Here is a 141669-nt window from a genome sequence, read left to right as displayed (position 1 = left end):
GCTCCATGCAAACAAATCACAGAGTGTGGAAAGAGAGAAAAAGGAGGGTCACGAACAGGGCAGATCATGAGACTTTTGGTTATGAAAACATGTTTATCCCCACAAAGAGCCTCTTTGTTTCCCAGCTCCTTCCCCAAACCTGGTGCTCTGCACCAGAGTTTTCGAACTACAACTCCCACCAGCCCCGGCCATTGCAGTTGGGAGTTGTAGTTCCAGGGCACCTAGCTGAGGCAACCTGGACTCTCTTCCTTTCAAAAAATGCAACCTTGTAGACAAGGATTAAATGTAAGGTATTGGTTGCGTTTAGAATAGATTTATGAAAGATTTAGAAAACATTGATTAGAATATTTGTGTCAGAATGTATGGGGAAAATCCGGAACGACAGATACAGTCTTGCTTAAAATGTATATAGGAAGTGCAGTGTAAACGATGGAAGCCAATCAATGAAATTTTATTATTATTTTCATATTGAGATAGTTGTAGAATAAACTTGGAAGAAATTCCTCCAACTTTTCTTCCTCTTTTTTCTTTTCTTCTTCTTTTCTCTTTTGTTCCTTTTTTCATATATATGTGCTTATTTGAAATATATATGTATGTATGTATTTGCAATCGTTTGCTTATATTTTGTAACAATTACAGTGGTACCTCTGGATGCGAACAGGATCTGTTCCGGAGCCCCGTTCGCATCCTGAAGCGAACGTAAGACGCGACTGTGCGTCTGTGCGGGTCACGTTCCACCACTTCCGCGCATGCGCGTGACATCATTTTGAGCATCTGCGCATGCGCAAGTGGCAAAACCCGGAAGTAACATGCTCTGTTACTTCTGGGTCACCACAGAGCACAACCCAAAGATATTTAAGCTGAAGTGTATTCATCCCGAGGTATGACGCTATGTTAAATATATATTTTTTTTAATGCAACAATTTCCTCTCGTCCTCCAAACGGCACCCCCCCTGGCCGAACCTGCCTCCCCAGCTGCTGCCAGCTGTCTCCTTCTGAATCCTTGCCTGGTCCGCGACCAGAAGGAGGAGGAGTATCAGGAAGAATGGAATAAATTTAAAGATTATTTAGTTAAATTTGCTAAATTAAACTAACTGAAAACAGCTTGCAGATACTTAACGGGCTTAGGATTTTATTTATGTTAAGTGATGAATTAATATGTTTAATTTCATAAGGTGAAGATCTAAGGATGTTAATGTTTAAGTTAAATTTCATAAAAATTGGGATTTGGAACACCGTTAAAAGGACACGCAATGAAATTCAACCAAGGGGAAGCGAGGAAGTCACTTAACAAAGTTAATAACTGTAATTTTCAATAAGGCTATGATTTATGTTTGTTTTGTTTGTTTGTTTGTTTATAATATTGCGAAAACTAATAAATTTTTTGGAAGAAATAAAAAATAAACGGATAGCCAGGAGACAAGGCCTGCCCAAAGTCCCAGTGGGTCAGGGAGCCTGGGACACGGCTTAGCTGAAGCCCCAATCCTTACCTCTCGGAAGTTTGCAACCAGGTTCTGCACCTTCAGCTGCAGGAGGTTCCCGACGAACGGAAGAGGTGTTGGCCCAGGAGGCATGTTTTTCACCTTAGGTCTCGTCCCCCAAACCAAGAGGAAGACCAGGCAGATGACCAAGAAGATTGTCACGCTCCCCAGCAGATCCATTGCTGCAGCAGGTAGCAGCTGGAGGCTCCTATCTCCAGACGAGGAAAAGTCTACAGTCCAGAGATTATATTCTCCAAACATCAGAATCAGAGCCAGCGTTGTGAGCCAACAGGGTGGGGAGACCAGTTTCCAAACCCTGCCAGATTGTCCAAAGGTTGTTCTATAAGCCCTTGAAACATGTTGTGCTTTTTCAAGACTTGTCTCTACTTTCTACTGAAAGTTGTTCTCTGGGGTTAACTAGGGAAGAAAGAGTCTCCACCCCCATTGTTCTGCCCAGACACTGAGGTCCAGCTCTGAGGGCCTTCTGGTGGTTCCCTCCCTGCGAGAAGTGAAGCTACAGGGAACCAGGCAGAGGGCCTTCTCGGTGGTGGCACCTGCCCTGTGGAACACCCTCTCATCAGATGTCAAGGAAATAAACAACTATCTGATTTTTAGAAGACATCTGAAGGCAGCCCTGTTTAAGGAAGTTTTTAATATTTGATGCTTTATTCTGTTTTTAATCTGTTGGGAGCTGCCCAGAGGGACTGGGGAAACAGTCGGATGGACAGGGTAATAATTTTATTATTTATACTCTGCCCATCTGGGCAGCTTCCAACAAAATATTAAAATTCATCAAACATTAAAAGCTTCCCTAAACAGGGATGTCTTCTAAAAAACTAATAATAATAATAATAATAATAATTTCAGTGGTACTTCGGTTTAAGAACAGTCCTGTTTACGAACGATTTGGTCTCGGCGGCCGCTCGCAGTCACCAGTCTAGCTGTCGCATTCTGGATTAGTTGTAGTTTCCGGGTCACCTTCAAAGGTAGCCCCATGTAGAGCGCATTGCAGTAGTCCAAGCGGGAGATAACCAGAGCATGCACCACTCTGGCAAGACAATCCGCGGGTAGGTAGGGTCTCATCCTGCGTACCAGATGGAGCTGGCAGACAGCTGCCCTGGACACAGAACTGACCTGCGCCTCCATGGACAGCGGTGAGTCCAGAATGACTCCCAGGCTGCGCACCTGGTCCTTCAGGGGCACAGTTGCCCCATTCAGGACCAGGGAGTCCCCCACACCTGCCCGCCCCCTGTCCCCCAAAAACAGTACTAATAAATCATCATCATCATCCTTGCCAGTATGCTCTCAAAGTGCAATGGCTCCCAGTTGCAAGAAAGGAAATTCCATCTAAACATACGGGGAAAACTTTCTGAAAGTAAGAGCTGTTTGGCAGTGGAACGGTCTCCCATGGGAGGTTGTAGACTCTCCTTCCTTCATAGAATTATAGAATCATAGAGTTGGAAGAGACCCCAAGGGCCATCGAGTCCAACCCCCTGCCAAGCAGGAAACACCATCAGAGCACTCCTGACATATGGTTGTCAAGCCTCTGCTTAAAGACCTCCAAAGAAGGAGACTCCACTACACTCCTTGGCAGCAAATTCCACTGTCAAACAGCTCTTACTGTCAGGAAGTTCTTCCTCATGTTTAGGTGGAATCTTCTTTCTTGTAGTTTGGGTCCATTGCTCCGTGTCCGCTTCTCTGGAGCAGCAGAAAACAACCTTTCTCCCTCCTCTATGTGACATCCTTTTATATATTTGAACACGGCTATCATATCACCCCTTAACCTCCTCTTCTCCAGGCTAAACATGCCCAGCTCCCTTAGCCGTTCCTCATAAGGCATCGTTTCCAGGCCTTTGACCATTTTTGGTTGCCCTCCTCTGGACACGTTCCAGTTTGTCAGTGTCCTTCTTGAACTGTGGTGCCCAGAACTGGACACAGTACTCCAGGTGAGGTCTGACCAGAGCAGAATACAGTGGCACTATTACTTCCCTTGATCTAGATGCTATACTCCTATTGATGCAGCCCAGAATTGCATTGGCTTTTTTAGCTGCCGCGTCACACTGTTGGCTCATGTCAAGTTTGTGGTCAACCAAGACTCCTAGATCCTTTTCACATGTACTGCTCTCAAGCCAGGTGTCACCCATCTTGTATTTGTGCCTCTCATTGTTTTTTGCCCAAGTGCAATACTTTACATTTCTCCCTGTTAAAATTCATCTTGTTTGTTTTGTCCTTGGAGGTTGTTAAGCAGAGGTTGGATGGCCAACTGTCATGGATGCTTTAGTTTGAGATTCCTGCATTGCAGGGGGTTGGACTAGATGACTCTAGATGTCCCTTCCAACTCTATGATCCTACCTTTTCTTGTTTCTGCATTGTTGAAAAATGACTCTGATCAGGAGCGAAAAATGAGGCTGCATTTTAAATTGCATTTTAACCTGTATTTTAAATTGGTCCCCCTCCCCCCATTATGTTTTCACTGTAATTTTACTGGTGTTAGCCGCCCTGGCCCGGCTCTAGTTGGGGAGGGTGGGGTATTAATAATAATAATAATAATAATTATTATTATTATTATTATTATTAGCTCAGTCCATAGAGCATGAGACTCTTCATCTCAGGGTTGTGGTTATAAGATGAAAACTATGAAATAGTTGCGCTTGGGTTGAAATGACAAAGTCCAGGTAAAGAACATTAATGTCATCCAGTTATCAGATATAGTTCCAGATGTGCCACACTTGTGGCAGTGGCAAGGGGTGAACTTTTTTAAAAGTGCAAATAGATGTGGAAATGTGGAGAAAAGAACAGAGGTCACTAAGTTATTACGCTTCTATTAATTTCAGTTCCTCTTACTTCTTCCAGTTTTGAGAGGAACCCAAACCGACAATTTCCCAATGACTAATGTAATATCTGCTTGCTTCTTTTCACAATATTTTGTTTTTTAAAAACTATTATTATGTGGGCTTCAATTAGTACTCTACTATCTAGTTTGATATTCCTTGCAAAAATAATCTAAGGGTATGCTGAAGGGAGTTTAAATGTTTTCTTTTTATTGTGATTTAAAAGATGTGACCAACGTAACAGTTTTGCAACCTCATGGTTGCAAGAATATATCTGAAGCTTGGAGAATTCCCCCCCCCCCTAAAAATTGGGCCGGATCCAGCCCCTGGGCCTTAGTTTGCTGAACCATGGATTAGGTGGATAGCCTGGCCATTCTTTTGTGATGATAAATACTTAATTCCTGAGTCCAGGTCACAGGCTCACCCTATTCATACCCAAATGTGCCCTTAAGGCAGGATTTGCTAGCACAGAGACAATGGAGAGGCTTTTTCCATTTCCATCGAAACCGCAGGGGAATATTTGAGGTCACTGAAAGAGTCAAAATGGCTTTAGGACTGTTTTACTGTACTATTTCAGACATGTGGTTTATATGCTTATGTATGTCTTTGCCTTGTACATTTACGAACATTTATTTTTTATATATAAGACCTTAGAATTCCTATTGTTGTTGTTGTTTAGTCGTGTCCGCCTCTTCGTGACCCCCTGGACCAGAGCATGCCAGGCACTCCTGTCTTCCACTGCCTCCCGCAGTTTGGTCAAACTCATGTTTGTAGCTTCGAAAACACTGTCCAACCATCTCGTCCTCTGTCGTCCCTTTCTCCTTGCACCCTCCATCTTTCCCAACATCAAGGTCTTTTCCAGGGAGTCTTCTCTTCTCATGAGGTGGCCAAAGTATTGGAGCCTCAGTTTCAGGATCTGTCGTTCCAGTGAGCACTCAGGGCTGATTTCCTTAAGAATGGATATGTTGGATCTTCTTGCAGTCCATGGGACTCTCAAGAGTTTCCTCCACCACCAGAATTCAAAAGCATCCATTCTTCGGCAAACAGCCTTCTTTATGGTCCAGCTCTCACTTCCATACATCCCTACTGGGAAAACCATAGCCTTAACTCTACGGACCTTTGTTGGCAAGGTGATGTCTCTGCTTCTTAAGATGCTGTCTAGGTTTTTCATTGCTTTTCTCCCAAGAAGCAGGCGTCTTTTAATTTCGTGGCTGCTGTCACCATCTGCAGTGATCATGGAGCCCAAGAAAGTAAAATCTCTCGCTGCCTCCATTTCTTCCCCTTCTATTTGCCAGGAGGTGATGGGACCAGTGGCCATGATCTTAGTTCAGGGTTTTTTGGAACTTTGAACTTCCAAAGGTCTGGCCAGACTGAGGCAAAGAACTGTTTGCAAGTTGCTTTGAGTTGCCTTGAGCAATAAATTAAACAATCAATCAAGTTATTAATTAATTAGTCAATTACGATAACAATAGTTGTGCAGTGAGATCTGAGAGGTCTCCACCCCATCCTTTGGCCCAGGATCCGTTGCAAAGCTGTAAAGAATACTAAAAGAAACTTTTGGATTTGTGACCTGAGCGTCACACCTGATTTGTAGTTGCAAAGTGGTTCTAAGTTCCAGGTCCTGCATTTTGATGTGGGGGCAGGGGCGCTGACTTATAAAAAATATTGGGGGGGCGGGGGCCCATACCGACTTATAAAAAATATTGGGGGGGCCCAAGACCTCCAAACCGCTGCTGCTGGGGGAACGAAAGGGGCGAGCCCCGGGCTGCCCTGACCTTAAGTGAACCTGTGAGGGCCCGCCCTTTGCGGCAGCCGATTGGGTGCCGCCGTGGGTGGTGAATATTAATGAGCTAGGGGGAATCCCCGCTTCTCGCGGGGCTGACGCCAGCCCCGCGAGATTCTTGATGGGTCGAGAGCCCGCAACCCCACCCCCTCTCTAGATCGGGAGTGGCTTTGTTTTAACTCATTACTGAATGTATTTTAAAAGGTAACTATCGTCAAACAAGGAAAATAAAAAATACCAACATAATTTTGTGATTTTACAAAGCATAATATAACTAATAATTTTCTTAAATTATTGGGGGGGGCAGAGCCCCCCCAAACGAATTTTTGAGGGGGCTCGGGCCCCCTCAGGCCCCATGGAGTCGGCGCCTATGTGTGGGGGTGTCCAATATCTAACCTCCAAGGTCACTTTCTGATCGAATATTGTGCCCCTTTAAGCTAAAGGTGTTTTGGGGTGTTATAGGAAAATCCTTGGGCTCCCTGGGATTGCCAAACAAAGACGCCAGCCAAGAATATAGGAGCCAAACAGCAGCCAGTAGACTTAATCTTCATCCACAACATGGAAGAATCAGGAAGAGGCCCAGAACAATGGATGGCTCCCCTTTTTATAAGTTTCCTAAACTACCCATGGGGACGCAGGTGGCACTGTGGGTTAAACCACAGAGCCTAGGACTTGCCAATCAGAAGGTCGGCGGTTCAAATCCCCGCGACGGGGTGAGCTCCCGTTGCTCGGTCCCTGCTCCTGCCAACCTAGCAGTTCGAAAGAATGTCAAGGTGCAAGTAGATAATAGGTACCACTCTGGTGGGAAGGTAAACTGCATTTCCGTGCGCTGCTCTGGTTGACCCAGAAGCTGTACGCCGGCTCCCTCGGCCAGTAAAGCGAGATGGGCGCTGCAACCCCAGAGTCGGCCACGACTGGACCTAATGGTCAGGGGTCCCTTTACCTTTACCTTTAAACTACCCACATCACACATACATCATAACCATGTCACAAATCGGGAGGAGTTTTCTGACAGATACCTGAGTATCAGGTTTGCCCCTGTTCCCTCCCTTGACCTCCACCTCACACCCATTAAGTAATACGAGGTTCCTGTTTCCCAGACAACTTGTTACTGTTCCTGTTTCCCAGCCAACTTAATCACTCTTGTCTTGACCTGGGTTTGCTATTGTCTCCAGAATGCTAGAAAAATGCAACCTGTGATGCTAACAGAAGTCGTGTGACTCATGCAACACGTTGGTGATTAAAATACACAGAACAATAATTATGCATACTTTATCAACCTTCTGAGAAAAATATAAAACATTAAACAAAGCAACAGAGACTTGGGGACTAGCCAACCTAAAATGAATTTATAATTTCCGGTTTCAATAGATTTTTCAAATGCTTAACTCAGTCTTTTAGATAAGTTACAGATAGGTGTTGGTCTGCCATAGTCAAAACTGGAAGGAAATTTTTTTTGTTTTGTCTTTTAGATAAGTTCATGAAGATACCAACAAAAGGTGAGTTTGGTGTTATTCACAATACCGGGAGATGCTAGTGGAGTTGTGTTGTTGTTGTTATAGTCACTTAGTTGTGTCTGACTCTTCGTGACCCCCTGGACTACAGCACGCCAGGCACTTCTGTCTTCCACTGCTCCCGCAGTCTGGTCAAACTCAGGCTGGTAGCTTCGAGAACACTGTCCAACCACTACAATAGCTTTGTAAACAAGCCTTTTGGTTTCCCTGCGAAAGTCCTGGTCCTCAAACACTCTGCACTTCAATCGGGAAAAGCCACACTCTCAGAACTCGGGCCATGCTGGATTTCAACATCAATGTCGGCCCTTGTGGAAAGAGAAATGATCAACATTTTCCAACGTTACACCATTGAGTTGGATATGTGGCCAGAGATTATCACCTAGGCAGAGGGGCTGCTGAGTACCCGTATTTTTCGCTCTATAAGATGCACCAGGCCACAAGACGCACCTAGTTTTTGGAGGAGGAAAACAAGAAAAAAAATATTCTGAATCCCAGAAGCCAGAACAGCAAGAGGGATCGCTGCGCAGTGAAAGCAGCAATCCCTCTTGCTGTTCTGGCTTCTGGGATAGCTGTGCAGCCTGCATTCGCTCCATAAGATGCACACACATTTCCCCTTACTTTTTAGGAGGGAGTTACAGATAGGTAGCCGTGTTGGTCTGCCATAGTCAAAACAAAACAAAATTCCTTCCAGTAGCACCTTAAAGACCAACTAAGTTAGTTCTTGGTATCTGAAGAAGTGTGCATGCACACTTTTTGTTTTTAGGAGGGAAGAAGTGAGTCTTATAGAGCAAAAAATACGGTATGTGGGCTCATGCTTTCGGGACTATGGCTGTCCCAAGCTCCCCCCTTGATAGCCTTTTCCTTTCTGAACAGAACAACATTGGAGTGGCGTAAATCCAACGCTGGATTGATTTTATATGAATTTCTGAAGGTTTTCTGCCACAGGGGAAGGCAAATACTATGTAATCTTGAACAAGATTCAATGTAGCAAAACTGTGGTGGGTTTTATGGGGATATTTTTTTAAAAAAATTATTTTTTATTAAAGATTTTGTTGATTTACAAAAGTGTCTCTCTATCATGTCCCCCACCCCTTGTAACATTTTTACAAATCATTTTCATTTGTTATGGGGATGTTTATAAAATTGAATGGTGTCAGTTTGGGGCATGGTCTGGGGGTTTAACTTGAAACACCCCCTCATAAATTCCGATAACAGGAGATGGGGGTCCTTCTCTTGAATTGCTGCTGCTTTCTTACACCTGAGTGCTTTGTGGTTGGGGGACTTTGTGTAGTTTTGCCGGCCCCACAACTGAGTGTTTGTGTGTGTGTGTTTTTTTAAAAAAATAAAATTTAAAAAAATAAGGCCCACAGCTGGTGTTCTTTATGTTCTGCAGCTAAAAGAAATAGGAACAATCATCAGTGGGGATCGACAGGAAGGAATGCATTGCTTCACTTTTGAAGTTGCAGAAATCCCCCCCACAAAAAAATCTGGACTATTGCAATTTCCTTTTTGAGCAGAGGAAAGAGAAAATTGGGAAATTCCTTCTGAGGATGTTCTGCTGGCTTGGTGACGCCTTGACTGGCACGCATGTCTTGTGAAAAGACATGGGGTGGGTATCTGTTTAGGAAAGTCCCCTCGAGAGCTTTCCCAGGGAGTTATGAAACCCTCTCCCCACCCAGAGAACCTCGGCATTTAAGCAGCATTTATAAAGGACCTTCTTTGGGGACCAAATAAGAGATCTGAGATCTTCCCTCAGCCAAGCTGCCCTCAAGATGATGAGCTGCCTTTGGAGAATCTTATTCGTCCTTGGCTTTTCTGCAGCTGCTGTTGCTCTGGCCCCTGAGCGAGTGGCGCTGAGCTACGAGGAAGCCGTTTCCTTAACCGCTGAACTCTACAGCCAAACTGCAGAGGTGGCTTTTGCCTTCCGGCTCCTGGAAGCCAAGCCACAGCCAGACTGGGTAAGTGAGTGGCCGGATTTGCTGTGCTGTGCAGAGTGCTGTCCTCTGAACAGCGCTTGACTTGGGACCTTATGTGACTTGGGGCCAACCGGTGCCTCCCTGCCTCGGTTTTCTTCTGTAAAATGGGCCCGTTAACTATACTCTGGTATATTCTAAAAAGGTAAAGGGACCCCTGACCGTTAGGTCCAGTCGTGGCCGACTCTGGGGTTGTGGCGCTCATCTCACTTTATTGGCCGAGGGAGCCGGCGTACAGCTTCCAGGTCATGTGGCCAGCAGGGCTAAGCCGCTTCTGGCGAACCAGAGCAGCGCACGGAAATGTCGTTTACCTTCCCGCCGGAGTGGTACCTATTTATCTACTTGCACTGGTGTGCTTTCGAACTGCTAGGTTGGCAGGAGCAGGGACTGAGCAACGGGAGCTCACCCCGTGGCGGGGATTCGAACCGCCAACCTTCTGATCGGCACGTCCTAGGCTCTGTGGTTTAACCCACAGCGCCACCTGCGTCCCTCTGGTATATTCTATACTGGATGATTGCAATTCTTGCCAGTGCTCATGTATATGTTTGTGTGTCTGTGTATGATTTTAATAGCATCAAACAGGGCCAAAATTAGGCTTTATTTCACCCGGGTCAAAGACCCCCCAAAAACAACTAGTGGCCCCAACCCCCGGTAGGTAAGTCTCTGGCATCAAATCACACAAATTCTGCATAGCATACAACCTAAAGTTGTTCTAGTTCATTTCGTAAAATTTATATACTGCTGATTGTGGAAAACCTCAGTGCTGTTTATAGAAAGAATAAAACAGCAAGATCAATTCCTCAAAACATTTAAAACATTTATTTATTTATTTTCTTTTGGGGGGGGGGGAAACAGCCATAAACTACAAAACACACCAGCAGTTTAAATTTCTGGGTTGGGCTGTCGTGAGTCAAAATGGGCACGTCCTTTGCATTGAGCTGCCTCGATGCAAACAATTAATAATAATAAAATGCAAGGCACTTGTCTAAGTTTGATCGGAAGCCAATTCCCACAGTGGTTCTGAAGCAGAGCTGTTCCACTTGGCACCGGTTCAGCTCCAAAATTAAAAAGAGCTTCAAAGAGCTGTTGGGCAGAGCGGCCGGCTGTGATGCTCAGAAATTAATCCCCACCGGGGACTGGAAAGATGGAGCTGTTCCCAGAATTCACGGTTATTTCCCTGGGAATGTCCGCCTTCTGCTTAGGACGCCCGGAGCGAAGAGCCTCAGGATCTGGAATTCACTGTGAAAGAGACGACGTGCTCAGTTGCTGAACTGCTGACTGCGGCCGACTGCGACTTCAAGGAAGATGGGGTAAGCGGCCCCACGTATTTCCCCTATAGCTGTTGTTGTTTAGTTGTTTAGTCGTGTCCGCCTCTTCGTGACCCCCTGGACCAGAGCACGCCAGGCCCTCCTGTCTTCCACTGCCTCTCACAGTTTGGTCAAACTCATGCTGGTAACTTCGAGAACACTGTCCCACCATCTTGTCCTCTGTCGTCCCCTTCTCCTTGTGCCCTCCATCTTTCCCAACATCAGCGTGTCTTCTCTTCTCACGAGGTGGCCAAAGGATTGGAGCCTCAGCTTCAGGATCTGTCCTTCCAGTGAGCACTCAGGGCTGATTTCCTTCAGAATGGAGAGGTTTGATCTTCTTGCAGCCCATGGGACTCTCCAGAGTCTCCTCCAGCACCAGAATTCAAAAGCATAAATTATTCGGCAATCAGCCTTCTTTGTGGTCCAGCTCTCACTTCCATACATCACTAACCCTATAGTTGAGCCTTCCCCAATTGGACCACAACTCCCATCGACCCCAGCATCGTGCAACCACGTTGGCTGAGGCTGATGGAGGTTGTGGTGCCAAACAGCTGGAGGGCACCAGGTTGGCAAACAGGCATATCAGGGCCAGGGCCGGATTTAGGTTTGATGGGGCCCTAAGCTACTGAAGGTAATGGGGCCCTTTCTATGTCCAGCTATCCTTCGTCAACAACAAATTGTCGCTGTTTATTGCATGGACAGGTAAACTAAGGCTCGAACCCAGATCCAGCCCAGTTGCCTTCTCAATCCAGCCCACGGACGGTTTTTACATGAGTAGAATGTGCCCTTTTATTTAAAAGGCATATCTGGGTTATTTGTGGGGCATAGGAATTCGTTCATCCCCCCCCAAAAAAATATAGTCCAGCCCTCCACAAGGTCTGAGGGACAGTGGCCCGGCCCCCTGCTGAAAGTTTGCTGACCCCTGGTTTATTGTGTTGAATATATGCTATATCAGGGGTCAGCAACCTGCAGCCCATGGGCTGCAACTGGCCAATGAGGACAGTTTAACCAGCCCCTGAACCGCCCCCGAACCGAGCCACCCACTCGGCGAGTCCCCACACGCTGTGCTAAAGTAGCGCAGCTCAGGGACTCGCTTCCACAGCGCCGGAAATCGCGCCTGTACATGCCCAGATGCAGGAAATCACACACACGCGATCCGGACCACAGAGAGATCTCTACGGGTCTTGACCAGCTCAGGCAGGTAAAACCTTGCCAACCCCTGTGCTATATAGTAATTTATGGACCTAATAGGTATCTAAAGCCATTTGCACATGTTGCCGTGCAACCAGTCCATGCAGAATGTGCTGTTGTTGTTTAGTCGTTTAGTCGTGTCCGACTCTTCGTGAGGTGTGGGCAAACTACTCCCTGCTCAGCTCTTCCCCAAGAAAGAAAAAATAAACCCTAAAATATATCTCATCCAGTCAAAACTTAGTAGTCTAGGCTTAGCAGTTCATTCCAATAACCATTTCTAATGTTCACAATGTCAAGAATGAAACGTAAAACTGGAAAAATGGGGAAACTGAGGTAAACGGAAATTGACAGGTCCGCCCACAGCTACTGAGCGCCAGAGGGGATTTGCAGATGGGTGGCGGCCAAAGCTGGCCAGCTGACCTGAACAGAGCAACTTCTTGTGTCGTAATAGTCAGAAAACACAAACACACAATGGCAAGAAGATAAATCAAAGCAAGCTGTTGCTATCGATCTGCAGATGGAGCCCATGCTAAGGGCACAGAACGAGGGGCTGGCAGAAAGTTGGAAACCCTTAGGCGTTGGTTTGCTGGTCGATGGCAGTATCCTCAAGGAAGGGAGCCAGATTCACAGAATGGTAGAGTTGGAAGGGACCCCGCGGTCATCTAGTCCAACCCCGTGCAATGCAGCTGCTGTTGACTTCTTTTCCGAATTGCCCTTAGCTCTCAGCCGCCCTTTGGCTTACAAGGGACAGGCAGATGGGGACTGTGTTTTCTCCTTTCTCCACTCAAGGCAAGCTAAACAGCCATTTTGTCATCCTATTATTATTATTATTATTATTATTATTATTATTATTATTATTATTATTAATTGAATTTATTGAATATCCGCAGGTGGTGAAAGAGTGTTCCGGTACATTCTCCAACCAGCAGCAGACTCCTGTCCAGCTCAGTTGTGACCCTGTGGGTCAGAAGAAGGCAAGTTTACCTCAGGAGTAAATGTGGGGTTGATTTTCTTTCCTAAATGCCCAGAGGTGCAAAACCGGAAATTTAGCACATAGATGAAAAACCTTAAATCTGTATAATAATAATAATAATAAAATTTATTTATATCCCACCCTCCTCAGCCGAAGCTGGGCTCAGAGCGGCTAACAACAGTAAAAGTAACACCGTTTACATAAAATCACAATCAATTAATTGAAATACATTCTAAAAATCAATTCAGAATCACATTAATGACAACCATTGGGCTAGAGTTCTATGAGGATTATGCATGGATGTTGATAGGAAGCACAATACTGGGAAAGCTGCCTTTGCCAACCTGTCTCCCATATATATTTTTGACTACAACTCCCATCGGCGCCAGTCACTGCATGATGGGAGTTGTAGTCCAACACCTGGTAGGTATCAGGTTAGCGAAACCTGTCTTGCAGTGTAGCAGAGATGGTCAAGGCTTGTTTCACAGCAGGGACGAGCGAGCCATCTCCCAGGTCACTCTTTGCCGATCCTCCACATGCCACATAAATAAGATTTTCTCAGCGGAGAAACCCGCCCAGTACACTTGAAGCAGAGGAAGAGAGGTTGGTGGCGTTGGCATGCATGACTAAGGTCAAAACGGCCACTTTGATTTTGGAATATTCTCCAGGCTCTGGTACCTATTTATCTACTTGCACTTCACGTGCTTTCGAACTGCTAGGTTGGCAGGAGCAGGGAACGAGCAACGGGAGCTCACCCCGTCGCGGGGATTTGAACTGCTGACCTTCTGATTGGCAAGACCTCGGCTCTGTGGTTTAACCAACAGCACTACCCACATCCCTCTTCGAGAACCAATAATAATAATAATAATAATAATAATAATAATAATAATAATAATAATATATTTGTACTCCGCCCATCTGGCTGAGTTTACCCAGCCACTCTGGGCGGCTCCAAATCAAGTGTTAAAAACAGTACAGCATTAAATAATAAAAACTTCCCTAAACAAGGCTGCCTTCAGATGTCTTTTAAAGAGAAGATAGCTGCTTATTTCCTTCACATCTGCTGGGAGGGCGTTCCACAGGGCGGGCACCACCACCGAGAAGGCCCTCTGCCTGGTTCCCTGTAACCTCACTTCTCACAATGAGGGAACCGCCAGAAGACCCTCGGAGCTGGACCTCAGTGTCCAGGCAGAATGATGGGGGTGGAGATGCTCCTTCAGGTATACTGGGCCAATGCCATTTAGGACTTTAAATGTCAGCACCAACACTTTGAATTGTGCTTGGAAACGCACTGGGAGCCCATGCAGATCTCTCAGGACCAATAATAATAATTTATAATATATACCAAGGTACCACTGTACTAACTCTGCTCTCCTCCCTCTAGCGGATTCGTGCCAGGAGGGGTGTGATTCGTAATTTAGTAAAGAAAGTCAAGAAGAAGTTCAGGAAGCATCCGCCGGGAAGTTTCTCTGTGATTGCCCACGCGGGAGGTTGGCGACACCGTGGACGGATTGCGTGAGAAGATGGGCATGTTGCCGCCCAAGGGAGAAGACGCCATTGTTGCTGCGGGTATTTTAACAGAGCCTGACAAAGACTTTCCCGCTTTAGGAACGACGCAAGGCAGGATCCGGCCGCTTGCCTGCCAAGCGGTTTCTTCTGCTGAATGCTGAACAGCCCTTTCAGATCTTGCCTTCGATTTCCCACCTGCTTGTAATATGTTCAGAATAAATTATTGCGATGTTTGAATCCTGCTGTTGCTCCTCACTACTCATTTTCATGAGAGCAGGCCTGTCTTTGGCAATATATATATATATATAATAGAATCATAGAGTTGGAAGTCATCTAGTCCAATGTTTCCCAATCTTGATTCTCTAGCTGTTTTTGGACTACAATTCCCATCATCCCTGGTCACTGGTCTTGCTAGGTAGGGATGATGGGAGTTGTAGTTCAAAAAACAGCTAGAGACCCAAGGTTGCGAAACACTGATCTAGTCCATAGCTGTCAAGGTTTCGCTTTTTTTAAAGGGAAATTCCCTTATTTCGAATAGGATTCCTCGCAAGAAAAGGGAAAAGTTGACAGCTATTATCTAGTCCAGCCTCCTTCGAATCAGTCGGCAGGGGGGCCCGACCGCAACAGCCGCAACATCTGGGGGGTTAGGGGGCGCAAATCCACGGGTTAGGGGGCGCAAATTACTTGCCTACGACAATCTACGCCACTGTTTCGAATGGAGGAATCTCAGCTAAAACATCCATGGTAGATGGCCATCCAACCTCTGCTTAAAAATAGGGTTGCAATATTTTCGGAAATTCACAGACACAGCCCATTTTCAGCCCTTGTAAGCTGAAATGTCGCGGAAAACTCACAACCTCCTGAGGAAGTCCGTTCCACTATTGAACTGTTGTTACTATCAAAAAGTTCTTCCTGGCGTTGAGTCGGAATCTCCTTCCTTGTAATTTCAAGCCATGGGTTCGAGTCCCACCCTCCGGAACAGGAGAAAACAAGCTTGTTCCCTCCTCCATGTGACATCCCTTAAGATATTTGAAGATGGCCTATTAAACAATTTTGGAACGAAATATATGAAGAAATCAAAAAGATGTTTAAAATATCTTTTAGTAAAAAAACCCTGAGGCATAATCACAAACGATATTCCTGACCATCAAAGGAAAGTACAGTGGTGCCTCACAAGACGAAAATAATCCGTTCCGCGAGTCTCTTCGTCTAGCGGTTTTCTCGTCTTGCGAAGCAAACCCATTAGCGGCTTAGCGGATTAGCGCTATTAGCGGTTTAACGGTTTAGCGGCTAAAAGGCTATTAGCGGCTTAGCGGCTTAGAAAAAGGGGGGGAGCGAAAAAAATCGCAAGACTCGCAAGACGTTTTCGTCTTGCGAAGCAAGCCCATAGGGAAATTCGTCTTGCGAAGCGCATCGAAAAACGGAAAACCCTTTCGTCTAGCGGGTTTTTTGTATTGCGAGGCATTCGTCTTGTGGGGCACCACTGTATTTCTCTATGAGACAACAGCTGCCAGGATGCTCACAGCAAAAAATTGGAAAGGGAGAAAAATTCCGTCAATGAAAGAATGGCAAATTAAATTTTGTGAATATATAAATCTGGCAAGACTCACAGCATTCATAAGGGGACAATCGGACCCAAAATTATTGAAAGAATGGGGATGTTCTAAAGAGTATATGAAAAAATGTTGTTCTGGAGTAAGCATATCTGCATGTAACGAATGAAGCTTTGCAGGGTTAAAGAAAGAGGAAAATGGTGCAAAAAGTATAAAGATAAAGGTAATCTACATTAGACACGACGACTTAGAAAGAGTAAAAATTTCAAGGTCTTAGAACAAAGGAAGGATGTCAATATGTGTCTGGCAGAATCCGAGACCAGGGAAGAGAGATGGCGGAAGAAGATTGGAAGAAATTTAAAGACTATCTTAGGAAACATTGCAAAATTAATGAATGCTAGCATGATGATGGTTTAGAAACTAAGTGGTTTTCAGCTGAAAGGGTTATGTAAAAAGAAAAGAAAGGTTAGAAATTAACTGAAAATTAAGGGAGAGGATTTGCTGAACTAATAATTAGAAATTGAGATACAGAAAGGGGAGGTATGCGGAGGTCGGGGAAGTAAGTTTAAGAAAATAAGGGATTGAAATTATACTTGTTCTTTTTTGTTTGTGTATTGTTTGTTTGTTTGTTTTTGTTATTATATAACCTGCGAAAATTTAATAAATATCTTATAAAAAAGAAGAAAAAAAAGAAAGGATGTCAATATGTGAATATGTATGTAATGACTAGATTAGAATGATGATATGGTTTTATTTGTAGATGTGTGTTTTTGTGTGTTCTTTTTTCTTTTGTGGGTGGTTTTTTTTTTGCCTGTTTGTACTGTTTTATTTTGGATTCGATGTTTGTAATTTTTGTTGTAATTTTGCATTGAAAAAAAAAAGATATTTGAAGATGGCTGTCATATCTCCTCTCAGTTTCCTCTTATCCAGGCTAAACCTACTCCTTCAACCGTTCCTCATAAGGCTTAGTTTCCAGACCCTTCATCATCTTGGTCGCCCTCCTCTGCACACACCTTCCAGCTTGTCAATATCCTTCTTAAATTGTGGTGCCCAGAACTGGACACAGTATTCCAGGCAGGCCCAAATTTAGTTGGAGTGGCAACCCAACATTTTATTATTATTATTATTTTTAAAATAAATTTTTATTAGATTTTCCACCATGATAACACAAACCACAAAGCAAGATGATACACAAAAACAGGAAAAAAATAAGAAAGAAAAAAAGGGGGGACAACAAACAGATAAACAATAACAACTAACTTAATTCTTCACAAATCCAACCTTTTAAACATCTTGGTTGACTTCCTCAAATCCCTCCCTTCTGAGTTTCCTTGTTATTAAAAGCAGCAGCTTTCCAATATCATTATTAAACTAAAACAATTTCCCATTATAGTCCATCTTATTCACTTTTCTTAACATTCTAAATTCCATTTATTTAATTATTAATTAAACAATTGTTAGTCTTAATTAAATAATAATAATTATTTATTAATTTCTATTTTTTTATATTACAATATTTATTCAAATAGTCCTTGAATTTCCTCCAGTCCTCTTGAAACTCCTCTTCTTTCTGGTCGCGGATTCTTCCGGTCAGGTCAGCTAGCTCCGAAAAGTCCATCATCTTCATCTGCCAATCTTCCACTGTTGGTAGTTCTTGTGTTTTCCAATTTTTAGCAAGTAATATTCGGGTGGCTGTTGTGGCATACAAAAATAATTTAACCTCCTTCTTGGGCTCAACCCAACATTTTATTGCCATGTGGGATTTTTTTCCACCATAGGTCTTTGGGTCCCGTCAACCGTGTGCATTTTAACCGCAGACTTGCTCATTTTATTTTATTTTTCACATTACACTCAATTTTATTTATACAAAACTCCTTGAGTGAAAACAACTGCTAGTCAGTTGCCAAGCCAAGTCAGTACCTTTTGCCATCTGGAGGCAAGCTGGTTACTTGGCATTCTTACTGTCGTTGGACCGCATTTTCTTCAGCCCTTTCTTGTTGTGTTTCTTTGCAAAACGCATGTTCCGCAGGAACTTGGGATCAACCCCCTTCAGAGATTCATATCTATTTGATCTGGGCTTCTTAATGCCATTTCTGTGCCACTTGCGAGACTGGTTGTGTGTGGTGTGGTTATTGGACTTGGCCATGGCTTAAACCTGAAGCTCCGCCACAGTTCAGACCAAAACCGGAAGAGCGACTTGCTCATTTTATAACCAGTGCACCGGAGGTATCCAGGCCAATTTTACCCTGCCTCCCTAGTCATGTGGAATTTGTCAAAGTATTTATAGTACTTACAAATCTCTTCACAGCAAGAACACCAACCGTCTGGTTGTGGGATATTGCTTCACAAGCTCTAAAAACATAGTCACCTAATCTGAAAAATATATGCGATACACAGACAACGCTTGTTGGTTTTGAAGAGACTCTGTGAAATAGTAAGAAATGCTGCAAAAAGAGAGTAAGAGGAAAAGGAGTGGGGAAAGGCAATATTATGTTTAGAAATGCGTTAATAAATAGAAATTTTTCGAAAGATTGACAGAGAAATTGAGGGAAGTCAAAAATTGAAGCATGAGTGTAAAATAATTTGTTGACTGTATAAAACTTGTTTGGAAAATGAATAAAAATTATTTTTTTAAAAAAAAACATAGTCACCTATGACAGATATAACAAAACTGAATATTTTAAATTGTGCAGATGATAAAGTCCATTCTGGCTAGAATCTGTGGCACGGCTGAGTTTGCATTTTGCCATTGAGCAGGTCAATGAAATGTTGGTTTGTTGCCAGACCCAGTCTTGGATCATTACTGACACATAGGGCAATGGTATTATTTCTTATTTCAACTAAGCAAACCACATAACCCTTGGATTAACTATTAACTAATCCTGGCAACGGGTTTGGTGTTGGTTTGCCACAAGGTAGTTGGGGTCATGAAGAGTTGGACACGACTAAACAACTAAACAATAACAACAGTTGCAAAAGGTCTGTATAGTTAAAGCTATGGTTTTCCCAGTTGTGATGTATGGAAGTGAGAGCTGGACCATAAAGAAGGCTGATCGCCGAAGAAGGGATGCTTTTGAATTCTGGTGCTGGAGGAGACGCTTGAGAGTCCCATGGACTGCAAGAAGATCAAACCTCTCCATTCTGAAGGAAATCAGCCCTGAGTGCTCACTGGAAGGACAGATCCTGAAGCTGAGGCTCCCAGACTTTGGCCACCTCATGAGAAGAGAAGACTCCCTGGAAAAGACCCTGATTTTGGGAAAGATGGAGGGCACAAGTAGAAGGGGACAACAGAGGACGAGATGGTTGGACAGTGTTCTCGAAGCTACCAGCATGAGTTTGACCAAACTGCGGGAGGCAGTGGAAGACAGGAGGGCCTGGCGTGCTCTGGTCCAGGGGGTCACGAAGAGGCGAACACGACTAAACGACTAAACAGCAACAGTTGCAAAAGGTGTTTTATTATTACTATTCCTTTTTATTGAAAGTTTCCATGAGTGACTATTGCAGATAACCTCTGATGGACCCTGCAAACTTAGTTGTAATAGTCACTCAAAGCAATTTATGGGCAATTTGTGGCAAAACATCATCGGATCTGCCACAGGAGACCATATTAAAATGTAAAATTTGAGGCTTTCTGATGCACGGTTGCAGGTGTTGACGCAGTGTTACAAGACACCAGCGAAACCCAAAGTTGTAAAAAGTATTTATTGCACTAAGATTAAAAGCAGGCACTATTTCAGGCCACAACCCATGAGATTCAAGTTGGGAAAACCCTGGTCTATGAGAACCAGAATGACTGTTAAACCCTTTACGGTAGTGTTGGGGAAATGCAACATTTAAAACACACACACACCTCTCAGTCACATCCTAGAATACTAATGATATTTGGATAGCACGTCTACAGTAATATTCCACCAGCCAAATGAGTTTAGAAAATCAATGCTTTTTAAAATTTTATTTGATATTTTATTAAAATAATTTCGCTTATAAAAAAAAGCGGTAAAGAGGGGGGGAAAGTGAACGAATATAAAAATAATTAATAATTTCAGTTACGTTTCCACACATTAGTATACAAATGTATAGAGTTGTATTATCCCGATACAATTTCCTCTATCAATAAGCTCATATATTCTCCATAAAGTCACTCCAAATGTCATTCTATTTATCCAGAGAAAGTCTGCGTCTATAAACGGTCCGTTTGTACACTGCTAATAGGTAAAGGTAAAGGGACCCCTGATCATTAGGTCCAGTCATGGCCGACTGTGGGGTTGCAGCGCTCATCTCACTTTATTGGCCAAAGGAGCCGGCGTACAGCTTCTGGGTCATGTGGCCAGCATGACTAAGCCGCTTCTGGCGAACCAGAGCAGCGCACGGAAACGCCGTTTACCTTCCCGCCAGAGCGGTACCTATTTATCTACTTGCACTTTGACGTGCTTTCGAACTGCCAGGTTGGCAGGAGCAGGGACCGAGCAACGGGAGCTCACCCCGTCGCGGGGATTCAAAACTAGTAAAAAAAAGGTAAAGGTAAAGGACCCCTGGACGTCCAGTCAAAGGCAGTCATCTCACTTTTCAGGCCGAGGGAGCTGGCGTTTATCCAAAGACAGCTTTCCAGGTCATGTGGCCAGCAGGACTAAACTGCTTCTGGGGCAACGGGACACCGTGATGGAAACCAGAGCGGACAGAAACGCCGTTTACCTTCCCGCCGGAGCAGTACCTATTTATCTACTAGCACTTTGACGTGCTTTCAAACTGCTAGGTTGGCAGGAGCGGGGACCGAGCAACAGGAGCTCAGCCTGTCATGGGGATTCGAGCCGCTGACCTTCAGATCAGCAAGTCCTAGGCTCTGTGGCTTAACCCACAGCGCCACCCGCGTCCCGCATTCCAAGTATCATTCTATTTATCCAAAGAAAGTCTGCGTCTATAAGCGGTCCGTTTGTATGTTGCTAACAGGCAGCACAGTGGTACCTCGGATTAAAGACGCTTCAGGTTACAGACTCCGCTAACCCAGAAATATTACCTCAGGTTAAGAACTTTGCTTCAGGATGAGAACATAAATCATGCTCCGGTGGCGCGGTGGCAGCAGGAGGCCCCATTAGCTAAAGTGGTGCTTCAGGTTAAGAACAGTTTCAGGTTAAGAACGGACCTCTGGAATGAATTAAGTACTTAACCCGAGGTACCACTGCATTTAAAACACATAGAAATCTCAGCAGCATCCTAGAATTCTAACAATATTTGGATAGCACGAGTCTACAGTAATATTCTACCAGCTGAATGAGTTCGGAAAATCAAATGTCCATGGGACCAAAGAGATATCGGAAAGGTCCCAACTCCAAAAGGGACACTTGGCGGATGAGGGCAAGGGGTGCCTCTACTCTTCTTCCGGGGCTGTCAGAGCTGCAGTAGAAAAGGAAGATGGGAAATACTGCTCCACAAATATTCTGGGCTGGGCGGCCTCCATCGCTTGGGGTCTGGCGTTCCTGGTGTTGGGGTTGTTTGCCTGCAAAGGAAGAACGAGAGGAAGAGTCAGCAGAGATCTTCTTCCGCTTCCGTTCGGCGATAAAAAACACAAACCAAACAGACAGCACAGGGATGCAATCGAAGCATCCGATATGTTCAAACCCTCCAGCATTTCTCCAAGGAAAATAGGGACGTCCTAAGGGAAAGAGGGACATTGCGGTATCAACTCAGAAACTGGGACTGGGCTTCTGTAAATCCCAGACTGTTCCTGGAAAATAGGGGCACTTGGAGGGTCTGTATGTTGTGAACCACCTTGAGATCTTTGGGTGAAGGGCAGAAGAAAGAAAGAAGGAAAGAAAGAAAGAAAGAAAGGAAGGAAGGAAGGAAGGAAGGAAGGAAGGAAGGAAGGAAGGAAGGAAGGAAGGAAGGAAGGAAGGAAGGAAGGAAGGAAGGAAGGAAGGATTCCAGATGTATGGCAACCCTAAATTAGCCTTGCACTCAACAACAACAACAAAAAATTAGCCTCACACTCCCAGTAAAACCATTTATGGTCCCAGTTCAGCCGGCGAACAGCTCACCTGCAATGGATGGCAATTCACAGACGTCAGCGGTGAATCTTGCATGAAGTTATGAACTGAGACCTCGGCAGAACAATCTCTAGTGGTCTGGAGAGGAGGAAAATGGGTCAGGATTCTTAGGATTCATCCTGAGCTTCTAGACCAGGCGTGGCCAACTCCCAAGAGACTGCGATCTACTCACAGAGTTAAAAACTGGCAGTGATCTACCCCCTTTTTGGGGGTTCAGGTCAAGGTTCTTGAGATTTTGTTAGGGATGAGGAAAGCCCAGTTTTGGGGGTTCAGGTCAAAGTTTTGAGCTTTTTAGGAAGGAGAAGGCCCATTTTTAGGGGTTCAGGTCAAAGTTCTTGAGATTTTTTTAGGGGAGCTTTTTTGGGGGGAGACAGCGATCTACTGGTGATCTTCCGCCACAAACGTCCAGTGATCCACCGGTAGATCACAATCTACCTGTTGGACGTGCCTGTTCTGTGGGATGTGAAACACAAGAGCAGTCAAGTACAACATTCCTAGAGTGAACATGTTTACACACGGGGAGGGATGTTTGTCCAGCCAGCAGGTAAACTTCCTGTTTCCTTCTGGGCTGGGACAGACTTCCTCTGCATGTGACTAGAGGTGGGTGTGGCCTCACCTGTGCAGGTAACGACAAAAGCACAGGGCAGGGCAGCCATCTCTCTCTCTTTGCCTACATGCATCGAAGAAGCAACATCTGCTTAGCCAAAGATGCTCTCTTGGCCTCCAGCCAAGAGAGGACAAAGGGACTGTCTTCTTAAGAGATAGATTCCAAGTGTATGTTACTTCATTAAGCTAAGTCTGCCTTCTGGGATCTGATTGTGAACAGAATGTGAGTAAACTCTTTTTATACTTTTATAGAAGACTGTGTCGTGTCTTATCCTTTATGAGGGAATAAGGGGGAAATACCAGAACAGTTATTATAGAGGCTTTAGTGAGCCTGAGCGAAAACAGACGTTGCAAATTTAAAATAAACGGGAATGTTACTCTGCTGATATTGTGGAACTTGTTAACACAAGTTGGATAAGGATATAATCAGACAATATATCCTCTCCTGCACCCCTGAACATTCCCACATGTTCTAGACCAGTGTTTCCCAACCTTGTGCCTCCAGCTGTTTTTGGACTACAATTCCCATCATCCCTTGCCACTGGTCTTGCTAGTCAGGGATGATGGGAGCTGTAGTTCAAAAACAGCTGGAGGCACAAGGTTGGGAAACACTGTATCTAGACCAAGGAGGGGGACCCAGAGGCGGAGCTAGCTGTTGGACTCCAACTCCCATCAGCCCTGGCAAATGTGGCCAATAGGGACAAGGGGAGTTATAGTTTAGCAACAACAGCAGCATCTGGAGGCAGGACCACGTGCACCAGGTATTCGAACCAGAGCCCAACCCTGTCACTCACCCCATTCGGTTTGTATTTGCAGTCTCCAATCCTGTACTTGCCCGTTTTCTGACAGAGGGTCTCCTTGATAGTGAAGTCCATGCTGAAGTGAACCCCCCAGTCAAATCTCTATGGAGCAGAAAAATAAATAAATAAATAAATAAATAAATAAATAAATTGGAAGCAAGAAGAAATTCCGGCGAAAGAATGAACGGCAGACGAAATTAATGGACTAGGCAGAATTGGGCAAAATGACAGGAAGGATTCGAAACTTGTGGGACCAGAGATTTACAGAAGATTGGAAGAAGTATACGAATTATTTGAAGAGCGACTGTAATCGCCAAATTACGCTAGTAGGACTACAAGAAGTTTTGTAAGGAGAAATATACGAAGTGTTACAAAGTAGAAGAAAGATAGAGATATTGGTTATGAGTTTGAAATGTAATAGGGAAAATGCATACTGAGAGATTAGATTGGAAAATTTTCAGACAGGATGGATGGAAGTAAAAAAAATTTGAATAAGATGTAAAAGTATGTTTAATTATTGTTAATAATAATAATAATAATAATAATAATAATAATAATAATAATATAATTTATACCCTGCCCTCGGGGCAACTAACACCAAATATATAATACATTAAAAACACAAAATCAAATGATTAGTTTAAAATACAATTCGAACCACATTTAAAATCAAAATAAAATGAAGTGGGAACTCACAAATCATAACAGTAGGGGCAAGGAATTAAAAGTTCACCAGGCTCGGCCACCCATGCTGGTCCCATATGGGCTGATACAAAGAGCCAGGATCCCATACAGGGTCCCATAGAAAGAAGGGGGTCAGACTGAACCCCGACCAAAGGCCAGGCGGAACAGCTCCGTCTTGCAGGCCCTGCGGAAAGATGTCAAATCCCGCAGGGCCCTGGTGTCTTGCGACAGAGCGTTCCACCAGATTGGGGGCCCCCAATAATATATTTGAGGGGGCTGCCCCCCCAAGTTGATGGTCATTGCCATTCAAGGAGTGTGTGCATGCCACGTCATGTGATCGATTATGCAGGGTGAGGCTTACCTGACCCCCTCCCCCAATATTTTATTCAAGTTGGCATCTCTGGGTGAGAGGAACCAGCTAGGGGACCCCCAAGGGAAGAAGGTGTGACGTTAACATATGAGAGTGCTGGAGGTGAAATAGTTAAACAGGTTACCCAATCAGGACCCAGGGGGTGGAGTCAGAGGGACTATAAAACCAGCTCTGGAAGGAGTTTGTTGGGAGTTGGGTGGTTGGTTGGAGTGGGAGTGAATTGGGATAGAGCCTGTGGGTAGGTTGAGTTATATACAATATACGATATCTTTATTGTCATTGTCCCATGCAGAACAATGAAACTGAAAAACTACATAAAAAATTCAAAAACCCCATTTTAAAATACACTATACTATAGAGACCCCTTATGCTGTGTTTAGAACCAGAATTGCATTTGTGTAGAAACTGTTTCTCAGGCGGCTAGTCCTAGTCTTTATAACCCTGTACCTTCTTCCAAAAGGCAGAAGCTAAAAGAAATAATTTCCGGGGTGTGCACTATCCTGCGCTATCTCTGCAGCTTTCTTATGGTACCTGGAAGCATAGATTTGATTCAAGGTGGGAAGAGTGCACCCAATTATTCTCTACGCAGTCTTTACAACCCTGACAGCATTGTTTTTCCTCTGACCGTGCAGCTCCCAAACCACACACACAGACCATAAGTTAATACACTCTCCACAGTGCAATGGTAAAATGCCATCAGCAGGTCCTTTTAGAGATTGTTTTTCCAGAGGATTCTCAGAAAATATAACCTCTGCTGTGCTCTCTTCACCAGGTCTTGGCTGTTTTCTCCCCAGGTTAGGTCATCTCTCAACTCCATTCCCAGAAATCCAAACACTGAGACCTGTTCCACGCACTTCCCCTCAATAATGAGTGGTTGAATATTCAATTTACATTTCCTAAAGTCCACAATGATCTCTTTTGTTTTCTTTAAGTTAAGGAGTAAGTTGTTTTGCCTGCGCCACTCCCCCAACTGCTCAACTTCCTTCCTATAGGCCACCTTCCCCTCTCCAGCCGTGATTAAACCAACCACCGTTGTATCATCTACAAACTTAATGATCTTATTACTGGGGTATTTGGGGGCACTGTCAGATATATAGAGCGTATATAAAAGCAGGCTCAACACGCACTCCTGTGGCGTCCCCGTATTTGTGACGAGATCCGCAGAGACGTGGGAACCCAACCTGACCCTTTGGGAACGGTTTGATAGAATATCTACCTGCACAAACATGGTGGAAGTCCCAGGTCTAATAATTTGGGCACCAATCTATGCGGAAGAATAGTATTAAATGCAGAACTAAAGTCTACAAATAACAGTCTCGCGTAGTTCCCTTGCTTCTCCAAGTGAGTCAGAACAGCATGTAAAGTCATTGCCACAGCATCCTCTGTGGATCTCTTTGCCTTGTACGCAAACTGGTAAGGGTCAAGTCCCACTGGCAGACAAGATAAGATGCGGTTCCTCACCAGTTTTCCGAAACATTTCATTATAATGGGTGTCAACGCCACAGGGCGAGAATAATTCAGACTGTTAGTGTAGTGAAATAAGCTGAGTCAGGAACAGTAAGGAGCTAGGAAGATGAGTGAATATCTGAGAGGTGGTTTAGTGAGTGAGAGCAGGTAGCGGAAGTTATAGGTCTGGATAGGCACCCCATGATTGTAATTGACTGATACCATTTATGAAACCACACGCTTGTTAAACTGCACTGAATAAACAGAAGTTTATGTTCCAGTTTAAACCCTGACTGGACACAGTATTGTCTCAGGTAGGGCCTGGGTGGTGGTGGCGAGATATAAAGTGGTAGCATAGGGATCAATAGAAGGTGAAATGTCTGGGACCCTGTGTGATCACCACAAAAGGCTCAGAGCCCGGGCAGTGGTGGTGCAACGCCGACGAGGGGTCAGAGGGAGGAGGAGGAGATGGGTGGGGAGAGGAAATGTAGGAAGCTGAAGAGTATTTAGTGAGCACGAAGAGTTTGTGGCAGTTGTTGTTTAGTCATGTCCAACTCTTCGTGACCCCCTGGACCAGAGCACACCAGGCACTTCTGTCCTCCATTGCCTCCCGCAGTTTGGTCAAACTCATGCTGGTAGCTTCGAGAACACTGTCCCACCATCTCGTCCTCTGTCGTCCCCTTCTCCTTGTGCCCTCCATCTTTCCCAACATCAAGGTCTTTTCCAGGGAGTCTTCTCTTCTCATGAGGTGGCCCAAGTCTTGGAGCCTCAGCTTCAGGATCTGTCCTTCCAGTGAGCACTCGGGCTGATTTCCTTCAGTATGGAGAGGTTTGATCTACTTGCAGTCCATGGGACTCTCAAGAGTCTCCTCCAGCCCCATAATTCAAAAGCATCAATGCTTCGGCGATCAGCCTTCTTTATGGTCCAGCTCTCACTTCCATACATCACTACCATACATCTCCGTGGCAGAGAGCAGTGCAAAAGCTGAGGCAGAAGAGGAGTCTGGCTGGTGAAGAAGCAAGTGTGTCTCTCTGTCCTGCTGCGACTAATTCCCCTCCTCCTTGGCCTCCCAGAACCAGGAGAGGCATGAAGAGGAAGATGCAAAGACAAGCATGCCGGCATAGTCTCAGATTGCTGGCAAAGGACCCGGGAAAGAGAAGACTTAGGCGGCAGTGGGAAGGCAGAGACTTTCTGTCTCCACAACTGCCTCATAGGGGCAAGACCTGCTCATGAAAATTTGCTGTGCTCATGAGTGTGATAGGAATTTTGAGGTCTTTGATATATGTTAAATATTCATAAGTGTACCAACCAAGCACGTACATAGATCAGGACAGGAAGACCGACCTGTAACCATTTTTGATTCCCAAACTGTCCAAATGTTTTCTCTGCGAGGTCAAAGGAAAATGGAAAAGCCTCCCCATTGTCTTTTCCTTCACAAATCCTGTCTTAAGGGTATGTTTGTGTTTGAATAGGGTGTGAGCCTGTGACCTGGTCCAGGAACTAAGTATTTATCATAACTAAGTATTTATCTAAGTATTTGACCAAATACTAAGTATTTGACCAAACTGCTCTAGTCAGTGGAAGACAGGCGTGCGTGGCGTGCTCTGGTCCAGGGGGTCACGAAGAGTCGGACAGGACTAAACAACAACAACAAGTATTTATCATTACAAAAGACTGGCCAGGCTCCCCAGGGTATCCAATCAAGTAAGCAGGCAAGCCAATCAAGTGACCATCAAACAGGTAACCTGTCAGATGATATAAACAAGTCACTCAGATTTCTGTTTTAGACCGCCTTTTCTGTGATGTATCTGGGGGGTGGTCTTAGGTTACACCCCTTCTGTGATGTATGTATGATGTTTCTGGGGGTGGTCTTGAGCTCCAGTGCAGGGAATTTAAAATGTCTATATAAGGCCTTGCGCACCATTGTTCTGGGTTCCTCCTCCCTCCTCCGTGTGGTGAGTGAGGACCCTGTTGCAACAGATCAATACAAGATCAGGCTTACTAGCTGCTTTGCTTCTCAATATTCTCTGGTTGGCCTCTGTTATTTTCTCCTGCCAATAGGGAACCTACGTAAGGACTCTATATGGGCTCTTGGATACCCACCCCATAAGGGAAAAAGGGCAGGTTTTGTTTACAACATTAGGCCCGGCAGTCCTCAGCAGATCCTGTTTCTTCTAACAAAGAGTTAACTCCACTTTCTGTGTGTGATTTATTGCTGGCTCGTTCCTGACCGAGAGGCAGGTCTCTGCCTTCAAGGAGCTTGCAATCTACAGTCTTTCCCTCTACCTTTTTGGAGGGATGCAGGAAAAGTTCAGAAGCATTTTCTTGTTGATGCATAAGATGAAAAAGAAAAGGACTTCTTCCCTCATTTGGGCCCCAGGCAGTCTTCCTCCATAATCTCCCCGTAAGTGTTTGGCAATAGGGAATGAGCGAGCGACAGGGAAATGGTTGCATTTTTGATAAAAGCAGCACAAACAAAGCATTAACAGGAATTCAGTTGCTGCTCTTCGTGTGGCGTTACAGAGAGTTTAAGGGGGAGCTGTTTAAAAGAGAAGGCAGGAAAAAGATATGCGGCGATGTGAACACTTAACAGATTTATCAGGGCCTCACAGGATTAGAAAATCTGTTTGAATTTAAAGGTATGTTCAGATTAGTGGTTTAAAATGCAATGAGGCCTTTAGCAAAGTATTGGAAGACACAAGAACTACCCACGCTGGAAGAATGGCAGACAAAGGTGATTGATTACATGGGACTGGCGGAGATGACTGGCAGAATCCGTGACCAAGAAAAAGAGACGGTGGAAGAAGATTGGAAGAAATTTAAAGTATACCTTAAAAATTGTTGTAAAATTGATGAGTGCTAAAATGTCAGGGGAAAGGAAAATATAGAATTACAGCTGTAATTGATTAAGTATGAGAAGAAGCTTAAAAAGAAAATAAGTAATTAATTAATTGGTATGAAGAGTTGTTGAAGAAATTTTAAAACAGGGATGCAGAAAAGGGGAGGTAAGGGGAAGTCCGAGAAGCAAGGTTTATGAAAAAGAGGTTTTGAAATTATACATGTTTATATGTTTTTGTTTGTTTATGTGTGTGTGTTGTTTTGTTTTTAATTTGTGTTGGAAAACTAATAAAAAATTATTTAAAAATAAATAAATTAAAATGCAATGAGGCCATTGCCCCTTCCCTCTGCATTTGAAACCATTAACGTGCATTAGCTTTTTGGTTCCCGTCCTTAACCCCCCCTCCAACCCTTCCCCCGAACTCCTATTCCTTTTTAAACAATTTTTTCTTGTGACATAATCAGGAGTTCCTACATCCCAGGGGGTTGGACTAGATGGCCGTCGGGGTCCCTTCTGTTTCTCCAATTCTAGGATTCTATAATGACCATTACTAAAAACCCAAAGTTGTAGTAGCAGGACATTAAAGGTAAAGGGACCCCTGACCATTAGGTCCAGTCGTGGCCGACTCTGGGGTTGTGGCGCTCATCTCGCTTTACTGGCCGAGGGAGCCGGCGTACTGCTTCTGGGTCATGTGGCCAGCATGACTAAGCCGCTTCTGGCGAACCAGAGCAGCGCACAGCAATGTCGTTTACCTTCCCGCCGGAGCGGTACTTATTTATCTACTTGCACTTTGATGTGCTTTCAAACTGCTAGGTTGGTGGGAGCAGGGACCGAGCAACGGGAGATCACCCCGTCGCGGGGATTTGAACCGCCGACCTTCTGATCAGCAAGTCCTAGGCTCTGTGGTTTAACCCACAGCGCCACCCGCATCCCTAGCAGGACATTACACCATGCCAGATACAAAGCAAACAAACAGTAAGTAATAAGAGGAAGAAATTGTGACACACCAAAAAACATCAAGGCATCCATATTCCCTCCAGTTGACATAAAAGCTTTTTCGACCCTCCATTCCTCTGGAAACACACTGTTTATGTGTTACTGTTTCCGCAACAGCCGAAGTCTACAAGTTCTTATAGCGCAAAGACAAATGTATACCCCTCCACCAGTTTTTCCCTTGCTGGGATCCTAACATCCATGTCAAAAGTTCTTTAGAAAGACAAGCTTGCATGTTGTCCCTTGCACTTTCTGTTGCAGAGACAGGAAATTGCTTTGCAAAATATGCTTTGTTGGGAGAGATTTGCACTGAAGTGACGATGAAATTTCAGGATTATTATTATTATTGCAAAAAACGGATAACCGAAATTAAGACTGGAAGAATGAGAAACAGAAGAAATGTGCAAATAAGGAAAGATTGGCACTAAAGAGCTGATTTTTCATCTGGGGCACTGAAGGTATTGTTGGAAAGATGAGCGAGGGAAGAACTATGGAGAAAGAACTGGAAATTTATGGCCTGTGAAGTATTGAGGGAAAATCTAATCAAGATGTTTTATAGATGGTACTTAACACCTACCAAAATAGCTGAAATGTATAAGACAAAAACAAATCTGTGCTGGAGGTGTGGTAAAACAGAGGGGACACTTACACATGTTTGGTGGACCTGTGAAAAAATCAAAAGCTTCTGGAATGTAGTATATGATGAGCTTAAAAAAAAATGTTTAACTAAAATACAGCAGCTTTTCTACTAGGGATAACGGACACAGGTATAGCAAGAGAAGATCAGAAAATATTCCTCTATGCCACAGGAGTGGCAAGGATCCTAATTGCTAAAAGCTGGAAAAAAAGAAATTGTGCCAACAAAAAAGGAATGCAAGACAAACTGTTAAGAGTATATTGAACTGGCTAGATTAACAGAGGCAATTAGAGATCACACTAGACAAGAGTTTCAAAAAGCATGGGGAAAACGCGGAGAATACTTCACAAAACAGTGCCCTAAAATACATACCTGGACTTGTTTCGATTAATGTCTGCAGGAGACTTTGTGGATATTTAAGTTGTAATTAGAAAAATCTTAATAATTATTCATAAAGGAAACAGCTTATAAGAAGTAAATAAGGCAGCCAGATACAGGATAAAGGAAGTTTTTATTTGGTTGTTTGTATCGTTGTATGTTATGATTATTGTATTTCTGTATTGGAGGGGTGAGGGGTTTCTGTTACGTTGTAAATAAAATTTCCAATACAAATTACCGTATTTTTTGCTCTGTAAGACGCACCAGACCACAAGACGCACCTAGCTTTTGGAGGAGGAAAACAAGAAAAAAAAAAATCTGAATCTCAGAAGCCAGAACAGCAAGAGGGATCGCTGCGCAGTGAAAGCAGCAATCCCTCTTGCTGTTCTGGCTTCTGGGATAGCTGCGCAGCCTGCATTCGCTCCGTAAGACGCACACACATTTCCCCTTCTAGGTGGGAAAAAGTGAGTCATAGAGCAAAAAATACGGCATTTTTTTAAAAAGAAAATATGAAAGATGAGCAATGGAAATAAACTGAAAGTGACAGATCTGGCCATCCCTGAACAGAAGAACGTTTCAGGGAAACGAACCCTGCCATACTTACTGTTTTGCGCGTGCTTCTGATCTTCCACAGCCTGAAAACGGCTTGCCCACCCGATTCCTGGTTGTATTCTTCGACGGCCATCCTGGCTACGTTTCGGGGGAGCAGCGCCGGGGGGGATTCTGAGCCCGGGAGTGTTGCTGCGGAAACTCCCAGGGCCCCCAATATCGCCCCTACCAGGAGGAGCTCCATAGCTGATCCTCTTTCCTGCCTGAGCAAAAGAATTCTGCTGCCCTGCTCTCTACAGAGATAGAAGCCCCAGATCAAAAGCCAAACTGCGGGAGGACGTGAACTTGCTCAATCAACTTGGCAGAAAACTCCAGCCACCCACATCCTCCTAAAACCTAAACAGTGAATCCGCTTGGGAACGTGCGTCGCTAAGCTAGGATAACATGCAAGGCTTTCGGTTTCTATAGGAGCAGATACAAGACAAAGCAGGGAGACAGCTTTCTTCTGCTCTTTGAGCCAATTTCTTGGAAATGAATCTTTACGCAGCTGGATAAACATGGTACCCCCAAATTAATAAGGATATAGGGCACCGCTTGCAGGGGATCTGCTCCCTTCCTCGCTCAGCTGCAGGCTTCCAGAAGATCCCAAACAAAGCAGTGGAGCTTGGGGTGGAGCTCAGAGCTGGTGTCCAGGGCCCCACATCTTGGTAAAGGTAAAGGTAAAGGGACCCCTGACCATTAGGTCCAGTCGTGGCCAACTCTGGGGCTGCGGTGCTCATCTCGCTTTACTGGCCGAGGGAGCCGGTGTACAGCTTCCGGGTCATGTGGCCAGCATGACTAAGCCGCTTCTGGCAAACCAGAGCAGCGCACAGAAATGCTGTTTACCTTCCCGCTGGAGTGGTACCTATTTATCTACTTGCACTTTGACGTGCTTTCAAACTACTAGGTTGGCAGGAACAGGGACCGAGCAATGGGAGGTCACCCTGTGGCGGGGATTTGAACCGCCAACCTTCTGATCGGCAAGTCCTAGGCTCTGTGGTTTAACCCACAGCGCCACCCATATCCCCCACAGCTTGGAGGGCCGACAAATAACCACATAGTGGCATCTAACGCAGCAAGCAGGAAATAGGCTGACATGGGCATGCTACAGAGTACCTCCTTATTTGAAAAAAAATGTTTTATAGGCAGTTGACTGGGGACGTGGGTGGCGCTGTTGGTTGTAGGAAAGTAAACGGCGTTTCCGTGCGCTGCTCTGGTTCTCCAGAAGCGACTTAGTCCTGCTAGCCACATGACCCGGAAGCTGTCTGTGGACAAACACCGGTTTCTTCAGCCTATAGAGCGTGATGAGTGCGCAACCCTAGAGTCGTCCATGACTGGACCTAACGGTCAGGGGTACCTTTACCTTTACGCAGTTGACTGGGCTCGTATATGGTTACAGAGGCTTGTTTTATTATTTTTACTAGGGAAACACATTCTGTTTTCCTACAGCAAAATGGAGCTTATTTCCAAGTAGAGTGGTTACCTTGGTTCTCAAACTTAATCCGTTCCAGAAGTCCGTTGGACTCCCCAAACCATTCGAAAACCTAGGCGTGGCTTCCGATTGGCTGCAGGAGCTTCCCGAACTCAAGCAGGAGTTGCGTTGTATGTTCGGCGTCTGGAAAATGTTCGCAGACCGAAACACTTACTTCCGGGTTTGCAGCGTTCGGGAGCCGATTTGTTCGACAACTAAGCCGTTCAGGAACCAAGGTACCACTGTAAATGCATACAGCATCAGAGCAGCAGAAGGAATTTCTGTTTTATTGCTGCGGTTGTCATGGTGCCAGTGTTTCAGGGAGCATAAAAACATGAAACTGCACAAGCTCAGATAATTTCTCTTTTTTTGTTGTTGAAGTCAGAAACTTAGAAGCGGTTGTGAAGCACCAAACGGCTATGGTGGGTGGGGTTGTGTGTGTGAGAGAAGAGAAAATTGCAATATGTGCTTCACGACTGTGGTAATGTTAGAGATGTGGGGGAAAGTTGTTTTGGTTCATTTAAAGGCTAATCGGCCTAATCTGCATTTTTCAAGACAATATTTGAAGCAGAACACAGCCGTTCCCTTGAAATCTGCATTTCTCTGAATTTTGCAATCCAGTTCTCCCGCCAAAAAATGCATCTGTTTGGGTGGTCTGCATATAAATGCATACACTTTTTAAACTTGGAAATGTCTGTTGGACTGTTTGATGTTGTTGTTCTTTAGTTGTTTAGTCGTGTCTGACTCTTCGTGACCCCCTGGACCAGAGCACGCCAGGCACTCTTGTCTTCCACTGTCTCCCGCAGTTTGGTCAGACTCATGTTTGTAGCTTCCAGAACACTGTCCAACCATCTCGTCCTCTGTTGTCCCCTTCTCCTTGTGCCCTCCATCTTTCCCAACATCAGGGTCTTTTCCAGGGAGTCTTCTCTTCTCATGAGGTGGCCAAAGTCTTGGAGCCTCAGCTTCAGGATCTGTCCTTCCAGTGAGCACTCAAGGCTGATTTCCTTCAGAATGGATTGGTTTGATCTTCTTGCAGTCCATGGGACTCTCAAGAGTCTCCTCTAGCACCAGAATTCAAAAGCATCCATTCTTCAGCGATCAGCCTTCTTTGTGGTCCAGTTCTCACTTCCATACATCACTACTGGGAAAACCACAGCTTTAACTTTGTTGGCAAGGTGATGTCTCTGCTTTTTTAAGATATTTAGTACTATCCACAATTTGTTGGCATCCGTCTTTGTGTTTCTTTCAATAGCTTTTGATGATCATGGGAATTTCCGAACCCCTGACCGATTCAGGACCCCCCACCAGACCATGGTTATCCACAATGGGTATATTTGTAAACACACAAAAATAGAATGTGAGCCCCCTGGGGTTCCTGGAAATTCTCAGAGAGTTGCGAATGTGCTGTAATATTTATGTTGTGATAAGAATAGCTCGGCAGAGCATGAGACTCTTAATCTCACGGTTGTGGGTTTGACCCCCACATCGGATGGAAGATTCCTGCACTGCGGGGGGTGGGACTCGATGATTCTCCCTCTCCCTTCCAACTCTGGGGTCTGGGGTTCTGTGAAAAAGTTCCAGGAGAAAAGACATTTATGAATGGATACAGAGCACTCCTAGATGCATTGAGGTCTCTCTGATAAAGCTGAAGGTTGTGATAAGAATTTTCAGGTCTTAGATATATATTAAATGTTCATAAATGTACCAACCAATTACACGTACATAGATCAGCACAGGAAGACCGACCTGAAGCCATTTTTTATTCCCAAACTGACCAAATGTTTTCTCTGCAAGGTCAAAGGAAAATAGAAAGGCCTCCCCATTGTCTTTTCCTTCACAAATCTTGTCTTAAGGGTATGTCTGTGTTTGAATAGGGTGAGCCTGTGACCTGGCTCAGGAACTAAGTATTTATCATTACAAAAGACTGGCCAGGCTCCACAGGGTATCCAATCAAGTAACCATTAACAGGTAACCTGCCAGACAGGAGATAAACAACGCACTCAGATTTCTGCTGTAGACCGCGCTTTCTGTTGATGTATGTATGATGTGTCCGGGGGTGGTCTTGGACTCCAGGGCGGGCAATTTAAAATGTGTATATAAGGGCGGGCACACCTTTGTTCTGGGTCCTCCTCCTTTCCTGCGTGTGAAGGGGGCACCCTGTTGCAACAGATCAATAAAGATCAGGCTTACTAGCTGCTTTGCTTCTCAATATTCTCTGGTTGGCCTCTGTTATTCTCTCCTACCAATAGGGAACCTGCGTAAGGACTCGATATGGGCTCTTGGATACCCCATAAGGGAAAAGGAGCAGATTGGGCAGATTTTGTTTACAACAAGGTCCAGTTCTTCCAGTCTTCTGCAGTACAAATTCCAAAATTGGGAGGTCGGCATCAAAGGAGTATCTGCGCTCCTCTCTTTGGGAAAGCCTGGGCAGAATTTCAAGGCCTTTTCCTACAAAAGCAAACAAACCTCAGAGCTGAAGCACACAAGATCAAAGTCTGCAGAGTTCACGCAAGGAGAGAAAACACGTGGTATTTCCTCTCTGCCGTTAAATAAAACGTGAAAGAAAATAATCAAGCAACACCGGTTGGTTTGCCGCCTGCCCCCTTGGCACCCCTCAGTTTTTACTCACCATTTTTTTTGGGGGGGGGAGAGAAATATACACCAACTTAAAGAGCCATGTTGCAGTTCAGGGAAGTTTTTAATGTGTGACATTTTAATGTATTTTTAATCTTTGTTGGAAGCTGCCCAGAGTGGCTCGCGAAACCCAGCCAGATGGGTGGGGTACAAAAAATAAATTGTTGTTGTTGTTACAGACTGAGCAATCCCAGACAACAAGTCATGCCGGATGAATCTCACCCCCCTTTTTTATGGAGTTACAAGCTTGGTGGATCAGGGGCATGCTGTGTAGCGTATCTTGATTTCAGGAAGGCCTTTGACAAAGTCCCCCACGATATTCTTGTAGCGAAGGTGGCATGAACATAGCCAGGATTTTTGTTAGGGTGGGGGGCAGCCAAAGTTGTTGAGCTTTTCTTGGGAAATTGGGGTATAAATAATATCCCAAAGACAGGATATTAGCCCCCCCCCCGCCCACACACATAAAGGGAAATGTAAAGGGACCCCTGACCACTAGGTCCAGCCGTGGCCGACTCTGGGGTGGCAGCGCTCATCTCACTTTACTGGCCGAGGGAGCCGGCGTACAGCTTTTGGGTCACGTGGCCAGCATGGCTAAGCCGTTTCTGGTGAACCAGAGCAGCGCACGGAAACGCCATTTCCCTTCCCACTGGAGTGGTACCTATTTATCTACTTGCACTTTGACGTGCGTTTGAACTGCTAGGTTGGCAGGAGCTGGGACCAAACAACGGGAGCTCACCCCGTCGCGGGGATTCGAACCGCCGACCTTCTGATTGGCAAGTCCTAGGCTCTGTGGTTTAACCCACAGCGCCACCCGCGCATGGAATGTGGGCTGAATGATGAGGTGCCTGTTAGGTTGATTTGTAGCCAGTTGGCTGACCGAGCCCAAAATATATTCATTTATGGTTCCTCATCATCCTGGGGGGGAAGTGACAAGTCAGGTGCCGTAGGGTTCTATCGTGGGCCCAATGTCATTATAAATGACTTGGACAAAGGAATTGAGGGGAATGAAATAATAATAATAATAATATTTCAAGAGAACATAGGGCCAGACTAGAGGCTGACATTGGCTGTGTGATTTCTCCCTGTGTAGCCTTTTTTATTTTTATTTTTTAAAAAAACTAGCAGAGAGTAGCTGCCCTGGACTGGGACTGTGCATGGGAATAAAGGAGAGCCTGAGTGCAGGATCAGGCCAAAGGCCCACCTTCAGTCGTCGTCCCCCAACTGCCTCATAGTGGCAGGATCTCCCGGGAAGAGTCGCTGTGCCCCTGAGCTGTCCTGTTTCTTTGAAAGAGAGTTAATTTCTCAGACGCCGTGTGTGTTCTTGCTGACCTGCTCCCCGCTCTACCTCCAGATATTCTGCGTGGAAAGCAGAGGCTCCCTTCCCTCTGGTGCCTCTGCGGTCCTTTTCTTTCTAGACTGTGTCGAGGCAAGACCTGCCCTCCTTTCCTTTGCAAAGGACATTCTCTGGCACTCATCCATCGCAAACATGTGCCATTAGCTCGACACAGAACTGCTGGCAAAGGCATTTTGACAAAGTAGTTCCCCTGTGTTTATTTCCAGGAAGTCAAACTGGTTCTGGCTAGAACTCAAGGCGTTTAACGTCGATGGTTCCTTGCTGTGGAAATCTTCTTCCAGCAGAGATTGGGGTTGCATTGCTGCTTTTGAGGAATTCTCTTGGGAAACTCTTTTAAAAATGTCAACATGCCTATTCCATCGCTTGAACCCTTGGCTCAACTGGTGGTTTCCCCACCCGGGCTTGGACCAGATTTTATTGCCCCACTCAAGTTTCCCTGCTTCGGCAGCAAGCACTTCAATGCATTCAATGGACCTCAGGGTTCTGGGTTCGAGTTCCATGCTGGCAAGAAGATTTCTGGGGGAGTTCAACCTTCCAACTCTATAATTCCATGATTCTATGTACTGTGGTGGGACGCGGGTGGCGCTGTGGGTAAAAACCTCAGCGCCTAGGGCTTGCCGATCGAAAGGTCAGCGGTTCGAATCCCCGCAGCGGGGTGCGCTCCCACTGCTCGGTCCCAGCGCCTGCCAACCTAGCAGTTCGAAAGCACCCCAGGTGCAAATAGATAAATAGGGACCGCTTACCAGCGGGAAGGTAAACGGCGTTCCGTGTGCTGCGCTGGCTCGCCAGATGCAGCTTGGCACGCTGGCCACGTGACTCGGAAGTGTCTTCGGACAGCGCTGGCCCCCGGCCTCTTAAGTGAGATGGGCACACAACCCGAGTCTGTCAAGACTGGCCCGTATGGGCAGGGGTACCTTTACCTTTATGTACTGTGGTACATAGAATGACAAACCTAGACAGCATCTTAAAAAGCAGAGACATCACCTTGCCAACAAAGGTCCGTATAGTTAAAGCTATGGTTTTCCCAGTAGTGATGTATGGAAGTGAGAGCTGGACCATAAAGAAGGCTGATTGCCGAAGAATGGATGCTTTTGAATTATGGTGCTGGAGGAGACTCTTGAGAATTCCGTGGACTCCAAGAAGATCAAACCTCTCCATTATGAAGGAAATCAGCCCGGAGTGCTCACTGGAAGGACAGATCCTGAAGCTGAGGCTCCAAGACTTTGGCCGCCTCATGAGAAGAGAAGACTCCCTGGAAAAGACCCTGATGTTGGGAAAGATGGAGGGCACAAGGAGAAGGGGACGACAGAGGACGAGATGGTGGGACAGTGTTCTTGAAGAACCAGCATGAGTTTGGCCAAACTGTGGGAGGTAGTGGAAGACAGGAGTGCCTGGCGTGCTCTGGTCCATGGGGTCACGAAGAGATGGACACGACTAAACGACTAAACTACAACACAACATGTACTGTGGTTGATGTAAAGACATCAGGTGCCTACACGTGTAACCATCACAGGGGACACATCCATCGAGTTACAAGGTCATGGGCTTCCTTATTAAGCAGCAATGTCAGAGGCTGCGTTAGACAAGAAATACTTTCCCGCCCCATTGCAATTCCTCCCAAAGCCCCTCTGTTCTTAAAAGCCCCATTCAGTCCAATCCCTGCAGAACACGGTTGCCTGGAGAGTGTGAGAGCCTGGAAGTGGGTGGCTTGGTTTTGGTACCAGAGGACAGTATGAACGTACCTTCACAACGACCCGCAGATCGACTTTTTGGCACACACCTTTGGCTGTGAGATGGGTGCTTCCTGATCCTTGGCTTCTTGACTTCCGGCTCTCTGACCCTCGGCTTTCTGACTCCTGGCTTCTGGACTCCCGTTCCTGCTCCCACCCCGCCATCTTGCCCCCAGTCCTGACGTCCCCTGCTGGGACTTTGATCGCCCATGAACTGGACCGTGACAGATACCTTCCCAGGTTGACAGACCTCATCTTATATATGGTCCACTACAGAGAAGCAGGGACGTGGGTGGCACTGTGGGTTAAACCACAGAGCCTCTTGGGCTTGCCAATCAGAAGGCTGGCAGTTCGAATCCCCGCGACGGGGTTATCTCCCGTTGCTCGGTCCCAGCTCCTGCCAACCTAGCAGTTCGAAAGCACGTCAAAGTGCAAGTAGATAAATAGGTACCGCTCCGGCGGGAAGGTAAATGGTGTTTCCGTGCGCTGCTTTGGTTTGCCAGAAGCGGCTTAGTCATGCTGGCCACATGACCCGGAAGCTGTACGCTGGCTCCCTTGGCCAGTAAAGCAAGATGAGCGCCGCAACCCCAGAGTCGGCCACGACTGGACATAATGGTTAGGGGTCCCTTTACCTTTTTACAGAGAAGTAGCACCTTGAGATCTTCTCTTGGGGAGCACCAAGACTGCTACTCAGTATGGGAACTGAAGACCTCACACCTGGGAGTGAATGCTCAAAACAGGAATGAGAATCACTGGACAAGGTGGTGGTTGTGGGAACATGGACAAGGGCAGTGATGAAGCCTAGTTTGGACCAGGTGGGGAAACAGCTGTGCCACGCAGAGGAACTTCCACACTTAGATGAGAATGTACACTAGGGCCCTGAATCTTCATTTTCCTGGAGTTATGGAAAAACGAGTGTGCAATCTACAGCCATGTAATTTCTATGACGACTTCTGAACCCGTGTGAATGACCCCGCAAAAGGATTTCAGTAAACTGGCTTAGGGAGAAAACGCAGGCAAAATACGCCGAAGGCAAGACACATTTATAAAACAGGAAAGAACGACCGAGCAGCCGAGAAATAAAGTTTCTTTCAAGTTAAATATATTTGGGCTAGGGAGAGTGGAGGTATTGTCACCTAACCTTCACTCTGCCTCGGATTTCACCAACCACCACAAGAACGGACAACACTTTTTTTTAAAAGTACATGATTTCACATTGACACAAGTAGATGGCCTTGTTACGTTTATACGAAAAGGCTCGCCGGTATACTCAGAAGCCCTTCTCGGTCCAGGACTCTCGTCGTTTCGATTTTCTTGCCCCAAATCGGTTTTCTCCTGGCAGTTATGGAAATTCACAATACTGTTCATGGATGAAGGGCATGCACAAAATCACAGGCTACGGAAAACCCAAGCGCATCCAGCCTACGTAATTCAACACTCGCTCCCTCTGCAATTTTCAACTCGCAAGTCTTGCAACTGAGTTAAGTTCCTCTGTGCCACTTGTGTGAAAACGTCTCATTTCAAGATCGGGTGTCGGAATCTCTCTTCCCCCAACAGGAATGTAGGTGGCAGGAATCGTTTTAAAATGGAAGCAGCTCTAACAGGTATTTAAAAGCTACCTACGGATAGGGGCACAGCCCATTTAACTTAAGGGGGGGGGGAGAAGGAGGTGGGGTTCGGAGGATCCAATTGGCCTTTCGATCTTTGTGCAAAACTGGAGCGGTGTAATGTTCAGACAGAAGAATGATGGAGGGGGAACAGCAGAGCTGACTCATTGCCACTGCGTTAAACTACAGTGGTTTTGAAAACACACACACACACATTCGACAGTACCTCGATTTGGCTTTGATGCTACCAGTTCCTCGAAAGGTGGAGAGAGAGAGAGGGAAGACACGCAGCTTTATCCTGCTTGAAATTTGGCAACCTGATAGTGCTTAGCATAGATGGAGGACAGAGTAGAAGCTAGATTTTGAGTAAGGAAGGTGGTGGTCTGAAAACCAAGTAGCTTCTGCGCTGATAAACAGCTGAGAATTTTAAAGGAGGGTGGGATGAGGAAGGACCACCATGAGGAAATGCTGCCCCCGTAAGAAGTGGTTGTCTATACTTATCCTAACTCACAGGTTTCTCCCTGGCCGTTTTGCCCCTCGCTCATAAATCTATAAACCCCCCATTTACTCTTAGAAGCTGCTATTTCTCACTCTCCAGAGCACGGCAACGGGTGTCCTACAGCAGCTATCAAAACAGACAGCCTGCAGGGCAAAAAACTGCCACCATCTGAGAGCTCAAAACCCCCAAGAACAAAAGGACGTGGTCACAGGTCCTCCCCATCAGAAATCAGATACGCTTTTTTGCTCAAGGCTTGTGTGTCTCCAAAGATAGCCCTAAATGGAAGAGCATTTTCTGTCTAAACAACAGTCTCAGATCTGGGGATGAGAATTTTGATTTGATGTGAACGGTCACTGCAGGCGGCGCAGGAACAACTTTGTGGGAATGTCGGTGCTCAGCGGAAACATCTAGTTTCCAGGAAATTGTATGGATGTGTTGACGGTGCCAAGCCAACTACTGCTGTTCTGACGACACACAGCCTGATTTGCTGCTTCGGAGTTCTTCAGAGACAGGATTGGGCCCCCTTATGCTACATGCTCCCTCTTAACACTTTGTGTCTGAATGGTTCCCACGGCAACAGGCTCTGGCATGCAAAAATACAACCCTCCAGGAACTTCAGGGATGGAAGCCTCATCCCAAAAGCTCCGCAGAGCCTGTAATGGCACGACATTCTCCTGAGCTGTGGATCAGTGGCAAGAGGCTGCGAAGCCTTCCTTGCACCGTGGCCCTATCTTTTTGTTTCTGAAGACATGAGAGCCTTTTCTTGCTTTCTGCACGCAGCTAGAATGCAAGAGGGGAACTATCCTTGCCTTTGGACCAAACGGAGACGAAACCATCAAACAGAGCTTTGCATGTGCATCTGCGCCACCTAGTGGCCAGGTGTAGGAAGGGGCAGACTCTGCAGAAAATTACTTCATTTTTCCTTGGGGAGAGGGGATAATTGTACCTCTGTGTTGACCATGAAATAAAAGACGGAGGGTGTTTTCCTGGCCAACGTACTGTCCTCGCCCTGGAATAGAAGGGAGCTCCCTTTCCAGCTTTCAAGGGGCACGACGACAGAAGCGTCTGATTACTCCTAGGAAAAGCCCACCTGACCTAAGCAGACTTACACCCACGACACGATCACAAGGGGACCAAGGCAGCATAAGCGGAGGCACGGAAGGAGCTTGGCAGAGTCCAGGAGGAAGAGGCAGGCGAGGCTTCATCCACACGGCCTGAAATCTCCAAACTCTCGTGACACCGCGGGACCTCGCTCAACGGCCATGTGGCCCTGATCCATGGGGCTGTTTGTGCGCTTCCCAAATGACAAGGCCCCAAGCACCTGGAAACGATGTCGAAGTAGAGTCTCTCTCTGCAGATCACCCCCTCGAGGCGAGGCGCCTGGCTGCGGAAGTCCTGGCTTTCGGGCGACGCAGGCTCGTGCCACCTCCCGCCCTCCGCTCAGATAGTCAGGAGCGGTATGCATCCCACCCCAACCCCTCCCTCGTGGCACACCATGGGGGCCATGAACGTCCAGCGGTTGGTTTCCGGGTCGTACATTTCTACGGAGCTCAGGTTGGACTGTCCGTCGTAGCCTCCCACGGCGTAGAGGCGGCCACAGTTCGCAACGAGGGAGACGCGGCTGCGCCGGGTGTTCATGGAGACGATCAGGTACCACTGGTCCGCCATGGAGTTGTAGACTTCGGCGATGCTGAGGAAGCCGGAGCCGTCGTAGCCGCCGCAGACGAACATCTTGCTGCCCAGGGAGGCGGCGCCGTGACGGCAGCGCTTGTTGAGCATGCTGGAGACATTGTGCCAGGAATCCATGTGGTGGTTGTAGTATTCCACCTGGAAGAAAGGGCGAGGGAGTCAGGCTAGAGCACAGTCTGATCCCCTCCTTTGGTAATCCTCATAGAACTCTAGCCCAACGGTTGCCACTGATTTTACTCTGAATTGATGTAGAATGAATTGCTTTTAGAATGTACCATATAGGCTTCCAGGTGGAAAAATCAAAATTAGAAACAGAACTGTTAGAACCCAAAACTAAGAATTTGTCAAGGATGTATAACTTGCTGTTGAAATGGAATACTCAGGATGAAACGGTGAAATCTGTCATGATTAAATGGGCACAAGATGTTGGACACAAGATTATGTTCGCTGACTGGGAACAGTTGTGGAACTGAAATTTAAGGCATGTAATGCCTTAAGAGAGAATATTATGAAAATGATTTACAGGTGGTACATGACCCCAGTCAAGCTTGCAAAAATTTATCATTTGCCCGATAACAAATGTTGGAAATGTAAAGAAAATGAAGGCATATTCTTTCACCTTTGGTGGACGTGCCCAAGGATTAAAGCTTTCTGGGAGACGATATATAATGAATTGAAAAAGGTATTTAAATATACCTTCTTGAAGAAACCAGAGGCCTTTCTCCTGGGTATAGTTGACCAATCGGTGTTAAAGAAGGATAGAACTTTCTTTATGTACGCCACAACAGCAGCAAGAATACTTATTGCAAAATATTGGAAGACACAAGATCTACCCACTCTGGAAGAATGGCAGATGGTGATGGATTACATGGAATTGGCGGAAATGACTGGCAGAATCCGAGATCAGGGAGAAGAGTCAGTGGAAGAAGACTGGAAGAAATTTAAAGACTATTTACAGAGACACTGTAAAATTAATGAATCTTAGAATAATGTTGGATTGAAATTAAGTGGTTTCTAGCTGTAATGGGTTAAAAGAATATGAAAAAATGGGTTTATATAAGTAAAAAATCAAGATTGTAATAATTTAAGATTAAAGATTTGGGTAGAATAAAGAGGGAAAGAGATTGCTGAGCTAATATATAGAATTGGAATACAAAAAAGGGAGGTATGAGGAGGTCCGAGAAAAAGGGAGGTATGAGGAGGTCCGAGTAAATGAAAAATAATATGATGAGAAGATTGATTGTTTTTTAAAAATTCTTATTTTGTACTTTTTCTCTCTCTTTCTTTTCTTTTTCTATTTTGTAATGCAAAAACCTTAATAAAAAATAAAAAAAATAGAATGTACCGTATATACCCGAGTATAAGCTGATCTGAATATAAGCCGAGGCACCTAATTTTAGCACAAAAAACTGGGAAAACTTATTGATTCTAGTATAAGCCGGGTCACCACACCACAAAGTTGGTGGTGGCGGCAGCGGAGGAGAACAAGCAGCCCGAAAGAACTCTCATTCGAGTATAAGCTTTATACTCGAGTATAAACTTTTTTCCGCAGGGGGCCGGTCCACTGTACCTCAGACCTTGTGGGGGGCCGGACTATATTTTTTTTGGGGGGGGAATCCCCCCACCGACACCCCCTTCCTTCTCCACGGCACCGGACAAATCCTGGTGGCTGCTTACCTGTGCCTTGCGAGCGGCAGGGGCTGGCGGCGGTGGAGGGATAATGAGCGGCGCGTAAGGGCTGGCTGCGGAGAGGGGTTGCTTAAAATGGCGCTCAACAAAGCCCAGCCCTCTTCCTCCTCTAGGCAGGGCAGGGAGAAGCCAGGAGGAGGGAGGGAGGAGGCGCCGCTGCGGTGTGTGTGAGGGAGGGGGGAAATGGCGCAGCCCAAACGATCAGAATCCCCACGCCGATCCACGCGGCGATTCCCGGACCGTCCACAGGCCGGATCCAGAAGACAATTGGGCCGGATACAGCTCTCCGGGCCTTAGTTTACAGACTCATGCCCTGGAGCCGCTGTGCAAAGCCTACAGCCAACACATTGTGTTTCAGTATCAAAGTTGTGGGATCAAGTTACTGCCCAGCCCAGCCTACCTGACAGGGCTGTCAGAAGGGGGGAAAGCAAGGATGTCACAGCCCGCCACAAGCCCTCAAAAGAAGACAGGAAAGAAACAGTTTACAGTGGACGTTCTGGCTGCGAATGTGATCCGTGCGGCCCGCACGTTCGCAACCCGCAGCGCTGTGTCTGCGCACGTGCGGGTTGCAATTCGGCACTTCTGTGCATGCGCAGAAACCTGGGAGTAACCTGTTCTGGTACTTCCGGGTTTCGGTGCATCCGTAAACCAAAAAAACTCAACCTAAAGCATCTGTAATGGGGGAAAAGGTAAGAGGTGCGGCGAGCAAAAAAAACTCACGCTGTTGAAGATCTGCAGTCCGTCGTGCCCGCCAGATACAAATATCCTGCCTTCGAATACTGTGACACCAGCTGCACTGCGGTTCGAACTCATCGGGGTGACCACCATCCACCTTTGCAGGAGACCAGAAAATGAAAGGAACTGAGTGGCAGTCAAGTTTAAGGCTTCAAAGCACACTTTGCGTCTGGGACGCTAGAGGCAGGGAGGAGATGTCCAGACATACTCCACAGTATACCTGAAGAAGCGTCTCCACCCCCATCGTTCAGCCCGGACACGGAGGTCCAGCTCCAAGGGCCTTCTGGCGGTTCCCTCCCTGCGAGAAGTGAGGTTACAGCAGGCATGGGCAAACTCGGCCTTCCAGATGTTTTGAGACTACAATTCCCATCATCCCTGACCCCTGGTCCTGTTAGCTAGGGATGATGGGAGTTGTGGTCCCAAAACATCTGGAGGGCCGAGTTCCCCTATGCCTGGGTTACAGGGAACCAGGCTGAGGGCCTTCTCGGTGGTGGCGCCCGCCCTGTCGAACGCCCTCCCATCAGATGTAAAGGAAATAAACAACTATCTGGCTTTTAGAAACAAGTAGGTAGCCGTGTTGGTCTGCCGTAGTTTAAACAAAATAAAAAAATTATTTCCAGCAGCACCTTAGAGACCAACTAAGTTTGTTACTGGTATGAGCTTTCGTGTGCATTCACACAAAGAAGGTATCTGAAGAAGTGTGCATGCACACGAAAGCTCATACCAATAACAAACTTAGTTGGTCTCTAAGGTGCTGCTGGAAGGAATTTTTTTTATTTTGTTTTGATTTTTAGAAGACATCTGAAGGCAGCCCTGTTTAGGGAAGTTTTTAATGTCTGATGTTTTATCGTGTTTTTAATATTCTGTCAGGAGTCGCCTAGAGTGGCTGGGGAAACCCAGCCAGATGGACAGGGTATAAATAATAAATTATTATTATTATATCATGTACTCACTTGTCTGTCTCAGGTGAATAGGCCTCCACGGAGTTGAGGGAGGAGGTGCCGTCGTATCCACCACAGACGTAGATCTGCCCATCCAGCACGACTGTCCCCATGGCACTGAAACAAGCGCCAGGTGTTAAGACTGCTTTTGGCAACAAGCTTTTCTTACAGGCTGGTTCCACTTCTACCTGGACCAATTGCGATGGCCCAGTTTCTCCTGTTTTCTCATTCTGAACCCATTGGCCTGTCTGGTGAGCTTGTGGAAATGACAAAACACTGAAGGCCTTCCTTTTCACCTCTTCCGGACCCACTGGAGGGACGGGACCGGCCTTCCTGGACTCTGTACCAGCTAGACCAGGGGAGGGGGAAGCTGTGACACTCGAGACGCTGCTCTGTTTCCAACTTCCATCACCTCTGACCACTAGACATGCTGGCTGCACTAGACATGCTGGCTGAGGCTGATGGGAGCTGGAGTCTTGAGGGCTCCAATTTAAACTAAGGAATCCAGCTTGACATTCCCCCAGAGCATTTTCCTAACACAGATACAGGAAGATGTGGGCACATATATGTTTGTAAAAGGTTTGCTTCTCTTCTAAGTGCTGCAAGAGTACCAGAGATTTCGTTTTGTTTCATTTCTTTTAATTTGTATACCACCTTTCGCTACTGCTACACACAAGGAGGTTTATAAGCTGAACAAAAAATACAAAATAGGCAGCGAAGATCACATGCATAGTAACAACCTGATCCGATACAAAAAAAGTCATAATAAAAACGTAACTTTCAAATAAACAACTTATATCAAATAAAGCAATGTTCAATACAGTGGAACCTTGGTTCCTGAACTTAATCCGTTCTGGGAGTCTGTTTGACTCCCGAAATGGTTTGCGAACCAAGGCATGGCTTCTGATTGGCTGCAGGAGGTTCCTGCAGCCAATCGGAAGCCAAGAAGCTTCCTGCAGCCAACTGGAAGCCATGACGGACGTTCGGCTTCCAAAGAATGTTTGAAAACCGGAACAATCACTTCTGGTTTTTGATCGTTTGGGAGCCAGAACGTTCGGCTCCCAAGGCATTCGGGAGCCAAGGTTCACCGTAATCCATTAGAATATAATAGTAAGCAGTAAAATTGTGCAACTGCAATTTAACAATTGCAATGAAGAATTACTGAACAGTAATCAATAAAAACAACGGCTAGTCACAATGGATGAAATACCACTAAACATACAGGAAAAGGATCACGTTGAGAAACAAGGACACACAACTCAAAATTATCTTCTCTCTTTCCAGCTGCTTCAGTTGGGACAAAGCAGAGAAACTCTCCAATCTATATCATGGCCCTGCCTCTAGCATCTAAAACAGGCGCGGAGAGCCTGAGGATCTTGCCGGATCCCAACTCCCATCATCCCTGGCAAATGTGGCCAAAGGTCAGGGATGATGGGAGTTGCAGTCCAGCAGGACCCGGAGAGCTGCAGGATCCCAACCCCGGATCTAAAACTAACCCCTTTGTTGAAAAACGGTGGTTTCCGATGTCATCTTGTGGAGACCTAACCGTTTCCTCCCTCCCACCTGTGAACACCTGCCATCCGGGCACAATTCAAAGTATTGGTGCTGACCTTTAAAGCCCTAACCGGCCTCGGTCCAATATACCTGAAGGAGCGTCTCCACCCCCATCTTTCTGCCTGGACACTGAGGTCCAGCGCCGAGGGCCTTCTGGTGGTTCCCTCACTGCGAGAAGCCAAGTTACAGGGAACCAGGCAGAGGGCCTTCTCGGTGGTGGCACCTCTGCCCTGTGGAATGCCCTCCCACCAGATGTCAAGGAAATAAACAACTACCAGACTTTTAGAAGACATCTGAAGGCAGCCCTGTTTAGGGAAGCTTTTAATAATTAATTAATTAATTAATTAATTAATTAATTAAATTATACCCTGCCCATCTGGGTGGGCTTCCCCAGCCACACTTTTAATGTTTAATAGACTATTGCATTTTAATATTTTGTTGGAAGCCGACCAGAGTGGCTGGGGAAACCCAGCCAGATAGGGGGGTATAAATAATAAATAATAAATTATTGTTATTGCTAGTATTTTTATCCTCACTCACCTTCGTTTGCTGTTCATGCTTCCCACTTTGGACCAGGAATCTGTCTCTGGGTTGTAAACCTCCACGGTGCTCAGCCTCAGCTGCCCGTCGTATCCACCAATGGCGTACAAGAGCCCGTTCAGCACGGCGACGCCCACCCGGCTGCGGGCCGTCGTCATTGGCTGGCACTTCTCCCAGTGGTTGGCAATGGGGTCGAAGACTTCCACCACGTTCAGGGAGTCGCCTGCATAGAAATTTGCTGCTCATGTTTTAAAAAGTGGTCATCACTGGACTTGTAAAGGGTAAAAGAGTATTGGGAAATAATCTACAATGAACTGGAAAAAAGTGTTTAAAACTACTCCCCCCCCCAAACCCCCCCTTCATATGTTGGTATCATATGAGCACTGATCCACAGCATTTTTTCTACAGCGTTTGTATTTGTTTGTATTTGTGGGACGCGGGTGGCGCTGTGGGTTAAACCACAGAGCCTAGGACTTGCCGATCGGAAGGTTGTCGGTTTGAAACCCCGTGACGGGGTGAACTCCCGTTGCTCGGTCCCTGCTCCTGCCAACCTAGCAGTTCAAAAGCACAAAGTGCAAGTAGATAAACAGGTACCGCTCTGGCGGGAAGGTAAACGGCGTTTCCGTGTGCTGCTCTGGTTCGCCAGAAGCGGCTTAGTCCTGCTGGCCACATGACCTGGAAGCTGTACGCCGGCTCCCTCGGCCAGTAAAGCCACGACTGGACCTAATGGTCAGGGGTCCCTTTACCCTTTACACATGGGGTCGTCTTATACACGGAAAAATATGGTACTCATGCACCACAGCTTCGCATTTATTGCACCTAATTGTAGTGATTCAGACTATCCATGTGATAAACAGCTGTCAGAGGGAAAGGGCAGGCCTTTTCCATATTTTATGGTGAACGGCTGCCGGGCCCGTCTTCCTCTGTGCAGCTGCGACTGCGTGCCCCAGCTAGAATCCCAAACAATCCTTGCAGGATATCGCGGGATGATGTATTTGCCAGGGTTTACAAGGCCGATTTCTGTTTACAAGGCCGATTTCTGCACCAAGCAAGCAGCAAGGGGTAAAGGCCCCAAACAACAACTCTTGCATTGCAGAGAATCCACAGATTGGAATCCATTGGTCTTGATCCAATTCTGCCTTGTTCCACACACACTTTATATTGTGTGATTTGCTTTGGGCATGCAATTGTTCTTTAAGGGAGGATGAGCTGCACAGCTTTATCTGACTTTTCACCTAGGGCAGACATGGCCGAACTTGGCCCTCCAGCTGTTTGGGGACTACAATTCCCACCACCCCTGACCACTGGACCTGTTAGCTAGGGATGATGGGAATTGTAGTCCCAAAACAGCTGGAGGGCCAAGTTTGGCCATGCCCGACCTAGGGAGATCAGGGAAGCCAATGCAAACATATCCTCTTTTTGGATCAGAACAGGATTGTGACACTCAGATCACCAGGTGACCAACCCAGATATACCATTGGTTCAGGATTTGCTCTTAATTCCCCTTGCCAGTACAGGACTTTAATTCAGTGCGTCAAAGCACTGCAACATATGCACCAAACTACAATTCACATTGCCCTTTGACAGGGAGTCATGATAGGCCAGCATAAAACAAGGTCCGAAGAGGCTGCTTTGGAGAGCCATCTTCAAATAGCTAAACAGCTGTTACAGGGAAGACGGAGCAAGCTGGTTTTCTCCGGCTCCGGAGGGCAGGACTCGAACCCATGGCTTCAAGTTACAGGAAAGGAGATTCCGACTAAATATCGGGAAGAACTTTCTGATAGTCTCATGGACGCTTCGGCTGAGATTCCTGGATTCCTAGATGACTCTCGGGGTCCCTGCTAATTCTACAATTCCACGGTGCTTTCTAGGCATACATCCCTGGCAAGCAACAGAGTTGAAAGATACCTGCTGAGTTGAGGCCTCCCACGGCATAGATCAGGCCTGCGATGGAGGTGCAGCAACGGGGGCGGGTTTTGAAAGACGGGAGGTGGGGTCGTCGCTCTGGCATGAGGTGGTAATCCTTTGCTTCATCTACGAGGTCCCTGAAATCCAAATGGGAAATGATATACAGTGGTACCTCCAGTTACGAACGGGATCTGTTCCGGAGGCCTGGCCATAACCCGAAAATTTCGTAACCGGAGGACCACTTCTGCACGCACATGCGGCGCAGCAAAGTGCTTCTGCACATGCGCAAAGCGCACAGAGTGTATCTGTATTTGTTAATTTTATCCATTCCTGAATCCAACTAATGCAAGAGGCTTCATAATATAATTTCAAATCAGGCAGTGAGAAGCCTCCTCTATCTTTAGTATCTGTTCATTACAGTGGTACCTCGCAAGACGAATGCCCCGCAAGACGAAAAACGCGCAAGACGAAAGAGTTTTCCATTTTTTGAGTCATTCCGCAAGACGAAGTTCCCTATGGGCTTGCTTCGCAAGACGAAACGTCTTGAGGGTTCTTGCGAGTTTGTTTCCTTTTTCTTAAAGCCACTAAGCCATTAATAGCCGCTAAGCCGCTAATAGCCGTGCTTCGCAAGACGAAAAAACCACAAGACGAAGAGACTTGCGGAACTGATTAATTTCGTCTTGCGAGGCACCACTGTATTTATATTTTATTCTAAGCTTCTTACGCTGCCAGATAAATTCTGAAATATCATTTTGCTAATCTTCAAAACATTCCATATTGCATATTATCGGGATTGATTGGAATAAAAACAGCATGTTTGGCAATACGTTCATCTTAATAACTGATATTCTTCCTAAAAGAGACAAGTTCATTCTATTCCAAATTCCCAATTTCCCTTTTATTACATTCCAAGAAATCCAACCCAATTTCCACAACATTTGGGATCAGTTCAAGACCAGAAATTTAGCATCAATTACACATGACGTTTCACATACATTTATGCGACAGCCTGCACCTCAGAGCAGCTTAAGTAAAATGTGCATGGCAATGACCTACCTGAGCAGAATGCTTTGCTGACTGGAAGCGCAAAATCAGGATTGGCAAACCCCAATCTTGGAGGATGAAAATAGCCCCCTTACCCGGCATGTGGGATCCTCCCAGACCACACCTCCTCCCTAGCAACAACTCCTCCAATTATCCTGCCTGGCTAAAAGATATCCTTGAAAATGGACAGTGCCTTTGACTTGCCTAGATTGGGGACAGTGAACAAGTGCATATTAACCTCAAGTATCTGCGTGGAACAACTGATTGGTTCAAAATTGGGAAAGGGGTACGACAAGGCTGTATATTGTCTCCCTGCTTATTTAACCTATATGCAGAATTCATCATGTGAAAGGCTGGGCTGGATGAATCCCTAGCCGGAATTAAGATTGCCGGAAGAAATATCAACAACCTCAGATATGCAGATGACACAACCTTGATGGCAGAAAGTGAGGAGGAATTAATGAACCTTTTAATGGGGGTGAAAGAGGAGAGCGCAAAATATGGTCTGAAGGTCAACGTCAAAAAAACGAAGCTCATGGCCGCTGGGCCCATCACCTCCTGGCAAATAGAAGGGGAAGAAATGGAGGCAGTGAGAGATTTTACTTTCTTGGGCTCCATGATCACTGCAGATGGTGACAGCAGCCACAAAATTAAAAGACGCCTGCTTCTTGGGAGAAAAGCAATGGCAAACCTAGACAGCATCTTAAAAAGCAGAGACATCACCTTGCCGACAAAGGTCCGTATAGTTAAAGCTGTGGTTTTCCCAGTAGTGATGTATGGAAGTGAGAGCTGGACCATAAAGAAGGCTGATTGCCAAAGAATGGATGCTTTTGAATTCTGGTGCTGGAGGAGACTCTTGAGAGTCCCATGGACTGCAAGAAGATTAAACCTCTCCATTCTTAAGAAAATCAGCCCTGAGTGCTCACTGGAAGGACAGATCCTGAAGGTGAGGCTCCAATACTTTGGCCACCTCAGGAGAAGAGAAGACTCCCTGGAAAAGACCCTGATGTTGGGAAAGATGGAGGCCACAAGGAGAAGGGGATGACAGAGGACGAGATGGTGGGACACTGTTCTCGAAGCTACCAGCATGAGTTTGACAAAACTGCGGGAGGCAGTGGAAGACAGGAATGCCTGGCATGCTCTGGTCCAGGGGGTCACGAAGAGTCGGACACAACTAAACAACAACATCATCTGCGTGGCTGAAATGTAGCCCATTGCACAAATTAACAGGGCGTGTAATTAACAGGGCCTAATACTCTTCCTCAGGACGCAGGTGGCGCTGTGGGTTAAAGCCTCAGCGCCTAGGACTTGCCGATCGAAAGGTCGGCGGTTCGAATCCCTGCGGCGGGGTGCGCTCCCGCTGCTCGGTCCCAGCGCCTGCCAACCTAGCAGTTCGAAAGCACCTCCGGGTGCAAGTAGATAAATAGGGACCGCTTACCAGCGGGAAGGTAAACGGCGTTTCCGTGTGCGGCTCTGGCTCGCCAGAGCAGCGATGTCACGCTGGCCACGTGACCCGGAAGTGTCTCCGGACAGCGCTGGCCCCTGGCCTCTTAAGTGAGATGGGCGCACAACCCCAGAGTCTGTCAAGACTGGCCCGTACGGGCAGGGGTACCTTTACCTTTACCTAATACTCTTCCTCACCTGCAGGGTACCGGTTTAAACAAATCATTCTCTTACTGGATGTCAGGCAAAGTCTTGTTCATATTTGCATGCTTGATTGGCTGCAAAATTAAGTGGCGACTTGTCAAAATAGACGCTACGTATCAAACACAGGCCAGGGCCTTTGTGTCCCCTTTCAAAGCCTTTCAATGGCGGCAGTTCATATGTTCTGCTGCAGGCTTCCGGTTGCCTTAATGGCACAGCTCCCACGACAGCGGAGACTATTGGCAAAGCAATAAAGAAAGATGATAGAGGGCAATTATCTTTATAAACTCCCCCCAAGGCCCAGAGGGGAGTGAGCTTCCCTCGCAGATCATCTCGGTACCTGGCTTTCGCTCCGACATGGATGTGAGAGCAGGGCCGGATTTAGATTTGATGAGGCCCTAAGCTACTGAAGGTAATGGGGCCCTTTATATGTCCAGCTGTCCTTTGTCAAAAACAAATTGTCACTGTTTTTTGTGTTGAAGATATGCTATATGGTAATTTATGGACCTAACAGGTATCTCAAGCCATTTGCACATAACAGTCCATGCAGAATGTAGCTACCCTATATATAAAAATGAGCAAGCCAGTGATTTTTTAGGGAGCAGGCTAGCAGGCGGGGCCCATGACTTACATCATAGGAGCCTATACAACACAAAACACTGTTGCTGTATGTAGGTCTTATTTTATTTGTTTTTTATCTTATATTTTGGAAATGTACATCCAGTTTTTTCCTTTAATTTTTTTGGGGGCCCCAAGAGAGTGGGGCCCTAAGCTATAGCCCGTTTAGCTTATATGTAAATCCGGCACTGTATGAGAGGCAGGGAGACGCTGGGTGCAAAAGCACTTCGCCTCTCGGTAACCCTCCAATGCCACCATTAAGAGCAGCGGTTCTTCTGTTCATTAAGAGATTAACTAGGATTAATGCAAGGGAAAAATTGTAAAATATTACAATCTTAGAATATCTAACTGTGAAGATACATAAAATGAAAGGGTTTAAGGTCAGTGAGAAGGAGGAGGATTGTTTGAGAAGATGGTGAATTATTTGGGCCTGTTTGAACAATTTGGGGCAACTAAAATGTTAAAAGTTAAATAAACTTTGTGAAGGGAGGAGTGTTAAGGTATATAGAATTGTACATATGGTTGATTTGAATATGTTATTATTGATTATGTATACCCAATGTATCAGCCGCCTGGGGGTTTTCACTGTGTTTTGGTTGTTGGTGAAAAAATAATTTAAAAATTAGGATTAATGCACAGATGTGTGCTGGTAACGATGGGAGAAGATTGAGGACTGCCGAACCGAAACAGCTACAAGGTCGTACAGATTTTATTTGGAAAGATGACTTTATTCGAGCAACGAGATTGTATGTGTTGGGGGGCGGGTAGCCACTCACTTCATTATAAATCCTTTGCTACATAAATGGCTCAGCAACGCCCCCCCCCCCGAGAATGCCAAAAAATGAAGTGAAGAAGAAAGGAGATGGGAGTATAGATATGGATTATAATGATAAACGGGACTGTGCGCAGAAAATATTAACGTTTGGAATAATTCTAAAAAAGACTTGGAGCCTCTGCGGAGTTAATTTCTTACTTGCCCCCTGATTAAGGAGAGGAGGGACTGGACTTTGAAGACTTGCCAGATCATTCTTCTACAAATAATTATAATTAATTGTTTTGACTGGATGTGGAGGGGAGAATTTGGAGGCCCTCCAGGGCTTTGGGTGACTCCCTGCTTGAAATCGAAAGCGGAATTTTACAGCTGCAATCAGTAGAGTTGAGAAGAGAGATCTCTCCAGAGTAACTTTTGAGTCAACAAAGCCATAAGGCACAAGGAGATCAGAAACAACTAATTTGGACATAATGTTTGATAAAGAATTAAAGGGACAATTGATGAAAATTAAAACCTCACACAGGAAGAAGAAAGGAGAACATCACTTATGAATTTACAAATAATTATATGTGTTAATGCGAACTGAAGTTAATTATTATAGCTGTGGTACAAGGGATTTTAAGGGACGCAGGTGGCGCTGTGGGTTAAAGCCTCAGCGCCTAGGACTTGCCGATCGAAAGGTCGGCGGTTCGAATCCCTGCGGCGGGGTGCGCTCCCGCTGCTCGGTCCCAGCGCCTGCCAACCTAGCAGTTCGAAAGCACCTCCGGGTGCAAGTAGATAAATAGGGACCGCTTACCAGCGGGAAGGTAAACGGCGTTTCCGTGTGCGGCTCTGGCTCGCCAGAGCTGCGATGTCACGCTGGCCACGTGACCCGGAAGTGTCTCCGGACAGCGCTGGCCCCTGGCCTCTTAAGTGAGATGGGCGCACAACCCCAGAGTCTGTCAAGACTGGCCCGTACGGGCAGGGGTACCTTTACCTTTACCTTTACAAGGGATTTTAACAAGAGTGGACTGTATTTGGTTTGAGCAATAATCTGGAGGCAGAATGAAAGGGAACCAGAATACAGCACGTGGGAAGCCACACAAAATTTATAATTAGCTATGTAATTGATATTTATTTGAACTGGTATTGCTATGTGGTATTAATGTAATATGGTGCATATTGGATTTTTGTAATTGAAAATTAATAAAAATTATTTAACAAGAGAAACCTAAGTTCTGCTGCAAGGCAGGAACTTAGCACCTAGGCTATGAATGCATGTGGGAATGAGACCTACAACTCAGAACTCCTGAAGTCGGCCAGCCGCTGCCATGTTCCTCCCCTTCAGGCGACTCCATTTTCATTTGTACATAACACTTTGTCAGAGCTGCTCCACAGTCTGCAGAATGAGGGTGGTGAGGTAATTCTGGACTGGACCACTTCAGACTGAGGACTCAGCTACATTAGTCAAAAAAAGAGTGTTTCGAATGCATTATAAACATGCAACACACGATGGCGGTGGAGAGCAAAGAAAATTTCTATGCGATTTTCCATAGCATGTTTTTTCCCTCTTTTTGTTATAATGATTTAATTTCTGACTTATTTATAGAGGTTTTCCCCCTGTGTGCAGATCTACCCTAAAAGTGGGCAAACAACGAGCCACACGTTAACCTTCAAATTCCTGTATGCAGTGGAGCTCTACCTCTCCTTCAAATCAGAACCAGTGAGGGCAGTGAAGGTCCTGTGTGAGTGCCTGGAGGTGGTTAGAGGATGGATGGCGGCTAACAGATTGAGGTTGAATCCTGACAAGACAGAAGTACTGTTTTTGGGGGACAGGAGGCAGAGGGGGGTGGAGGACTCCCTGGTCCTGAATGGGGTAACTGTGCCCCTGAAGGACCAGGTGTGCAGCCTGGGAGTCATTTTGGACCCACAGCTCTCCATGGAGGCGCAGGTCAATTCTGTGTCCAGGGCGGCTGTCTACCAGCTCTACCTGGCACACAGGATGAGACACTACCTGACTGCCGACTGTCTTGCCAGAGTGGTGCATGCGCTAGTTATCTCCCACTTGGACTACTGCAACACGCTCTGCGTGGGGCTACCTTTGAAGGTGACCCAGAAGGAGCGTCTCCACCCCCATCATTCAGGCTGGACACTGAGGTCCAGCTCCGAGGGCCTTCTGGCGGTTCTCTCATCGCGAGAAGTGAGATTACAGGGAACACAGATCAAGATACAGTGGTACCTCGGGTTACATGCGCTTCAGGTTACATACGCTTCAGGTTACAGACTCCACTAACCCAGAAATAGTGCTTCAGGTTAAGAACTTTGCTTCAGGATGAGAACAGAAATTGTGCTCTGGCAGTGCAGCAGCAGCAGGAGGCCCCATTAGCTAAAGTGGTGCTTCAGGTTAAGAACCATTTCAGGTTAAGAACGGACCTCCGGAACGAATTAAGTACTTCACCTGAGGTACCACTGTACTGGATGACACAAAACTCACATAGCTCATTGCCTGCCCTGAGCTTAAGGGACAGAGGAGACACAAGAGCGAGGAGGACATTGTGCTTCTACAATCTGACCTGGCCGGGTCACCTGGAGGAAAACTCCCTCTCTCTTTTCCTGCATGGTAGAAAAGGGACTCTGTGTTTGAGGCTCTGCGCCTGTCGCTGTCTCATGGGCTTCCTCATTGTGATTCCCCTCCGGGAACTGCTGCAGGCAGCTCAGCCCTCGCATACATACCTGCACTTGTGGCAGCAGCGGACGAGGTCATCCTGCTGGACGCGATCCGCAAGGAACTGGGGTCGGCAAAGAGGCAGGCGGATTTTGGAGAGGAGCTCCGGCAAGAAGGGCTCTCGATGCTCGCGGTCGTACCTCACCCAGGCCAGAGCGGCTTCGAAGACCTGTTGGAAGCGGAGAGGGAGATATTTAAAAAAAAGGTTACCCAGGATGTTTCCAGGTGATGATGCCCTGTTTTAGGAAACTCTGGAAGAGATGAAAGCATCAGTCCTCTTGAAGCGCCGACACTCATTCAGGCTTGAAACCCAGCTTACACTTAGGCAGTGTTAGAAATTATCCAGGAGCCAGGCATGTGAGTCCATTGCGACCACATAGAATCATAGAGTTGGAAGAGACCACAAGGGCCATTGAGTCCAACCCCCTGCCAAGCAGGAAACACCATCAGAGCACTCCTGACATATGGTTGTCAAGCCTCTGCTTAAATACCTCCAAAGAAGGAGACTCCACCACACTCCTTGGCAGCAAATTCCACTGTTGAACAGCTCTTACTGTCAGGAAGTTCTTCCTAATGTTTAGGTGGAATCTTCTTTCTTGTAGTTTGGATCCATTGCTCCGTGTCCGCTTCTCTGGAGCAGCAGAAAACAACCTTTCTCCCTCCTCTTTGTGACATCCTTTTATATATTTGAACATGTATAGATCTCATGAGAGAACATGAGAGATCTCTGGGTGCCAGATTGCCGACTGACATCTCCACCTGGCTAGCCTCTCTAGTTTCTTAAGCAGGTAAACTGAAGATCTTATTTATTGCATTTATAGTAAAGGTAAAGGGTCCCCTGACCGTTAGGTCCAGTCATGGCCGACTCTGGGGTTGTGGAGCTCATCTCACTTTACTGGCTGAATTGGTCCTACTTGGGCCAGCGAGGAGGCCAGGGGAGAATTAGCTGTGGGATCCCAGAGCGGGTAATCTTCATAAAAGGGGAGGGGGAGGGAAGAGAAGGGAAACAGAAGATCAGGCTGAATTCAAATTAAAGGCCAGGCGGAATAGCTCTGTCGCGACAGCTATCAGGTTGAATTAGAGGCAGGTTTCAGTACAGGACAAGTGTAAAGAAAACCAGCAGCGTAGCTGCAAAGCAGTAACAAGGCAGTGAGCAAGCGAAACCACCCAGGCGCAGGCCAAAAGCCTCTCAACAGCAAAAAATATTTGAGAGACAGCAGGAAGCAAGTGAAAGGGTGAGTTCCACACACTCTTCCCTTGAGAGCTGCAATAGAAAAGGTTTATCTTATTTCCAGGGGACGCGGGTGGCGCTGTGGTCTAAACCAGTGTTTCCCAACCTTGGGCCTCCAGCTGTTTTTGGACTACAACTCCCATCATCCCTAGCTAGCAAGACCAGTGGTCAGGGATGATGGGAATTGTAGTTCAAAAACAGCTGGAGGCCCAAGGTTGGGAAACACTGGTCTAAACCACAGCGATGAGCAACCAACCCACCTTGAGACCTCGGAGGCACCTACCTGCTCCTCTAACTTAACGTTGAGCTCATCCCTCGAGACCAGCTCCAGGACGTCTTCCAAGGGCAAGGCCAGGAACTCTTCGCACACAGAAACCTCCACAAAGTGCTGGTGGATGAAGCTGTTGGCAGCATCGTAGAGTACGGCACACATCATAGTTTCGGCAAACTGGCGCACGCCCAGGCAGTTTTTTGGGTGAAGCCTTTAAGGACAGTGCAGATGAATATGGGAGAGTTGAACAGCTAAGAAAGTGTCTGACCTACGCAAAAGCCAGTCCCCAACACCCTGTCACCCTCTAGAACGGGATTTTCCAAACCCGGGGTCTCCAGCTGTTTTTGGACTACAGCTCCCATCATCCCTAGCTAGCAGGACCAGCGGTCAGGGATGATGGGAATTGTAGTCCCAAACCAGCAAAGTTTGGGAAACCCTGTTTTACACAGTCACACAGCCATGCTGACCCTGGGGTGTGTTCAGGTGCCTGGTGTGCTCTGGTCCATGGGGTCACGAAGAGTCGGACACGACTAAACAACAACAACAAAATAGACGGGAAAGTATGGTAAATCTAATAAAATAAAATAAAATCTCCATTTGGTAGCCTGAATTTACCTGAGGTTTTCGTCTCTTTCAGGGGGAACCTTTTTGGCACAGTGTGTGCATATCTTATACTGGTAAAGCCACCGGTTTTTTCCTGATATATACCGTATTTTTTGCCCTATAAGATGCACCTTTTCCCCTCCAAAAATTAAGGGGAAATGTGTGTGCATCTTATGGAGCGAATGCAGGCTCCATGGCTTCAGCGATAGCAACGCGAAGCCTCCGAAGCGCAGTGGGAGCGCTCCCGCCGCGCTCCAGAGGCTTCGGGTTGCTTTCGCTGAAGCCTGGAGAGAAAGAGGGGTCGGTTCCTTTCGCTGAAGCCAGGAGAACAAGACTCGCCTGGCTTCAGGGATAGCCACCTGAAGCCAGGAGAGCAAGAAGGATCAGTGCGCACCGATCCCTCTTGCTCTCCTGGCTTTGCTTTGCTGGGGAGGCGCTGTGCAGCTTTCCCTCTCTGTGCAGCGCCCCTTCAGCGAAGCGGCAGGAGAAATGGAAGGGGCTCCATTTCTCTCACCGCTTCGCTGAAGAGGCCCTGTGCAGAGAGGGAGAGAATTTTTTTTCTTGTTCTCCCCCTCTAAAACTAGGTGCGTCCTACGGTCGGGTGTGTCCTATAGAGCGAAAAATACTGTAATTGGTTATTTGATTTGACACCTGTAATCTGTCTATGACCATGGCTAGCTACAGCCCCCAGGCAACAGAAAAAAGGTTCCTCTTCACCCTTTCTAAAAGATTACCCAAAGCAGGCTTTGACAGTCCTCTCTTCTATTGAAGCACTTATTTACAATTGCATCAGGGTGAGAGAAATCAAGCAATAAGGGTAGCAGTGGAACAGCCCAGCTGGCTAAAGACCCACCCGGTCCTCTGACCCTTTAACTAGAGGCACGTCAACGATGCAGCTTAACTCGAACGGTATTAGTGGAAGGGAGGGGGGAAGACAATGACTTCTTGGCAGGCCACGGATATTTCAAATTCTCCTTTTCTGATGAACTGGCAACAAGTGTGCATGTCTTTTGACCCAGCCCAAGTTACAGGGCAGCATTCCACAGAATCTTCAGCCAGGCATTCTCTCCAGTCCAAAAGCTATAAAGCTAGACTGCTCAGCAATTTCCTCTTCTAGGTCACTCTACCTTTGCCCTAGACGCAAATGGACAAGGAATTGGATAGGTCCCCTGCCTTTACTGAGCCTTACTGTGAACTTGAGAAGAAGGCAACATCAGAAACCAGAGGCCTTTCTCCTGGGCATAGTCGGCCAATTGGTGCCAAAGAAGGATAGAACTTTCTTTATGTATGCTACAACAGCAGCAAGAATTCTCATCGCAAAGCATTGGAAGACACAAGACCTACCCACTCTGGAAGAATGGCAGGTGCAATTAATAGACTACATGGAAATGGCGGAAATGACTGGCAGAATCCGAGACCAGGGAGAAGAGTTGGTGGAAGAAGATTGGAGGAAATTTAAAATTTATTTACAGAAACATTGTAAAATTTCTGAATGTTGATGACATTGAAATGAATTGAAGGGATTCTAGCAACAAGGTAAAATGTAAGATTGGATTGATAATAGATAAACTAATTGGATATGAATTTGCTGAACCAATGTTTAAAAGGGGTACAAAAAAGGGAGGCATGAGGAAGTCAGGAAAATAATCAAAGATGAGAAATTAAAAAGAGGGATTTTTGTTTCTTCTTTTTGTGTGCTTTTTTTCCTTTTCTTTTTTTATGTTAAATGTTTGTATTTTTTTGTATTTTGTAATTTTGTATTTTTATGTTTTTATATTTTTCTTGTGTTTTTCCTTTTTCTGTTTGCTGTTATTCTTAAAACTTAATAAAATATTATTATAAAAAAAGAGAATGCAACGTCCTCTACAGAGAAAGGGAACAACCTACAGGGGCAGAGGAAGGCAGCCTCCACTTTCTGCATCAAGGACCCTGGCTGTTTAACCTGTCCATAAATGCACACTTTTGGGGCACGGCACCAAAGATTTCAGGAGCAATGCTACTACGGAGGACTGCATTGGTGGACAAATTTAGGGTTTGGCTTTTGTTTGGCACCTGCTTTTTGAAATAGTATTCTCCTGATCGTGGCTCGTTCTGATTCTAAGCAGAGTCATCAAGGCTAGTAGCCACTGAAAGCCTTATCCAGTGTGAATTTGTCTCATCCTGTTATAAAGCCATCCAGGCAACACCGCAAAGGGATCTTCAGTAATTAAAAATAAGTATGTAAGGGGAAAGAGATCACATAGGTTGTTAAAGGGATTCGTCTCTGTAACTTTGGCCACCACATATTTTTTAGAGTGAGTAAGCTAAACTTGGTTCTAGGTAAAGGTAAAGGGACCCCTGACCATTAGGTCCAGTCGTGGCCGACTCTGGGGTTGTGGCGCTCATCTTGCTTTATTGGCCGAGGGAGCCGGCGTACAGCTTCCGGGTCATGTGGCCAGCATGACTAAGCCGCTTCTGGAGAACCAGAGCAGCACACGGAAACGCCGTTTACCTTCCCGCCGGAGTGGTACCTATTGATCTACTCGCACTTTGACGTGCTAGGTTGGCCGCTCTGAGCCCGGCTTTGGCTGGGGAGGGCGGGATATAAATAAATAATAATAATTATTATTATTATTGTGCAGAAATGTATAACTTTGTATTAAGCTGGCTCTGTGGTTCTCTCAACGAAGTATTCTTAAGTTTCTTGACTCAACTCGAGTTAACTTGGGGGGAAGGTTTTGAAATAGCCATACCTTCAACAGACCTCTTAGGGCAGGTATAGGCAAACTCGGCCCTCCAGGTGTTTTTGGACTACAACTCCCATGATCCCTAGCTAACAGGACTAGTGGTCAGGGATGATGGGAATTGTAGTCCCAAAACATCTGGAGGGTTGTTTGCCTATGCCTGTCTTAGGGGTTGGGAGGGGGGAAGGCCACCCAGGCCCCTTAGACCACCTCTCCCGGGCCTGGGGGCTGGTACAGTGACAGTATCTGCTGCAGCAACAGATTTTGCCTTCAGGAAATTCAATATCTGCTGCAACAGCAGATTTTGCTTTCAGGAAATGACAACCGAGGTTGTGGACCACCCTTCCTTAAGCTCTTCTCAAAACAGGCCCCCGGAAATGCTAGCTGCTGGTCGGGTTTTCCCTGGTGTGTGTCTGTGCAAGGAAGATTTTGCCTCACTTCCGTATCAGGAGCTATCTCTGTTTTGCACACACTTCCTGCTTTGTAGCATGACACATGGTCTGGATTGCAGAGGACAGATGGAATCTCTGCAATCTTGATGCGCCTACGATTCCGCCTTGGGATAAGGGACACACTGACACAAAGCATACCCTGCGTCAAGGAAATCTCAAGAAATACCAACGGTAGAAGAATGGCAGATGAAGACGTTGGAGTTTTTGGAGCTGGCAGACCTGACTGGAAGAATCCGCAATCAGAAAGAAGAGGAAGACCAAGAAGATTGGAAGAAATTTAAAGATGATTTAGCTAAATATTGTAATATAAGATAAGTCGAAAATACTTGAAAGTACCAAATAGGCCTAGGATTAGAATAAGGATGTTGTATGGAACTAAGTCAATAAGAAAAGAGATGAAGATAGTAGATTGAAGGAGTTAACTGCAGTAGAAAGATGATTTTGGAGAATTGTTACAAGGTGAAATAATGAAATTCAGTTAGAGGGGATTCGAGGAAGTCAGTTAATAAAGAAATGTAAAATGAACTTTAGAAAGAATATGTGGCTTTATTTCTGTTTTTTCTTTTCTTTTGTTGTGTAGTATTGTAGTGTGTTTTCTTTTGTATGTTTTATCGTATTTTTCGCTCTATAGGACGCACCCGACCACAAGACGCACCTAGTTTTAGAGGGAGAGAACAAGAAAAAAATTTCTCTCCCTCTCTGCGTAGCACCCAGGAGTAACGGAGCCCCTTCCATTTCTCCTCCCGCTTCGCTGAAGGGGCACTGCGCAGAGAGGGAAAGCTGCACAGCACCTCCACAGCGAAGCAAAGCCAGGAGAGCAAGAGGGGTCAGTGCGCACCGATCCCTCTCGCTCTCCTGGCTTCAGCGAAAGCAACGCGAAGCCTCTGGAGCGCAGAGGGAGCGCTCCCACAGAGGAATTTACGGTCTTCAAACAAAAACATCCTGAAGTCCCAGGCCACAGAGAGGTTAGGCTGGCCTCAACTAGAGCCAGGGCTTTTTCGGCTGTGGTTCCAATCTGGTGGAATGCTCTGTCACAAGAGACTAGGGCCCTGCGGGACTTGACACCTTTCCGCAGGGCCTGCAAGACGGAGCTGTTCTGCCAGGCTTTTGGTCGGGGTTCAGTCTGACTCCCTCTCTCCTTTCATAAGAACTGGCATGAAAGTGGCCTCCCAATTTTTCTCACAGGCCCATATAAGTTCAGCCCAAACAGTTGGGCCTGGTGAGCATTTAAGGTCCCCAACCCTAATCTGCGGGTTGCCATCTGATTGGATTTTATTCTGATCCTGATCTGATTTGAGGATGTATTTTAAGTGATTGTTTGATTTTATGTTAATGTGTTATACATTTGATGTTAGCCGCTCTGAGCCTGGCTTCGGCTGGGGCAGGTGGGGTATAAATAAAATTTATTATTAATAATAATAATAATAATAATAATAATAATAATAATAATCACGTTGCTTTCGCTGAAGCCATGGAGCCTGCATTCGCCCCATAAGACGCATACACATCTCCCTTGAATTTTTGGAGGGGGAAAAGTGCGTCTTATAGAGCGAAAAATACGGTATATGTTCTATCTGTTAAAATAAAAAATAGAAAAAATAAAATAAAAAGCACACCCTGCGCCATAGCAGCGAGATTCCCTGGAACCAGCCCCTCACCTCTCTCTGAGGAACGAGCAACAGGCATCCTTGATGTTTTGCAGCTGCAGGAAACTTGCCCCCATCAGCAAGGACTGGACGTTCTGCTGGTCGATTGCCAAGTGCCCATTGTAGGCAAAGTTGATCAGAGCTTCCAGTGCGCTAAACGGGCCAGAGAAGAATGGGAGAGCGTGAGATGTGAGTAAACACACACATGACTTTATAAGCAACTTCAAAACAATTGTGTGTGTGTGTGTGTGTGTTTGAGTGAGGGGCGGTGGGGAGGGGCAGCAACATTCAACCCCGGACAAGGTCTATGTTGATTGATAGGCCTTTATCAGATTCCAAGGATTCCAGGCCTTCAACAGCAACAAGAACATTGCGCTTTTAGTCCTTGGGATTGCAGAGATAAGCTGGAAAACAGCAACTGTGACGTACTAAGGTTATAACATCTTTACAACTTCATGTTCCTGTAGCTTAGTTAGATGAACTTTTGCCTAAAAGCAAAGGAACCAACTGCCGTTTCCACATGTTTTGGGGAGAAAAACTCACCCCGAAATCAATAAAACAATTTTTTTTTTTGCATATGGAACTATATAATGAATTATGTAATGATTATAATTACGTATTATAATGCAGGAAAACCAGAGGTTACAAATTTTCTAGTACAGTGGTACCTCGGGTTACATACGCTTCAGGTTACAAACTCCGCTAACCCAGAAATATTACCTTGGGTCAAGAACTTTGCTTCAGGATGAGAACAGAAATCGTGCTCCGGCGGCAGCAGCGGGAGGCTCCATTAGCTAAAGTGGTGCTTCAGGTTAAGAACAGTTTCAGGTTAAGTACGGACCTCCGGAACGAATTAAGTACTTAACCCGAGGTACCCCTGTACTTGTGCAATGTTTTGTACTCTGTATGTCACTTCTTATTGTTTAGAATAAATGGAGGTTGTGGTTTGTCTTGGTTACAAGAACCATAAAGTTCCCACATCACTTTGATTGCGCGTTCTGAGCGCTGACTACTTCTTGGTACCTGGAGTAAGGATGGCTCTTGCTTTGAGCGATTCTCCAATACAGTGGTACCTCTAGATGCGAACGGGATGCGTTCTGGAGCCCCGTTCGCATCTAGAAGCAAACGTAACCCGTGTCCGCACATCTGCGCGTGCCATGTTTTGGCGCTTCTGCGCATGACGTCATTTTGAGCGTCTGGGCATGCGCAAGCGGCGAAACCCGGAAGTAACGCACTACGTTACTTCTGGGTTGCCGCGGAGCACAACTTGAACGCGCACATGCCGAAGCACATTCAACCCAAGGTATGACTGTACCCGCAATGCTATTTTATTTTTATTTTTTTGCAAGGTTTCAATATTTCTGACACGCTCTTGAAGTCATTTTCATTGAGTAGTAAATGGGAGATTCCAATTTTTCATTTCGGGGGTGAACTTTTTCCACAACTGAGAAGGATCAGTTCCCTTTTTCAGTGTTACTAAGCTGCTGCACCCCCAAAAGGAACTCCCCATGGATTACCATTAAGCAGTTGGTCCCTTACCTTTCCTGCCCCACCCCGGCCACAGTGATCCATGCGACGGTCACCTCCAGGCTTGACTACTGTAATTCGCTCTATGCGGGGCTGCCCTTGAAGCTGTCCCAGAAACTCCAGCGGGTGCAGAATGCTGCAGTGAGGCTCCTCACAGGGTCTCTGCCATGGGAGCATATTCACCCAGTGCTTTTCCAGCTGCACTGGCGCCCGGTGGAGTACAGGGTCAGGTTCAAGGTGCTGCTTTTGACCTTTAAAGCCCTTCACGGCCTAGGACCCTCGTACCTACGGGACCGCCTCTCCTGCTATGCCCCACGGAGAGCCTCAAGGTCCATAAATAGCAACACCCTAGTGGTCCCGGGCCCTAAGGAAGTTAGATTAGCCTCAACCAGAGCCAGGGCCTTTTCAACTCTGGCTCCGGCCTGGTGGAACGCTCTGCCTCATGAGACTAGGGCCCTGCAGGATCTGATTTCTTTCCGCAGGGCCTGTAAGACAGAGTTGTTCCACCTGGCCTTTGGCTTGGAGCCAATTTGATTCCCTCCCCCTTTCTTTTTCTTTTTCCTTTTGTGATGAGGCTGCATTTTAATATTTTAATGTTCCAATATTTTAATGTTGTATTTTAATCTTGTTTTTAAGTTGTATTCATTCAACTTGTTTTTATTATTGCTTGTTAGCCGCCCTGAGCCTGGCCTTGGCTGGGGAGGGCGGGGTATAAATAAAAATTATTATTATTATTATTATTATTATTATTATTATTATTATTATTATTATTATTACCTTGGATCCATGCCCTGCATGACAATTTCATCTTGCTTGCACTCCATCATGTCGTTTGTAAACATGGCATGGAAGTAAGGGATGGAGGCTGCCAAGACAATCCGGTGGGCACTGAATTTGTGGTCCCCAACCTACGCAGAAAAAGAGAAGGGAAGAGACATCAGCTATTTGGTTCCAAGGGGAAATGTGCCATTTCAGAATGGGATACTAGTCCACTAGTTGGCCAATACAGCGCTAGCCAGACCAATGGGAAAAGTCGGCATCTTCCTTATATTTAATTTGATAGGCTGCCAGCACAAGGGCGGGTCTAAAATGAGAATGCTTACTCAAAGGGTACTGCAATAGTAAAGTTTTCTGGCAGATATTGAACGAGCCTTGTAATACAAAGTACATGTTAGATAAGGTTAAATTAAGTTAACAAAAAACAACGTTGTGTAACTGTGTAAATAATAGTTTACTTGAAAATTAGTACAACGGGTATAGTCAGAAGTTTCTTTTCTTTGCAGACTTTTTATTTTTTTTGTATGTATACTCTCAATACCGTCTTTTTCGCCCCATAGGACACACTTTTTCCCCTCCAAAAATGAAGGGGAAATGTGTGTGCATCCTATGGGGCGAATGCAGGCTTTCGCCTCTCGCTCTCCAGGCTTCGCGCAGCTCCCACGGCTTGCGGAGAGTTGCCTGCATGCTGAAGGCAGCATGCGCAGGTCTCCACAAAGCGCAGGAGCCCTGCATTGGGCTCCCACGGCTTGTGGAGAGTTGCCTCATGCCTAAGGCTGGCATGCTGAGCTCAGGGCGCCCAGACTTTGCGCAGCTCTCCGCAAGGCGTGGGAGCCCGGCACTGGGCTCCCACGGCTTGCGGAGAGTTGTCTGTTCTGGGGGCTGGGGAAGCTCAGGCTTCCCCCGCTCCAGCCCTGCACCTGGGGGGAAAATATTTTTTCCCCCTTTATTTCCCCCCCAAAAAAACTAGGTGCACCTTATGGGACGGTGCGTCCTATAGGGCGAAAAATACGGTAATTTCCATGTTTGTTTGCTGGTATTGCATGTATTTTAAGACTCTGCTTGTTCAATAACATTTTTTAAAAATAATAAATAAATAAAATGAGAAAGCTTATGCTTACAGCATCATTTCCTGCCTCCTGACGCTTTGGACTACAACTCCCATCAACCTCTGCCAGCTTGGCTGGGAATGAGGGGAGTTGTATTCCAAGGAATCAGGGGGCACCAGATTTGGGAGAGGCTGCGATACTACAGGGATAGCCAGCACAGTGCCTATGTTGCCGGACTACAACTCCCATGAGCCTGCTGGCTGAGGCTGATGGGAGTTGTAGTCCAAAACATCTGGAGGTTTACCACGTTAAGCTATCCCTGTGTGTGTGCACACAAGCGGAATCCACAACAACCTAAGCTTCTATGAAACAAGAACACCCACATTAGCGATAACCTATTCCAGTGTTTTTCATGTTGCCTGGTGTGCCGTGGGAAAAACTGAAAAACTTGAAAGATTAAAAAAAATATGTCAAATTTTCGCCCACTAGGCGGGCGCCAGACTGTGTCCACCCTATTTTCCATCCGTCCTGGGTGGGGATCAAATCGGATGGGATCGGATGAGAGCCCCCATAGAGAGCAGCGGGACTCTGACATCTCTGACACACAGTGCGGAGACGGAGCTGTCATCCGCCGGCTCAGTGGGGATCAGCGGATCGATCCCCGCTGAGCAGAGAACGGTCCGCAACGTTTTTGTTTGCCATTAAAGAAAAAAATATTAAACATTTTCTAATGGTGGTGTGCCTCGTGATTTTTTTCATGAAACAAGTGTGCCTTTGCCCAAAAAAGGTTGAAAAACACTGACCTATTCAATACTTTTACAATTAGAATTACTCAGCGCAATCTACTGTCTCTTAATCAGATTCTTCTGAAAATCGCACAAGCGGTGGTGCTCCTCCTCTCAGGGAGAAACACAGATAAGGCAGCCGGGAGAGATAACAGCAGACACACCCTCCGTTTCCTGTTCGCCACGGACACAGAATCTACTTGCATCTGACATGTTGGCAGATCATAGCTCTGAATACATAAAAGGTCTTTTATGGAAACTGAGAAAACCCCACGGGAGGCGGCTGGGCGGATAAAACGAGATCTTACGGTGCCACAGCGCCTAACCCACATGTTAGATCACATGGCAAGAAGCCGTCTGTGTGTTTCCCTTGAGCCACTGCAAAAACCTTTCCCTCAGCAACCAGGTTAAAAAGGAAAAAGAGAACCGGCAAACTCTGCAGATGAAAACCAAAAAGGATGCAAATTAAAATCCTTGCCCGGAAATGAAGTTAGGCATTGGACTACATGGAAATGGCGGAAATGACTGGCAGAATCCGAGACCAGGGAGAAAAGTTGGTGGAAGAAGACTGGAAGAAATTTAAAATATATCTACAGAAACATTGTAAAATTTTTGAATGTTAATGACATTGAAATGAACTGAAGGGCTTCTAGCAACAAGGTAAAAAATAAGATTGGATTGATAATACATAAATTAATTGGATATGAATTTGCTGAATTAATTTTCAAAAGGGATACAAAAAAGGGAGATGTGAGGAAGTCAGGAAAATAAGTGAATCAAAGATGAGGAATCAAAAAGAGGGATTTTTGTGTTTTTTAAAAAAATGTGTTTTCTCTTTTTTCTTTTTTCCCCCTAAGTTAAACTCCTGTATTTTTTGTATTTTATAACTCTATATTTTTGTGTATGTGTTTTTTTCCTTTTTCTGTTTGTTGTTATTCCTAAAATCTAATAAAATATCATTAAAAAAAAAAGGAAATGATCACTTACTAGCTTAGATTCCCACGTGCCGATCACTTACTAGCTTAGATTCCCACGTCTGATTCTGAACAGAGCCAGGGTAACATTCTGCCTGTGGTTTTTGAGGGGCGCATTTGAACATGGCTGCAATGCTGCCTTTAGAATCCAAAAAGGTTCTCTGTGGGAGACACCCGACCGGCACTTGAGCCTCGAGGTCAGGAGCAAGATCTCCCAATGGGATCCCTGTGTACCTAAGTTGTCAAACCAGATGTCAAAGACTTTTAGAAGACATCTGAAGGCAGCCCTCTTTAGGGAAGCTTTTAATGTTTGATGTACAGTATTACAGTATTTTAATATTTTTTTGGAAGCCACCCAGAGTGGCTGGGGAAGCCCAGCCAGATGGGCGGGATAGAAATAATAAATTACAGTGGTACCTCGGGTTACATACGCTTCAGGTTACAGACTCTGCTAACCCAGAAATAGTGCTTCAGGTTAAGAACGTTGCTTCATGATGAGAACAGAAATCACATGGCGGCAATGGGAGGCCCCATTAGCTAAAGTGGTGCTTCAGGTTAAAAACAGTTTCAGGTTAAGTACGGACCTCCGGAACGAATTAAGTACTTAACCTGAGGTACCACTGTATTTTTTTTAATAATAATAATAATAATAATAATAATAATTATTATTATTATTATTAAGTTGGGCACTCTGCTGGGTCTCCGTCTTTCATGAGAGCTCCAACTGAAACACAGCATCGGATGGGGAACATCCCCTTGGGTCCTGGATACAAAGGATGGATGTGGCTGGAGAGAGTCTGGGAAGATGTTGAGCTAAAAAGGAGGAGCCAGAATTCTCAAAATGCTTTCTGCCACTTCCTGTTTCTCCCCACTGGGTTTTCTCCCCTTCTCTCCCTACTAATTGCCCCACTGTGCAATTAAGCTTAGAGGGGATCTTAGCACATGGAGAGGATTTATTCAACTCCACCCTTTTTACAATACGATAATCTTTCTTGTCATTGTCCCATACAGAACAACGAAATTGAAAAATCTACATAAGACATTCAAAAACCAACAAGCCTGCTATCCCAGCTATCCCAACCTGGTTAGCCCCCTAAAAAGTGATACCCCATTTTTAAATACAATATACTCCCATAGAGACTCCTTATACTGCGTTTAAAACCAAAACTGCATTTGGGCAGAAACTGTTTCTCAGGCGGCTAGTCCTAGTCTTTATAACCCTGTACCTTCTTCCAGAAGGCAGAAGCTGAAAGAGATCATTTCCGGGGTGCGCACTATCCTGCGCTATCTCTGAAGCTTTCTTATGGCACCTGGAAGCATAGATTTGATCCAAGGTGGGAAGAGTGCACCCAATTATTCTCTGCAGTCTACAACCCTGGACAGCATTGTTTTTCCCCTGACCGTGCAGCTCCCAAACCACACACAGAGACCATAAGTTAATACACTCTCCACAGTACAATGGTAAAATGCCATCAACAGGTCTTTTGAGAGATTGTTTTCCCGGAGGATTCTCAGAAAATATAACCTCTGCTGTGCTCTCCAGTTGCCCCCATCAATTCAGCTCCCATTTGGGTGAAGAGGAGCCATTTTGGCATGCCTAATTGTCACACAGGGCTGGGAAATGATATATAATGAAATAAAAAAATGTTTAAAATAACCTTTGTTTAAAAAAAACCAGAAGCTTTTTTTATTAGGAATTACAGGTACCGAGATATCAAAAGACCAGAGGAAACTGTTCATGTATGGGACAACGGCCGCTCAGATGCTGCTAGCCCAGAAATGGAAGGAAGAAACAACCCTAACTAAAGAAGAATGGCAAGTCAAGTTGACGGACTATGCCGAAATGGCGAAATTAACTGGGCAGCTCAGGAATCAAGAAGACAAGAAATTTAAAAAAGAATGGGAAATGTTTATAATGTATATACAAAATCACTGCAAACAGGTCAAAACATTAGCAGGATTTTAAACACACCTGTAATCTTATAGATAATATAGATAACTTTGGAAGATGGAAAAAATGGAAAAGTATTGATATGAAGTTGAAAATAGAATCAAGAGGACCCAGGGATGAGATGGAGGAAAGTCAGGAGATTCAGAGTAATCTCGCTATGAGGATTTTGTATGGTTATTTGATGTATGTTTATGTTCTTTTCTTTTTCTTTCTCTATTTTTGAAAATTGAATTAAAAATGTAGATAGATAGATATAGTCACACAGGGCTAAGAAGGGTCGCAGGTCAAATTCCAAGCCACTATGGGGTACATCTGGCCCATGGGGGTGGCAGTTACCCAACTGTTAAAAAGGTAAAGTTAAAGGACCCCTGACAGTTAAGTCCAGTCGCAAATGACTCTGGGGTTGCGGCGCTCATCTCGCTTCAGTGGCCGAGGGAGCCGACGTTTGTCCGCAAACAGTTTTTCCGGGTCATGTGGCTAGCATGACTAAGCCGCTTCTGGCAAAACCAGAGCAGCGCATGGAAATGCTGTTTACCTTCCTGCCAGAGCGGTACCTATTTATCTACTTGCACTGGTGTGCTTTCGAACTGCTAGGTTGGCAGGAGCTGGAACTGAGCAACGGGAGCTCACCTCATCGTGGAGATCTGAACTGCCGACCTTCCGATCGGTAAGCCCTAGGCTCAGTGGTTTAGACCACAGCACACCCGCATCCATTCATTCCCCAACTGTTAGAGAACGAGAAATCTTTAGCTGGGAAGAGATAGCAGAAAGCAGCAGGCAACTGCTGAATATGAATGCATCCAAGGAGTGTTAAGGAATTGTGGGAATCAGTATATGCATATAGCAGATACTCCGAGCTTCAGGAATTTAATGTAATGCAAGGACAACAAGACTGCAAGAAGTTCTGCCGTAAGCACAAGTGATTCAGTTGAGAGCTTTTTGCTACAGTTTGGTAGCAAACTGGATGAACGCTGCTTTCATGTGGCTATAGGACTCAGCATCCTCAGAAGGCGTAACACCCTAATTGTGGTGGGATGAAGGATGGTGTAAGAAGGGAAAGCTCGAGTCATGAGCGTTACTCTCTAGCCCGAACATTTCATATGTCAGCTCTGAGTGGGAAGTGCTAAGGCCTGGATTTGCACCTTTCTCTCTCAGTCAAAACAATATTCTCTCGGGTTTGCTCTGAGCAAAATCTTTGGCATTGCCTGTGCCCACATTCTTAGGCGCAAAGGGTGCCAAGTTGTGTTGATGTATAAACACAAGCAGTGGGGTGAGCAATGGGGGAAAGTGGGTGAAATATACTCAGAGTCGCAAAGTGATTTCATGCTCTTTATTCAGCTCATAGTGGTGAGGAGGAATGAATGAAAGTCCCCTCAAAGTATCTGCTTTATATACATTATTTACACAATGGGCTGCACATGATTGGCTAATTCCGGAATTCTACTGTAAGCCAATCAGGTTGTGGATTCACTCCTATCTGGAGCATGATTGGGTGGTTCCTGCTAACCAATCATACTGCTGCATTGTTCTAGGACCAATCAGACTGCTGCATTCTGAATCCTATTGTTCTAGGACCAATCAGACTGCTGCCTTTTGGAGCCTATTGTTCTAGGACCAATCAGACTGCTGCAGTTTGGATCCTATTCAACTCAGTACATAACAGTGGGGAAAAGGGATCTGGCCAGGACGGTTCAGTTCCAGTCGAAGCTACTCAGTTCAGGTGAGCTCAGAATCCACTTCTCTTCCCTGGTTTTATCAAACACACATTCCAAGATGATGGCGGGAAGAATAAGAGGTTTGGCAAGGCGCCCTAGCCACCCTTAGCAGATTGCAGAGCGAGCCCCCAGGAAAAGCCTATTTTTTTTTCCATGTTGAGAGCTACTGCCACCACAGTGATGAAGAGAACAAGCTTCAGATTGACTGGCACCAGGAAATAACCTATAGCAGGATCTCAAACCTACTGTTGACATACGAACATTTCATTAACATTCCATGCAGAAACATTTGTGCCAACGGGCTATTTTCAGCATCTGTGATGAAAAGCTCGCTTGTGAGTGCCATCTGGGTGTGTTTAATAAAATGTATTACTAGTCCGATAAAGCAATTCCGGAACAGTATGTTGTAAAGCTCCTTGCTGCTGTCTGCAGAATATGGGCAGAGATGAACGGGGCAAATATCGGCTCGGAGGAAGGCCACAGCTCAGCGGCAGAATATCAGCTTGGCTCGCAGAAGAACCCTGGGTTGAATCACTGGCACCTCCAGATACGGCTGGGAGAGATCCTTGCCTGAAAGCCTGGAGAGCCACTGTGGGGTGGGGAGAGTCAGTGTTGACAACACTGAGATGAACCAACGTTTGGACTCAATGTACAGCAGCAGCAGTATTTGTAACGTAGATACAAATACAGGGACAAACTTCTGAAACAAGCCCAGGTGCTAATTTCTTCCCCATCCGTACTCACAGGACCTAAAAATATCAGCCACAATTTCACAGGCTCATTCGCCTGCTCTGTCTTCCAATGAGATATATGCTCTCATTTGCCAGCAATGCTCTTCTGCAGCCTTCACATTAAAGGTAAAGGGACCCCTGACCATTAGGTCCAGTCGTGGCCGACTCTGGGGTTGCGGCGCTCATCTCGCTTTATTGGCCAAGGGAGCCGGCGTACAGCTTCCAGGTCATGTGGCCAGCATGACTAAGCCGCTTCTGGCAAAACCAGAACAACTCACGGAAACGCCGTTTACCTTCCCGCCGGAGTGGTACCTATTTATCTACTTGCACTTTGACGTGCTTTTGAACTGCTCAGTTGGCATGAGCAGGGGCTGAGCAACGGGTGCTTACCCCGTCGCAGGGATTCGAACCACCAATCTTCTTATCGGCAAGTCCTAGGCTCTGTGGTTTAACCCACAGCGCCACCCGCGTCCAGTCTTCACATTATATTATTGTTGTTGTTGTTGTTGTTACTATTATTACTATTATTTTATTAAATTTGTATACCACCCTATACCCAAAGATCTCATAGTTCACAACATAAAATTGCAATATTAAATAATCACAAAATGCATAATAAAAATAAGAACAAAAACAAATTGATGATCCCCTCGCCCACAACACATTTAAAAGGGCTCCAGATGCCAATCAGCCCAAGGCCTGGTTAAAGAGGAACATCTTTGCCTGGTGCCTAAAGGTGAATAATGAAGGCATCAAGCGAACCTCCCTAGGAAGAGAATTCCACAGACGGGGAGCCACTGCAGAAAAGGCCCTGTTCTCATGTTGCCACCCTCTGGATCTCTTTTAGAGGAGGCACACAAAGAAGGACCTTAGATGATGACCTCAGGGTCTGGGTCGGTTCATATAGAGAGAGGCTGTCCTGGAGGTATTGCGGTCCTGAGTTGTTTAAGGCTTTATAAAGCAGCACTTTGAATTGGGCCCGGAAACTAATGGTCAGCCAGTGCAGTTGGGTCAAGATTGGTGTAATATGCTCAAACCGACTTGCCCCGGTGAGCAACCTGGCTGACGAATTCTGCCCGAGATGAAGTTTCCAAACCATATTCAAAGGCAGCCCTACGTGTGTCTTGGGACGCACAGGCACAAATCTGACATCTGAAATAGCAATACAGTCATACCGGGTTACAGGTGCTTCGGGTTGCGCACCACGCCGATCCCGGAAGTACCGGAACAGGTTACTTCCAGGTTTCGGCACTTGCGCAGAAGCGCTAAATCACGCTTTGCGCATGCACAGAAGCACCGAATAGCAACCTGCGCATGCGCAGATGAGACGCTGACGGTTGCAAAAGTGCTTCCCGCCCGGATCACGTTCACAACCTGAGCATCCACTGTATCCAGAAACTGCCACAAATAATGTCCAGCTAGTAAACTAAGCCAACGCTTGTGGACCCCTGTACGTAGTAGGCATGCAGAAGAAGCCTGTGTTTCACCTTGGAGAGTTTTAGTAGGTTTTTCTGCTTGCGATGCCGTTTCATGGCGATGAGACAGTTTGCAAGGAATGTGCGAGCGCAGCCACCTGCCTGCTCAGATCCACTTTCGGTAACAAGATGTACAAAGCTTTCCCTTTATAGCACTCAGTGCCGGTTTAATGAGAGGCTGTTTCTCCCCTGCACACACCCACACCTGAATATTAATAACTCCCAATAAAGCCTTCTGTAGAACGCTGCAGGTGCCATAAATATGTCAGGCTGCCTGGCTGAAAGCAATCTCAATTTTGTAAGGCCTCTTAAGCGCTTTTTTTAAGCAGGCCCTCTGGGACTCTTGACTTGAGTTACGGACTCGTCCTGTTCCACGTACTGATGGCCAAGGGCACACCTGTTCTCAGAAGTAAGCTATAAGACACGGGAATTTGGTAGAGCTTTGACAGGCATCAAACAGGAGTCCAGAAAACGTTATCAACAGAGCCACCAGTATTATGTAGGGTTTTTGGTTTATTTAAGCATCTCTTAAAGCAAAAAAAGCAGAGACATCACTTGCCAACAAAGGTCCGTATAATTCAAGCTATGGTTTTCCCAGTAGTGATGTATGGAAGTGAGAGCTGGATCATAAAGAAGGCTGATCGCCGAAGAAGTGATGCTTTTGAATTGTGGTGCTGGAGGAGACTCTTGAGAGTCCCATGGACTGCAAGAAGATCAAACCTCTCCATTCCTAAGGAAATCAGCCCTGAGTGCTCACTGGAAGGACAGATCCTGAAGCTGAGGCTCCAATCCTTTGGCCACCTCATGAGAAGAGAAGACTCCCTGGAAAAGACCCTGATGTTGGGAAAGATGGAGGGCACAAGGAGAAGGGGACGACAGAGGACGAGATGGTTGGACAGTGTTCTCGAAGCTACCAGCATGAGTTTGACCAAGCTGTGGGAGGCAGTGGAAGAAAGGAGGGCCTGGCGTGCTCTGGTCCATGGGGTCACGAAGAGTCGGACACGACTAAACGACTAAACAACAACAACAAAGCATCTCTTTAGATGCTGCAAGTTTAACAGCATATCCTTGATTCAAGCTCTGTGGAATATCGCTTAAAATTGAAAATTGTCTCTTTGGTCCCCCCCCATTTTTACTGACCCTGTTCTCCATGAGATTTGGGGAGGCGGGGTGCACACAGCTCTCATTGCCCCCTCTCCCGTAATTTAAAGTCACCCTGTGAGGCCTATTAGACAGAGAGAGAGAGAGAGAGAGAGAGAGAGAGAGAGAGAGAGAGAGAGAGAGAGAGAGAGAAAGAAACTGGTTCAAGATCAACCAACACGTAGCTGGCAGAATGCATACAAGAATTTCAGATTCCCCAAGTCCACCGCCTAATTTATAGGAGAATGATCTCATCTAAAATCTCCTATACTCCTTGGAGGAAGGGCAAAACCAAATGTGATTAAAGCATTCATTTTTTTTTACTTCATAACAAGCCTCTGAGGTAAGGACTTCAGTCCTGGGCTGGAGAAGTAGCCCAAATTCCTGGATGCTTATTTCAATTTCCCCGGAGTAGGAATGTTTTAGGAAGCAGCCATGTACAGGGCCGGGTTAAAAACTTCAGCTTGCAAATTCAGTAAATTGATCTGCCGGGGTAACAAATAGATCAACAATGGGGGCTTTTAGAGTGACTCCAATGCACACAGAGACAGCCACATCACCTTGCTGAGTAAGTTTTGGTTCGTTCACACGTTACATTCTCTATGAAAGCGAGGGCTCCGTCCAGAGATGTTGTGCTGCTACCCAGATCATCATTTATAAAGAGATCTGTGGTACAGCACATGTTTCTTCCCAGTTCAATCTCTGGCATCTCCACATAAAATAATCTTAGGCAGGAGATGGTGGCTAAGACCCCTCTCTCTGACAGAGGCTCTCGAGAACTGCTGCCAGTCCGAGCAGGCAGTGTCAGGCGAGGTGAGCCAAAAGCACGACCTGGTTTGAGGAAGCACTCAGGTTTGGAGCTACCATGCTGAAACATCTTATAGGAACACAGCAAGGGACGGGGACCCTAGATAGTGCAAAAAGGGAGTTCTTCTCCTCTGGGTGCTTTTCTGCCCTCTCAACTGACACCTCAACATCTGATATATCCTACATATCACACACATATATTTCACACGGCAAATGTATGTTTCTCCATACCATCCCCTTGTTGGAGTGGATAGACATCGCTACCATTACACTCCTAAAATGATGAGTATCTGCGTTTTAAACGCATGATTTAGAGACACCAAGGAAGTTTCGCTCCAAAGCCTAGTTTAGTTTCAGAAACAACTCTTGCAGGTCTTCCCAATCTCCAACAAAAAGGAAACAACAACAAAAAAAGGTTATTTCCTACTGCCATCTTTCAAGACAGTTACACCACTCATTACAGAATGTTCAACGGAAGAGAAAACAAGAATATTTGGTAATGCATTCGTTCTCAACAACCCCACTTTCCCTAACTATAGGTTTCATTCAACACCGAAGTAGGTTTCTGTTCCAGTTGCAGTTTCACAAGCACAGCGTCACAGAGCAACACCTGCTCAGAGATATTATACTTAAGCAATCCTGATCCACAGTCCCACCCCCCTCCAAAAAAAACCTTAAAAGAGAAATTCCCCCTTTTGTATTCTACTTAGCTGAAGCCCCCCTTCAGGGATTACTGCCTTGCCGTGGTGAAGGGGCTTGAATAACTCAGAGAAGCTACGAGCTATGCTGTGCAGGGCCACCCAAGATGGACAGGTCATAGTGGAGAGTTTTGACCAAATGTGATCCACCTGGAGGAGGAACCGGCAAGCCACTCCAGTATCCCTGCCAAGAAAACTCCCAGAGACATCACTTTGCCAACAAAGGTCCGTATAGTTAAATCTATGGTTTTCCCAGTAGTGATGTATGGAAGTGAGAGCTGGACCATAAAGAAGGCTGATCGCCGAAGAAAGGATGCTTTGGAATTATGGTGCTGGAGGAGACTCTTGAGAGTCCCATGGACTGCAAGAAGATCCAACCTCTCCATTCTGAAGGAAATCAGCCTTGAGTGCTCACTGGAAGGACAAATCGTGAAGTTGAGGCTCCAATACTTTGGCCACCTCATGAGAAGAGAAGACTCCCTGGAAAAGACCCTGATGTTGGGAAAGATGGAGGGCACAAGGAGAAGGGGACGACAGAGGACGAGATGGTTGGACAGTGCTCTCGAAGCTACCAGCATGAGTTTGACTAAACTGTGGGAGACAGTGGAAGACAGGAGTGACTGGCGTGCTCTGGTCCAGGGGGTCACGAAGAGTCAGACATGACTAAACGACTAAACAGCAACAACTAGCTGAAGCCACCAGAGTCTTTCTCCTTCCCACAGCCTCCACCATGGCACCTTCCAACCTTGTTCTGAGAGTCCTCTCCACCCTGAACCTCTCTGGAGCTGGGGAGGTTTTTTTTGGAGGGAGTGGGACTGTGGATCAGGATTGCTTAGGTATAATATCTCTGAGCAGGTGTTGCTCTGTGACACCTCCCACCTTGAAAACTCCAGCGTATATGTGAAAAAAATTGATATCCCGTACATCTGGTTGGTTACATTACCAATTCTTTAAAATTATGGATTTGTAATTCCGTAATGCTATTACTGTATATCCTCTGAAGAAGGAACGGGGGCGTGGAGAGGAGAGGCAGAAGGCCAGATCACAGTAATTCAATACCTCCAAATAGAAACGTAACAGCTGTATTGATTCATAAATATGGAAACGTTTAGGAGCCATCACAAGCTGAAATCTAATTATGTCAGAGAATGAAAATCCAATTGTGACAAACAAAAGGGAAGGGCTTAGAGAGGAAAAACCAGTCCCAATTGTTGCTGCACTAAAATGAAAGGCAAATGATCTCAGGTTATAAAAATAAGTAATACTTGCAGTGGAGGACAGCTGACATTCAACAATTTGAACCCAAATCGGTTTTGGTGATAAGATACATGTATACATAATTTTCCTTATATAGTAGTACCTTGGGTTAAGTACTTAATTCGTTCTGGAGGTCTGTTCTTAACCTGAAACTATTCTTAACCTGAAGCACCACTTTAGCTAATGGGGCCTCCTGTCGCTGCCGCGCGATTTTTGTTCTCATCCTGAAGCAAAGTTCTTAACCCGAGGTACTATTTCTGGGTTAGCGGAGTCTGTAACCTGAAGCATATGTACCACTGTATCGCGAGCTGGGTGTCCGTAGACACCCAGATGTTGGATTTCAACGCTTGCCAGTTGTAACCAGCCAGGCCTATGGTCTGGGATGATGGGAGTTGTAGTCCAACAACACTTGCCCTCTCTGGCCTTGCTTACTGTGGGGAAAACGTTGTGACTAATCACTGTGAAGCCGGCCCAAGCAGCACAACCTCTCTCCAATATAGACTGCCATTTGTGACTCACTCAGCATCAGAGTCTGAGAGCCCAAAACTGCATTAAGCAGCAGCCCTCGGGCAGAAGGGTCAATAAAGACAGGAAGGAGAAGACACAGCATAGCACTGCTAGCTGGTATTATTCACAACAGCTGCTTATATCCATCACCAAGCGAACAGAATCCTGCTTCCTCCTCCAATTAAAGTGCAATTCTGCCTACACAGCTCAATGTATTGTTAGCGAAATGCCCATTCGAGCAAGTGGCTTAGAACAATGGTTCCCAAACTCCCCGCCCCCAGACCACTTGAAAACGGCTGAGGGTCTTAGCAAACCACTTAAGAATGGCTTTTGTGCCCAGTACAGGAATTGTAATGCTCTGTGCTAGATGCTCTATGATTCTGAATGGTATTTTTATAGCATACTTCATTTTTATATGATTTTATTGTGCACCATAGATTCTAAAATGTAACGCAATAAAATACAATGTAAGAAGCAATTAAAATATGATTAAAACTCAAGATTTCTAATGCAATAGACCATCCTCGGTCTCACATCCACAGAGCACCTGAATGAAGTTCGTGGACCACTGATGGTTAGTGGATCACAGTTTTGGAACCCCTGACCGAGAATTATCCCAGATCTTCTTCATCTTTTACCTATCCTAGTAATGCTTGCATAGAGTTCAATATGCTGAATGTAATACAAACAAACTGCCAAACACCTTGTCCTGTTGGGCAGATCTTCCGCCCAGTTTTTCAGGCTTCTCCAATGCTCTGTCAAGAAATGTTGACTGCTTTGTACTAGATTAAGGAAAACTATTCCACTGTCAGCTATACCTGCTTGAGAGACTCTCCTGAGAGTAATGACATTTGCTTTCCTTCGGGGTCGGCCTGCTAAGTGGGAAGGAGGACAACCGTGTCCTAGAGGACAGGAAAGGAAGGTCTCTCCCTCAAGGAAAAATTTCGCATTCTGTGCAAAGTCAGCTGTGTTCAGAATATCAAGGGGAGGAAATGCTGAGCAAACAACTGGATCACAAGTGCACTGAAAAAATGTTTCTTTAAATGACCATGAGAGAGAAACGGGATCTTTGGAACAGCAGAAAATACTTGCTACAATACTTCTGCTCCACAATAATAGCACCCCCAAATTATAACCATTATTCAACAAAGCAGTGGTTTTTAACCAGTGTGCCGTGGCACCCTGGGGTGCCTTGAATGATGGTCAGCAGTGCCGCGGGCAACCCTGGCCTCTGTCCTTCTTTCCTTCCATCCCTCCCTCTGATGCCCTCTTGCGCCTCTGCCACCCAAAGGCTTGCACAGCTGTTTGTTGCGGCAGCCCTGGCTACAAGCTCCCCAGGTGAATGGTGCCTCTGGGGCTGGTCAGGGGGTGCTGGTTGCCAGGAGCTGAGGTGGCCTCGGAGTAAGCAAGCAAGCAAGCAAGCGGTCGAGGGAGCCCAGCCAGCCAGTCTGCCAGCCCCTGCTGTTGTGAATGGACAAGGGAGGGTGTTTGAAAAAGGGTGAGAAGCTCCCAGCTCTACAAGCAAAGGGTGATATAACTGGGCTCCTGAGCTCCGCAGGGTTGCCTCAGAAAGAATGTAGTTGGTCAAGGGAGCCGTGGACTCAGAAAGGTTGAAAACCTCTGCAATAAGGGGTACGTGTGCTCTGCGAACAAACCATGCACACAAAGAAAGATTTGTTCAGAAATGAACATTCCCTTCTTGGAAACCCACTAAAACCTGAACATTTCATTCAGATATTACAGGACTTCTCTATCTAGTTCAGGGGCAGGGAAATGGTGGGTTAAATGAGGTTGGGGGATGTCATTCATTTAAAACATTTTGTACCACTGCTCTTCGGCCAAAAGAGCTTTAATATTATGATCAATAATGAACAAGACAGTTCTTGCCCACAGGCTAACCTTCGGAAAGGCATGACGCACAAGGCAAATGGAGTGGGGAGGGAGAATGCACTCGGGCAATTGGCCTTAATGTTAGGAACTTCTTGCAATGACCATCTTGAATGGAAATGGTTCAGCGGGAGGAGGAGCCAGCAACAGCTAGTATCTCTGTGGAGCTGATGATGTGGGCCCTGCTCCCCATTTCTCATCGGGCTACTGCCATATGGCACAGCTGATGTTAGAGGACAGCTGAGGGATAGCCATATGGAGCTGTCTGGATTTTAAGTGCATTGTGGTGGGAGACTTCATACTGGTTTTCTGTACCTAATAAACCTATCCACCCCCCAAAAAATATGGATTTAAATAGGGGACAGGGAAACCTGTGGCCCCACAGATGTTGCTGAACTACAACTCCCATCATCCCTAGTCAGTGAAGATTCTTGCTGAGGCTGAGGGAAGCTGCAGTTCAGCAACATGCAGAGGGCCAGAGACTCCCCACCCCTGATCTAGGAGGCAACAGGTTGTGCCTGCTTTTTAATGAAGGGACTGAACTTGCCTTCAAGTTCTGGTACCCTTCAGATTGAGGAAGGTCAGAAACAGGCTCATGAAGGATAAGCCTTAGTGACGATAAAACATACTAGCTTAGATTGGGACCTCTATATATCCCTCGTACCTACGGGACCGCCTCTCCCGGTATGCCCCACGGAGGACCTTAAGGTCCATAAATAGCAACACCCTAGAGGTCCTGGACCCTAAGGAAGTTAGATTAGCCTAAACCAGAGTCAGGGCCCTCTCAATACTGGCTCCAGCCTGGTGGAACGCTCTGTCTCATGAGACCAGGGCCCTGCGGGATCTGATTTCTTTCCGCAGGGCCTGTAAGACAGAGTTGTTTCACCTGGCCTTTGGCTTAGAATCGGTTTGATTCCCTCCCCCTCTTTCTTTTTCCTTTCTCCTCTTGTGAAGAGGCTGCAGCCTAATGTTTTAATGTTGTATTTTAAATTGTATTTTAATCAACTTGTTTTTATTATTGGTTGTTAGCCGCCCTGAGCCCGGTCTTGGCTGGGGAGGGCGGGGTATAAATAAAAATTATTTTATTATTATTATTATTATTATTATTATTATTATTATTATTATTAAAGTGAGCATCTCTTTGAATACAGGATGCTGTGAGAACACATTAGGGGAAAGACTGATGCCTTTATACCCTCATTGTTGGAAACAGAACTGCTGAATTAATTAGAACCTGGGTCAGACCCAGCAGAGCAAGTTTTTAGAAGAAGAAGAGAAGAAGAGTTTGGATTTGATATCCCGCCTTTCACTCCCCTTCAGGAGTCTCAAAGCGACTAACATTCTCCTTTCCCTTCCTCCCCCACAACAAACACTCTGTGAGGTGAGTGGGGCTGAGAGACTTCAAAGAAGTGTGACTGGCCCAAGGTCAGCCAGCAGCTGCATGTGGAGGAGCGGAGACTTGAACCCGGTTCCCCAGATTACAAGACTACCGCTCTTAACCACTACACCACACTGGCTCTTTAATGCCATAATGCGTGTTGAAACTGTGTAGGAGGTCTAAAAGGGAAGATCAGATAATGATTTCTGGACTTCCGGAGGATTGCAACGCTGGAGCTGGAGCATCCCAACTTTAAAGAAGGATGAGAGCCTTTGATGCTGCCCTTTGCCAAACCACCGCTGCCAATCTGCTTCACAGCAGCCACATGCCAGGCTGGGAAGAAGTATTCATTCCATGAGTCATTCAGTCCTTGGGTCGCTTCTCCTTGAGGAGAGCGTGCAGCTGCAATTTGCATGCAGGAGGTGGAACACCACAAGCTGGGCCGATGCCGAAATCCAACTTACACACGGACCACCCACAAAACGTTAAAACCAGGACTAGCTAGGAAGCACCGCTGTCACCAGCAACCTAGGCTTCAAAACCCCATTGGGCAACCTGGAACACATTCCTGAGAGGTTGCACAGCTTGCAATGACTAAAGGGCAATGCTATGCAAATGTGGTTACTCCTAATAATTGGGACTGAAGTTATCCTCCACTGGATTATAATCAAAGGGCAAACCCAGGATGAGAAGATCCCCAAACAAGGTGCTGCCACCTCATTATAATACCTTCAAACAAACAAATGCTGAACAGGAAACTTTAACCTGGACAAAAACATGGGCTTTGTAGTATCGCCCTCAACCGCAGCTTTTTGCTACTTGGGCTCTACCCGTTTCCCAGTCCCAATCTGATCCCAAACCCCATCTCATATAGGTCCCCACTTCTCCCTTGTGGGCCCCTCTACCCGTCAGGGTTACACCACTCAGGGATGCCAAATAAACCTGCATTTCCTTTAGGTGGGAGGGACCGCCTTAGTCCCAACTTGCTACATCTTCTCTCTTAAAGCACACCTCTGCCTTCCCCACTGACAGTAAGGCAGCCTTTGAAGGCTAAAAGGTAAAGGTAAAGGGACCCCTGACCATTAGGTCCAGTTGTGGCCGACTCTGGGGTTGCGGCGCTCATCTTGCTTTATTGGCCGAGGGAGCCGGTGTACAGTTTCCGAGTCATGTGGCCAGCATGACTAAGCCGCTACTGGCGAACCAAAGCAGCGCACGGAAACGCCGTTTACCTTCCCGCTGGAGTGGTACCTATTTATCTACTTGCACTTTGACGTGCTTTCAAACTGCTAGGTTGGCAGGAGCAGGGACCGAGCAATGGGAGCTCACCCCGTCACTTGGATTTGAACCACCGACCTTCTGATTGGCAAGTCCTAGGCTCTGTGGTTTAACCCACAGCGCCACCCGCGTCCCCTTTGAAGGCTACTGGACTACAATTCCCAGCACCCCCAACCAATAGCCATGGGAGCTGGAGCTGATGGGAGCTGGAATCCAACAGCACCAGGAGGGCACCTAGTTGGGGAAAGCTGATCTGGAGATTTAAGGGCAGGGCAACCCCCTCCTGCTACTGCCTACCTCCCACCCCACCCCAAATCACACCCACCATCTTTCCTATATGGTTTTTCTTCCTCAACAGGCCCTCCTTCCATAACATCCTGATTTCCAGCTGCTTACAGGGAAGTGACCGTCTTCCCTTAGCTGCCATAGCAAAAGCGACTTTTTATGGAAGGTGGGGATCCATAAAATAAGCCAAATAAACTCTACCGGAGAGAGCGCAGCAAACACAACACACTGCTTGCTGCTGGCCCTGACATTGTTCAAATGTCGTATATTTGTCGTTTCCCACCCCAAAACAAGCCACTTTTTTGAGTGCTGCTTGAGCAGACAATAAGGGAGTGCATATTGCCGCTTATTTTATGTGTGTATCGCCACCTCCTACAAGATCAGTCTCAGGTCGACTCGCAGCTGTGTTGTAGGGGGGCTGGGCTAGATGACCCCTGGGGGACCCCCCTTCCAACTCTGTGACTCAAGATTACCTTCCGATACAGGCGCAACATGTATGCTGGAAAACCAATTCCGTCTGCCTCATTTATTTATAGTTGGGGGGGGAGGCGAAATGCTGACCAGACCCCCCCACCGCTTCCCCTCCCTCTCAGGGGCAGACCCCCCATCTCTCCCCTCAGGGACCCCCGCCACACCTCACACCCCCCCGGGAAAGCCCCAATCCCTCTCCCCTCCCCCAAGGGCCAGCCCCACAACTGCCCCTCCCCTTCAGGGAAAAGACCCCCCAATCTCCCTCAAGGAAAAGTCCCGCATCTCTCCCCTTCCCTTCTCCCTCAGGGACCCCCGCCACAGCTCACCCCCACCCAGGGCCAGCCCCCATCTCTCTCTCCCCCCCTCAGGGCCAGCCCCCCAATTGACCCCTCCCCTTCAGGGAAAAGACCCCCCAATCTCCCTCAGGGTAGCCCCCCATCTCTCTCCCCACCCCCCCAGCGCCAGCCCCCATTCCCCCCTCCCCTTCAGGGAAAAGACCCCCCCACAAATCTCCCCCAGTTGAAAAGACCCCCCATCTCTCCGCCTCCCTTTCGCCTCAGGGACCCCCGCCACACCTCACCCCCCAGGCCAGCCCCCCCAAAGACCCCCAATCTCCCTCAGGGTAGCCCCCCATCTCCCTCAGGGTAGCCCCCCATCTCTCTCCCCTCCCCTCAGGGCCAGCCCCCACATCTCCCCCCTCCCCTTCATGGAAAAGACCCCCCCAAATCTCCCTCAGGGAAAAGACCCCCCCCATCCTCTCCCCCTCCCTTTCTCCTCAGGGACCCCCGCCACACCTCACCCCCCAGGGCCAGCCCCCCCATCTCCCTCTCCCTTCCCCCTCAGGAGCAGCCCCCCATTTTCCCCCTCCCTTCAGGGAAAAGACCCCCCCAAATCTCCCTCAGGGAGAAGCCCCCCCCATTTCTCCCCCCTTCCCCCGCCGCCTGAGGCGCTACCTGAGGGTGACGTCGCAGAGCTTCCCCTGCCTCCGGATCTCGCCCATCACCCCGTAGCCCCGGCTGGGCAGGTTCCCCCCACCGAGAAGTGCACCAGGTCCTCCGGGTCCAGCTCCGGGTCCGGCCCGGCCGCTTCCAGCATCTTGCCTGCCTGCCTTCCTGCCTGCCAAGCCCCGGGTCCGGCCGGGACCGGCGCCCGCCGCGCGCGCAGAGGCGGAGGAGGGAGGGGAGCGAGAGAGAGAGAGAGAGAGAGGGCAGGGGCGGGCAGCCCTCCTTCTCCTCGCTTTCGCTTCGGGCGCCGCCCTGGCCCCGCCCGGCCACCGTAACCCGGACGAGGCCGGCCCCCTTTCTTCGCCTCAGCCCGACGAGAGAGGCGAGGGGGACACAGAGAAAGAGACAGAGAGAGAGAAAGACGCGCCGGAAGCTACTAGCCCCGCCTACCCGCCCCTTGCGCGCGAGAGCGTCCCCTTCCGGCCCAGGCCGGCGCTCGAAGCCGGAAGCGGCGGTCGCCATGGCGACGGCGGATACGGGAAGCGGCGGTCGCCATGGCGACGGCGCGCTTCCCTCTCGCCGTTCCTCCTGCCCGCGCGCTCCCGCCGGCGCTCTTTTAATGCCTCAGGCGCTCCCTCGCGCGCTCCCGTTCGCTCTCTCCCTGGCCGGCGGCGGGAGCAGGAGAAGCCTCCCCGGGGGAGGGTCAGTGCCTCCGCGTGTGCCTTTCTTTCTTTCTTTCTTTCTTTCTTTCTTTCTTTCTTTCTTTCTTTCTTTCTTTCTTTCTTTCTTTCTTTCTTTCTTTCTTCCTTCCTTCCTTCCTTCCTTCCTTCCTTCCTTCCTTCCTTCCTTTTTTTTCCCTTCCTTCCTTCCTTCCTTCCTTCCTTTCTTCTTTCTTTCTTCCTTCCTTCCTTCCTTCCTTCCTTCCTTCCTTCCTTCCTTCCTTTTTTTTCCCCTTCCTTCCTTCCTTCCTTCCTTCCTTTCTTCTTTCTTTCTTTCTTTCTTTCTTTCTTCTTCCTTCCTTCCTTCCTTCCTTCCTTCCTTTTTTCCCCCTTCCTTCCTTCCTTCCTTCCTTTCTTCTTTCTTTCTTTCTTTCTTTCTTTCTTTCTTTCTTTCTTTCTTTCTTTCTTCTTCCTTCCTTCCTTCCTTCCTTCCTTCCTTCCTTCCTTTCTTTCTTTTCTTCCTTCCTTCCTTCCTTCCTTCCTTCCTTCCTTTCTTTCTTTCTTTCTTTCTTTCTGTTTCTATCTGCCCCTCTTGAGGGAGCCCTCCAAGGGGCATAGGGAGGACTCTCTGGGGCAACAGCTGCAGCTTTCCCTTGGGTCCTCCGGCTGCTCAGAGATGCGGGTGGGACTGGGCTAAAATAGTTGTTGCTTAGTCGTGTCCGCCTCTTCGTGACCCCCTGGACCAGAGCACGCCAGGAACTTCTGTCTTCCACTGCCTCCCGCAGTTTGGTCAGACTCATGCTGGTACCTTCAAGAACACTGTCCAACCATCTCGTCCTCTGTCATCCCCTTCTCCTTGTGCCCTCCATCTTCCCCAACATCAGGGTCTTTTCCAGGGAGTCTTCTCTTCTCATGAGGTGGCCAAAGTATTGGAGCCTCAGCTTCAGGATCTGTCCTTCCTGTGATAGTCTGCCACTTGGGTTTTCCCTGAGCATGTTGATCTCTTTCTTCAGCAGTCCTCAATAACGGTCTTCCACCACCCAGCAGCACCCGGGTTTTACAGTCGGAGTGAATGCTGCAGTGCTTGTCCACAGAAGTTCAGTTTAGATTCATGACTAATGCTTATTTACTAACCTGTGCTGCACATTCCTTCCTTTGCAATATTTAGATAGAAGTAAACTCCACAGAGGGGACCCGGGTGGCGCTGTGGGTTAAACCACAGAGCTTAGGACTTGCCGATCAGAAGGTCGGCAGTTCGAATCCCCTGCTCCTGCCAACCTAGCAGTTCGAAAGCACGTCAAAGTGCAAGTAGATAAATAGGTACCACTCCGGCGGGAAGGTAAACGGCATTTCCATGTGCTGCTCTGGTTCGCCAGAAGTGGCTTAGTCCTGCTGGCCACATGACCCGGAAGCTGTACACCGGCTCCCTTGGCCAATAAAGCGAGATGAGCGCTGCAACTCCAGAGTTGTCTGCGACTGGACCTAACGGTCAGGGGTCTCTTTACCTTTTTAAACTCCACAGTTTACTTAGAGAATTGCAGTCTTGTATATTGCCATTCTGGTGGTCTATGCAAGGCTTAAGAATAACAATATTGCTGTCAGTGATAATGAATTATAAGGAGGAGAAAATTGGAAAAAGTGGGGAGGGGGGCTAAGCCAGTTCCACACTCTTCCCTTCAGGTGGACTTTGGGGTGGGGTGGTGGAGCTTGATGGCAAAGATGCCACCCCACAGACATAGTCCCTCTGTTGACCACCATCATCTGCTCCCTGGTAGTTGATGGCAGAGTGTCCGGAGGTAGGGGGGAAATGATGTGGCAGCAATAGAAGAGATGGACATATGTTGGCAACAGGCGTGGGAAACCTGATTTTTAAAAACCGTATTAAATTAAAGCAATTAGGTTTGATTTGCATCAATTTGGAAAACTAATAAAAATAATTTGTAAAATAAAATAGAGCTTAGGATGGGTGGGGGTTGGCAGGTGACTGATAATAAAGACCCCAAGTCGCAGAAGCAGCCCTCCGCAGTGATTTGCAGGTTGTCCTGGCCCCTGGCCCTTGAGAGATAGGTGATTCGTGCAGTACAGTGAGGTTCCTGTTGTCTGTTCTTCCTTGAGGAACAAGAGATTGCTGGGGGCGCTTCCAGGATGTTGCTATTTTCAAGTGAGATTCAGTAAAAAAAAAACAACCAGCAAATTCAGGTTGCACAATTACAGTTGACCGGGAGGTCTTGCACATTAAATGTGCTTCTCCCAAAGATCAGACTTCTTGCAATAAGGAAAAGTGGCAAGGGAATGCGCTGGAATGTCCTTCAATGCAATGTCACCCTCCCTGCAAACACATTAGAATTAATGCTCATTTAACAGCCAATGCCAGACACTTCCAGAAAGTTACTGTTTGCAGGTAGGGTTCGAGTACATCCCAGAGAATTCAGGTTGCCAAATTATTGCTGATTGGGATGGTGTCTGGAAGCTCCTGCCCTGTAATCTCCCCACAAACAAATCAGGGTGAATGCTCAGCGAAGAGGCCATCTGGAAGCTATTGTCGTTGGGGAGATACACGCTCACATCTCTATTTTCCCACCTCCAAGCTATTCAGGATTCTTTGTAAGGAAGCAGAAAAGCTAAACCTTTTTGCCTGAGGCCGCGGTGAAGAGCTGCGGTTCTCCAGATGCTGTTGATGAGAGCACAGCAACATCTGGAAGGCCACCGAATCCTAGTCCCTGTGGTTAGATGGTTTAGCAGCCTTTTAGCATCTCTGGTTTCCAAAAGCCTGTTGCTTCTTAGAATAGCTCCAGAAGTAGTTCCACTCAAGGGAATGAAGACTTACACACAAACACACCCCGGCCAGGTTCATTTTATTCAAAATTAAACCCAGAGTTCTATATTTCTTGGCTCCGTCGCTGAGACATACTAGTGGCTGGTGAGAAGGAGGAAGGCCTGTCTCTGATCTGAAGCCTTCGCAAGAAGAAGGGTGGGGGAGTTTGATGAACTGTTCCTTCACGCCCCTCCATCTTGCCGGTGGGAGCTGGGCATGGAAACTGAGGGAACGGCCTTGCTGCTTCCATGTTCTGGCAGGAGAATGTCTGTAGCTCTGTTCAGAGTGTCTGCCTTGCATGCAAAGCTTGGGAGACATCAAGTTCCTCACCAGTCTAGGCAACATGGAGGCCTCCAGATGATCTTCTCCTTTCATCCTTAAACCAGCATGACCAGCGGTTAGAGATTATGTGAGTTGTCATTCACCAACACCTGGAAGGATCTGCTTCTACTAGGGAGGCTCTGGGAAGAACTACACTCCCATATTGCCTCTGACACTGGAATTTCACCTTCATGTGTCAAACACTGGAGGTATTTAATCTGAGCTTCCGCTCCTGATCCAGAGGTAACAGTAATCAGCCTATCATTTGCACTGGTTTTATCTTTTTTTTTTAACCTCGAGATTCAAGCGCTGATGTGAATTGAACCTTGAATAAATTCATTTTTTTTCTCTTTTTCCTTTCCATTCCTCTGCCCCCCCTCCAGTGCACATCACCATGTGCGCCTGTCCAAAGAGAGTTAGCGCATTTGCACGAGTCAAGCCGACAGGTGACTTCCCACAAGACATGATCAAGTTCGGGGAAGACAATAAGGTCAGTGAACACAGGTCAGCAAGAAACAAAACAGTTCTGGTCTACCTCTGTGCATGTCTTTTACTGGTCTCTTTCTGATTTAAAGCTTTGAGGCTGCTTTGAATTACCATATTTTTCGCTCTATAGGATGCACTTTTTCCCCTCCAAAAATGAAGGGGAAATGTGTGTGCGTCCTATGGAGCAAATGCAGGCTTTCGCTGAAGCCTGGAGAGTGAGAGGGGTCGGTGCGCACTGACCCCTCTCACTCTCCAGGCTTCAGGAAGCTATCCGCAAGCCTTGGGAGCCCAGCGGGAGTTCCTGCTGGGCTCCCAAGGCTTGCGGATAGCAGCCCGAAGCCTGGGGAGCGCACCGCGGAACTCCCGCCAGGCTCCTAAGTCTTGCAGATAGCAGCAAGCTCCGGAAGCGAAGGTGAGGTTGCGTGCAAACTCGCCCCCGCTCCCGGACCTGTTCTGGGGGCTGGGGTCGGGGGAAGCTCGGGCTTCCTCCGCCCCAGCCCCGCGGCTAAAAAGGAAGCCAAGACAGGCAGCGGGATCCATCCCGCTGGCTGTCTTGGCTTTTGCCAAAGCCACGCGCAGCCTCTCCCGGCTGGAAAGGTTGTGCGTGGCTAAAGCGGAAGCCATGACAACCAGCGGGATGGATCCTGCTGGCTGTCTTGGCTTCTTTGCTCTTTGGGGCTGGGGGGGGTTCTTTATTCCCCCCCCCAAAAAAACTAGGTGTGCCCTATGGTCCAGTGCACCCTATAGAGCGAAAAATACGGTAATTTTTAAGGAAAAGCAGAATATGGTTGTGGGGCGGCGACGACAATTCACGCCGTGTTCTTACGTTCTTCAAGGTTACAAATTTCCACACTCTGTTTTCTTTGTACTTTCCAGACGATGGAAATATACATTGAGAGAGACCGCACGAAAGGAGTGGTCAACAACAAGCAGACAGACTGGTCTTTTAAATTAGATGGCGTACTTCACGATGCCCCCCAGGATGCGGTTTATGATGCAGTAGCCAGAGACTTGGTCTCCCAGGCCCTTAATGGATATAACGGTAAATGTTCTTGTCATTGCCTGTGCAGTCTTTCAGTTTCCATCTGGAATGGGAGCAGTGTTGCAGGTGTGTTACCTCAGCAGTCCTTCTCTGGCAGCCTTGTCTGCATGTTCCTTGAGGCCCTGTATCCTATTCTGATGGTCCAGTCTGTTAGGCATGCAGTACCAGACGCGGGTGGCACTGTGGGTTAAACCACAGAGCCTAGGACTTGCTGATCAGAAGGTCGGCAGTTTGAATCCCCGCGACGGGGTGAGCTCCCGTTGCTCAGTCCCTGCTCCTGCCAACCTAGCAGTTCGAAAGCACGTCAAAGTGCAAGTAGATAATTAGGTACCACTCCGGCGGGAAGGTAAACGGTGTTTCCGTGCACTGCTCTGGTTCGCCAGAAGCGGCTTAGTCATGCTGATTATGTCAAGGTCACGCTGAGCCAGGAGAAATAAATTCCTGCACTCAGCGAGCCGCTCTCTCTCTCTCTCTCTTTCTCATAATTTTCCTTGCACGTTGTTTGTGACAAAGTTTTTTTCGCCTCAGGAAAGATTTTCCTTTACTGTGAATCTTTTGACTCTGCATTTTGACTCTGCGTGATTCTTTAATTCTTCTTTATTTATTGCAAGACACCACTGTCTGTCACATATTGAGAGAGGCTATCCTTGAGGTATTGCGGTCCTGAGCCATTGAAGGCTTTCTAGGTCAAAACTAGCACTTTTAATTGGGTTTGGGTCTGGATACTAACTGGCAGTCAGTGTAGTCAATCCAGGATCGGTGTAATATTCTCAAACCATCCTGCTATGGTGAGCTAGATGGGCCATTGGCCTGATCCAGAAGACTCTTCTTATGAGTTCACGGTGTCTCATTTGAACATAGCTGTCAACCGTCCCTTATTTGGCGGGAAAGTCCCTTATCCCAGCGCCGTTTCCCACTGCTGTCCCTTATTGATGATATCCCTTAAATTTCCCCAGTTTTAAAGGAACCAGCTCCTCTCCCTCCCTCCCTGCCGGCCAGGGAGGAGGGAGGCTCCAACTGTGTTGCTTGGCTGCGTTGCTCACCCAATAAGGAGTCTAAGAACGACTGGGGGCTGGAGCTTGTGCTGATCAAATCGTCCGCGTTGCCTGGGGACTCGCCTTTGCTCAGCGCTTCCCAGCAGAGAGGTGACAGTGGTTTTCCTTGCTGCATCCCCTTTGCCGGGTTACTGCGCTGTGGGAACCACCGCTTGAAGCTTCGTTTGGCTGCTGGCCGGGCTTTCTGCCTTTGGCTCGGAGGGGCTCAGAAGCTGAACATACCTGTGCCCCTTGGAAAATCCCTTATTTTGGCTGCTGATCCCTTATTTTCGAGGCTGCTATCCCTTATTTTTAAATCTGTAAGTTGACAGCTATGCATTTGAAACTTGCAGGTACTATATTATGCTATGGGCAAACTGGAGCTGGCAAGACTTTCACTATGACGGGAACAACGGGAAACTATAAGCATCGAGGGATCATACCCCGAGCTATCCAACAGGTAACCCTTTCCATGATGCAGTGATGCTGATGAAGGAGGAAGCGAAAACAGTTGTCCATGTGGGCACATGGGAATTCCTGCCAACCTGTGACGGTTAGGGCTGCTGCCAATGCAGAACAGTATGTGGGGGGAAAGTCCTGGGGCACCCCCTACCTCCTAGCTAAGGAGCAGTGAAGGGGCACGGTAGGACCTGATTCTGCCCCTCTTTGGCCCCATGCAGGTGACATTTCAATCCCTGGCATATTCTGTTAAACTTTAAGAGACTTTCTCCATCTGGCTATCTGAGGTCCTTTAATGGAAGCTTTCAAAAAAATGACCGAATATGCGGAATTAGACCATTTATCAGAAAGAACAAAAAATAAATAAAAGGAAGTATTTACCACAAAATCGGAAGTCCTTAAAATTTATTTGAAAAATAGCAATGGCAGTTTGAAGTCTGTAGCAGCATTTGAATAACTTCAGTGATAACAACAACAACAATAATAATAATAATAAAATAATTTATTATTTATACCCCACCCATCTGGCTGGTTTTTTTTGCGACTTTATCTGCAAAAAAATTTGCAAAATCATTGCAGGAGAACATGTGGCCCGTACTGGGCCCCGATGTAGCAGGTGGTTCCGCTAAATTGCGAACCACCTGAAAAAGTCTCCTGCTGCTGTTTTCTGCAGATGCAATAGAGGCGGTGAAGAAAGTCTTCTTCGCCATTGCTACCGCCACTTGGTAGGCTCGACATTGAGCTCTAACCCGTGTCCGGTCAGCTTCAGTAGGAGTTTTAAATCTGATGGAAAACCTAGGATAGAATAAATAACATTAAAGCCAAAATATGCTGTAATATGGCAGTGAATAATGGATGAGAAATAGAAGTAAGGAGTAGATGGGAAAGCTATATAGGGAAAAGTCATTTTTATGTTAAATATATTGTGAGTAATATTTAATGTATTGGTGGTGGTGGTGTTTTTTATTTTTCTTCTTCTTTTTAGTTGTTAGGAGGTGATGGATATTTGTGTATCTTCGTATTTTCTTTTTGTATGTGGTATATTAAAATGAAATAATTTTTTTTTTTAAAAAGGAGCTCTTGGCTAGTTCGGTTAGAAAGAGCCTCTTTTGCAGTTCCTGCTTATTCCTTGCTCAGGATGAGCTTCCCACTTGAATGGGAGAACTTCCAACTGGGCTGTGCCCTTAATTTACCACCCCTGGGTAGTACTCAACGCTTGTCCTACTCAGAGAAGACCCAAATGAAATTAACAGACACAAGTACTGTAGGTGTATTAATTTCAGCAGGTCCAATCTGAGCCGGATTTAGAGATCTCCAAACCCCCTCTCTTCCCATCTTGGAAAAAAGCACAGATAACCTGATTGACAGCAACTTCACTGAGACCCGTCCAACCTTCTCTACAGGTATTCAAGTCCATGGAGGAACACGGGAGTCAGTTCATCACCGTTCGAATTTCATACCTGGAAATCCACAACGAGATCATCTTTGACCTTTTAGCCACGACGCCCAGTGACATTCCTCTGTCTATAGGAGAGGGACCCCAAGGCGTCTATGTGAAAGGCTTGACGGTGCACGCAGCCCCCCATGAAGAAATTGCTTTAAATCTCTTGTTCGAGGTAAGAAGAGTCAGTGCTTTCTCTCCTCCGTGTTACTTCTGTGCTGTGTTATGTTTTTTATAGTCATTGAATTGGCTACTTCTGGACTGTGCAACCTGAATTTGCCTGTAGGTGATTGAACCCCACCCATATAACACTGGTCCTGAAAGACCTACATTGGCTCCCAGTACGTTTCTGAGGGGAAATGAACAAATTCCTATGGCCCACAAATAACCCAGAGATGCATTTTAAATAAAAGAACACATTCTAATCATGTAAAAACACGCTGATTCCCGGACCGCCCGCGGGCCGGATTTAGAAGGCAATTGGGCTGGATCCGGCCCCTGGGCCTTAGTTTGCCTACCCATGCAAATGGCCTCGGCCCATTATACCTGAAGGAGTGTCTCCACCTCCATCGTTCAGCCTGGACACTGAGGTCCAGCGCTGAGGGCCTTTTGGCAGTTCCCTCATTGCGAGAAGTGAAGCTACAGGGAACCAGGCAGAGGGCCTTCTCGGTAGTGACACCCACCCTGTGGAATGCCCTCCCATCAGGTGTCAAGGAGAACAACAACTACCAGACTTTTAGAAGACACTTGAAGGCAGCCCTGTTTAGGGAAGTTTTTAATGTTTGGTGTTTTGTCGTTTTGATATTCTGTTGGGAGCCACCCACAGTGGCTGGGCAAACCCAGCCAGATAGGCGAGGTATAAATATTATTATTATTATTATTATTATTATTATTATTATTATTATTATTATTACTATTACAGCAACTGCCTGGCAGTGCCCAAACTGAAATAGTTGGTTAGGAAGTATTCTACGACAGACCTTCTTTCCCAAAAGATTGCACTTTTTTGCAGTAAAGAATGGGATAATATAGGGTAGAATCTCCTTTGACCCAGTGTCTTGTCTCCCTACAAACCACAGAGGATGACTGCTCAGAAGACAGGCAGTCTGAAGGCACCCTTTGTGTTTATTCCTCGCTGTCAGCTGTCCTGAGAATGTTGCTGTGGCCTATAAATGTAGCAGAGAAACGAACTCCTTTCGTTCTGTCCTTGGTTTATTCCTCCGCTTTTCACTTTCTTCTCCAGGGGGACACCAATAGATCTGTTGGTCAACACGCTCTGAACAGGAACTCTTCCAGGTCTCATTGCATCTTCACTATTTACATCGAGGTCAGGGCTGGCGGCGTTTTCTCTTTTTTATAATAATTTTTATTAAGTTTTCCATTTTAACAACCCAATCATATCACATTAATTATACCAATACATATCATAAAGTCCAAATATTTTGCCAAATTATAAATTTTTGGTGGGGTTTCCCATGCTTCGAGTTCAGAAGGGCCCGATCATCTCATATTTCTGCTGCTTCTAGTATTCACCAGTCCCATCTTTCAATCTTGTTGTTGTTATCCTTTTACTTCTTAATAGCCTCTGAGTTCTTTCCACAGGTGAGTTAAAGTAAGCAATATTATGCTTCTGTGTGAACTTTGTATGGCTCTCCCTTTTTTTTTAAAGCTGGCAAGTCTTTTGTTTGCAATAAATCCTCACATGCTGTTATTTATGCTGAATCCTTCCAAAAGTCCTCCTCGGCTGGCAGACGCCATCTTTCTCAGTTCCGATGAAATAGAACCTAGGCGTTTGCTCATTAATTTTCCCAGACAAGTTACACCATAAATTAGCCTTTTCAGGGAAGATTTGCCAAGTCAATCTTAGAATGCAAACATGATAACAAAGTAATGGCTCGCCTCCCCCTATGGCTATGTAGCAGGAACCCCCCCCCCCCCATCATTCAGTTTGTACAAACTTCACACACACTCACACTCACACACTACATATGCTACGCTTCTGTTATAAATTCATAGAAAATCAACCATACATCGGATTTGCACTGTTCCACTTTTATTTTACTCCATGAAGGAAGGACTACAAAATGGGGAAGGTTTGATACAGGGCAGCCATAATCCCTTCACCATCCCAGCACATCCACAGGAGCCCTGCCCAGTTGCTATGCTAACCCTGATGGTCCTAGACAGAAGACCATCAAGATCACAAAGAACTTCTATATGGGAGTGGATTCAGCATGGACTGGAACAAAGGACAATGATCAGATCTTCCCTCAGGGGGCAGGAAACTGCGACTACCTTTTGTCTTCTGAAAATGACTCATGGGGAGGGGGGAGAAGGGAACCAGCCAGGTGACAGGACACTCAGGTTACCACCACAACTCCTCCCTCAACCCCTCCTTTCTGTAATGTATGCATGATGTTTCTGGGGGTGGGCTTGACCCACAGGATGGGAATTTCAAAAGTTTTTATAAGGTCTTGCACACCCTTTTTCTGTGTCTTTCCTCTCTCCTGCAAGTGAGGGGAATACCCTGTTGCAACAGTTCAATAAAGGCCAAGCCTACAGGCTGCTGTTTTGCTCCAAGTTATCCTGGTTGGTGTCTTTGTTTTTGTCCAAGGGAGCCCTCAGATTTTTCCGGTAACAGCTATTAATCTCTGCAACATAGCCTATCTCATAATGGCAGATCCCGATTAAAAGCTGTCTCACTGGAGAGCCTTTTATTTAGGGCTGGCGTCGTTTTCATGGGGTGGTCGGGAAAATCCAGCGGTCTGTGGATCCTCTGGTGCGGTTCAACAGTCCTCTTGCGTTCAAGGTGCGCTAATGTCCCTGATCTCCCACCTCAGTGTCATTCCAGAATTCTTTCTGATGCCCGTTACGTGACCTCCAAAATTAACCTGGTGGATCTAGCAGGCTCAGAGAGGCTAGCAAAGACCAAAGTAAGTCCGTTGGGAGAACTTGTTTTTGCCTGAACCCGGTGAGTTAGCTAACTTCGTTTTAAGTGATCAAGAAGCTAGCTTTCCTTTTACACTAATGGAAAAAGAAATCCTCATGACAATGTGTGCATTAAATGTCTGTCTCTGTGTGATTGTGTCGAGGGGATGCTCATTGTCGAGAGCCAGTGTGGTGTAGTGGTTAAGAGTCTCGTAATCTGGTGAACCGGGTTCGATTCCCCGCTCCTCCACACGCAGCTGCTGGGTGACCTTGGGCCAGTCACACTTCTCTGAAGTCTCTCAGCCTCACTCACCTCACAGAGTGTTTGTTGTGGGGGAAGAAGGGAAAGGAGAATGTTAGCCGCTTTGAGACTCCTTAGGGTAGTGATAAAGCGGGATATCAAATCCAAACTCTTCTTCTTCTTCTTCACTTTGCGGCTGGTACCAAACTGGGAGGGGTAGCTAATGCCGCAGAAGACAGAATCAGAATTCAAAATGGCCTTAACAGATTGGAGAACTGGGCCCAAACTAACAGAATGAATTTTAATAGGGACAAATGTAAGGTTCTGCACTTAGGCAGGAAGAACCAGACGCAAACATATAAGATGGGGGACTCCTGGCTTACTAGCAGTACATGTGAAAAGAATCTTGAGATCTTGGTGGACCACAAGCTTAACAGTGTGATGCAGTAGCAAAAAGGGCTAATGTTATTCTAGGCTGCATCAACAGAAGCATAGTATCTAGATCAAGAGAAGTAATTGATTGATTGATTGATTGATCTTTATTACGGCCATTGGCCCGTCACACCACCATAATGTACTTGAACCTCCAATTTTAAAACCGCCAAAACTTACAAAAAAACAGACAAGAACCAAAGCAAAACAAAAACAAAAGACCAACATCATACATTACAACAAATTTGTAGCATAAACATCGCCCTCTGCTCATAAATTAATAGAAGACATCAATGGTGATATCACCTAATTACATCCTAAACATAGATCATGGTTTAAAGGGATTATCCGAGCCACACAGGAGTCCATTTCTCTTCTTTAGGGATAGGACGCTGACCAAGAATCTGGCAACCATGAGTGATCTTAGGGGGTCATCATCATTTAATAGATATCTCAGTTTGGCTTCAGTCGTATCATCGGCAATTCCCTTAAGATATTGAGCAAGAAACTTGCTCCTGGCCGATAAGTGAAAAGCACAATCAAGAATTATGTGATGCAACGATTCCGGTGCCCCACAATTACAATCACATAAGAGCGATATCTGTCCATTGGAGAATCTATTTCTCAGCACGTTCGATGGGAAGGTGTTGAATCTTGCCTTTACAAAGGCATATCTATGAGCTGAGGAAGTTAAAGAATTCAAATAGTTTGGGAGCCTTAAGAGGGGTAATAAACCAAGATTTAGAGGTGAGCAGGTACCATTGCCCAAGATCATTTTCTGCTGCAAGTCCATCTCCGAAGAGAAGTAATGGTACCACTCTATTCCACCTTGGTCAGAACACACATGGAATACTGTGTCCATGTTGACAAGCTGGAAGGTGTGCAGAGGAAGGCGACCAAGATAATCAGGGGTCTGGAAACCAAGCCATATGAGGAATGGTTGAAGGAGCTGGGTATGTTTAGCCTGGAGAAGAGGAGACTGAGAGGAGATACGGCAGTCTTCTTAAAATATCTCAAGGAAATTTGCTTTTAATGTGCGGTGTGTAACAGCCTAACTTACTATGTTGCTCTCTTGCATTTTAATTCTGTTTTAAATTTGTTGTTGTTGTTGTTTAGTAATCATGTGGTTGTTTGTCTATTCTGTTTTAACTATGTTAGCCACCGTGGGTGTCAGGGAACTGCCATCGGAGCCAGAGGGAGAGGGAGGGCTCCAGAGGGATTATGGAGAGCGTCCTGGGAGGGAGAGAAGCAGCCCATCTTCTGGGGAAGGAAATCAGCGTAGCACCAGTGGAGAAGGGGGGCAGATGGGGGAATCGGCGAGGTGGCTCCAGGACTCCTCGCCGGGGACCAGCGGGGAGAGCACGGGTCCTCCGCTGCCCACACCCTCCCTGCGCAGAAGGCTTCCACGCAGGGAGAGTAGGAGGAGACTAGGCGTCAAAGAGCTTCTTTGCTGGAAGAAGTTCAAGAAACGCCCACTGACGGATTCTGCCAGCGATTGAGACAGCCACGGGCGAGTGGCTGTCCGGACAGAAAGGGTTCACTCAGGCAACCCAGCCAGGTGTGGCGCCGATTTACGCACGAGCAACCCCTAGAACCATTACAGTGGGTATACAGAAAGGCCAGATAAAATAATTCAAATGAAACATAAACCACACTTTCTAAGGTGTCTTCTTGCTCCCCCTTTTTAACAGTCGGAGGGGTACGGACTGAAGGAAGCAACTTACATCAACAGGTCTCTGTCGTACCTGGAACAAGTTATTATTGCGTTGGCCGACCGTAACCGGGAACACGTTCCTTTCCGCCAGAGCAAGCTCACCTACACCCTGAAAGATTCACTAGGTAAGGACTTGGGTTGGTGGTACTGGCTGGAGTGTTGGGTGTGGGCGAACCCGGGTTCAGGTCCCTGCTCATGGCAAATCTGGCCTTGACAGGGCTGTTATGACACTACGCCATCACTCTTGAGCTTAGTTTAACATCACCTGATCTCTAAAATGTAGTTGCTTCTGTTCCCCCTCTCTGTTAAACAGCTCCTAAAGTGGCCAAGAGGGAAAAAATTGCCATTAAAATCTATAATTTATTTGCAAGGTTCCCATTAAAAAGAAAATAATCACTATCTCTCTCCTCCCACCTCGCAGTTTCAAAAGTTAAACATTTAACAACAGCAGGTAGCATTTTAGAGCTAGGTTTCCCAAAGTTAGGTCTCTAGCTGTTTTTGGACTACAATTCCCATCATCCCTGACCACTGGTCCTGCTAGCTAGGGAGGATGGGAGTTGTAGTCAGTGCTTTTTTTCTGGGGGTACGCATACCCCTAAAAATTTTGTGAATCTTTGAACTTTTGTCCATCTGCTGTATTTATTTCCCCCAATTTGAACTGTAAAATGGTGATTTTCTGGAGTCAAAATGAGAGTACCCCCTAAACATTTTTTAAAAGAAAAAAAGCACTGGTTGTTGTCCAAAAACAGCTAGGGACCCAAGTTTGGGAACCCTGTTTTAGAGCATCTTCTAAACAGGATGCTTTTTAGGTCCAGTCGTGGCTGACTCTGGGGTGGCAGCGCTCATCTCGCTTTACTGGCCGAGGGAGCCAGCGTACAGCTTCCGGGTCATGTGACCAGCATGACTAAGCCGCTTCTGAGACCAAACTATGTTCCAATACGCAACGGCAGCGGCCAGGATATTGCTAGCACAAAACTGGAAAACACCTAATATCCCAACTATTAGAGAATGGCAAATTAAGTTATTTGAATATATAGAACTAGCAAAGATGACACAGAAGATCAGGCATCAAAAAAACGTAAAATTTATTAATGATTGGAACAAATTTATTACATACATAGAAACAAACTTAGGAAACATTAAAATCACAGTAGGTGTAACATAAAACCTGCGATGTGTAGATAAAGGTTGTAAAAAGATACCGCAGAAGATAATGTGGGGATATAGCTCAAACCGTGATGGAGGGAAGTCAATTTAAGGTTATGCTATGAATTAATATTTTTCTATGTTATTTACTTATGTACTTTTGTGTTTTTTTTCCTTGGTATGTTCGTGGTTGTGTTTTATTTTATGTTGCTTTTCTCTCAAAAAAACAGCTTAATAAAAAGATTTTTTCTTTTTTTAAAAAAAGACTATTTATCTACATGCACTGGCGTGCTTTCGAACTGCTAGGTTGGCAGGAGCAGGGACCGAGCAACGGGAGCTCACCCCGTCGCAGGGATTCAAACCGCTGACCTTCTGATCATCAAGTCCTAGGCTCTGTGGTTTAACCCACAGCGCCACCTATGTCCCCATATCTCTGTTAAGAGTGTGCAAATCTGGCCTCACTTTTGGCTCTCGCCCTGTCCACTGTTGAAAATCAGCCTGGGGGCCATCAGAGAAAAGACCCTGCCTTTAATAATCACCAGACCTCAGATTGCAGGGATACAGAGCAGGGCCTGAAGGGACAGTGGGCAGGTTTATAGGGAATTGTGTGGTTCTTGAAAGGCCAGTGTCCTCTTTCAACAAGCCATTTAAGTGGAGATTTTTATGCATTTATGCAGATGAATCCCTCGAATCCCTTTTACTTGCTTTAGCCTTGGTTTCGTTGGTTCTAGATAGCACTTTTGTTTTAATGGATATCGTTTTTATATTATAAATAGCGTGCACTGCTTAAAGTTCTTTAAAATATTAAAGGGCTCAGAAATGCCCTTAAACAAATAAATAAAGCCCTAAACGGCCTCGGTCCAGTATACCTGAAGGAGCGTCTCCACCCCCGTCGTTCTGCCCAGACACTGAGGTCCAGCTCCAAGGGCCTTCTGGCAGTTCCCTCCCTGCGAGAAGCCAAGTTACAGGAAACCAGGCAGAGGGCCTTCTCGGTAGTGGCACCCGTCCCACCAGATGTCAAAGAGAAAAACAGCTACCAGACTTTTAGAAGACATCTGAAGGCACCCCTGTTTAGGGAAGCTTTTAATGTTTTACAGACTACAGTAGACCTCAGGTTACATACACTTCAGGTTACATACGCTTCAGGTTACAGACTCCGCTAACCCAGAAATAGTGCTTCAGGTTAAGAACTTTGCTTCAGGATGAGAACAGAAATCGTGTTCCGGCAGCACGTCGGCAGCAGGAGGCCCCATTACCTAAAGTGGTGCTTCAGGTTAAGAACAGTTTCAGGTTAAGAACGGACCTCCGGAACGAATTAAGTACTTAACCCGAGGTACCACTGTATTTTAATCTTTTGTTGGAAGCCGCCAAGAGTGGCTGGTGAAACCCAGCCAGATGGGTGAGGTATAAATAATAAATTGTTGTTGTTGTTGTTGTTGTTGTTAAAGTCCCAACTGGTCCACCCACCCACAGGCCTTGGGACATGTGTCCTGCTCCTTAGCTTTCTCCCAGAATCCTCTGGGGCACTCAGCAGATCCTTGGCGGATGGATGCCAGCGAATAAATGGTGCCCTGCAAGTAGAATCAGAGAATCAGATTCCAGCCTTCATTTCCTTTGTGTCTCTCCTAGGCGGCAATTGCAACACGGTCCTCGTAGCCAACATCTGCAGTGAAGCCATCCACATTGTGGAGACGGTAAGGCCCCGGCGGGGACTCGAGGGGCTGAAATGTGGGTGGAAGTGAAGTGACCGTTCCAGGTGCTTAGGGAACATGTACCTAAATGCAAATGGGAATCAGGTGGTGCTGTGGGTTAAACCACAGAGCCTAGGACTTGCCGATCAGAAGGTCGGCGGTTCGAATTCCCGCGACAGGGTGAGCTCCCATTGCTCAGTCCCTGCTCCTGCCAACCTAGCAGTTCGAAAGCACCTCAAAGTGCAAGTAGATAAATAGGTACCACTCCAGCGGGAAGGTAAACGGTATTTCCGTGCGCTGCTCGGGTTGGCCAGAAGCGGCTTAGTCATGCTGGCCATATGACCTGGAAGCTGTATGCCGGCTCCCTCAGCCAATAAAGCGAGATGAGTGCCACAACCCCAGAGTCAGTCATGACTGGACCTAATGGTCAGGGGTCCCTTTACCTTACCTAAATGCAAAACTGGGATTGTTTAAATGCAGGGAGAGCCAATGTAGCAGCCTCCATATGGACTACAGCTCCCTGTCATCCCTGGCCTTTGGTGGTGCTGGTTGGATTTGATGGCAGCTGCAGTCTGGAAATTGCTGGAGAGCATCACATTGGCTACCCTTGGTTTAAGGCCTGCTCTGTATGGGCAGCAGAATGAGAGTGGACTGTTCCACTTCTAGCCCAACTGCACTGGGTGCCATGTCGCGGCAGGTGCAGAGTGCCCATTCAGGTATACACTCTGCAACCTGAATCCTCCTGTATGTGATTGAACACCAATCATACAACATTGGTTCTGAAAGACCTACATTGCCTCCCTGTATGTTTCGCTTCAGGTTGAGTGTTTCCAGGTTACGCTCTGCGGTGACCTGGAAGTAACAAAAGGGGTTACTTCCGGGTTTTGCCACTCGTGCACGCGCAGATGCTCAAAATGACGTCACACGCATGCGCAGAAGCGGCGAATCACAACCTGGATGCGAACGGAGCTCCGGAACGGAGGGCCTTCTCGGTAGTGGCGCCCACCCTGAGGAACACCCTCCCTTCAGATGTGAAGGAAATAAGGTGGGCAAGGATTCCGCCCCGCCCTCCGGCGCTGGAACCTTGTGGTGAAGGGCAGATAAGAAATCAAAATAATTATAGTTACATTTGGCATTCAGATAGGCTCTTGGGCACAGTTTTCTTGACTCCAGAACAATTGCTAAGTGACATTCATTTCTCTTCAGCTGTCCACACTGCGTTTTGCCACCAGAATGAAATGGGTGACCACTGAGCCAATTGTGAACGAAAAAATCAACCCTGAGGTAGGTGCTGCCCTGTGTAGACAATTCCACTGGCTGGCTGGCTGGGTAGAGAGGTTTGGTCAGTGGATGAGTGGTTAGTAGGACATGGGTGGCGCTGTGGTCTAAACCACTGAGCCTCTTGGGCTTGCCGATCGGAAGGTCAGCAGTTCAAATCCCCGCGACGAGGTGAGCTCCCGTTGCTCTGTCCCAGCTCCTGCCAACCTAGCAGTTCAAAAGCACACCAGTGCAAGTAGATAAATAGGTACCACTCCGGTGGAAAGGTAAACGGATTTTCCATGCGCTTTGGTTTCCGTTACGGTGTCCTGTTGCACCAGAAGCGGTTTAGTCCTGCTGGCCACATGACCTGGAAAGCTGCCTGTGGACAAACGCCGGCTCCCTCGGCCTGAAAGCGAGATGAGCCTAAAACCCCATAGTTGCCTTTCACTGGACTTAATCGTCTAGGGGTCCTTTACCTTTAAATAATAATAATAATAATATTTATTACTTATACCCGCCCATCTGGCTGGGTTTCCCTGTTCTGGATTACAAGACTGGTAGTCTCTGGGTCACAAGGCTTGTAGCGTGAGGGCACCAGGTTGGCATTGGCTGAGTGCCTAATCTGGTCCTAACACTGCAGCCACGGTTTAAATCTGTGAACAGGTGGTACAGAGCTAAATAATCCCTCAAACAGAAATTGTTTTACTTATTTTTTTAATTGATGTTTTGTTTCAATAGTTGTAAGCCGCCCTGATTACTGCAAATGCATTGGAAGGCAGTTTCTTAATTTCTGCAATAAAAATAGAACAAATAGAATAAATATAGCGATATAAATCTCTTCTTGCTGGCTGAGGTAGAGTAGAGGTGATGACGGCAACCAGCAAGGACTGGAAACTGAAACGCAGATCTGGATCTTTCTACTTCTCTCTCTCTTTCCTGCTTCATTCTCACCTTTCATTCTCTCCCTTTGCTTAGCGAATGGTGAAAATTCTGGAAAAAGAAGTCCTTTACCTGAAGGAGGAGCTGGCCATGCACAACAGCCTGGTGAGAAACAGCCTCTGGGGACGCAGTTTTTGTTTAGTCTTTTAGTCATGTCTCACTCTTCGTGACCCCATGGACCATGGAGTTTTTTTGGCAGGGATACAGGAGTGGCTTGTCGGTTCCTGCTCCAGGTGGATCACGTTTGGTCAAAACTCTCCACTATGACCTGTCCATCTTGGGTGACCCTGCATGAAATGGCTCATAGCTTCTCTGAGTTGTTCAAACCCCTTCGCCACGACAAGGCAGTGATCCATGAACCAACTGATTGGTTCAAAATTGGGAAAGGAGTACGGCAAGGCTGCATATTGTCTCCCTGCTTATATAACCTATATGCAGAATTCATAATGCGAAAGGCTGGGCTGGATGAATCCCAAGCCGGAATTAAGATTGCCGGAAGAAATATCAACAACCTCAGATATGCAGATGACACAACCTTGATGGCAGAAAGTGAGGAGGAATTAAAGAACCTTTTAATGAGGGTGAAAGAGGAGAGCGCAAAATATGGTTTGAAGCTCAACATCAAAAAAACAAAGATCATGGTTTTGCCGCTCGTGCACGCGCAGATGCTCAAAATGACGTTGAGAAGTTGAATAACTTCTCTGAGTTATTCAAGCCCCTTCGCCACGGCAAGGCGGTGATCCATGAAAGGGGACACAGTTAGGCTTTGAAAATGACCTCCTGTCAAAGATTCTTTAGCTGTGATTCCTTCATTTCCAGGGGTTGGATTAGATGACCCTTTTAGTCCCTTCCAGCTGTATGATTCTGTGATGATAGCATCACCCAACCCAGATTGGGCCACCTACCGATAAAAGGATGGTGATGAAACTTTAATACACAACGTGGGGTGGGCAGCTGGACCGTGCTTCACTCCCTTCTCCCCATAAACTGTTCTAAGCCACTTTCCCCCCGGCCCTGGGGAGTGGGGGAGAATTTGATTCACATTTATCTCAGTTTATCATTTACCTGAGTTTATCTCAGGGAAGATCTTACTTGGGAAATCAATACAACCCAGGTGGTTAAGAAAGCCCAACAGAGACTCCATCTCCTCAGAGTATTGCGGAAGAACGATGTCAATCAACATTTGATGATCTCCTTCTACGGTCCACAATAGAAAGTGTCCTTTCATACTGCATCACGGTGTGGGACGCTGGTTGGACACCAACTGATAGGAAGTGCCTACAGAGGGTGGTGAATACAGCACAAGATATTATGGGCTGTCCCGTGAATCCGCTGGATGAAATAGCAGAAGAACATTGCCTCAGGAGAGTGAGGAAAATTCTCAGGGATGATTCACACCCTGGCCGGCACTTTCTTGATCTCCTGCCCTCGGGCAGAAGATATAGAAGCAGGATTAGTCGCACCAACAGGGTAAAGAACAGCTTCTATCCGTGGGCTGTTACGCTGCTGAATGAAAAGATAACAACAGGGCAACTGACTTTCAGGTTTGGTGGGTGTGCGTCAGTAAAAGAGGGGAATTAAGACTAAGAGAGCTGAGTGGGGGTTGCTCATGTAATCTCACTGTATACAAGTTGTACAAGTGATAATAAAGTATTTCAATTTCATTTCAATTTAAAGGCAAATCTGCCAAATCCAAAACAATATACAAAGCAAAGCAGAGCTCTCCGTTGAAATTCAGATTTCTCCGAATTTTGCACTGCAGTTGTCCAGCCATAGAAACAAGCAACACGCACACATCATAATGGCCAGCCTTTTGCTACAAGGCTGGTTGGTATAGTGCAATGACTAAGAGCCTGAGCTATGGATCAGGAAGACCCAGGTCCAGATCTTGTGCTAGCCATAACTTCACTGGGTTGGTCATTTTCTTGGGTTCAGCCCTCCCTCATCTGCCACAACCTGCTGATATCAGCTATTTAAGGAAGATGCTGTATATCAGGTCAGACCAATTCAATTTCTGGTCCTACCTGGAGATGACAGGGATTGAACCTGTGACCTTCTGTGTGCAAACAGTTGCTCCACCTTTCAGCTACAGGTTACTGTAGCTTTGAGATGTCTTTGAGGTGCTTCGCATGCTCTAAAGTGCCATAAATGCTAATAGTATTCCAGCTGTCTTCTCCATGGTGTGTAGATGGCCCTACCTTTAGGCAAGCGGTTGAAGGTTGTACAGTTCTCTGTTGGGGAGTGGGGAAGCTGGCTGTGGTCTTCACCGCCTAATGACATTCTGGGCACCACAATTTAAGAAGGAGGTTGAGATGCTGGAACAGGTGCAGAGACGGCCAACTGAAATGATTAAGGGACTGGAAACCACGCCTTAGGATGAATGGTTGAGGGAGCTGGGTATGTTTAGCCTGGAAAAGAGCAGGCTGAGAGGAGATCTAATAGCCACCTTCAAATATCTCAAGGGCTGGGCCATGGAAGATAGAGCAAACTTGTTTTCTCCTGCTCTGGAGGGTGGGACTTTAACCCATGGCTTCTGGTTACAAGATGAGATTCCAACGAAGGATCAGAAAGGACTTTCTGGCAGTGAGAGCTGTTAGACCAGGGCTAGGCAACCTAAGGCCCATGGGCCACAAGTGGCCATGAAGGTCATTTCACCAGCCCACAAGCCGCCCCCAAATCGAGCCGCCCACCCGGCGAGTCCCCACGCGCTGCGCTAAATGAACGCAGCGCGTGATGGACTATGCAAAATTGGATAAATTAACAGGAAGGATTCGAAACCTGCGGGACCAAAGATTCTTAGAAGACTGGAGTAAATATACGAACTATTTGAAAAGCAATTGTAATGAACAGATTACGCTAGTAGGACTGCAAGAAGTACTGAAAGGAGGACTATCTCAAATATTGCAAGAAAGACTATGAGGAGAATTATTAGTTAAGGATAATTAAGAGTAATATAGAAATTAAGAAATGCAGAATAAGGAATGGAAAATCATCAGAGGTGATGACAGAAGTCTAAAATATTGTGTAAGATAAGAAGTTATGTTATATGATTGTTGGAAAGGATATGTTACAAAAACTAATAAAAATGTGTATATATATATATATATAAAATCAGCGCAGCACGGGGACTCGCTTCTGTGGTGCCGGAAATCGTGTCTGCACATGCTCAGATGCTGAAAATCGTGTCTGTACAGATGCCGGAAATTGCAGCCGCACGCGCGATCTGGCCCATGGAGGGATCTCTGCTGGAGTGAACCGGCCCAGGCGAGGTAAACCTTGCCGGCCCCTGTGTTAGACAGAGGAACCAACTCCCTCGGGAGGTTGTGGACTCTCCTTCCTTGGAGATTTTAAAGCAGAGGTTGAAAGCCATCTGTCATGGATGCTTTAGCTGAGATCCCTGCATTGGGTTGGACTAGAGCAGCGGTTCTCAACCCATGGGTCCCCAGATGTTGTTGGACTACAACTCCCATCATCCCTGAGCTCTGGCCTTGCTAGGGGTGATGGGAGTTGTAGTTCAACAACATCTGGGGACCCACAGGTTGAGAAAGGCTGGACTAGAGGATCTCTGGGGGCACTTCCAACTCTACGATTCTATGAAGCATTGGATGGAAAGCAATTTTGGCAAAGCCAGGAGAACTTCTAGCGTTATGGAGAACAGGGATGGGCCTGCCTCTCCCCCGTCACTTAACTGCTGACCTTCTGTTCTCTTACGCTTGCAGCTCAACCGTCCTCCAGTGTCTTACGAGCCCCTGAATGAAATCCAGGTGGCAGAGATCAGCTCTCAAGTCCGCCGTTACCTCGATGGAACCATAGATGAGTTAGATGTAGGTACAGTCATACCTCATGTTACGTTTGCTTCAGGTTGCGCGTTTCCAGGTTGCGACCCGCGGCAACCCAGAAGTACCGGAAAGGGTTACTTCCGGGTTTTGCTGCTCGTGCAGACGCGCAAAATGGCGTCACGCGCATGTACAGAAGTGGCAAATCGCGACCTTCGCATGCACAGACGTGGGTTGAGTTCTGCTCATGTTGTTGACACAGCGATTGTTCAAACAGCTCTTTATTCAGATGCCAGAACAGAACTAAACCGAAGGGCTCAGTCAGCCTGCTTATATAGAGCTCTCTTACCTTGTTACTGTAACAACTTTCTAAAACTATCCAATCACTGAACGTCACTTTTGATCCTTCATTTGCATAACTATCTAAAGTACCCCCCTGCTGGCTCTGGGTGAGAACTTCAGTACATAACACATGTTGTGAACGGGCCTCCGGAACGGATCCCGTTCGCAACCAGAGGTACCTCTGTAGTTGTCATCTTGCAGATCTGGGGATTGTCTTCAGAGATGGGTTGGGCAAATCATAGTTTCTTGCTCATTCAGAAGCAGTGAGGCCCAAGGCAGGGCCATACAGGTTAAGGGGAGATAAAGGCAGTCTGTCTGCTAGATCAGGCCAAAGGCCCCTCATCTAACATCCTCTTCTCATAGCGGCCAACCGGGTACCTCAGCAGGAAGCTAATTTGACCCTCTTATGAGTAGGCAAACTAAGGCCCCGGGGCCGGATCCAGCCCAATCACCTTCTAAATCCGGCCCGCGGACGGTCTGGGAATCAGCGTGTTTTTATAGGAATAGAATGTGTCTTTTTATTTAAAATGCATCTCTGGGTTATTTGCGGGGCATAGGAATTCGTTCCCCCCCTTCAAAATATAGTCCGGCCCCCCACAAGGTCTGAGGGACAGTGGACCGGCCCCCTGCTGAAACAGTTTGCTGACTCCCGCTCTCATTTTACCGTGAAACATTTGGAAACATTGGCCAGGCTGCCTGCCTCATTATGTCATTCCCTCTGCTTTGCCAGATTTTGAGCATCAGACAAATCCACGAAATATTCAACCAGTTCAAAATGATTCTGGGGTAAGTGCTTCGGCTTGCCTGTGCTTACACTCTGCTGACGCCTGCACTTAGAAACTCTTCGCTGGCATTTGTGATTCCCACTCATGACGTCCACCTACGATGTCGTTGTCAGGGCTGCAGTCGGACGCAGGCCAGCAAGAAAGAAAGCAAATCTTCGATGCCAGTGAAGTTAACGCTTTATTCAGCCTCGTGGTCTCAGCACCCCTTCCCCGCAGGTCTTGCCTTTATGGAGCAGTTACCAGAACCCCTCCTCTACCACCCTTAAGATGACTTCTCTCCCGGATGTTTCCCAAACATTATCAAACTATGTCTGCACACCTCTGATCTCTGTTCCAGCCTCCTCATCCTGCTCTTCTGCACTTCCTTGGAGACCAGTGGGGAGGGGAGCTTCTCACAGCAGGAGGGGAAGACTCCCTGGATTTCTCTGCAGTCTCTTGACCTCCCTCCTCTGCTTCAGCCTCGGAGTCTGCACTGCTCCCTATCACAGGCTCTTCCTGCTCACTAAACCCTGTTGCCCCTTCAGCTTCCAACACTTCCACCAATCTTCTCCCTCTGACCTCTCCTCAGTGTCCCTCCACCAATCCCCTGGCTCTTGAGTCTCCCTCCTCTAGGTCTTCCCTTGGAGGTTCCCCGGCTGGTGCCTTGCAGCACTTCTCTTCACCCAGCACTTTTCCCACAGAACATCACATCTGCTTGGTATTTGTTGGGGAAGCTTTCCCCAACCATGGTTTCGCAATACGACTCCCACCATCCCTGAGTATTGGACATGCTTGCTGGGGCTGATGGGAGCTGTGGTTCAAAAAGTCTGGAGGGCACCAAGTTGGGGAAGGCTGTGTTAGGGTATACAGTGGTACTTATACCCTATAGGTTAAGAACTTAATTCATTCTGGAGGTCCATTCTTAACTGAAACTGTTCTTAACCTGAAGCACCACTTTAGCTAATGGGGCCTCCTGTTGCTGCCACGTGATTTCTGTTCTCATCCTGAAGCAAAGTTCTTAACCCGAGGTACTATTTCTGAGTTAGCGGAGTCTGTAACCTGAAGCATTCTCTAGAATTGGAGTGGGGAACCTCAGGTTCGGTTGCCATGTTTCTCTCTTGCCATATCTTCTCCCCTGGCTGTACCTGTCGCGCTCTCAGGCAAGGCATGACCAGAGGAAGGAATTAACTCTTTATTGTCAAAAGTACACTTGCTGTCAGGAGTTCAGCCTACACTCGAGTAGGACCCTGGCAGAGACACATGCCTGAGTGGGCAATCATAGTTCAGGAATTCTAACACTTTCAAGTTAGGGAAAGGCATGTCCATCAGTCCTATGTTTCAGCTCCTCTAGGTGTGCACCCAGTGAGGCAGTTGCCGCAACAGAGAGACCCTGACCTCGACTTGTGTATCTCCCCCACCACCAAGTTATGCTCAGGCAGGCAAAGACTATGCCTGCGTGCCACCCGCTTTTTCTCCTCCCACTTCAATCCTCTTCTGGTTCTGGGAGACAGTACGTCATGGTCCAGTCTACGGGCAATCGAAGTCCCGGCTGAGAACCTCAGGACCGGGGGCAAGATGGCGGGGTGGGAGCAGGAACGAGAGTCCAGAAGCCAGGGGTCCGAGGGCCAGGAAGCAGGGAGTCACAAAGTCAAGGGTCCGAGGGTCGAGAAGCAAGGAGTCACGAAGTCAAGGGTCCGAGGGTCGAGAAGCAGGGAGTCACGAAGTCAAGGGTCCGAGGGTCGAGAAGCAGGGAGTCACGAAGTCAAGGGTCCGAGGGTCGAGAAGCAGGGAGCCACAAAGTCAAGGGTCCGAGGGTCGAGAAGCAGGGAGTCACAAAGTCAAGGGTCCGAGGGTCGAGAAGCAAGGAGTCACGAAGTCAAGGATCCGAGGGTCGAGAAGCAGGGAGTCACGAAGTCAAGGGTCCGAGGGTCGAGAAGCAGGGAGTCATGAAGTCAAGGGTCCGAGGGTCGAGAAGCAGGGAGTCACGAAGTCAAGGGTCCGAGGGTCGAGAAGCAGGGAGCCACGAAGTCAAGGGTCCAAGGGTCAAGAGCAAGGAGTCACGAAGTCAAGGGTCCGAGGGTCGAGAAGCAGGGAGTCACGAAGTCAAGGGTCTGAGGGTCGAGAAGCAAGGAGTCACAAAGTCAAGGGTCTGAGGGTCGAGAAGCAGGGAGCCACGAAGTCAAGGGTCCGAGGGTCGAGAAGCAGGGAGCCACGAAGTCAAGGGTCCGAGGGTCAAGAGCAAGGAGTCACGAAGTCAAGGGTCTGAGGGTCGAGTAGCAAGGAGCCACGAAGTCAAGGGTCCGAAAATCAAAAAAACAGGGAGTCAAGGAGCTGAGGTCCGAGGAACAGGAAGCAAGGAGCCAAACACAGCAAGGCAGGAAACGTGTTGCTGTGGCAAAGAGCCGAAGGGAAATGCTGACCTTATATCCCTTCCCGGCTCTTGCCACCAGGTGCTGTGAGTTACCAATCGGCCTCACCTGTGCGGCTGCGCCTTGCCTCTCCAGAACAAACTTAGGAAGGCCCCAGTCCTGCGAAGCCCTACTGGTCACAGGGCCTGGCTCCTGCACGCACTCCTCACACAGTGGAGCAGGGGTAGCGGGTGCAGGAGGCGGCCACAACAGCTCAGCCCAACAGTATGGGTGCGTGTTTCTCTTTTTTAGCCAGCAAGAGCAGGAAGTGGAAGCCAGGCTGCGGAATAAATACACCCTGATAGACAAAAACGACTACGCAACCCTGTCTGCAGTTCAAAAGGTTGGTGTTGGTGCACTAGCACACGTGTGTATGAGAGAGGGAGGGAGGGAGGGAGAGGGAGACCGAGATCATTTGGCTGGAACCCAGAGCCAGGTTCAGCATTTGTGTTTTAATTCTTCTGTATTTGGTTCCACTTCAAGGTCCATCCCCCGGAAAACTTATGGCCCCCTACAATGAGAGGCATTGCAGCCCGGCAACATTTTGCAGGCCGCACATTCCAGATGGCTCTGTTTGTCCACATCAGAAAAACACGGTTCTCTAATAATAATAATAATAATAATAATAATAATAATAATAACAATAACAACAATAATTTATTATTTATACACCACCCACCTGGCTGAGTTTCCCTAGCCACTCTGGGCGGTTCCCAATCAAGTGTTAAAAACAGTACAGTGGTGCCTCGCAAGACGAAATTAATCCGTTCCGTGAGGCTCTTCGTCTAGCGGTTTTTTCGTCTTGCGAAGCAAGCCCATTGACAGCTTAGCGGATTAGCGCTACAGCTGTCAAGCGGCTTCCAGCGATCAGCTGTTAAGCGGCTTATCAGCGGAACAGCTGATAAGCGGCTTAGCGGCTTAAGAAAAGGGCAAAAAAAGCAAAAAAAACCCGCGGGGGAGATGCAAGATTTTTTCCGTCTTGCGAAGCAACCCCATAGGGAAATTCGTTTTGCGAAGCGCCTCCAAAACGGAAAACCCTTTCGTCTAGCGGGTTTTTCGTCTTGCGAGGCGTTCGTCTTGCGGGGCACCACTGTACAGCGTTAAATATTTAAAACTTCACTGAACAGGGCTGACGTCAGGTGTCTTTTAAAGAGAAGATAGCTACTTATTTCCTTCACATCTGAAGGGAGGGTGTTCCACAGGGCGGGTGCCACTACCGAGAAGGCCCTCTGTCTGCTTCCCTGTAGCCTCACTTCTCACAATGAGGGAACCACCAGAAGGCCCTCGGCGCTGGACCTCCGTGGCAGAACAATGGGGGTGGAGACGCTCCTTCAGGTATACAGGACCGAGGCCGTTTAGGGCTTTAAAGCTCAGCACCAACACTTTGAATTGTACTCGGAAACGTACTGGGAGCCAATGCAGATCTCTCAGGACCGGTGTTATGTGGTTCTGGCGGCCACTCCCAGTCACCAGTCTAGCTGCCGCATTCTGGATTAGTTGCAGTTTCCGGGTCACCTTCAAAGGTAGCCCCACCTAGAGTGCGTTGCAGTAGTCCAAGCAGGAGATAACCAGAGCATGCACCACTCTGGCGAGACAGTCCGCGGGCAGGGAGGGTCTTAGCCTGCGTACCAGGTGGAGCTGGTAGACAGTGTTTCCGTGTCCCAGCCAATTTCCACTCCTAACCTGCCTCCCAAATTTAAACCCATGCAATCCAATTCGACTGAATAATCCTGGTATCCTAAAACAGAGGCAGCAATGCTTCTGAAGGCCCGTTGCCGGAAACTGCAGGAGACGGTGGGCTCTCGTGCTCAGATCCTGCTTGCAAACTTCCCATAATAAGCGCCTCTCTTCTCATGTTCTGATGTCCTCAGAGTTTGGCTTGTGTGTATGTATGTACCGGTAAGTGGAATCCCAGCTGCAGATTCATAGAATCATAGAGTTGGAAGAGACCACAAGGGCCATCGAGTCCAACCCCCTGCCAAGCAGGAAACACCATCAGAGCACTCCTGACATATGGTTGTCAAGCCTCTGCTTAAAGACCTCCAAAGAAGGAGACTCCACCACACTCCTTGGCAGCAAATTCCACTGTCAAACAGCTCTTACTGTCAGGAAGTTCTTCCTAATGTTTGGGTGGAATCTTCTTTCTTGTAGTTTGGATCCATTGCTCCGTGTCCGCTTCTCTGGAGCAGCAGAAAACAACCTTTCTCCCTCCTCTATGTGACATCCTTTTATATATTTGAACATGGCTATCATATCACCCCTTAACCTCCTCTTCTCCAGGCTAAACATGCCCAGCTCCCTTAGCCGTTCCTCATAAGGCATCGTTTCCAGGCTTTTGACCATTTTGGTTGCCCTCCTCTGGACACGTTCCAGTTTGTCAGTGTCCTTCTTGAACTGTGGTGCCCAGTTCAAGAAGGACACTGACAAACTGGAACGTGATTCCAGGGGCAGAGGTTTGAAACCGCTTAACAGCCCCTCCGATCTCCACTGTCGCCAGGCAGGGCTGGTCGATGCCGAAGGCCACCTGGTTGGGGAAGTTGACGGGCAAGGATTTGGCATTGGAGTCGCTCCGTTCTCATCCAAGCCCGGCGGGAAGAAATCGAAAGCAAAGAGAGGCAAGGAGCAAGTCAGGTTGGTTCCCTCCTGTTCCCATGGTCACGCGTCTTCAGGTCGGATTTCTTAGGCTCCCGTGGGCCGTGGCAAATGTGGACCCCTGAGCGTTGCTTCTCTGCCTGCTGTAGTGGCGGGGTTGGGGGGTTGGCAGCTGGGTTGTGGACCCTCCTGTGGCCGAGAGGCAGGAGCCAGTCTGGGCAACACCAGGGCTTCTCTGTGCCCCTCATGCAGTTTAATAATAATAATCATCATCATCATCATAATAACTTATTATTTACACCCCGCCCATCTGGCTGAGTTTCCCCAGCCACTCTGGGCGGCTTCCAACAGAACACTAAAATACAATACAGTGGTACCTCGGGTTAAGTACTTAATTCGTTCCGGAGGTCCGTTCTTAACATGAAACTGTTCTTAACCTGAAGCACCACTTTAGCTAATGGGGCCTCCTGCTGCTGCTGCACCGCCGGAGCACGATTTCTGTTCTCATTCTGAAGCAAAGTTCTCAACCCGAGGTACTATTTCTGGGTTAGCAGAGTCTGTAACCTGAAGCGTATGTAACCTGAGGTAGCACTGTAACCTATGAAACATTAAAAGCTTCCCTAAACAGGGCTGCTTTCAGATGTCTTATAAAAGTTTGGCAGTTATTTTTCTCTTTGACGTCTGGTGGGAGGGTGTTCCACAAGGCTGGCGCCACCACCGAGAAGGCCCTCTGCCTGGTTCCCTGTAACTTGGCTTCTCGCAGGGAAGGGATCGCCAGAAATCCCTCGGAGCTGGACCTCAGTGTCCAGGCAGAACGATGGAGGTGGCGCAGCACACACGCTCCACGCGGCTCGTGAAAGGGAGTGCTGAACAGAGCCTGGGATGCATACAGGCTCTGCTCAGCGCTCCCTTTAAAGAATATTTTTTTCCTTGCTTTCCCCCTCTAAAAACTAGGTGCATCTTATGGTCAGGTGCGTCTTATGGAGCGAAAAATACGGGAATATGCCCCCTTTCAGAGGCACCAAAGGCCCCCATAGGGCCGGAAAGCTCTTGCAGGATTTTTGATCTCTTCATCACCGGTTTTCCCCTTAGCCAGCTTTGGGTGGTGCCCCAAACTAGAACTGAGCACCTTCCAGTTTTGCTGAGGAAGGGTCAGGTCATGGCCTCAGTGGAGCTCAAGCTCAGCACTGGATCCGGCCATAAAATGTTGCCCTCTGCTTCTTTCGCAGTCCCACTCTGAAGAAGGAAGGCCTGGCGAGTCCTCTTTCTGGGAAGGATCTGGAGACCCTTTCCCCGTCCCGCAGCCAGGTAGGGGCAGTCACCAAGGACCCGGAGGCAAGGGAGGGCTTGATCCGCGAGCAGGACGCCGTCAGCTTCGAGACCCATCGTTCTGACTCCGCGCCAAGAGAGGAGCCCAGCACGAGGCCCAGGTTGGTTCTTTGCCTCTTAGGGAGAACCTTAGCCCTGTCTGTAGCCGAGTAGGGTGCTGTTCCAAAAACTGATGGTGGGGGGTGACTCGTTCTCTGCGCCTGCATGCACACACCATTTTTATAGTTCAAATTCACTCAAAGCCAGATCAAGGGGAGCAATAGTACTGCTCTAGGCTGCATCGGTCAGACCCCACCTGCAGTCCTGTGTCCAGTACTGGGCACTCCAGTTTCAGAAATCTCTGGGTGCCACCATTTAAGGAGGATACTGACAAGGTGGGACGTGTGCAGAGGGTGACCGAGATGATTAGGGGTCTGGAAACCAAGCCTTCTGAGGAATGGTTGAAGGAGTTGGGTATGTTTAGCCTGGAAAAGAGGAGACTGGTAGGAGATAGGAGAGCCATCTTCAAATATCTTAAGGCAGTGATGGCCAAACTTGGCCCTCCAGCTGTTTTGGGACTACAATTCCCATCTGTGCTGGGCCCGGGGGTTAACCCGAGCCACATGGTCCAGGTCCGGTCCCGAATCCAAGGATTCCGCGAGGAGTCAGTCCAACATGGCCAAACCTGGCAAGGTCAGGCACAAGGTCTTAGGCAGGTTCCAGCAAGCAGCAATGTTGCTCCCACAACCTGGGACGGAGTCCGGCAGCCTTTTATCTCTGATGGGTAACGGCCGGTCCTGATCCCCCAGCAACTCACCTCTGTCTCGCCCGAAGGCGAGCACTCCTCCTGCGAGTACTCAGGTCTCTCCTTCTCTCGGACCTCAGTCTCTGTAGCTTGGGAGACGTCGGTGGGTTACTAGACCCAGGGGCCACCTCAGCCTCCCCCGACCCAACCGGTAGTGGAGCAGCTGTAAGTGATGGCCCAGCTGGAGGTAACAAGGTAATCCCCGCATCTGGAGCCAGGGCAGGATGAGGCCCCTGACTCGGCTCAGCTGGTGTTTGTTGCAGGGGAACCTGTGCAGACTGGGGCTCTTCAGAATCAGGCCCCGGACTTGGTTCAGATGATGCCTGAGGCAAAGGATCCGGTGCAGACTGAGTCTCCTCTGGTTCCGAGTCCGAGCCTGAGTCCCAGGCCATCACACCATCATCCCTGACCACTGGTCCTGTTAGCTAGGCTTGATGGGAGTTGTAGTCCCAATACAGCTGGAGGGCCAAGTTTGGCCATCACCATCTTCAGGGATGTCACATGGAAGAGGGAGCGAGCTTGTTTTCTCCTGCTGTGGGGGGTAGGACTCGAACCCGTGGCTTCAAGTTCCAAGGAAGGAGATTCCGACACAACACCAGCAAGAACTTTCTCATAGTAAGGGCAGTTCAATAGTGGGACCGACTTCCGCAGGAGGTTGTGGACTCTCCTTCACTTTTAAACATAGGTTGGAAGGCCATCTGTCATTGATGCTTTAGTTGATTCCAGCATTTTAGGGGCTTCGACAAGATATTGATAATAATAATAATAATAATAATAATAATAATAATAATAATAATACTTTTTTATTTATACTCCGCCCCTCTGGCTGGGTTTCCCCAGCCACTCTGGGGAGTTTCCAGTACAATATTAAAATACAATAACCTATTAAACATTAAAAACTTCCCTAAACAGGGCTGCCTTCAGATGTCTTCTAAAAGTCTGGTAGTTGTTTTTTTCTTTGACATCTGGTGGGAGGGCGTTCCACAGGGCGGGTGCCACCACTGAGAAGGCCCTCTGCCTGGTTCTCTGTAACTTGGCTTCTCACAGGGAGGGAACCGCCAGAAGGGCCTCAGAGCTGGACCTCAGTGTCCGGGTAGAACGATGGGGGTGGAGACGCCCCTTCAGGCTGAGGCCGTTTAGGGCTTTAAAGGACAGCACCAACACTTTGAATTGTGCTTGGAAACGTACTGGGAGCCAATGTAGGTCTTTCAAGACCAGTGTTATGTGGTCTCAGTGGCTGCTCCCAGTCACCAGTCTGGCTGCCGCATTCTGGATTAGTCGTAATTTCCAGGTCACCTTCAAAGGTAGCCCCACGTAGAGCTCATTGCAGAGACTCTTAGTCTCCCGTTCCAACTCTATGATTCTGACTCAGACGGACTCTTATGTGGCTTATCGCCAGTCTCCAAGCTCAGCCTTTCCCCTCCCTGTGCCCTGAAGGGTTTATTTTCCTCCTAGCTCTGTAGCGACTCCTCACAGAATGTCCCAAATAGTCAACACGCACAAACATACACACATACCACCTCTGGCTTGGAATAGCTGGGGTTTTTTTTTAATTGTCCTTCTCTTCTTGTCTTGACGTTTTCATCCCCCAAAAAGTTTTTGATTGAAATGAGGCTGCATTCTAACATTTAATGTTGTATTTTAATCTTGTTTTTATGTTGTATCTTAATCAGTTTGTTTTTATATCGGGTGTTAGCCACCCTGAGCCTGGTCTTAGCTGGGTATAAATAAAAATTATTATTATTATTATTATTATTATTATTATTTGGAAACAGTTCCCCACCTGCAAAGACAGCAGCCTTTGAGGAGTTCAAGAACGAGCGCGGCAGCGAAATCAACCGGATATTCAAGGAGAACAAAGCCATCCTGAATGACCGCAAGGGCAAAATGAACGAGGTCGCCCAGAGAATCAACGTGCTCAAAACGGAGATGGACAACATCAAGCAGGCACTGGACGCCCAGAAAGCTGAACGCGATCAGCAGGGTGAGCCGGGCCTGGGCTGCGTCAGAGATCTATCTTACGAGTTGGAAGGGACCCGAGGGTCATCTAGTCCAACCCTGAAAGCGGGAGAGACTCATGTTAAAGTTGGGGCGGGGAGAGATGCTGTGCCATGCCTGGCAACTAGGGAGCGGAAAGGAATTCGATTTGCTTTGCGTTTAAACGAGAACCTGCCTAAACGCTTTCAGAAGCAGTTTAAGAAGTTCTCCAAAATTCATTTCTCCAGATCCTGCAGTGCAGTCCTCCCAACAAATTACAAATCCAGGGTATTACATTAAGGGCAATCGCTTGAAGAAATGTGTTTGTCGAAACCGCACACCACGATGTGTTCATTAGGAAAAATCACCCCTAACACAGTGAATTTTTAAGTGGATTTTTTAAAAATCACAAGTTGTTGCGGAAATTTTGGAGATGAGAGACTCATTTCCAAGTACCGTATTTTTCGCTCTATAAGATTCACCAGACCACAAGACGCACCTAGTTTTTGGAGGAGGAAAACAAGAAAAAAAATATTCTGAATCTCAGAAGCCAGAACAGCAAGAGGGATCGCTGCGCAGAGAAAGCAGCAATCCCTCTCACTGTTCTGGCTTCTGGGATAGCTGCACAGCCTGCATTCGCTCCATAAGACGCACACACATTTCCCCTTACTTTTTAGGAGGGAAAAAGTGAGTCTTATAGAGCAAAAAATACGGTATGTAATTTAGCTCCAGGTGCCCTTGAACCTCCTCCCTCTCCCCACCTTGGTGTGGCAGATAAAAATGCAGCTTTAATTGCCTCTGGCCAGGCACTTAAATAGATTCTTAGCCCAACAGGAAGAGGCTCTTCGCCACATTTATGTATCTTTTGTTCAGTGTTCAGAATTCATTCTGAGGTGCATTTTTCAGCCCTCCTTTCTCTCTAGCCGAGCACATCTGGGAATGGCCTTTTGACATTTTTGTCTTTTCCCTCTGTGTGGAAGCGTTTTTGCTAGTCACCCTGACCTGAGTCTTCCTCCTTTTCATTCTCTATTTCCTCCTCCACCTCCTAGCTCTGGAGAAAGGTAAGGCAGAACAACAACAACAACAACAACAACAACAACAACAATAATAATAATAATAAATTTTATTTATATCCCGCCCTCCCCAGCCGAAGCCAGGCTCAGGGCGGCTAACAACAATCAAATATCAAACAGTCAAATAATCACACATTCTAAAACTATTTCATTATAAAATTAATTAAAATCAAATTAATGGCAACCGATTAAGCAAAATTCTGTGCAGGTTGCCAGAGGAGGGAGTCAGGCTGCGCCCCGACCAAAGGCCTGGTGGAACAACTCTGTCTTGCAGGCCCTGCGGAAAGATGTCAAGTCCCACAGGGCCCTAGTCTCTTGTGACAGAGCGTTCCACCAGATCGGGGCCACAGCCGAAAAGGCCCTGGCTCTAGTTGAGGCCAGCCTAACCTCTCTGAGGCCTGGGACCTTCAGGATGTTATTATTTGCAGACCGTAGGTTTCTCTGTGGGGCATACCAGGAGAGGCGGTCCCGTAGGTACAAGGGTCCTAGGCCGTATAGGGCTTTAAAGGTTGAAACCAGCACCTTGAACCTGATCCTGTACTCCACCGGGAGCCAGTGCAGCTGGTATAGCACTGGATGAATGTGATCTCGCAGCAAAGACCCCGTAAGGAGTCTCACCGCGGCAATCGGTCCATTTCCCTGAGGCATCCTCCCATAAACAACAATGATATTTGGAATGAGTTTACACAGAATATATGAGGTTATTGACAATTATGTGTGTGTTAGGACAGTTAGAATAGGAAACCGTAGTTTTGATGCCCAAATTGTTACACAGCGAGACATCTGTGTATTAATATGTGGTAATGTAACAGTATTTCCCCCCCCCCCATTCTCACTTTCTTTCTTTCTTTCTTTTTTCTCATTCTTATCTTTGTATAAATGAAATTACTCAAATAAAATGTTAATCAAAAAAAACCCCATCTGTTTTTATCTTTTTTAAAAAATTCATTTTTATTAAGTTTTCCACTTTAACAATCCAATCCAATCACATCAAATATTCCAAATTATACATATACATATCAAATAAATCCCAATATTCTGCCAAATGATAATTTTTTTAAATAGGACTTCCCATGCTTCAAGTTCAGAGGGTTCTGATCATCTCATATCCAGTGGTTCCTCTAATTCTTCCTGTTGTTAACCTTCCTTCTTTCACGGCCTCTGAGTTGTTCCCATACGTGAGTTGAAACAAATAATGGTGGATTTTATTTCTCTGATTCCCCTCTATAAGTTTGCAGCATCTCCTCACCTGCTGGTGTGTCTGCCAAATCAATCCAAAGGTCGTTTCGCTGCTGGCAGCCGCCATCTTCACTCGGTTTGTTTTTATCGCCCATCTCCTTCAGAGCAGGCGAGTGGGTGGTGAGGAGAGAGGCCACTGGTGAAGTTTATACTGGTTTCCAGTTTCACCAGCATTGATGAAACTGGCAGGGCTTTCCCCAGACTTCTTGCTTTCATTGAAGAGCAGGTGGAGGACAGTAAAAGAAATGGAGTCGGCACAGGCAGAACTAATGCAGGACATCATATATGCTGCCTGACTGCCGCCAACCACATCATGCTAGGATTGTACCCAAGTCATTGTGGGCCAGCCTCTTGGGTAGGCCCATGTGACCCCCTTGTTGTTGTTGTTGTTGTTGTTTTAATTATTTAATCATTTTTCCAACACAAACAGCGACCACAAAAAACACATACAACCAAAACCACAATAACACTAAGAACACAATTTAACAATTCAGATTTGAGTACTGATATACCTATAACTCGACCTTTTAAACAATATTTCCCCACCTCTTCTCCCCCTGCTTCCCACCACTTTCTGACTTATCTCTTAAGTAATCCTTCCAGATTTCTTCATATTTATCCATTCTTAATTGGCGTCGATATGCAATTCGTTCATATGTAGCTAATCTGTCCATATCAATCCATGTGCTCAATGGGATCTTTTTGCGGCTCTTCCAATTCATCAGAACAAGTTTTTTTGCTTCTAATATGGCACGGTACATCCATTTTTTTTGACCCCTTGTAATCTCCCACGTTTCCGGTATATAATTCAGAATTAAATTCAAACCCCCTAAATAACATTTTTAAAAAATTACTCCTGCTATGTATATCCTCACCTCGCACCAAAATGATCTTATCATCGGGCAGCCACTCATCATATGTACTAAGTTTGCATTTTTACTTCCACATCTCCAGCAGTTGTCTGCATTTGTTATTTTCTTCTGGTAAAGTTTTGCTGGCGTCCAATGGACTCTGAGTATTATTTTCTGCTGAATAAGTCTTAGTCTTAGATCTATAGAAGCTATTTCTGTTGATTTTATACATGACTCCCATATATCACTTGTTACCTGCACCCCCAACTCATATTCTAAATCTTGTTGTGACATTTCCCACTTCAAAAACATCAGCTCAGGAGATGTGCTGATGCGCATTAACTAAACCAAGAGATTTCCAGGCGATTGCTAAATTGCTTGCAAGCTCACAAGCGATTTCAGCTCCTCTGTACGCCCCGAGATGGACGGCATTGTGGTTTTGAGGTGCACTCCCAACCCGTAAAACTTTGTTCTGTTCTTGGACCCTCCAGGAGAATACCAGAGCGAGGACGGACAAATCATTATTGACGAAGAGGAGTTCATGTTGATTATGAAGATGAAGGACCTGAAGAAACAGTACCGGGTGGATTACGAGGAGCTACGGAACCTCAGGTCGGAGGTCCAGTATTGCCAGCACCTGGTGGACCAGTGCCGCAACAGGCTGGTCTCAGGTACTGCCGGTGGGCAAAGGGCCTGGCATGAGCTTTCTAGCCCGGCATGCGCTGAGCATGCGCTAAGCCTTAGCACATGGCCTGCGTTGGTCTTGTTGGGCAGAAGTACAGGAAATCCATATGTTGTTGGTCTCATAGCAGGCTTCCTCAGGTAAAAATAACGTATTTTTTGCTCTATAAGACTCACTTTTTCCCTCCTAAAAAGTAAGGGGAAATGTGTGTGCGTCTTATGGAGCGAATGCAGGCTGCGCAGCTATCCCAGAAGCCAGAACAGCAAGAGGGATTTACTGCTTTCACTGTGCAGCGATCCCTCTTGCTGTTCTGGCTTCTGAGATTCAGAATATTTTTTTCCTTGTTTTCCTCCTCCAAAAACTAGGTGCGTCTTGTGGTCTGGTGCGTCTTATAGAGCGAAAAATACGGTAGCTGGAACAACCAGAAGGTTTTAGCTGGTTGGAGGGCGGCGTTCAGCACCCCCAAGCATCTTCAGAGGCTTGGAATAAGGCAGAGACAGAGGACCCCAAAGCAGAAGGGCCTGAAAATACTCTGGGGGAATAGATGAAATGTTCCAGATTCTTGAAAGAAATTATGATAGCAAGAGGCTGAAATTAGAACCACGGTGGCCTTAGTATGCACAGGTCCCACTTACTGAACACAATGCATTCCCAAGAAATCATTTGTTAGGAGAGTGTTCGCACAACAAGTCCACAATTTCCATTATTTCCTAAGGGGACATTTCTAATGTGGAATTTGTCCACTCCCTCACTCCATGGTTTCTTCCTGAAATCACTGTAGCCTATCAGTAAAAGAGAGGCAAAATTTAAAAACTGATTTGCCTGACCTCCCCGCCCTCGTTTTTCAGATTTTTTCTACTCTTCGATTTATCTGCCCTTATTCCCAGTATGTTTCCGAGCACAATTCAAAGTGTTGGTGCTGACCTTTAAAGCCCTAAACTGCCTCAGTCCTGTATACCTGAAGGAGTATCTCCACCCCCATCGTTCAGCCCGGACACTGAGGTCCAGCGCCAAGGGCCTTCTGGCAGTTCCCTCCCTGCGAGAAGCAAGTTTACAGGGAACCAGGCAGAAGGCCTTCTCGGTGGTGGCACCGCCCTGTGGAACACCCTCCCACCAGATGTCAAAGAGAAAAACAACTACCAGACTTTTAGAAGACATCTAAAGCCAGCCCTGTTTAGGGAAGCTTTTAATGTTTAATAGGTTATTGTATTTTAATATTCTGTTGGAAGCCGCCCAGCGTGGCTGGGGAAATCCAGCCAGATGGGCAGGGTATAAATAATAAATTATTATTATTAAATTATTCCTGCTTTCTGCGTGAAAGTGGCTGCCACTGACCAGCAAAGCACAAAAAAGGAAGTCGACTGTTTAGATAAGTGAATCTACAGAGCGTAGTGAGGTTTGGGTGTAATTATTTAAGTGCAGATGAGTGAATTTTCAGATAACAAGCATGCGGATGGTGTGACCTTCGTGTTTTGACTGATGGTTACAGACAGGCAAAATGGACTTGGTTGTTCAAATGCGATTTGAAAAATACACAAAGAAAAACAAAATACATGCAATATACATGATATAGGAGGTAACTGACCATATGACCACCTCCTTTCAGAATTCGAAATCTGGTACAACGAGTCCTTCCTCATCCCAGAGGAGGTCCAGGAAGCCTTAAGGCCTGGGGGAGCCATAAGGCTGGGCATGATCCCAATTAACAGAGTCCTAACTCTGGTAAGTAAAGCCGAGACGCATACCTTGGCCTTCCTCGCCCTGTTTCACTCATCAGCTGCTAAGCGCTAATCAGCTGTTGGCACCCAAGAGCTGATCCACACTGGCAACTGCCAAGTTGTTGCTGCCCCAGAAAACCCCCGATATCTCTTGCAAGAATCCCTGTGCCCTTCAGAGGAGGGGGAGAAAAGGGATGTGTTTGTGTGTGTGCCACACGATGCACAGTGCAAGATTCATTGAAGGGAAGATGACCCTTCCTATCTTCTGAAGGACACACCATGATTTATAAGAGCGGAAAGGGAGGTCTTTCCCAATTCCTCCCTCCACAACACACTGCTTGGTGTTGCAATGATACCATACGATAATCTTTATTGTCATTGTCCCACACAGAACAACAAAATTGGAAAAAACCTACATCAGACATTCAAAAACCAACAAGGCTGCTATCCCAGCCTGGTTAGCCCCCTAAAAACTCTGATACCCCATAATTAAATACAATATACTTCCACAGAGACTACCTTAAAGGTAAAGGGACCCCTGACCATTAGGTCCAGTCGTGGCCGACTCTGTGGTTGCAGCACTCATCTCGCTTTACTGGCTGAGGGAGCCGGCGTACAGCTTCCGGGTCATGTGTCCAGCAGGACTAAGCCGCAAACCAGAGCAGCGCATGGCAAACCAGAGCAGCGCACGGAAACGCTGTTTACCTTCCCGCCGGAGTGGTACCTATTTATCTACTTGCACTTTGACGTGCTTTTGAACTGCTAGGTTGGCAGGAGCAGGGACCAGGCAACGGGAGCTCACTCGTCTTGGGGATTCGAACCGCCGACCTTCTGATTGGCAAGTCCTAGGCTCTGTAGTTTAACCCACAGCGCCACCCACGTCCCTACCTTACACTGCATTTAAAACCAAAATCGCATTTGGATAGAAACTGTTTCTCAGGCGGCTAGTCTTAGTCTGCTCAAGCTGCTGAGGGCTCCCTGCATCTCTTTGACCATGCCTTCTCCTCCTCTGGAGGTAGAGATATTTGGCGCATGCATCAGCCAGGTAGACCGGCTTTACTTCCCACTTCTCCCCTGGTGAGGCAGGGCACCGTTTTGTGGTGTGTCCCCCCCTCCCAGTGCCAAAATGTCTCAGGCCGGCCCTGCTTCCCATCATTTGGTAGGTCAAATTTGCTGTGTGCCCTACTATTTTATTCCTGGCTTTTGCATTCCTCTCTCCTCGTCCTTCTAGGATGAAGACGAACAGGAGAGGTTTGAGCGGATGCAGCAGGAAGTGCTGCCGTTCTGCCCGGATTCTGTCTCCTTCTACAATGCCAAAGCAAAGGTGGACCGGAAGGTAAAACTGTGAACCTCTAGGTTCCTTTGGTTCTGTATCAGATGCTAAAAGGAATCAGGAGATGGCCGTGGCGTAGCGTGGGGGGTGCAGGGGGGGCCGGGCACAACATCTGGGGGTTAGGGTTAGGGGGCGCAAATCCACGGGTTAGGGGGCGCAAATCCACGGGTTAGGGAGCGCAAATTACTTGCCTTGCCCCGGGTGCTGACAACCCACGCTACGCCACTGCAGGAGATGGCCGTGATCTTTTTAGCTCCTCTTTTTGAGTTTTCCAGAGGCATCTAACTGGGGCTAATATTTTACAATGTCACGGTCCAGTTCACGGGCGATCGAAGTCCCAGCAGGGGACGTCAGGACCGGGGGCAAGATGGCGGGGTGGGAGCAGGAACGGGGGTCCAGAAGCCAGGAGTCGGGAAGCCTAGAGTCCAAGGGTCAGAAAACAAGGAGTCAAGAAGTCAAGGGTCCGAGGATCAAGAAGCAAGGAGTCACAAAGTCAGGGGTCTGAGGATCAAGAGTCAAGGAGTCAAGAAGTCAGGGGTCCAGGGATCAAGAAGCAAGAAGTCAAGGGTCCGAGGATTAAGACGCAGGGAGTCAAGAAGCCGAGGTTTAAGGATCAGGAAGCAAGAAGCCAAATGCAGCAAGGCAGGGAGCGTGTTGCTGTGGCAAAGAGCCAAAGGGAAATGCTGACCTTATATCCCTTCCTGGCTCTTGCCACCAGGTGCTGTGAGTTACCTGTGAGGCCGCGCCTTGCCTCTTCAGAACAAACTTAGGAAGGCCCCAGTCCTGCAAAGTCCTATCGGTCACAGGGCCTGGCTCCTGCAGGCAAACCTGACATACAACAGGTGGACATTATCCTCCCATTAATGCCCTATAACAGATCAAAGTTGGTGCCTGCGTTGATCTTACGGAAGTAAAATCAACAAAACGATGTCTCTTATTAGACCCGAGCAGGAGTAGAAAGGCATTTAAAGGTTTCATATTTCGCAGAACCTTTTGCCCCACAAATAACAAGCAACTGGTGTGTAAAAAGGTGGGACAGGTTCTTGGATGTTCATTTTCGGTCTCATCCGGTTGCGCAAACAAAAGCTGATCAGTCGCTGCTGGTTAGAATCCAGAGGGCGGGATGTTGCTGCTGGCTCTCAGCTTGCAAAACTGAGATCTGTCCCAGTCTGTGATGGCCTGGGGCTCGGGCTCGGAACCAGAAGAGTCTCAGTCTGCACCAGATCCTTTGCCTCAGGTGGCATCTGAACCTAGTCTGGGGCCTGATTCTGAAGAGCCCCAGTCTGCACAGGTTCCCCTGCAACAAACACCAGCTGGGCCGAGTCAGGGGCCTGAGCCTGCCCTGGCTCCAGATCCTCACCTCGTTGCCTCCAGCTGGGCCATCACTTACAGCTGCTCCACTACCGGTTGGGTCAGGAAAGGCTGAGGCGGCCTCTGGGTCTAGTAACTCACCGACGTCTCCCGAGCTGCAGAGACTAAGGTCTGAGAGAAGGAGAGACCTGAGTACAGTGGTACCTGGGGTTACATACGCTTCAGGTTACAGACTCCACTAACCCAGAAATAGTACCTCGGGTTAAGAACTTTGCTTCAGGATGAGAACAGAAATCGTGCTTTGGCGGCGTGGCAGCAGCAGGAGGCCCCATTAGCTAAAGTGGTGCTTCAGGTTAAGAACATTTTCAGGTTAAGAACAGACCTCCGGAACGAATTAAGTACTTAACCCGAGGTACCACTGTACTCGCAGGAGGAGGGCTCGCCTTCGGGCGAAACAGGGAGGTGAGTCACCAGGGGATCAGGACCGGCCGCTATCCCGACAGAGATAAAAGGCTGTTGGACCCCGTTCCAGGTTGCGGGAGCAACATTGCTGTGTGCTAGATCCTGTACCTGTCCTTGCCTGGTTTCCTGCCTCGTGTCCTGCCTTGGCCCTGTCGGACTGACTCCCAGCAGAATCTTCGGATTCTGGTCTGGTCCTGGACCGCGTTTCAGGGGTTACACCCGGGCCCAGCACAATAATTCCAGCAGGATGTAAACATGGCACAGGCCTCTCCCCTCGTTCACCTGAAACATGGCCCATCGAAAGTGCCAAGCACTTTGCTAGAATACTAAGCAGACAAACCATAGAGTGCAACCGCTTCTAGACATGATTACTGGACAATTGAACCTGCAATAATTCTGTCATACGCAACACGGCAGCTTAATTGGCAGCCTTTTGCCTGCAGAAATAGGCCAGGATGAGACCAAAAATGGACGCAGAGGAGCTTGTTCTGCACTTCAGCACTCTATAAATACTCACTTGGTCTCATGGAAGAGGCCTGAAAAAAGGTTGTGCTTGTTTGAACTATTGGTTTGAATCTATTTTTGCAATTTACGTCAAGGTTAGGGGTGGGGGATGTTTGAGTATTAAAAGGGATGGGGAGAAAAGGCCTAGGAGAAACAGAGTGGGATTTTGAGCACCGAGCACCCCATCCAAAATTACCGTAAGCCTCCCAGGCCTTGACAAGAAACCTTCTATAACCCCACATGGGCTGGAGGCTTAAATAGATTTTGTTTTAACTGAAAGCCAAGATTATCAGGGCTCTGAAAAGCCACTTCTGGTTGGAAAGATCTTAAAGGTAAAGGGACCCCTGACCATTAGGTCCAGTCATGGCCGACTTTGGGGTTGCGGCGCTCATCTCGCTTTACTGGCCGAGGGAGCCGGCGTACAGCTTCCGGGTCATGTGGCCAGCATGACTAAGCCGCTTCTGGCGGACCAGAGCAGTGCATGGAAATGTCGTTTACCTTCCCGCTGGAGCGGTACCTATTTATCCACTTGCACTCTGACGTGCTTTCGAACTGCTAGGTTGGCAGGAGCAGGGACCGAGCAACGGGAGCTCACTCCGTTGCGGGGATTCGAACCGACAACCTTCTGATCGGCAACCTTCTGACCTAGGCTCTGTGGTTTAACCCACAGCTCCATCTTGCATCCCTCTTATTTCAAGACATCTTTTTTTTTTGCACACACCCCCCAAGAATGCCAGGAATAACAGCCCTGTCTCTTTCTGTTTGAAAGCACAAATACGCTGGAGCCATGTCTACCCTTGAGCAAATGCGGAAGAAGCCCGGATCCGTCCAAGCAGCGGTGAAGAACAAGCCCCCTTCCGTCCTCAGCATCGTGTAGCAGAGCCAGAACGCGCCGGGTCTTATTTCTTACAGGTGGAACTAAAGAAATGGACTTCTGAGCGCATCAAAATATGTTTTGTTTTCAGAATAGGCAGAGAGTATAACAGACGTCTAGGGAATCTACATTGTTAATAACACTTGTACATTTCACCAAATGGTATTCACAGAGATTTTTTTTTTCTTTGCATCAGGGATAGGGAACCTCAAGGCCATGGGCAGAACATAGGGCAGAACATAGCCCTCCAGGCCTCACTACCACCCCACTATTCTCTCCAGCCCACACCCCTCACTGGTCCTGCTTTGCACCCTCATTGAGTATTCCTGTTATGAACTCTGGCTTTTCTGGATGGAGATTGGTGTGTGAGTGTCATTGTTAGAAACTGAGATATGAAAGCTAGGAGCTAAACAGCATATTAAACCTAGGTTATGCGCACAACATCGGAATGTCTAGGCGCACTTTTTATAACAAGAATACAAAGATGAAAATGAATGAACTGCAGCTAAAAACCTTATGTTCATTTTTCATGTGGTCTAGTCTGAAGACTTCAAAAAACAGCCATGCCTCCCCCACTCATATTCTTAAGAGGGTCCCTTCTGCAGTCTTCAGAGAGTGGTTAGAAGTGGAGGCAGAAAAAGGTCCCCCTTTCCTTCCACTCTGAACAGGCCCTGGATTTTCCCTACACCCCCTTTCCTTCATATAAATGTATCTTGTTGGCGCCACAATTAACACATTAAATGCCTACACAACTGATGGCAAAGATACCCAGCTTGAGTGTCCAGTTTGCAAACCTAGGTCTTCTTCAATGATCCCACTTCAAATTTTGTTTTGATTTTAAGCATCACTGTGAGTCGGAGGTAGATAACACTTTAACATGCACTACTGTGCTTGCTCTGCAAGAGGTCTGTAGAGCAACAACACGAGAATGGGCCTTTTCAGCTGTGCCTCCCCACTTGTCATTCACAGAGATTGTTAATAAATTAGTGAGAGAAAACTTAATACTTTGCTGAAAGTATCGGAAGAAGACCTTGAATTCGGCTGAGGGAGGTGCAAATGAAGATTTGCCGGGAGGAAAGGCTCTCAGGCTAGTGTTCCACCGATTGTCTCCCCACAAAAGCAAAAGAAGACTGTAGGCTTCCTCGATAATTTGGATGTTCTCATAGGTAATGCAACGAATCCAGAATCCAATAATAATAATAATAATAATAATAATAATAATAATAAATTTATTTATACCCTGCCCTCCCTGGCCAGAGCTGGGCTCAGGACGGCTAACACCAATAAAATAAAATCACAGTAAAAACATAATAGGGGAAAAAGAGAGGGAGGGGAAAAAAGGCAATTTAAAATACAGGTTGCAATGCAATTTAAAATGCAGCCTCATTTTAAAATAGCTCATAAATCAAGACTATAAGGGGAGGGAAACATAAGGGTCAGACCGAGTCCAAACCAAAGGCCAAGCGGAAAAGCAGTTTCCTTCGCCTCAGCACGAGGGCACTGCCACCTCTGCACGTGGTTCTCTCTGTACCTGTGGTGGGTTTGTTGAGCCCTTCGCAATAAATCCCTCTGCTCAATCAGAGACGTATTTTACAGCCTCTATTGTACATATTTACAAGGTACAGAGCATTGCTTCAAGCGTCTGAAGCATCCGTAGCAGATCCCGGGAGTGGGAACTTCCTGCTCCTCCTCCAGCAAAGCAGCTTGGGCAATCCCAAACGTCGCTGTTGTTCCTGGTGTTTTAACCCCCTCCTGTCCTGAGCTGACGGAACAGGTGTTCCCTCTCCCTCTGTGCCTGTGATGGCCTGGGATTCGGAGGCTGAACCTGAGGAATCCCAGCCTGCACAGGATTCCCCGCCTCCAGAACCAGTTGAGCCGGAGCTGGGACATGAGCCTGAAGGGTCCTCACCTGTGCTGGATCCTCAGGTGCAGGCACCAGCTGAATCCGCTCTGGCTCCAGAGGTGATGGAGGACCCATTGCCTGCAGGTGCTCCACTCTCAGCCCTGTCAGGGGAAGGTGAGGTTGCCTCTGGGTCCGGTAATCCTCCAGCCTCTCCTGAGCTGCAGAGGCTCAGGGCAGAGAGGCGGAGGGAACTAAGTTCCTGCAGGAGGAGTGCTCACTTCCAGGCCAGGAGAGGCGAGTCACCAGAGGATCGGGGCCGCCCTATGCCTCGGGGCAGATAAAAGCCAGCCAGCCCCAGTCCCAGGTTGCGGGAGCAGCATTGTTGGTAGCCTGTTCCTGCCTGCACCCTGTCCTGCTCTTCTGCCAGAGTTCCTGACCTCGCCCGACTCCCTGCCTTGGATCCCGCTTCAGCTTTGACGGACAGCCTCCATACCACACCCTTGACCTCAGACTGGACTCGGACCTCGCCGCATGGTTAACCCTCGGTACCAGCACAGTTGTGCTGGTCCAGGGGGGGAGGTTACCATGGGGCGAGGTCCAGGACCTGAGTTGAGGGTCGGCAGACAGTCCTCCTCGGGCGAAACGGGGTCCACAGCGGGAAGCCGGGCAAGGACAGGAACTCTGGGGGGAACAGGACTGGATGCTGGCCGAAACAGCTCATCAACGACGTTGCTCCCGCAACCTGGGACTGGGCTGACTGGCCTTTATCTTCTCTGAGGCCAGGGGCGGCCCCGGTCCCCAGGAGACCCGCCTCTCCTGGCCTTAAGGCGAGCACCCCTCCTGGGAGAAACCAGCTCCCTTCGCCTCTCTGCCCTGAGCCTCTGCAGTTCAGGAGAGGCTGAAGGGTTACTGGGCCCAGGGGGAGACTCACCTGTAGGCACTGAGTCCTCAACCACCTCTGGAGCCAGAGTGGATTCACCTGGTGCCTGCTCCTGAGGATCCGGCACAGGTGCAGGCGCTTCAGAATCAAGGCCCTGCCCCAGTTCAGCCGGCCCTGGAGGCGGGGACTCCTGTGCAGGCTGGGATTCCTCCGGTTCAGCCTCTGAATCGGATTCCCAGGCCATCACAACAGTGCCTGAGCTGGTAGAGAGGTGCTGATGCTCGTTCACATCACCTGAGTGGCTTCCCCTTGCTCTCCACCCTCTTTCAGTGCTGCCTTTTCTACCGGCCCCTCTCTCTCCCCCTCCTTCAACTCCGCAGCCTTCCCTCCCAGCTCCGTGACAGAACCCATCTATTAGAACAGAGCTCCCCCATATAGCGCCTGGCCGCACCCACAGAGGTCTCCCCTGGCACACACAGTGCACCCTTTCGTACTGGCCTTTTGGGAGTTGCAATGGCAAACATCTGGAGTGCCGGGGTGGCGTGGGGCAAAGGTTGCCCTATGTTCGCTACGGATCTCCAACTAAGGGACGTTGCTGGATGTTTTAAAGCACAGAGCACTGGTTTCCAAACCTTCCACGGACCACTTGAAAGTTACTGAGGGTCTTCGCGAACCGCTCAATGATTCTCCTGCCTGTTGTAGAACAACTGTCCAGCACTGTGCTAGATGCTAAGGTCCTTCGGAATTTATTAAAATTAAAACTTTCCAGCATGGACATTCACAGACCACTGCTAGGTGGTGGGAGCCCATCGCAGATGGACAAGTGTTTTTTTCACAGAAAGTCAGCAGGCAGGGCACTAGGTTTTGGAAATCCCCATGGACAGGCCTTGCTCAAAGAGAGGGATGAGGCTCCTGATGCTCTTCGGATGTTGCCGGACTGCAGCTCCCATCATCCTGGACCAAAAGCCATGCTTCATGGGAGCTGAAGTCCAGGAAGTGCCCTGAGAACTTTAGGTAGAGGACTCATTCTGACCTTCCCACGAGAATCATTCCCAAAAGCATTCCTGGGTGGGCCAGAGTGCCTGTAAAAGGGATTGCATGTATGCATTTGAAAGCCAAAGTCAGGTCCTTTCCCAAACTTGGTCTCCCACAGTTTTGGGACTACAACTCCCATCATCCCTAGCTAGCAGTAGTCAGGGATGATGGGAACTGTAGTTCAAAACACAGCAAAGTTTGGGAAACCCTGTTTTACACAGTCACACAGCCATGCTGACCCTGGGGTGTGTTCAGGTGTGGATTGCGGGGGGTGGCACATTCATAACGAGAGTCGCCCCCTATTTCCTTGGGCCCCGCTCCTCCCGAGTATTACGAGGTGGTCTGTTAGAGGTCCTGCATCCGTCGCGCTCACTCCCCGAGGCGGCTGTAATCTCCCAGGACAGAGCGCACCGTCTCAAAGGCCTGCTCAAAATCTCCTTCCTCGCAGCCATGCCTCCAGTACCAGTGCAGGAAAGCGTTGCTCTCGTACATGGCCCTTGCCCGCTGCTCCACCCGCTGCAGGAGGTCAGCTGAGCTGCTGTGGTTGGCACAGATGGTCAAGCTGTGCCGGCCGGGAGCCACGAGGCTGGCAGCATCTGGAGGGAGGACAGAGGTGGTGAATTAGCACAAGCTCTGGTAAAGGTAAAGGGACCCCTGACCATTATGTCCAGTCGTGGCCAACTCTGGGGTTGTGGCGCTCATCTCACTTTACTGGCCAAGGGAGCCGGCGTACAGCTTCCGGGTCATGTGGCCAGCATAACTGAGCCGCTTTTGGCGAGCCAGAGCAGCGCATGGAAACGCCGTTTACCTTCCCGCCAGAAGGTATCTACTTGCACTTTGACGTGCTTTCGAAATGCTAGGTGGGCAGGAGCAGGGACCGAGCAACGGGAGCTCACCCCGTCACGGGGATTCGAACCGCTGACCTTCTGATCGGCAAGTCCTAGGCTCTGTGGTTTAACCCACAGCGCCACCCGTGTCCCTACAAGCTCTGGAGCCAGCCTAATATATATATATTTATAGCAGATGTCCAAAGCACATCATCAGCATGCGTTGGGAACTGCATGCAAAGATGCCACCACCCCATGGAACATCCTACCCAGGGATAATTCATAATTCAGCCAGGACTTTAAAACTAATTGTGCTTGGATATAATATACAGTTGGCTGCATGGGAAAAAGTATGGAAGGACAATCTAGAATTTACAGGGTGTTATACGCTGAAAGAAAATTACAGTCATACCTAGGGCTACAGACGTTTCAGGTCTGTTTTTTCAGGTTTTTCAGGGTACGGACCTGCCAAAACCTGTAAGTTCCAGAACGGGTTACTTCCAGGTTTCGGTGGTCGCACATTCACAGAAGCGCCGAATTGCAACCCGCGCGTTCACAACCTGAGTGTCCACTGTATATACAGTTGGCTGCATGGGAAAAATTATGGAAAGACAATCTAAAATTTACAGGGTGTTACACATGCTGTTGGTATCCAACACTAAGCAGGTTAGCGAAAATGTCTAGGACTAATTCAAGTGTATGTTGGAAGTGTAAGGAAAAAGAGGGCACTTTTGGCCACATGTGGTGGAACTGTAAACAGATTAAGGAATTCTGGGAAATGATATATAATGAACTAGAAAAAATATGTTCAAAATAACATGTTTTGTCAAAAGACCAGAAGCTTTTCTCTTAGGAATTCTAGGTGCAGACATACTGAAGGATATGAGAAGACTATTCATGTACAGCTTCAAGGATGTAGTTGCCCAGCGATGGAAAGAGGAGAAAATGCCAACAGAAGCGGACTGGCAGATGAAATTATTAGACTATGCAGAGATGGCAAGATTGATAGGGAAAGTCAGAAATCAGGAGGAGCAAAACTTCAACAGGGAATGGGACAAATACAAAATGTATCTAAAGGAACACGGTAATCACTTGAGTTCTTTGGAGGCTTTTAACAACTCCTGCAATGTTAAAGAGACTTTGGATATTGTGGAGAACTTCAATGTGGATAAATTATAATATGCAGTTGACTTAGATATACTAAGGACCCACGGAGGGGGAGGAGGGGAGTCCTAAGATTGAGAAGAATATTGTTTAATTTTGGAGTATCAATGTGTTAACCTGAGATTTATTTTGTAAAATCAATAAAAACATTTTTTTGTGCTTTACGGTTTGGCCCTCTTAAATATCTGTGTTTCTCCTTTCCCATATTCCTCATTGTCCTGCACTGCATTTCAACTGTTGCTATTTGTGAGCTGCTCAGAGAAAACTTGTGTTATTAGGAGGTTTCACTACAGTGGTACCTTGGTTCTCAAACGCCTTGGTACTCAAACAACTTGGAACCCAAACACTGCAGACCTGAAAGTAAGTGTTCCGGTTTGTGAACTTTTTTTGGAAGCCAAACATGCTCCATTTTGAGTGCCACGCTTCTGATTTGAGTGTTATGCTGAGGTCTGTTCAGCTACTGACGGATTGATTGTGTGACTGCAGTACATTGTTTATTGCTTTCATTTTATGGATTAATGGTCTCGTTAGATAGTAAAATTCATGTTCAATTGCTGTTTTAGGGGTTGTTTTTAAAAGTCTGGAACGGATTAATCCATTTTGCACTACTTTCTATGGGAAAGAGTGCCTTGGTTTTCGAATGCTTTGGTTTCGGAACGGACTTCTGGAACGGATTAAGTTTGAGAACCAAAGTACCACTGTAGATAGATGCAGTAAGCAGTACAGTAGTACCTCTGGATGCGAACGGGAGCCGTTCGTACTCTGAAGCGAACGCAACCCGCGTCTGCACATGCTGCGATTCGCCGCTTCCGCGCACGAGTGTGACATCATTGTGAGCGTCTGCGCATGCGTGAGCGGCGAAACCCAGAAGTAACGCGCTCTGTTACTTCCGGGTTGCCGCGGAGCGCAACCTGAAAACACTCAAGCCGAAGCTACTTCAACCCAAGGTATGACTGTAATAGTAGTAGTAATAATAATAATAAAATTTACGGCATGTAATGCCTTAAGAGAAAATATTATGAAAATGATTTACAGGTGGTACATGACCCCAACCAAGCTCGCAAAAATCTATCATTTGCCCAACAATAAATGCTGGAAATGTAATGAGACGGAAGGAACTTTTTATCACCTTTGGTGGACCTGCCCGAAGATTAAAGCCTTTTGGGAAATGATTTATAATGAAATTAAGAAGGTACTTAAATGTACTTTTCATAAGAAACCAGAGGCATTTCTCTTGGGCATGGTCGGCCAACTGGTGTCAAAGAAGGATAGGACGTTTTTTATGTATGCTACCACAGCAGCAAGGATCCTCTTAGCAAAGTATTGGAAGACACAAGAACTACCCACACTGGAAGAATGGCAGACAAAGGTGATTGACTACATGGGACTAGCGGAGATGACCGGCAGAATCCGTGACCAAGAAAAAGAGACGGTGGAAGAAGATTGGAAGAAATTTAAAGTATATCTTAAAAATTGTTGTAAAATTGATGAATGCTAAAATGTCAAGGGAAAGGAAAATATAGAATTACAGCTGTAACTGATTAAGTGTTAGAAGAAGCTTAAAAAGAAAATAAGTAATTAATTAATTGGTGTGAAGAGTTGCTGAAGAAATTTTAAAACGGATGCAGAAAAGGGGAGGTAAGGGGAAGTCTGAGAAGTAAGGTTATGAAAAAAGTTTTTGAAATTATACATGTTTATATGTTTTTGTTTGTTTATGTGCGTGTGCTGTTTTGTCTTTTATTTGTGTTGGAAAACCAATAAAAAATTACTACTACTACTACTACTACTACTAATAATAATAATAATAAAATGTCCTGGGCAGAACCAGAACCAGGGGCTTGCGAGACTGACCGGTCCAGTAAGTAGCAGCGAAGGGGTTCCACGAAACGCAGCGGTAGCCTTGCCTCAGCTTCCTCAGGACCAAACTGGGGTTCGCGAGAAAGGCGTCTTCCCGGGGGCCGCGGGCCACAGCCAGCACGGCTGTGCTCTGGTGCTGCCGGCAAGCCTGCTAAGGACCGAGGCACAAAGGAGATGGATGAGCCCTCGCCACCCGACCCACCACCTGCTGCCCTTCCCCGAGACTTGCATCCACGGATGCTCCCGAGGGAGCAGGAATTCCTTCGGCTAAACAGAGCAGGAACAGGGAAATCCAGCCGGACGGTTTTCATTAAGGGTACAGTATTTGTTCTTTGAAACTACCTTCCAAATTCCGCTTTGGGCTGGATTTTACGAAGAGTTTGTTCCATGGGCAAGGAACTGGATCCGGCCCAATCGCCTTCTAAATCTGGTCCACGGACGGTCTGGGAATCAGCGTATTTTCACATGAGTAGAATGTGTCCTATTATTTAAAATGCATCTCTGGGTTATTTGTGGGGCATAGGAATTCGTTCATTACCCCCCCAAAAAATATAGTCCGGCCCCCAACAAGGTCTGAGGGACAGTGGACCGGCCCCCTGCTGCAAAAGTTTGCTGACCCCTGACCTTCTATCCCAGCTGAATTCCTAGTATGATCTGCTATCCGAGACAGGAGATTCTTCCTCCGAACTCTACACTGCAGCCTGCACGGGGGCAAACACCCAGAGGTAGAGAAGCCCAAGTTACTCATTTAACTCCCCCCAGTGAAAGGATACAGGATTTCCATCCAGAGACTGGCGAGGCAGCGGCTGCAGCACGGAAGACGCTAGGCTGTCCCAAAACACCGTCCCCCTGTAGAAATGAAACACAGGCCCCACTCACCACAAAGGCAATCCCATGTGGAGGAAGGTAGGGAGCAGTAACTCGAACAGTGTCAGAGAAATTACCGTATTTTTCGCACTATAGGACGCACCGGTCCATAGGACGCACCTAGATTTGGGAGGGGGAAATAAAGGGAAAAAAATTATTCCCCCCCCCAGGCGCGGGGCTGGGGCGGGGGAAGCCCGAGCTTCCCCCTCCCCCAGAATGGGACCCAGAGCTCTGGGAGCTTGTGGGGCTGGGGGAGGAAGAAGCCCTCCGCCAGCCTCCAAACCATGACGGGAGACAGCGGGAGGGCGCGCTGCGCCTCTCCGGCTGTCTCCCGAGTTTGCGGGGCTGGCGACGGGGAGGAGCAGGCTTCTCCCCCCGCCAGCCTTCTAGCCAAGTCGGGGGACAGCGGGATGGCGCGCTGCGCCTCCCCGCTGTCCCCCGATCTTGTGGGGCTGGCGGTGGGGCTCTCCTGAAGCCTGGAGAGCGAGAGGGCCTGCATTCGCACCATAGGACGCACACACATTTCCCCTTCATTTTTGGAGGGGGAAAAGTGCGTCCTATAGTGCGAAAAATACGGTAACTCTTTTTTCAAAGAAACGAAACAGCTCAGGAATCCAGGCCTAGTTAGACCCTCAGCAGATCAGCTGTGGGGACTGAAGGCCCTCGCTTTTTCACTTTCCCCGCCGGAATATGAGACTCCATCGCCCTGCCTGTCTTTGCTCCCCCCTCTTCATACCTCTTTTGGTTCTGGGAGACCAGGGGCAATGGCAGCTGATCACAGCAGGAAGGGGAGACCCCCAGCAACCTGCTTCCCCAGCAACCTGCCTCATCTCTGCTTCTTCTTTTTTTAAGTGTATCTGAAGAAGTGTGCATGCACACGAAAGCTCATACCAAGAACTAACTTAGTTGGTCTTTAAGGTGCTACTGGAAGGAATTTTTTTTTGTTTTTAAAAAAAATTATTCAAAATTATAACAAGACATATTATCCAAAAACATATCATCCTTGTCCCCCCCCCCATTTTTCCTCCCTCCCCCACCCTCCCCCACAAAACCCCCTCCACCCCCCCACCCCCGACTTCCCTCAGTTCCAGTCTTTGGTTTCTCTAAGAATGCTGTTTTCTGCATGTTACAAAGTTGTATAGATCCTGAAACTATTTAGCTGATTATTATCAATAAAAGGTTTGTGAATGTTTATTCAAAACCTGCCAAGGAGTCCAGTTCGCTTTGTTGCGTCTTCAGATACTTTGTAAAGGGTTCCCATTCATCCTTAAAGTCACAGTTATCCTTGTCCCGTAGCTTGTATGTCAGTTTTGCCAGTTCTGCATAGTCTGTCAATTTTTCTTGCCATGATCCTTTAGTTGGGGTTTCTTCAGTCTTCCATCCTTGTGCTACCAGAACTCTCGTGGCCGTTGTCGCAGAGCCTCATCTCTGCTTCTGGGCTCCCTTCCTCTCCCTCTCCGGACTGCTCTCTGCCCCAGACTCTCCCTGCTCACTGAGCCCAGTTGCCTCTTCAGCTTCCAAAACCTCCTTTTCCCAGTCTGGCCACTCATCTCTGTCCCAGAAACAAGCCGCCTTTCCCTTGGAGGTTCCCCAGCTGGTGCTTTCGCTCCATTCCTCTGCATCTTAGCCAGCCTGTGACAGGAGTAGGCTTATACCAAGCCAGGCCAAAGGCCCATCTAGTACACAGGTAGACAGTGGCCCTCCAGGGTTTTGGAGAAGGGGATGCTATTTGGGACTGAACCTGCGACCATCTGCATAACGACTGAGCCATTCCACTGTCTATATACCAGTTAAACTGAAGAAGATTGGAAGAAATTTAAAGACTATTTACAGAAATATTGGAAAATCAATGAATGTTAGAATGATGTCGGATAGAAATTAAGTGGTTTCCAGCTGTCATGTCTTAAGAGAATATGGAAAAAAGGTTTAGAAGTAGGTTAAAGGTTATTGATAAGGATTTACTGAACTAACAATTTGAATTGGAATACAAAAAAAGGGAGGTATGAGGAGGTCTGGGAAATAAGTTAATGGAAAATAAGTTATGGAAACTTTGTGTGTTTTTAATTATTTTTATTTTTGTATTTTTGCTATTTTTCTTTTTTTTCTTTTTGATTTTTATTGTATTAATATTGAAAATTCTAATAAATATCTTTTAAAAAAAACAACAACTGGGTCAGCCAGCACTATATATTCTGGTACTAGAGTGGTACCTTGGGTTACATACACTTCAGGTTACAGACTCTGCTGACCCAGAAATAGTACTTCGGGTTAAGAACTTTGCTTCAAGATGAGAACAGAAATTGTGCAGTGGTGGCGCGGCGGCAGCGGGAGGCCCCGTTAGCTAAAGTGGTGCTTCAGGTTAAGAACGGTTTCAGTTTAAGTACAGACCTCCGGAACGAATTAAGTGCTTAACCCGAGGTACCACTGTATTGAATTTTTATTTTATTTCTATGTATTCAAATATATATATAAAAATAATTTTTATTTGGTTTTAAAAGAATAAGAAACAAATGCAACAAAACAAACACAAAAATCCATACACAGAAATTACTCTGAATCTCGTGACTTACTCCGACCTCATCCGTGGGTCCCAATAATAACATTTATAACTGCCTATCAGTTTGTTGGGATGCGGGTGGCGCTGTGGGTTAAACCACAGAGCCTAGGACTTGCCGATCAGAAGGTTGGCGGTTCGAATCCCCGCGACGGGGTGACCTCCTGTTGCTCGGTCCCTGCTCCTGCCAACCTAGCAGTTCAAAAGCACCTCAAAGTGCAAGTAGATAAATAGGTACCGCTTCGGCGGGAAGGTAAACGGCATTTCCGTGCGCTGCTCTGGTTCGCCAGAAGCTGCTCAGTCATGCTGGCCACATGACCCGGAAGCTGTACGCCGGCTCCCTCAGCCAATAAAGCGAGATGAGCGCCGCAACTCCAGAGTCGGTCACGACTGGACCTAATGGTCAGGGGTCCCCTTTCCCTTTATCAGTTTGTTATCTCGTTTTTTGCCCATCTAAATTGTCCGTAATTTTTCATTACATTACAAGAGTGTTTAAAATCCTGCTAATGCTGTCATCTCCTTACAGTGGTCTCCTAAGTAAACTATAATTTTTCCCTGTTCTTTTTTAAAGCTTTTGTCCTCTTGGTTCCTGAGCTTCCCAGTTAATTTTGCCATTTCGGAATAGACCATCGTCTTGGTTTGCCATTCTTCTCTGGTCGGGGTTGTCTCTTCCTTCCATCTCTGGTCTAATAATATCCGAGCGGCAGTTGTTGCCTACTTTATGTATGAAAATAGAGACCTCACTCTACACCTTTGTTTGAAATGGAGCTGTTTTAATGAAAATAAGACTTTGGCATGGATTCGGCATTCTAGCTCCCGGAGGCATCCCTGGACTTGACCCTCCAGCTGTTTTGGGACTACAACTCCCATCATCCCGTGCTAATGGGACAAATGGTCAGGGATGATGGGAACTGTAGTCCCAAAACAGCTGGAGGGCGAGTTTGGAGATGCCTGCGCTAGGGCAACAGGGCTTTTCCTCCACTAGTTCAACCTCCTGCAATGCAGAGTCATCTAGTATCACCCCCTGCAACACAAGCAACACAGTAATAATAATAATAATAATAATTTATTTATACCCCGCCCATCTGGCTGGACTTTCCCAGCCACTCTGGGCGGCTTCCAACAAAACACTAAAATACAATAACCTATTAAGCATTAAAAGATTTCCTAAACAGGGCTGCCTTCAGATGTCTTCTAAAAGTTTGGTAGTTGTTTTTCTCTTTGACATCTGGTGGGAGTGCGTTCCACAGGGCGGGTGCCACCACCGAGAAGGCCCTCTGCCTGGTTCCCTGTAACTTGGCTTCTCGCAATGAGGGAACCGCCAGAAGGCCCTCAGTGCTGGACCTCCGTGTCCGGGGTGGATGATGGGGGTGGGGACGCTCCTTCAGGTATACTGGACCGAGGCCGTTTAGGGCTTTCAAGGTCAGCACCAACACTGAATTGTGTTCAGAAATGAGTTGAAGCCTCCCAGTGAGGCCCCTGCTCCTACCTTGTGCTGGATTGGGCTGTGTGGAGGAACTTGAAGGCGGGCATGGGGCAGACGGTTCTCAGCAGCTCCCAGGGCTCCATCCCCATGCTAACCCCACTGAAAAACAAGGGACAGGGCATTGAGAAGAGCAGACGCAACAGGCAACACCTGCCCCAGAGGCTCCCAAACTATTTTGGGGCTGGATAATAATGATGATAATTTTATACCCTGCCCATCTGGCTGGGTTTCCCAACAGAATACAGTGGTACCTCGGGTTAAGTACTTAATTCGTTCCGGAGGTCCGTTCTTAACCTGAAACTGTTCTTAACCTGAAGCACCACTTTAGCTAATGGGGCCTCCTGCTGCTGCCACGTCGCCGGAGCACGATTTCTGTTCTCATCCTGAAGCAAAGTGCTTAATCCGAGGTACTATTTCTGGGTTAGCGGAGTCTGTAACCTGAAGCGTATGTAACCTGAAGCGTCTGTAACCCAAGGTAACTTAGGGATTCTGCTTTGGCGACTGTAACACTGGCTTAAGGAGCCATTTGGCACCTATCTTATATATACAGTGGTACCTTGGGTTACAGACGCTTCAGATTACGGACTGCACTAACCCAGAAATAGTACAGTGGTACCTCGGGTTACAGACGCTTCAGGTTACATGTGCTTCAGGTTACAGACTCCGCTAACCCAGAAATAGTACCTCAGGTTAAGAACTTTGCTTCAGGATGAGAACAGAAATCGTGCTCTGGCAGCAGCGGGAGGCCCCATTAGCTAAAGTGGTGCTTCAGGTTAAGAACAGTTTCAGGTTAAGAATGGACCTCCGGAACGAATTAAGTATGTAACCAGAGGTACCACTGTACCTTGGGTTAAGAACTTTGCTTCAGGATGAGAACAGAAATCATGCTCCGGCGGCACGGTGGCAGTGGGAGGCCCCATTAGCTAAAGTGGTACCTCAGGTTAAGAATGGACCTCCGGAACAAATTAAGTTCTTAACCCGAGGTACCACTGTATTAAAAACACTAAACATTAAAAACTTCCCTAAACAGGGCTGCCTTCAGATGTCTCCTAAAAGTCAGACAGCTGTTTATTTCCTTGACATCTGATGGGAGGGTGTTCCACAGGGCGGGTGCCACCACCGAGAAGGCCCTCTGCCTGGTTCCCTGTAACTTGGCTTCTCGCAGGGAGGGAACAGCCAGAAGGCCCTCGGCGCTGGACCTCCGTGTCTGGGCTGAACGATGGGGATGGAGACGCTCCTTCAGGTATAAAGGGCTGAGGGCGTTTATGATGGCAGTTGTAGTCCAGAACGCGTGTTGGGTGCTAGGCTGGGGATCGCAATCTCAGGTGCACACGTCTGCA

At 47.2% G+C, this 141669-nt stretch overlaps 7 protein-coding genes across 11 annotated transcripts in view; 2 read left to right on the top strand and 5 right to left on the bottom strand.

Moving 5' to 3' along the window:
* Positions 1-1717, bottom strand: part of LOC309353218 (cytochrome P450 2C25-like) — a 196181-nt gene extending 194464 nt beyond the window's left edge. For both annotated transcript variants that reach the window (XR_014161733.1, XM_081882507.1), the window contains exon 1: positions 1491-1717. Coding sequence is in view for 1 of the 2 variants with exons in the window: in XM_081882507.1 (XP_081738633.1) it covers positions 1491-1661 (171 nt within the window). In the remaining variant the exon portion in view is untranslated. The remainder of the gene's footprint in view (positions 1-1490) is intronic.
* Positions 1718-9272: 7555 nt separating this feature from the next.
* LOC309353353 (cathelicidin-related peptide Oh-Cath-like) lies at positions 9273-13090 on the top strand. The gene is made up of 3 exons (XM_081882764.1): positions 9273-9567; positions 10785-10892; positions 12971-13090. Exons 1-3 carry the CDS (start codon positions 9382-9384, stop codon positions 13073-13075), a joined length of 399 nt encoding a protein of 132 aa, XP_081738890.1. The 5' UTR covers positions 9273-9381; the 3' UTR covers positions 13076-13090.
* A 4928-nt stretch (positions 13091-18018) lies between these two features.
* On the bottom strand, positions 18019-18313 carry RPL29 (ribosomal protein L29). Its single transcript, XM_081883541.1, has one exon. The coding sequence runs from the start codon at positions 18259-18261 to the stop codon at positions 18061-18063; it is 201 nt and encodes a 66-aa protein (XP_081739667.1). The 5' UTR covers positions 18262-18313; the 3' UTR covers positions 18019-18060.
* Positions 18314-19799: 1486 nt separating this feature from the next.
* On the bottom strand, positions 19800-31813 carry LOC309353344 (cathelicidin-4-like). The gene is made up of 4 exons (XM_081882756.1): positions 31514-31813; positions 23557-23664; positions 22148-22234; positions 19800-21609 (listed from the first exon to the last, which is right to left on the bottom strand). Exons 1-4 carry the CDS (start codon positions 31700-31702, stop codon positions 21481-21483), a joined length of 513 nt encoding a protein of 170 aa, XP_081738882.1. The 5' UTR covers positions 31703-31813; the 3' UTR covers positions 19800-21480.
* Positions 31814-39766: 7953 nt separating this feature from the next.
* Positions 39767-85420, bottom strand: KLHL18 (kelch like family member 18). The gene is given in 12 exon segments (XM_081882785.1): positions 39767-42619; positions 44891-45002; positions 45859-45963; positions 47941-48163; positions 49849-49985; positions 56639-56799; positions 58145-58343; positions 63569-63709; positions 65861-65991; positions 85199-85200; positions 85203-85275; positions 85278-85420. Coding segments are annotated over 12 exon segments (1734 nt in total). The 5' UTR covers positions 85341-85420; the 3' UTR covers positions 39767-42232.
* Positions 85421-85724: 304 nt separating this feature from the next.
* KIF9 (kinesin family member 9) lies at positions 85725-127880 on the top strand. 2 transcript variants are annotated; one of them, XM_081931664.1, is made up of 21 exons: positions 85725-85891; positions 89368-89474; positions 90347-90512; positions 91900-92006; positions 93409-93621; positions 94690-94773; positions 96287-96379; positions 98739-98886; positions 101537-101601; positions 102805-102882; positions 103834-103902; positions 107517-107621; positions 108646-108701; positions 111340-111430; positions 113585-113718; positions 114909-115109; positions 117568-117776; positions 121424-121603; positions 123221-123336; positions 124564-124668; positions 127712-127880. In XM_081931664.1, the coding sequence occupies exons 2-21, from the start codon at positions 89379-89381 to the stop codon at positions 127817-127819; spliced, it is 2424 nt and encodes an 807-aa protein (XP_081787790.1). In that variant the 5' UTR covers positions 85725-85891; positions 89368-89378; the 3' UTR covers positions 127820-127880. The 2 variants fall into 2 exon arrangements, with proteins under 2 accessions (XP_081787790.1, XP_081787791.1); XM_081931665.1 differs by lacking the exon at positions 96287-96379.
* Positions 127881-131262: 3382 nt separating this feature from the next.
* The window catches only part of LOC309353268 (tubulin delta chain-like), a 26432-nt gene continuing 16025 nt past the window's right edge, over positions 131263-141669 (bottom strand). For all 3 annotated transcript variants that reach the window (XM_081882614.1, XM_081882616.1, XM_081882615.1), the window contains 4 exons: positions 140333-140428; positions 136196-136271; positions 135417-135558; positions 131263-132170 (listed from right to left, as the gene is read on the bottom strand). In XM_081882614.1, coding sequence (XP_081738740.1) covers positions 131944-132170; positions 135417-135558; positions 136196-136271; positions 140333-140428 — 541 coding nt within the window. In that variant the 3' untranslated portion in view covers positions 131263-131943. The remainder of the gene's footprint in view (positions 132171-135416; positions 135559-136195; positions 136272-140332; positions 140429-141669) is intronic.

This window comes from Podarcis melisellensis (assembly GCF_964234715.1).
Source record: "Podarcis melisellensis genome assembly, chromosome: 12".
NCBI lineage: Eukaryota > Metazoa > Chordata > Lepidosauria > Squamata > Lacertidae > Podarcis > Podarcis melisellensis.
The sequence above is the reverse complement of the archived record's forward strand: the minus strand, read 5'-3'. Positions and strand labels throughout refer to the sequence as shown.

Coding starts and splice junctions, on each gene's coding strand:
- KIF9 (XM_081931664.1), top strand. CDS start 89,379: ATGTGCGCCTGTCCAAAGAGAGTTAGCGCATTTGCACGAGTCAAGCCG. Junction 93,622..94,689: donor CTTTAAATCTCTTGTTCGAG/GTAAGAAGAGTC, acceptor TTTCTTCTCCAG/GGGGACACCAATAGATCTGT. Junction 108,702..111,339: donor CAGTTCAAAATGATTCTGGG/GTAAGTGCTTCG, acceptor TCTCTTTTTTAG/CCAGCAAGAGCAGGAAGTGG.
- LOC309353353 (XM_081882764.1), top strand. CDS start 9,382: ATGATGAGCTGCCTTTGGAGAATCTTATTCGTCCTTGGCTTTTCTGCA. Junction 9,568..10,784: donor CCAAGCCACAGCCAGACTGG/GTAAGTGAGTGG, acceptor CCTTCTGCTTAG/GACGCCCGGAGCGAAGAGCC. Junction 10,893..12,970: donor GCGACTTCAAGGAAGATGGG/GTAAGCGGCCCC, acceptor GAATATCCGCAG/GTGGTGAAAGAGTGTTCCGG.
- RPL29 (XM_081883541.1), bottom strand. CDS start 18,261: ATGGCCAAGTCCAATAACCACACCACACACAACCAGTCTCGCAAGTGG.
- LOC309353344 (XM_081882756.1), bottom strand. CDS start 31,702: ATGGAGCTCCTCCTGGTAGGGGCGATATTGGGGGCCCTGGGAGTTTCC. Junction 23,665..31,513: donor TCAGAAGCACGCGCAAAACA/GTAAGTATGGCA, acceptor TCTGCTCCATAG/AGATTTGACTGGGGGGTTCA. Junction 21,610..22,147: donor TGAATTGCCATCCATTGCAG/GTGAGCTGTTCG, acceptor CTTCCTTTGCAG/GCAAACAACCCCAACACCAG.